The sequence below is a fragment of the Phaenicophaeus curvirostris genome, unplaced genomic scaffold (assembly GCF_032191515.1).
Source record: "Phaenicophaeus curvirostris isolate KB17595 unplaced genomic scaffold, BPBGC_Pcur_1.0 scaffold_69, whole genome shotgun sequence".
Classification (NCBI taxonomy): Eukaryota; Metazoa; Chordata; class Aves; order Cuculiformes; family Cuculidae; genus Phaenicophaeus; species Phaenicophaeus curvirostris.
Window position 1 is genome coordinate 420,275 of NW_027206691.1, and position 124,307 is coordinate 544,581.

Below are 124,307 nucleotides of genomic sequence, written 5' to 3' on the forward strand. Positions count from 1 at the left end.
CCACAACCTCCTTTCAGGTAGTTGGAGAGAGCAATGAGGTCTCCCCTCAGCCTCCTCTTCTCCAGGCTAAACATCCCCAGCTCTCTCAGCCGTTCCTCAGAAGGCCTGTTCTCCAGCCCCCTCACCAGCTTTGTTGCTCTTCTCTGGACTCGCTCCAGAGCCTCAACATCCTTCTTGTGGTGAGGGGCCCAGAACTGAACACAGGATACGAGGAGCGGTCTCACCAGTGCTGAGTCCAGAGGGAGAAGAACCTCCCTGGACCTGCTGGTCACACCGTTTCTGATCCAAGCCAAGATGCCATTGGCCTTCTTGGCCACCTGGGCCACTGCTGGCTCGTGTTCAGTCGCTGTCAACCAACACCCCCAGGTCCCTCTCCTCCAGGCAGTTTCCAGCCAGACTTCTCCTAGTCTGGAGCTGCTCAGGGTTGTTGTGCCCCAAGTGCAGGACCCGGCATTTGGCCTTGTTAAACCTCATCCCATTGGTCTCAGCCCACGGATCCAGCCTGTTCAGATCCTTTTGGAGCCTCCCGACCCTCCAGCAGATCCAGCTTCCACCCAGCTTAGTGTTGTCCGCAAACTTTATGCAGAGACGCTGAGTGCATCGACAAAGCTCAGCCGTGAAGCCCCCAGCGTGCCCGTCTCACAGCAGCACAAAGCTCGGCCACGTCCCGCCGTGTTTGCATTAACCAAATTGGCCCAGTTTTGTCCCTAAATAGCAAAACTCCTTGGATTTGGGGGGTTGAAGCCTGTCTCGAGCAGAGATGCTCCTGGCAGCAGGGTGGACAGGAGCTAGCAGCGATGGCAACGAGCAACGCGGGGTTCGTAAAACACAGACCAGTCTGACACGGGGGGCAGGAGGGTGGGGAATTGCCATTCCATGGGGAGCACCTTCCAGGAGCAGGACAGGGACACTGGCACGAGGGGCTGGTGAGCTCCGTGCTGCCGGGAGACATGGGATCAGGTTCAGGAACGGGATCGGCATTAGGACTGACACCAGGATCAGGACCAGAACCTGGATGGGGATTGGGCCCAGGATGGGATGGGGAATGGGACCAGGATGGGGACTGGGACTGGAGAGACATAGGGATGGGGATGGGGATAGGAACAGGGACCAGGAGCGGGATGGGGACTGGGAGGGAGATAGGGATTGGGACTGGGATAGGAATCAGGACCGGGATAAGGATTGGGATCAGGACCAGAACAGGGATTGGGATGGGGATCAGGATGGAGATCGGGACAGGACTGAGATCTTGATGAAGACCTGGATGGGGACCGGGATAGGGACTGCGATGGGGTCCAGGATGGTGATGGGGCTGGGGCTTGGGCTGGGGCTGGAGATGGGACCCAGGATGGGGCTGGGGTCCAGGATAGGGATGGGGATGTGGTCCGGGATGGGGATGGGGGGATGCGGATGCGGGATGGGGTCCGGGATGGGGTCCGGGATGGGGTCCAGGCTGGCGCTGGGGCTGGGGCTGAGGTCCGGCTCCGCTCCGCGCGCCGCCCGTGTCCCCAATGGGGAGCGCCGGGCAGGCGCAGGGCGGCGCTGATTGGCTGCGGGAGGGCGAAGCCGTGGCCGGGGCAGCGGAGAGCGGCGCTGATTGGCTGCGGCGGGCGGGGCGGTTGCTAGGGGGAGCGGCGGGCGGCGCTGATTGGCTGCGGCGGGCGGGGCGGTTGCTAGGGGGAGCGGCGGGCGGCGCTGATTGGCTGCGGCGGGCGGGGCGGAAGCGGCGGGCGGCATGGCGGGCGGCGCGGCGGGGCCGGCGCTGGGCCCGGGGGTGCTGGCGCTGCAGCTGCTGTGGGCGCTGGCGCTGCTGCTGGCGCTGTCGCTGTTCCGGGCGGCCGGGCGGGCGCGGTGAGCGGGGCGCGGTGAGCGGGGCGGGGGCCGGAGCCGGGGCCGCCCCGAGCCCGCCCCGAGCCCCGTGCCGCCCGCCCGCCCGCAGGTCGGTGGCGGCGGGGGCGGCGCTGGGGGCCTCGGCGGTGACGGCCGCGCTGCTGCTCTGGCCCCGTGGGCAGGAGGGGCCCGTGCCGAGCGGAGCTCGGGAGGTGAGAGCGGGGCTGGGGCTGCCCTGGAACGGGGGGGACAGCAGAGCCCGGGGAAGGGACACCTCCCGCTGGGTCAGGGGCTCCGAGCCCCATCCAGCCCGGCCTTGGGACACCCTAAGGGATGGGGCAGCCACAGCTTCCCTGGGCAACCTGGGCCAGGGCCTCCCCACCCTCACAGCAAAACATCTGAGGTTTAACAAGGCCAAATGCCGGGTCCTGCACTTGGGGCACAACAACCCTGAGCAGCTCCAGACTAGGAGAAGTCTGGCTGGAAACTGCCTGGAGGAGAGGGACCTGGGGGTGTTGGTTGACAGCGACTGAACATGAGCCAGCAGTGGCCCAGGTGGCCAAGAAGGCCAATGGCATCTTGGCTTGGATCAGAAACTGGTGAGACCGCTCCTCGAATCCTGTGTTCAGTTCTGGGCCCCTCACCACAAGAAGGATGTTGAGGCTCTGGAGCGAGTCCAGAGAAGAGCAATGAAGCTGGTGAGGGGGCTGGAGAACAGGCCTTATGAGGAACGGCTGAGAGAGCTGGGGGTGTTTAGCCTGGAGAAGAGGAGGCTGAGGGGAGACCTCATTGCTCTCTCCAACTACCTGAAAGGAGGTTGTGGAGAGGAGGGAGCTGGGCTCTTCTCCCAAGTGACAGGGGACAGGACAAGAGGGAATGGCCTCAAGCTCCACCAGGGGAGGTTCAGGCTGGACATTAGGAAAAAAAATTTCACGGAAAGGGTCATTGGGCACTGGCAGAGGCTGCCCAGGGAGGGGGTTGAGTCACCTTCCATAGAGGTGTTTAAAAGACAGGTGGATGAGGTGCTGACGGACATGGTTTAGTGTTTGATAGGAATGGTTGGACTCGATGATCCGGTGGGTCTCTTCCAACCTGGTTATTCTATGATTCTATGATTTCTCCCTTAACATCTCATCTCAATTTCCCCTCTTTGAGCTCAAAACCGTTCCCCTCATCCTCTCCCTGTACTCCCTGATCAAGAGCCCCTCCCCAGCTTTTCCCTTTCAGCCCTAGAAGCTCTCCCAGAGCCTTCTCTTCTCCAAGCAGAACCCCAGCTCTCTCGGCCTGTCGTCATAGCAGAGGTGCTCCAGACCTCATATCACATCTGTGAAAAAATTTTTCACAGAAAATGTCATTAGCACTGGAACAAGCTGCCCAAGGTGGGGGTTGAGTCACCGTCCCTGGAGGTATTTAAAAGACTGGTAGAAGAGGTACTCAAGGACACGATTTAGTGTCAGATAGGAATGGTTGGACTCGATGATCTAAGAGGTCTTTTCCAACCTAGTGATTCTATGATTCTATGATCATCTCTGTGAGCTGCTCTGGACTTGCTCCAACCCCTCGATGTCCTTCTTGTACTGGGGATTTCAGAATTGGGTCCAACAGCAACATGTCCTTCTTGTGTTGAGGACTCCAGAATTGGGTCCTGGTGAGGTTTCATAGAAGCAGAACAGAAGAGGAGAATCATCTCCCTGAGCAGGCTGGCAGGGACCCTCAAGGATGCCCTGGGGATGGCCCTTTTCCTCGGGACGCCTTGCATCCCAGGGGATGATTAGTTTGGCCCTGGTTCTGTCTGCTGCTGCCTGCCTCCATCTCCAACCACACCTTGGCCCACGCCAGTAGCCCCGTGCCAGGTAGTTTTGATAATTTTCCTCCTAACTTGGCAGCTTTTCACTTCCCTCAGCTCTTTTTTCTGCTTTAAAGGCCAGTAACAGCAGATCATCTCTTCCATAGGTCACTACAGCACCCAAGCACAGATCCTGCTTTGTTTTTATCCAGCCCCTTGCCCGCACTGTCAGGCGCAGGATCTCCCCCAGTTGTGGGTCGTATTGGGCTGGCTGTGCCCCCGCTGCCTGTGCTGCCATCCTGAGCTTTCCCGGAGCTCATGAAGTTTTGTGGCGTTTTAGGTGCTGTTTCCTCTGTTCTATTATTAATGCACATTAATTATTGCTCTTCTCGGTCCTGATCTGTGTAAATCCCTACTAAAGAGACTTGAAAGTTTTTCCTTTTCCCTGCTTTCATGGGATCTCCTCATGCAAAGGTTGGGAGCAAGATGAAGGGTGCCTGAGCACGTGTTTGTGCCTGGGAGGCCAACAGAAATTGAAAGGTTTTTTTTTTTTTGGCTCTTCAATTGGAGTGGACCTGCCCTGCCTATCAATAATACATGATCTGGGCTTTCTGCACCAAAAGTCTGCTAACTGGCTAATTAAAAAGCAAAACGTGCAGCAGGAGCCAACGCGTCGGTCGCAAGAGAGTCTTTCTGCAGCAACACCAAGGCTGAGCGTGCGCTAATGTGACTGAGACAGCTGAGCTGGGGGTGGGTGAGGCTCTGGGGCAGCCTCAGGAGCGAAGAGGGTGATTTCATAACCAGCCACCTCCTGGCTGCCTTCTCATTGTGTCTCACGTTGCTACTGTATCTTCTTTTTTTTTTTAATCTTTTGCGTTTTTTTTCTCCCATTTCCCTTCTAAAAGGGGTGAACTGCGCAGTTCCGTGTAGTGCTGGGAGATTTGTGGCTGGGGAGAGCTGCTGCAGGTTTTTACTCTTCTTCCCTGTGTTGCTTCTTTCCTCCGCGTTCACTGTTCCATGAGTGGCTTTTTTTTTCAGAGGAAAGAGATTCTTCTTCCAGTCATTTGTCACACACCCCGCTTCCCACAGAAAGCACCTGCATCAGGAGTGAAAAGTGATGGGGGAAAACTGGGGAACCCTAAAGATTTTCCTCCTGGGGTAGGTGATTCTCTTTTCCAGGACGTGGCGTGCTCCCTCTAGGCTCCCAGAGCAGACTGAGACTTAGTGCTCTGCACCTTCCTCACATGGGGAGAAGGAGGAGGAGCAGGCACTGAGCTCTTCTCTCTGGACCCGAGGGAATGGCAAGAAGATGCCAGGGGAGGGTTAGATTGGACATTAGGAAAAGGTTCTTTCCCCAGAGGCTGGTGGAGCACTGGAACAGCTCCCAGGGAAACAGTCTCAAGCCTGACAATAGTCCAGAAGCGTTTTGCCACTGCCCTCAGCCCCACGGTGTGAATCGTGGGGTTGTCCTGTGCAGTGACAGGAGTTGGACTCAGTCAACTTTGTGAGTCCCTTCCACCTCAGGACATTCCATGATTCTATGAGGTTGTAATGTGTGTTGTGGTCTTTATTTTTTTTCCCACTCTCTGCAGATCGTGGACACTTTCTTGATTGGCCGCTTCGTTCTCCTGGCCGTGATGAGCCTGGTCTTTCTTGGGTCCCTGTTCCTGCTCCTCATTTACTACCTCATGGAGCCAGTCTATGCCAAACCGCTGCACAGCAGGTAGCAGCAGCTGGAGGCAGCAAGCCCTGGGAAGAGGAAATCCCAATTTCACGGTAATAAACCAGGAAGGGAGGCCAGGAAACTCTTCTGGAGGTGAACACATTGTTTTTTCCTGAGCTCAGAAAGAGCCAGCAAAGTGGCAAAGTGTGTTGCTAGCACCCAGCACTGCGTCTTTCTTCTTCAGAAGCAGAGTTTGGACTGAGCATGAGCGCCTTCCTCTCCAGAGACTCTGCAGACTGCAAAGGTGCTTTTAACCTCTCTCTTTTCTCTTTTACAGGAGAGTTGAAATCCGTGCACTTTGCAGTAGGTTTGATTCAGTGAACTGAACTGAGCTGAGATGGTTTGTTATTACCTACGCGAGATGTCTTGTTATCGTTCCTTTTCCACCTTTGTTTAATAAAACTCTCTGAGAAACTCCTAACTCAGTCTTTTTTCTCCCAGAATGTCACCTTTCAGTGACCATGTCTCTGTGTGGGGCTGTGGATTGCTGGGGACAGTCCCTTTGGCCGTTTCTCCTCTGTTGTCTCTGTAATTGGCCCTGTTCAGGCTTCCTGCAGTATTCCCAGGAACAAGCTGAGTGTTCCGGCTTCATGTGATGGGGGAATTGAAACAGGGAATTATTCCCTGTTACTTGCAGCTGGAGGGTCAAAGGGAGGTATTTCCAGGCTGTCTGGAAACCTGAGGCTTTGGAGTGGGGACAGAACAATATGCAAAATAATGCCAAAATGGGCAAATTAAAATTCCCCCCTCCATAAGGACCCAGGGGAAAGCCAGGTCCTGCCTCACTGCACTAAACAATCCTGCCAGCCCACAAAAAAAACCCTCTTGCCCCTCAGGGACTGTGCTGATAGCTGGGTCTCCTGTGTGTTTCAGGAGCCCAAGGTGTTATCCTGGAGCAGGGAGCCAAAGGATCTTGGTTGCTGCTGCCCTAAAATAGAAAACTATTGCTCATGCTAGCGCTGAAGGCAGTAGTTGACTCCAATACCTTTCTGCTCGAGGGGGGTGAAATGTTTTTCATGTTGTTCAGCAGCAGCAATGGAGTCAAATCTCACTTTCCCCCTGCTTTGCCCTGCCTGAGCCATCCCTTAATAGCCACGGTTTATTTTCTTGCATGAACTCTCAAGGCTTTTAACTTGCTTGCAGGAAGAAAGCATTTCGCTGTCCCAGGGTGTCGTGCAACAGTTTCAGAGCAGGGAAGGAGCCTTCACCATCCACACTGCGCCAACAAGTGGTTCCCCAGGTGCCCGTGGTAGCTGGGTGAGGTCAGTTGTACTACAGCTTGTGTTTCTCAGCTCCGGAGGGATGAAGCGGCTCGGCCTTTCACGGTTGAGCAGGCAGCAGCTATTGCTGTGAGGTTGAAGCCAAGCGTGAGACGGTGCGGCATCCCTGAGCTGCGTTTGGGGCCAATACAGCTAAAAAGCCAAGGGCAAGGCACTCCACTCTCACAGAGTTTTATTTCTTCCCATTTTAGAGATTATTTTGCTTTTTTTTCATTTTGAACTGAAGTAAACAAAAGAACCAGTCCTGTCCTGCTGGCTGTCAGTGACAAAATATTGCTATCGGAACATGAAAAATGAATAAGGCAGAGCTAGTGGGCTCGGAGATGACACTTGCCCTGCAGAAAATGCCCCAGCACTCAGGAGCACCTGGCTCAGTCAGCCAAAACCATGTAAGTACATCTCAAACAAAAGCAGAGGAGAGATGTCTCTGCTTTTTTGAGCTCCATAAACTCTCAATCCTTTCCTATCCCAAAGCCTATGTCCAAGGGAGTCAAACTATCGTGTTAAGGAACATGCTGAGCATTTATGCAACACAAGCGCATCAGGTCTCCTGGTGATTTTGAAGTTATGCCTGAAACAAAATTCATATTTAATTCATCATCTTAATAACACTGATGAACACGAGGCAGGTCTTGCAGCTTGCTCCAGCTCTGCCGTGCCTCTATTCTGTGTTTGTGTGGATTCAGAGAGCCTCGGTGAGGCTACGACACCAAACCATGCTGGCCAGAGACAGCGGCGTTTTGCCAGGCTTCGAGTCCCACAAATGGAGAAACCATGGCAAAAGCAGCTGGGGCACTAAAGAAAACAGCCCTAAAAGTAGAGGTGTAAATCTTCTTCTAGTTTCACGCTGTAAATTAACCCACGATATTTGCTTTTTCCATCCCCTTAACCTGTTTGTGACTAAAATCACTCACAAGGCTGATCGTGCTGCGGTGGAATACGGGAAGAGCGAAATGCTGTGCTGCAGAAGGACGTGGGAGCTCTGGCAAGAGGAGGCTGTTTCGACACTTCACCCAAAATCCTATTGATGGGGGAAAGAGCCCCATGTGCTCTCGCCCCCCAAGGACATTTCCAGCTCCATCTTCATCCTTCACCATCCTCGGCAGTGCCTGGATGAACGCAGCAGCCTGGCTCTCTCTGTGTATTTATTTATTCTGGGCCATTCTGCTCCTCCCCATGCAGGGGCTTTCCAGACAGTTCCTGTTTATTTTTGGGAAAGGAAAGACCACGTCAAGGAATTGGTATGAGCTGGAGCTGCTCTCCAACCAGCCCCAAACGGTGATGTTTTTGCTGCCGGCCCCCACCCAACCTTTCAGCTCCTTTGCTTACACATCCGCCTCCGTCTATGTTGCCTTCGGAGGGCGTTGCCTTCGGAGGCGTGGCGACCTGGTTCAGGAACGGCACGGTGACCAGACCCAGGTCACTCGGTCCATGAGCTCACAGACACCAATGTGGTGGATGGCAAATGGCGTTTATTGATACGTAACACAGCCTTATATAGCCTGGGCGTACGACGTCACTTCCGTCCGCTTACATCATGAACTAATACGCAATTGGCTCTCCGGAGCGGGTCCTACCTTTCCGTACATCGTGAGATCTTCCGACCGCCGGGCCTTAGCTACCCCCATTTCCCCCTTCCCTATGCTTAACAAAATAGCCAAAAAATTATAAAATATAAAAATCTTAGCAAATATAAAATCTTAACAATATATAATCTTACCAAATTTAAATAAATTAACAAATATAAAAATCTTAACAAGTCTCAAATATAACATCAAAAGTCTAAATTTAAAATATAAAGTCTAAAATGTGTAAACAACAGTTTCATAGTAACAAACACTTGGCACACTTGGGCCAATGGTAACTTAAATGTAACTGGGTGTAGCGCTAACCCAATACCTTCTTAAAGCAGCTGCTGGTGTTCTACAAACATAATGTTAACCTTCGCTGGCCAGCTCTTAACAAATGACGCAAGCTTACTCAATATACAGGGTCTAAAGACCAATACCAATATGATTATTACAATCAGCCCTAAAATCAAAATTACACAAACAGATAGCAGCCCCTTCCCATAGAGGCTACGTCGCTGTTGTTTGGATTCTGCCGGTGCGGAACTCCCAGGCGCGGACAGGATGCTTGTCGACTTGTCCCCTCCTGCCACCGGGGCATACGGGTTACAAGGGCATCTGATAATCTGATCCTGTGGACAGAAACTCGCAGTTTTCGTTAGCTTTATCGTGTAAGTCCGGTTTAATAGACTTAAGCGGGCACCACTTACTTTTACCATCTTTCTTGATAGCAGCATACCCTCGCCCTGTCAGGACTAGCCTCCACCCTTGTTCCCATTCTCCCAGCTCATTTCTAATTGTGACCAACGGGCCTTCCTCTAACGCTCGGGTGGCCCAATGTTTTTGGGTGGGGCTATTCACCTCTTCCCCCCGGGGGAACTGATTTAGTGCTAGCAGAGCAGTCGCTAGCAGGCGTGCTTGGTCTCCCAGGGGAACGGCATTAACAAAACCTTCCGGTTTTGCTAATACCTCTAATTTAGATTTCAGCGTTTGATTTGCTCGTTCGACTATGGCTTGTCCTGTGATATTATACGGGATGCCGTGTATTAAGGTGATACCCCACTTCCAAGCAAATGCCTGGACTGATTTGGAGACAAAGTTCGGACCATTGTCCGTTTTGATCTGATTAGGGATGCCAAGCCATGCCACAGCCGTCAGCCAATGTTGGATGGTCGCTTTGGAGTCGGTCTTAAGGTGTTGCGTAGCTACAATGACTGCGCTATATGTGTCTACGGTTACTGCCAGCCATGCTCGAGGTTTCAGCAACTGACAGAGCGTGAAATCCGTCTGCCACACCTCGGAGGCCTTAAGGCCTCTGGGGTTGACTCCACTGGACCACAATGGTGCTTTCTGACAGTGGGGACACGTGGCTACTATGTGTTTCACGTCAGTAACTGAAATCCCACACCTCTTTGCTAGCGCTTTAGCTCCAATATGGAGAGACTCATGCAGCTGACGGGCATCTCTTAGCGTCCACAGTCCTTTCGCTGCGGCGTCTGCTTTGTCATTACCAGTTTGGAAGAACCCTTTGATTGGGTTATGGCTATTGACGTGGATGACCGATATGGTACCCTTTCGGGAAAGAAGTGCTTCTTCTAACATTAAAGCTGCTGTGGATGTTGACACGCCAGGCCCCGACATGGCTAAGCAAAGCTTGGCCACGAACATCGAGTCAGTCACTATGTTGAGGTGTTCCATTGGGAACAGTCCGCACGCTAGTACTACGGCCGTCACTTCTAGCTGCTGGACTGAAAGCGCACGATCGGTCATTTTAATGCAGTGCCATTCTCCTTCCGATTGCCATACTGCTGCGACACTAGCTGGTCCACCTGACTTTCTGACGGCGCTGCGATCAAAATATCGTCCATGTATTGAATGATTGTCGCGGTCGGGTCACTGCGCCGAACCGGTGCTAACGCTCGATCCACCGTAATTTGGCAAATAGTAGGCGAGTTGATCATTCCTTGAGGCAGCACTTTCCACTGAAAGCGCAAGTTGGGGCGTTGGCTATTTGGGAACACGACAGAAAAAGCAAACCGCTCCTTATCTGCCTCATGTAGAGGTATTGAGAAAAAACAGTCCTTAATATCAAGGACAGCACAAGGTTGTCCTTCCGGTATCATAGAGTTCATGGGCAACAGCGTTTGGACAGGACCCATTGGTTGAATTTTCTTGTTTACCTCACGCAGGTCATGGAGGAGACGAAACCCCTCGCCGGTTCGTTTGGGTATTACGAAAACTGGGGTGTTCCATGGGCTAGTGGAAGGCTCTATATGACCTCGTTGTAGTTCACGGTCAATTAGCTCAAGAAGAGCATCCATTCGAGGCTTCGACAGGGGCCACTGCTCGACCCATACTGGGTCGGATGATTTCCACTTCAGTTTAATTGGTGGAAGTGGGTATGCGGCAGTGGCCCTTATGGTAAATTTGTCACTCTGGCTTTTAATAGGGCTAGAGCGTCCCTTCCCAGCAGGGGTGGGACTCCCGACACAACATATGGGAAGAGGGTAATAGTTTTCTCCGGCCCCTTTTCGGTGTGAAGCGTTATTGCTGTCGGTTTAGCGCTCTTCCGAGCTCGGGTTAATCCCCCAACTCCACCCACCATAGGGGCGTCTTCCAATTTCCAACGTGGGGGCCAACTCGTCTCGGGAATAACTGTAACGTCTGCTCCGGTATCGATCAAAAACGGGACACTAATGGTGGTGCCATTTAGGGTATTATAAAGGGAACAAGTCCCCCACACCACTGGTGGGTTATCACACTTCACTGCCAGGGCCACCCTGGGGTCTCGCCCCCAGAGGGTGGTCCTTGCTGTCCCTGAGATAAGGGCAGGTTCGAATGGACCGCTGGTTGAGCCATAAAGTTGGTTGCTTCTCGGGGGGGGCTGCAGGTTCGGGGGCGCTTCGCCCCATTCGGGGTTGGCAAGTTGGGCCGCCTGGTGTCCCAAGTGGGAGAGAGCCGTGCGCGGCCCAGGTGCCCTCTCTCCCTCCCGTTTCCCTGAGTTTTAGAGCTGCATTCCCTGTCAAAATGCCCTTTATCCGCAATTGCTTCAACAATCGCTTGTACGTCCTTAGGGTTTATTGGCGAGTGGACCCTCTGTCCCCTCCGTCACCCGGACCGGGAACGCCAGCGTGGCCCATGGGGCCCAATCGGCACATGCCATCTTTATTTTTCTCCAATCCGTGAGAGGGATTTGTCCCCCTCTCGGCTTTTCTTTAATTCGAGTGGGGATGTGTCGGCTTTTAACTCTATGCACCCCCACCTCCTCCTCTGAGCTCGAGTCGGTTGTGACCCCCCCGCCCCGACTAGTGTCCGAGCCGGACCTCGCCTGACCGGCCACTGCCGGGCCCCGAGCTCTTTTTGTCGGGCCCCGGCCCCGCCCACCTCCCTTGCGGAGGGGCCGCTCCCTCCCCCCGGCCCGCCCCGCCTGCTGCTCGGAGCAGACGGACGCTCTGACTGGCTCCCCGCCCCTCGCGCGCACCACCCTTCTCTCTCACGTTCTCCTCCCCCTCACGCTCGCACGCGCCATTCAATTCCAGCGCCTCCTCCCTGTTCCCGCCGGGAACATTCCCGCCCCGCCTTTCCCTTTCCCGCTCGGCGCCATCTTGGGCCGCAGGAGGTGGCGTCTCTCCGAGATTTCCTCGGGCTCCGCTTTTCCAGCGGCGCCCCTGGCCTCCTCGGCCAACCCCCCGCAGAAGGATTCCGCTCGTTTCTGTCGCTGCCGCCGCCGGCGATGAGTGACCCTAAGATGTTGCCAACGGAGGTGTGCGAGTTCCAGATGCCCATGATGAAACAGGGACCAGGACCAGGGTGCAATACGCCGGAGAATCACTCACTTTCCCTTCCCGAACCAATTCTTGACGCACGCCACGACAGAAGGCCAGCCGGTCGTTTGCACCAGCCCATTGCAGACCTAGCAAGAGACGAGCAGCATCACACGGCACTGTTGGCACCCGGCGAGCACCGACTGGATCCATGGAGCGCAGCCCTTCCGCTGCTTCGGGCAACTGGGCTCAAAACCAGCCCCCCCATCCCAAAGCTGGCCAGAAAATGCTTGGTTTGGGTATTTTTTGGGCAGTAAAATCCAGAGCCTGGGCATCTCTGGCACAAAGAGACCTGCATGATGATGAAGTACCGAAGGACGTGGACATTCCAGAAGTAGCTGAGGCCGAAGACAGCGGTGAAGAGCCCGCTCAGCACCATCCCCTCCAACAGGTAGTACCGCAGCGGGAGGCGCTCCCCAAAAATGCCGCTGCGGAGAGAGGGAAGAGTGCCGACAGGGGCCGTCACGGGCGATGCTGCCGATGGGCGGCACCACACCACGTCAGTGCCCGAATCCCAAGGGGATCCCAGCACCTAGCTGCTTTCCCGTTAGCACGACCTGACGGAAACCAGTTTGGGACTGCAAACTGGTGTGCAGAGGAGAAGGGGTGCAAAGGCCTTGGGTACCTGATAAACATCCCAATGGCATAGGCCACCTGGAAGGCATTATCCAGCGCCCCAAAAAGCTCATTGTAGTTGTCCCCATCTGCAGAAGAAATATCAGGGCCACATCAGCCAGGCTGCCATCCTGTTTCCCTCGCCGTGGCCACTGGCTGGTCCTCATCCCCCATGCCCAAAACTCTTCTCCCCGGAGAGGGGCAGCTCTTGGGCCGTGGCCAGGCGCCAGCGGCTTTGGCACCCGGTCCCGATTTCACCACTCCCTGCTGCCCTTTGGCCCGGGGACACAGGGCACATTAATTACCTCCGGGTGCCTAATGAGCAGCCGGCCCCCTGCCAAAACCTCTGACCGTGACCCGGCTCGGGGTGACGGGGGCGCTCAGCCTTACCGAAGGGTGCCCAGCTGCTATCAACATGTAGAAGATATTATTCCAGCCGGTGGGGGAGATGAGCCCTGCAAGCAGCGGCCATGGGAGCGGCGACGACCAGCATCACACAGCATGTGGTGGCTCTGCCGCCGGTGTAGTCAGAGACGAGGCCGGCAAAGATCCCACCTGCAAGAAGGAGTCACAGGGAGCAATTTCCATCAAAGCCAGGGTTGTCCCCAAGCCATCCCCGATGCACCCCAACCACCCAGGCACAAACCTAAAATGCCCCCGACGTCAAAATGAGTCGACAAGTACCCAGCTTCCTTGGCCCCAAAATGAGCTGCAAGGGAGAGAAGAGGGGTGAGAAGATGCTGTCCTTGCCACGCTTGCTCCTGCCTCACCCTCCCCAAGAGCTCACCGACATTCACGATGTAGAGGGGCAGCCAGTAGAGGAAGGTGTAGCTCACCAGTTTGGCGAAGAGCAGGCAAAGGGAGAACTCCACCACACCCTGCGAGGACAGCAGGAGACATCAGAGGAGCTTCTTTCTCCCACTGTTGATGGGGTGAGCTGCCCTGACTTTGGTCTTCCCTCCGTCCCCATCACAACACAAGCAGCATCCCATGACTCACAGGTATCCGGAGCGCCCCGAGGAAGCTGATGGCTTCAGGCTCCTCAGCTGGTTCCTTGGGGCTGTTGGAGTGATCCCCGCTGCTTTGGCCTGAGACTTTCAGTGGCCCCTCGTGGGAGGTGACTGCTTCAGGGTCCTTCTCTTTGGAGAGAAAAACCTCTGGCCGTGACCCGGCTCGGGGTGACGGGGGCGCTCAGCCTTACCGAAGGCTGCCCAGCTGCACCACGAGCTGCTGTTGGAGTCATTGTTGGGGTTCGGACCCAAGGCTGGGCAGTTGGGGTGCAGCTGGCTCTGCGGGGAGAGAGAAGGGGTGAATCTCAAGACCCCCCCATCCCCATGTCTCCTCTCCCCGTGCCTGGGGTGAGGTGGGAGCGAACCTTGACGATGCTGATGGGTTTTCGGGAGAGGTGGTAGCTGGTGGTAGCTAGTTTTCTCCGGCCCCTTTTCGGTGTGAAGTGTTATTGCTATCGGTTGAGTGCTCTTCCGAGCTCGGGTTAATCCCCCAACTCCACCCACCATAGGGGCGTCTTCCAATTTCCAACGTGGGGGCCAACTCGTCTCGGGAATAACTGTAACGTCTGCTCCGGTATCGATCAAAAAGGGGACACTAATGGTGGTGCCATTTAGGGTATTATAAAGGGAACAAGTCCCCCACACCACTGGTGGGTTATCACACTTCACTGCCAGGGCCACCCTGGGGTCTCGCCCCCAGAGGGCGGTCCTTGCTGTCCCTGAGATAAGGGCAGGTTCGACTGGACCGCTGGTTGAGCCATAAAGTTGGTTGCTTCTTGGGGGGGCTGCAGGTTCGGGGGCGCTTTGCCCCATTCGGGGTTGGCAAGTTGGGCCGCCTGGTGTCCCAAGTGGGAGAGAGCCGTGCGCGGCCCAGGTGCCCTCTCCCCGCCCCATTTCCCTGAGTTTTAGAGCTGCATTCCTTGTCAAAATGCCCTTTATCCGCAATTGCTTCAACAATTGCTTGTACGTCCTTAGGGTTTATTGGCGAGTGGACCCCCTGTCCCCTCTGTCACCCGGACCGGGAACGCCAGCGTGGCCCATGGGGCCCAATCGGCACATGCCATCTTTATTTTTCTCCAATCCGTGAGAGGGATTTGTCCCCCTCTCGGCTTTTCTTTAATTCGAGTGGGGATGTGTCGGCTTTTAACTCTATGCACCCCCTCCTCCTCCTCTGAGCTCGAGTCGGTTGTGACCCCCCCGCCCCGACTAGTGTCCGAGCCGGACCTCGCCTGACCGGCCACTGCCGGGCCCCGAGCTCTTTTTGTCGGGCCCCGGCCCCGCCCACCTCCCTTGCGGAGGGGCCGCTCCCTCCCCCCGGCCCGCCCCGCCTGCTGCTCGGAGCAGACGGACGCTCTGACTGGCTCCCCGCCCCTCGCGCGCACCACCCTTCTCTCTCACGTTCTCCTCCCCCTCACGCTCGCACGCGCCATTCAATTCCAGCGCCTCCTCCCTGTTCCCGCCGGGAACATTCCCGCCCCGCCTTTCCCTTTCCCGCTCGGCGCCATCTTGGGCCGCAGGAGGTGGCGTCTCTCCGAGATTTCCTCGGGCTCCGCTTTTCCAGCGGCGCCCCTGGCCTCCTCGGCCAACCCCCCGCAGAAGGATTCCGCTCGTTTCTGTCGCTGCCGCCGCCGGCGATGAGTGACCCTAAGATGTTGCCAACGGAGGTGTGCGAGTTCCAGATGCCCATGATGAAACAGGGACCAGGACCAGGGTGCAATACGCCGGAGAATCACTCACTTTCCCTTCCCGAACCAATTCTTGACGCACGCCACGACAGAAGGCCAGCCGGTCGTTTGCACCAGCCCATTGCAGACCTAGCAAGAGACGAGCAGCATCACACGGCACTGTTGGCACCCGGCGAGCACCGACTGGATCCATGGAGCGCAGCCCTTCCGCTGCTTCGGGCAACTGGGCTCAAAACCAGCCCCCCCATCCCAAAGCTGGCCAGAAAATGCTTGGTTTGGGTATTTTTTGGGCAGTAAAATCCAGAGCCTGGGCATCTCTGGCACAAAGAGACCTGCATGATGATGAAGTACCGAAGGACGTGGACATTCCAGAAGTAGCTGAGGCCGAAGACAGCGGTGAAGAGCCCGCTCAGCACCATCCCCTCCAACAGGTAGTACCGCAGCGGGAGGCGCTCCCCAAAAATGCCGCTGCGGAGAGAGGGAAGAGTGCCGACAGGGGCCGTCACGGGCGATGCTGCCGATGGGCGGCACCACACCACGTCAGTGCCCGAATCCCAAGGGGATCCCAGCACCTAGCTGCTTTCCCGTTAGCACGACCTGACGGAAACCAGTTTGGGACTGCAAACTGGTGTGCAGAGGAGAAGGGGTGCAAAGGCCTTGGGTACCTGATAAACATCCCAATGGCATAGGCCACCTGGAAGGCATTATCCAGCGCCCCAAAAAGCTCATTGTAGTTGTCCCCATCTGCAGAAGAAATATCAGGGCCACATCAGCCAGGCTGCCATCCTGTTTCCCTCGCCGTGGCCACTGGCTGGTCCTCATCCCCCATGCCCAAAACTCTTCTCCCCGGAGAGGGGCAGCTCTTGGGCCGTGGCCAGGCGCCAGCGGCTTTGGCACCCGGTCCCGATTTCACCACTCCCTGCTGCCCTTTGGCCCGGGGACACAGGGCACATTAATTACCTCCGGGTGCCTAATGAGCAGCCGGCCCCCTGCCAAAACCTCTGACCGTGACCCGGCTCGGGGTGACGGGGGCGCTCAGCCTTACCGAAGGGTGCCCAGCTGCTATCAACATGTAGAAGATATTATTCCAGCCGGTGGGGGAGATGAGCCCTGCAAGCAGCGGCCATGGGAGCGGCGACGACCAGCATCACACAGCATGTGGTGGCTCTGCCGCCGGTGTAGTCAGAGACGAGGCCGGCAAAGATCCCACCTGCAAGAAGGAGTCACAGGGAGCAATTTCCATCAAAGCCAGGGTTGTCCCCAAGCCATCCCCGATGCACCCCAACCACCCAGGCACAAACCTAAAATGCCCCCGACGTCAAAATGAGTCGACAAGTACCCAGCTTCCTTGGCCCCAAAATGAGCTGCAAGGGAGAGAAGAGGGGTGAGAAGATGCTGTCCTTGCCACGCTTGCTCCTGCCTCACCCTCCCCAAGAGCTCACCGACATTCACGATGTAGAGGGGCAGCCAGTAGAGGAAGGTGTAGCTCACCAGTTTGGCGAAGAGCAGGCAAAGGGAGAACTCCACCACACCCTGCGAGGACAGCAGGAGACATCAGAGGAGCTTCTTTCTCCCACTGTTGATGGGGTGAGCTGCCCTGACTTTGGTCTTCCCTCCGTCCCCATCACAACACAAGCAGCATCCCATGACTCACAGGTATCCGGAGCGCCCCGAGGAAGCTGATGGCTTCAGGCTCCTCAGCTGGTTCCTTGGGGCTGTTGGAGTGATCCCCGCTGCTTTGGCCTGAGACTTTCAGTGGCCCCTCGTGGGAGGTGACTGCTTCAGGGTCCTTCTCTTTGGAGAGAAAAACCTCTGGCCGTGACCCGGCTCGGGGTGACGGGGGCGCTCAGCCTTACCGAAGGCTGCCCAGCTGCACCACGAGCTGCTGTTGGAGTCATTGTTGGGGTTCGGACCCAAGGCTGGGCAGTTGGGGTGCAGCTGGCTCTGCGGGGAGAGAGAAGGGGTGAATCTCAAGACCCCCCCATCCCCATGTCTCCTCTCCCCGTGCCTGGGGTGAGGTGGGAGCGAACCTTGACGATGCTGATGGGTTTTCGGGAGAGGTGGTAGCTGGTGGTAGCTAGTTTTCTCCGGCCCCTTTTCGGTGTGAAGTGTTATTGCTATCGGTTGAGTGCTCTTCCGAGCTCGGGTTAATCCCCCAACTCCACCCACCATAGGGGCGTCTTCCAATTTCCAACGTGGGGGCCAACTCGTCTCGGGAATAACTGTAACGTCTGCTCCGGTATCGATCAAAAAGGGGACACTAATGGTGGTGCCATTTAGGGTATTATAAAGGGAACAAGTCCCCCACACCACTGGTGGGTTATCACACTTCACTGCCAGGGCCACCCTGGGGTCTCGCCCCCAGAGGGCGGTCCTTGCTGTCCCTGAGATAAGGGCAGGTTCGACTGGACCGCTGGTTGAGCCATAAAGTTGGTTGCTTCTTGGGGGGGCTGCAGGTTCGGGGGCGCTTCGCCCCATTCGGGGTTGGCAAGTTGGGCCGCCTGGTGTCCCAAGTGGGAGAGAGCCGTGCGCGGCCCAGGTGCCCTCTCCCCGCCCCATTTCCCTGAGTTTTAGAGCTGCATTCCTTGTCAAAATGCCCTTTATCCGCAATTGCTTCAACAATTGCTTGTACGTCCTTAGGGTTTATTGGCGAGTGGACCCCCTGTCCCCTCTGTCACCCGGACCGGGAACGCCAGCGTGGCCCATGGGGCCCAATCGGCACATGCCATCTTTATTTTTCTCCAATCCGTGAGAGGGATTTGTCCCCCTCTCGGCTTTTCTTTAATTCGAGTGGGGATGTGTCGGCTTTTAACTCTATGCACCCCCACCTCCTCCTCTGAGCTCGAGTCGGTTGTGACCCCCCCGCCCCGACTAGTGTCCGAGCCGGACCTCGCCTGACCGGCCACTGCCGGGCCCCGAGCTCTTTTTGTCGGGCCCCGGCCCCCACCTCCCTTGCGGAGGGGCCGCTCCCTCCCCCCGGCCCGCCCCGCCTGCTGCTCGGAGCAGACGGACGCTCTGACTGGCTCCCCGCCCCTCGCGCGCACCACCCTTCTCTCTCACGTTCTCCTCCCCCTCACGCTCGCACGCGCCATTCAATTCCAGCGCCTCCTCCCTGTTCCCGCCGGGAACATTCCCGCCCCGCCTTTCCCTTTCCCGCTCGGCGCCATCTTGGGCCGCAGGAGGTGGCGTCTCTCCGAGATTTCCTCGGGCTCCGCTTTTCCAGCGGCGCCCCTGGCCTCCTCGGCCAACCCCCCGCAGAAGGATTCCGCTCGTTTCTGTCGCTGCCGCCGCCGGCGATGAGTGACCCTAAGATGTTGCCAACGGAGGTGTGCGAGTTCCAGATGCCCATGATGAAACAGGGACCAGGACCAGGGTGCAATACGCCGGAGAATCACTCACTTTCCCTTCCCGAACCAATTCTTGACGCACGCCACGACAGAAGGCCAGCCGGTCGTTTGCACCAGCCCATTGCAGACCTAGCAAGAGACGAGCAGCATCACACGGCACTGTTGGCACCCGGCGAGCACCGACTGGATCCATGGAGCGCAGCCCTTCCGCTGCTTCGGGCAACTGGGCTCAAAACCAGCCCCCCCATCCCAAAGCTGGCCAGAAAATGCTTGGTTTGGGTATTTTTGGGGCAGTAAAATCCAGAGCCTGGGCATCTCTGGCACAGAGAGACCTGCATGATGATGAAGTACCAGAAGACGTGGACATTCCAGAAGTAGCTGAGGCCGAAGACAGCGGTGAAGAGCCCGCTCAGCACCATCCCCGCCGACAGGTGGTACCGCAGCGGGAGGCGCTCCCCGAAAATGCCGCTGCGGAGAGAGGGAAGAGTGCCGACAGGGGCTGTCACGGGCGATGCTGCCGATGGGCGGCACCACACCACGTCAGTGCCCGAATCCCAAGGGGATCCCAGCACCTAGCTGCTTTCCCGTTAGCACGACCTGACGGAAACCAGTTTGGGACTGCAAACTGGTGTGCAGAGGAGAAGGGGTGCAAAGGCCTTGGGTACCTGATAAACATCCCAATGGCATAGGCCACCCGGAAGGCATTATCCAGCGCCCCAAAAAGCTCATTGTAGTTGTCCCCATCTGCAAAAGAAATACCAGGGCCACATCAGCCAGGCTGCCATCCTGTTTCCCTCGCTGTGGCCACTGGCTGGTCCTCATCCCCCATCCCCAAAACTCTTCTCCCCGGGGAGGGGCAGCTCTTGGGCCGTGGCCAGGCGCCAGCGGCTTTGGCACCCGGTCCCGATTTCACCACTCGCTGCTGCCCTTTGGCCCGGGGACACAGGGCACATTAATTACCTCCGGGTGCCTAATGAGCAGCCGGCCCCCTGCCAAAACCTCTGGCCGTGACCCGGCTCGGGGTGACGGGGGCGCTCAGCCTTACCGAAGGGTGCCCAGCTGCTATCAACATGTAGAAGACATTATTCCAGCCGGTGGGGGAGATGAGCCCTGCAAGCAGCGGCCATGGGAGCGGCGACGACCAGCATCACACAGCATGTGGTGGCTCTGCCGCCGGTGTAGTCAGAGACGAGGCCGGCAAAGATCCCACCTGCAAGAAGGAGTCACAGGGAGCAATTTCCATCAAAGCCAGGGTTGTCCCCAAGCCATCCCCGATGCACCCCAACCACCCAGGCACAAACCTAAAATGCCCCCGACGTCAAAATGAGTCGACAAGTCCCCAGCTTCCTTGGCCCCAAAATGAGCTGCAAGGGAGAGAAGAGGGGTGAGAAGATGCTGTCCTTGCCACGCTTGCTCCTGCCTCACCCTCCCCAAGAGCTCACCGACATTCACGATGTAGAGGGGCAGCCAGTAGAGGAAGGTCTAGCTCACCAGCTTGGCGAAGAGCAGGCAAAGGGAGAACTCCACCACACCCTGCGAGGACAGCAGGAGACATCAGAGGAGCTTCTTTCTCCCACTGTTGATGGGGTGAGCTGCCCTGGCTTTGCTCTTCCCTCCGTCCCCATCACAACACAAGCAGCATCCCATGACTCACAGGTATCCGGAGCGCCCCGAGGAAGCTGATGGCTTCAGGCTCCTCAGCTGGTTCCTTGGGGCTGTTGGAGTGATCCCCGCTGCTTTGGCCTGAGACTTTCAGTGGCCCCTCGTGGGAGGTGACTGCTTCAGGGTCCTTCTCTTTGGAGAGAAAAACCCCTGGCCGTGACCCGGCTCGGGGTGACGGGGGCGCTCAGCCTTACCGAAGGGTGCCCAGCTGCACCACGAGCTGCTGTTGGAGTCATTGTGGGGGTTCGGACCCAAGGCTGAGCAGTTGGGGTGCAGCTGGCTCTGCGGGGAGAGAGAATGGGTGAATCTCAAGACCCCCCCATCCCCATGTCTCCTCTCCCCGTGCCTGGGGTGAGGTGGGAGCGAACCTTGACGATGCTGATGGGTTTTCGGGAGAGGTGGTAGCTGGTGGTAGCTAGTTTTCTCCGGCCCCTTTTCAGTGTGAAGCGTTATTGCTATCGGTTGAGTGCTCTTCCGAGCTCGGGTTAATCCCCCAACTCCACCCACCATAGGGGCGTCTTCCAATTTCCAACGTGGAGGCCAACTCGTCTCGGGAATAACTGTAACGTCTGCTCCGGTATCGATCAAAAAGGGGACACTAATGGTGGTGCCATTTAGGGTATTATAAAGGGAACAAGTCCCCCACACCACTGGTGGGTTATCACACTTCACTGCCAGGGCCACCCTGGGGTCTCGCCCCCAGAGGGCGGTCCTTGCTGTCCCTGAGATAAGGGCAGGTTCGACTGGACCGCTGGTTGAGCCATAAAGTTGGTTGCTTCTCGGGGGGGCTGCAGGTTCGGGGGCGCTTTGCCCCATTCGGGGTTGGCAAGTTGGGCCGCCTGGTGTCCCAAGTGGGAGAGAGCCGTGCGCGGCCCAGGTGCCCTCTCCCCACCCCATTTCCCTGAGTTTTAGAGCTGCATTCCTTGGCAAAATGCCCTTTATCCGCAATTGCTTCAACAATTGCTTGTACGTCCTTAGGGTTTATTGGCGAGTGGACCCTCTGTCCCCTCTGTCACCCGGACCGGGAACGCCAGCGTGGCCCATGGGGCCCAATCGGCACATGCCATCTTTATTTTTCTCCAATCCGTGAGAGGGATTTGTCCCCCTCTCGGCTTTTCTTCAATTCGAGTGGGGATGTGTCGGCTTTTAACTCTATGCACCCCCACCTCCTCCTCTGAGCTCGAGTCGGTTGTGACCCCCCCGCCCCGACTAGTGTCCGAGCCGGACCTCGCCTGACTGGCCACTGCCGGGCCCCGAGCTCTTTTTGTCGGGCCCCGGCCCCCACCTCCCTTGCGGAGGGGCCGCTCCCTCCCCCCGGCTCGCCCCGCCTGCTGCTCGGAGCAGACGGACGCTCTGACTGGCTCCCCGCCCCTCGCGCGCACCACCCTTCTCTCTCACGTTCTCCTCCCCCTCACGCTCGCACGCGCCATTCAATTCCAGCGCCTCCTCCCTGTTCCCGCCGGGAACATTCCCGCCCCGCCTTTCCCTTTCCCGCTCGGCGCCATCTTGGGCCGCAGGAGGTGGCGTCTCTCCGAGATTTCCTTGGGCTCCGCTTTTCCAGCGGCGCCCCTGGCCTCCTTGGCCAACCCCCCGCAGAAGGATTCCGCTCGTTTCTGTCGCTGCCGCCGCCGGCGATGAGTGACCCTAAGATGTTGCCAACGGAGGTGTGCGAGTTCCAGATGCCCATGATGAAACAGGGACCAGGACCAGGGTGCAATACGCCGGAGAATCACTCACTTTCCCTTCCCGAACCAATTCTTGACGCACGCCACGACAGAAGGCCAGCCGGTCGTTTGCACCAGCCCATTGCAGACCTAGCAAGAGACGAGCAGCATCACACGGCACTGTTGGCACCCGGCGAGCACCGACTGGATCCATGGAGCGCAGCCCTTCCGCTGCTTCGGGCAACTGGGCTCAAAACCAGCCCCCCCATCCCAAAGCTGGCCAGAAAATGCTTGGTTTGGGTATTTTTTGGGCAGTAAAATCCAGAGCCTGGGCATCTCTGGCACAAAGAGACCTGCATGATGATGAAGTACCGAAGGACGTGGACATTCCAGAAGTAGCTGAGGCCGAAGACAGCGGTGAAGAGCCCGCTCAGCACCATCCCCTCCAACAGGTAGTACCGCAGCGGGAGGCGCTCCCCAAAAATGCCGCTGCGGAGAGAGGGAAGAGTGCCGACAGGGGCCGTCACGGGCGATGCTGCCGATGGGCGGCACCACACCACGTCAGTGCCCGAATCCCAAGGGGATCCCAGCACCTAGCTGCTTTCCCGTTAGCACGACCTGACGGAAACCAGTTTGGGACTGCAAACTGGTGTGCAGAGGAGAAGGGGTGCAAAGGCCTTGGGTACCTGATAAACATCCCAATGGCATAGGCCACCTGGAAGGCATTATCCAGCGCCCCAAAAAGCTCATTGTAGTTGTCCCCATCTGCAGAAGAAATATCAGGGCCACATCAGCCAGGCTGCCATCCTGTTTCCCTCGCCGTGGCCACTGGCTGGTCCTCATCCCCCATGCCCAAAACTCTTCTCCCCGGAGAGGGGCAGCTCTTGGGCCGTGGCCAGGCGCCAGCGGCTTTGGCACCCGGTCCCGATTTCACCACTCCCTGCTGCCCTTTGGCCCGGGGACACAGGGCACATTAATTACCTCCGGGTGCCTAATGAGCAGCCGGCCCCCTGCCAAAACCTCTGACCGTGACCCGGCTCGGGGTGACGGGGGCGCTCAGCCTTACCGAAGGGTGCCCAGCTGCTATCAACATGTAGAAGATATTATTCCAGCCGGTGGGGGAGATGAGCCCTGCAAGCAGCGGCCATGGGAGCGGCGACGACCAGCATCACACAGCATGTGGTGGCTCTGCCGCCGGTGTAGTCAGAGACGAGGCCGGCAAAGATCCCACCTGCAAGAAGGAGTCACAGGGAGCAATTTCCATCAAAGCCAGGGTTGTCCCCAAGCCATCCCCGATGCACCCCAACCACCCAGGCACAAACCTAAAATGCCCCCGACGTCAAAATGAGTCGACAAGTACCCAGCTTCCTTGGCCCCAAAATGAGCTGCAAGGGAGAGAAGAGGGGTGAGAAGATGCTGTCCTTGCCACGCTTGCTCCTGCCTCACCCTCCCCAAGAGCTCACCGACATTCACGATGTAGAGGGGCAGCCAGTAGAGGAAGGTGTAGCTCACCAGTTTGGCGAAGAGCAGGCAAAGGGAGAACTCCACCACACCCTGCGAGGACAGCAGGAGACATCAGAGGAGCTTCTTTCTCCCACTGTTGATGGGGTGAGCTGCCCTGACTTTGGTCTTCCCTCCGTCCCCATCACAACACAAGCAGCATCCCATGACTCACAGGTATCCGGAGCGCCCCGAGGAAGCTGATGGCTTCAGGCTCCTCAGCTGGTTCCTTGGGGCTGTTGGAGTGATCCCCGCTGCTTTGGCCTGAGACTTTCAGTGGCCCCTCGTGGGAGGTGACTGCTTCAGGGTCCTTCTCTTTGGAGAGAAAAACCTCTGGCCGTGACCCGGCTCGGGGTGACGGGGGCGCTCAGCCTTACCGAAGGGTGCCCAGCTGCACCACGAGCTGCTGTTGGAGTCATTGTGGGGGTTCGGACCCAAGGCTGAGCAGTTGGGGTGCAGCTGGCTCTGCGGGGAGAGAGAATGGGTGAATCTCAAGACCCCCCCATCCCCATGTCTCCTCTCCCCGTGCCTGGGGTGAGGTGGGAGCGAACCTTGACGATGCTGATGGGTTTTCGGGAGAGGTGGTAGCTGGTGGTAGCTAGTTTTCTCCGGCCCCTTTTCAGTGTGAAGCGTTATTGCTATCGGTTGAGTGCTCTTCCGAGCTCGGGTTAATCCCCCAACTCCACCCACCATAGGGGCGTCTTCCAATTTCCAACGTGGAGGCCAACTCGTCTCGGGAATAACTGTAACGTCTGCTCCGGTATCGATCAAAAAGGGGACACTAATGGTGGTGCCATTTAGGGTATTATAAAGGGAACAAGTCCCCCACACCACTGGTGGGTTATCACACTTCACTGCCAGGGCCACCCTGGGGTCTCGCCCCCAGAGGGCGGTCCTTGCTGTCCCTGAGATAAGGGCAGGTTCGACTGGACCGCTGGTTGAGCCATAAAGTTGGTTGCTTCTCGGGGGGGCTGCAGGTTCGGGGGCGCTTTGCCCCATTCGGGGTTGGCAAGTTGGGCCGCCTGGTGTCCCAAGTGGGAGAGAGCCGTGCGCGGCCCAGGTGCCCTCTCCCCGCCCCATTTCCCTGAGTTTTAGAGCTGCATTCCTTGGCAAAATGCCCTTTATCCGCAATTGCTTCAACAATTGCTTGTACGTCCTTAGGGTTTATTGGCGAGTGGACCCTCTGTCCCCTCTGTCACCCGGACCGGGAACGCCAGCGTGGCCCATGGGGCCCAATCGGCACATGCCATCTTTATTTTTCTCCAATCCGTGAGAGGGATTTGTCCCCCTCTCGGCTTTTCTTTAATTCGAGTGGGGATGTGTCGGCTTTTAACTCTATGCACCCCCACCTCCTCCTCTGAGCTCGAGTCGGTTGTGACCCCCCCGCCCCGACTAGTGTCCGAGCCGGACCTCGCCTGACTGGCCACTGCCGGGCCCCGAGCTCTTTTTGTCGGGCCCCGGCCCCCACCTCCCTTGCGGAGGGGCCGCTCCCTCCCCCCGGCCCGCCCCGCCTGCTGCTCGGAGCAGACGGACGCTCTGACTGGCTCCCCGCCCCTCGCGCGCACCACCCTTCTCTCTCACGTTCTCCTCCCCCTCACGCTCGCACGCGCCATTCAATTCCAGCGCCTCCTCCCTGTTCCCGCCGGGAACATTCCCGCCCCGCCTTTCCCTTTCCCGCTCGGCGCCATCTTGGGCCGCAGGAGGTGGCGTCTCTCCGAGATTTCCTCGGGCTCCGCTTTTCCAGCGGCGCCCCTGGCCTCCTCGGCCAACCCCCCGCAGAAGGATTCCGCTCGTTTCTGTCGCTGCCGCCGCCGGCGATGAGTGACCCTAAGATGTTGCCAACGGAGGTGTGCGAGTTCCAGATGCCCATGATGAAACAGGGACCAGGACCAGGGTGCAATACGCCGGAGAATCACTCACTTTCCCTTCCCGAACCAATTCTTGACGCACGCCACGACAGAAGGCCAGCCGGTCGTTTGCACCAGCCCATTGCAGACCTAGCAAGAGACGAGCAGCATCACACGGCACTGTTGGCACCCGGCGAGCACCGACTGGATCCATGGAGCGCAGCCCTTCCGCTGCTTCGGGCAACTGGGCTCAAAACCAGCCCCCCCATCCCAAAGCTGGCCAGAAAATGCTTGGTTTGGGTATTTTTGGGGCAGTAAAATCCAGAGCCTGGGCATCTCTGGCACAGAGAGACCTGCATGATGATGAAGTACCAGAAGACGTGGACATTCCAGAAGTAGCTGAGGCCGAAGACAGCGGTGAAGAGCCCGCTCAGCACCATCCCCGCCGACAGGTGGTACCGCAGCGGGAGGCGCTCCCCGAAAATGCCGCTGCGGAGAGAGGGAAGAGTGCCGACAGGGGCTGTCACGGGCGATGCTGCCGATGGGCGGCACCACACCACGTCAGTGCCCGAATCCCAAGGGGATCCCAGCACCTAGCTGCTTTCCCGTTAGCACGACCTGACGGAAACCAGTTTGGGACTGCAAACTGGTGTGCAGAGGAGAAGGGGTGCAAAGGCCTTGGGTACCTGATAAACATCCCAATGGCATAGGCCACCCGGAAGGCATTATCCAGCGCCCCAAAAAGCTCATTGTAGTTGTCCCCATCTGCAAAAGAAATACCAGGGCCACATCAGCCAGGCTGCCATCCTGTTTCCCTCGCTGTGGCCACTGGCTGGTCCTCATCCCCCATCCCCAAAACTCTTCTCCCCGGGGAGGGGCAGCTCTTGGGCCGTGGCCAGGCGCCAGCGGCTTTGGCACCCGGTCCCGATTTCACCACTCGCTGCTGCCCTTTGGCCCGGGGACACAGGGCACATTAATTACCTCCGGGTGCCTAATGAGCAGCCGGCCCCCTGCCAAAACCTCTGGCCGTGACCCGGCTCGGGGTGACGGGGGCGCTCAGCCTTACCGAAGGGTGCCCAGCTGCTATCAACATGTAGAAGACATTATTCCAGCCGGTGGGGGAGATGAGCCCTGCAAGCAGCGGCCATGGGAGCGGCGACGACCAGCATCACACAGCATGTGGTGGCTCTGCCGCCGGTGTAGTCAGAGACGAGGCCGGCAAAGATCCCACCTGCAAGAAGGAGTCACAGGGAGCAATTTCCATCAAAGCCAGGGTTGTCCCCAAGCCATCCCCGATGCACCCCAACCACCCAGGCACAAACCTAAAATGCCCCCGACGTCAAAATGAGTCGACAAGTCCCCAGCTTCCTTGGCCCCAAAATGAGCTGCAAGGGAGAGAAGAGGGGTGAGAAGATGCTGTCCTTGCCACGCTTGCTCCTGCCTCACCCTCCCCAAGAGCTCACCGACATTCACGATGTAGAGGGGCAGCCAGTAGAGGAAGGTCTAGCTCACCAGCTTGGCGAAGAGCAGGCAAAGGGAGAACTCCACCACACCCTGCGAGGACAGCAGGAGACATCAGAGGAGCTTCTTTCTCCCACTGTTGATGGGGTGAGCTGCCCTGGCTTTGCTCTTCCCTCCGTCCCCATCACAACACAAGCAGCATCCCATGACTCACAGGTATCCGGAGCGCCCCGAGGAAGCTGATGGCTTCAGGCTCCTCAGCTGGTTCCTTGGGGCTGTTGGAGTGATCCCCGCTGCTTTGGCCTGAGACTTTCAGTGGCCCCTCGTGGGAGGTGACTGCTTCAGGGTCCTTCTCTTTGGAGAGAAAAACCTCTGGCCGTGACCCGGCTCGGGGTGACGGGGGCGCTCAGCCTTACCGAAGGGTGCCCAGCTGCACCACGAGCTGCTGTTGGAGTCATTGTGGGGGTTCGGACCCAAGGCTGAGCAGTTGGGGTGCAGCTGGCTCTGCGGGGAGAGAGAATGGGTGAATCTCAAGACCCCCCCATCCCCATGTCTCCTCTCCCCGTGCCTGGGGTGAGGTGGGAGCGAACCTTGACGATGCTGATGGGTTTTCGGGAGAGGTGGTAGCTGGTGGTAGCTAGTTTTCTCCGGCCCCTTTTCAGTGTGAAGCGTTATTGCTATCGGTTGAGTGCTCTTCCGAGCTCGGGTTAATCCCCCAACTCCACCCACCATAGGGGCGTCTTCCAATTTCCAACGTGGAGGCCAACTCGTCTCGGGAATAACTGTAACGTCTGCTCCGGTATCGATCAAAAAGGGGACACTAATGGTGGTGCCATTTAGGGTATTATAAAGGGAACAAGTCCCCCACACCACTGGTGGGTTATCACACTTCACTGCCAGGGCCACCCTGGGGTCTCGCCCCCAGAGGGCGGTCCTTGCTGTCCCTGAGATAAGGGCAGGTTCGACTGGACCGCTGGTTGAGCCATAAAGTTGGTTGCTTCTCGGGGGGGCTGCAGGTTCGGGGGCGCTTTGCCCCATTCGGGGTTGGCAAGTTGGGCCGCCTGGTGTCCCAAGTGGGAGAGAGCCGTGCGCGGCCCAGGTGCCCTCTCCCCACCCCATTTCCCTGAGTTTTAGAGCTGCATTCCTTGGCAAAATGCCCTTTATCCGCAATTGCTTCAACAATTGCTTGTACGTCCTTAGGGTTTATTGGCGAGTGGACCCTCTGTCCCCTCTGTCACCCGGACCGGGAACGCCAGCGTGGCCCATGGGGCCCAATCGGCACATGCCATCTTTATTTTTCTCCAATCCGTGAGAGGGATTTGTCCCCCTCTCGGCTTTTCTTCAATTCGAGTGGGGATGTGTCGGCTTTTAACTCTATGCACCCCCACCTCCTCCTCTGAGCTCGAGTCGGTTGTGACCCCCCCGCCCCGACTAGTGTCCGAGCCGGACCTCGCCTGACTGGCCACTGCCGGGCCCCGAGCTCTTTTTGTCGGGCCCCGGCCCCCACCTCCCTTGCGGAGGGGCCGCTCCCTCCCCCCGGCTCGCCCCGCCTGCTGCTCGGAGCAGACGGACGCTCTGACTGGCTCCCCGCCCCTCGCGCGCACCACCCTTCTCTCTCACGTTCTCCTCCCCCTCACGCTCGCACGCGCCATTCAATTCCAGCGCCTCCTCCCTGTTCCCGCCGGGAACATTCCCGCCCCGCCTTTCCCTTTCCCGCTCGGCGCCATCTTGGGCCGCAGGAGGTGGCGTCTCTCCGAGATTTCCTTGGGCTCCGCTTTTCCAGCGGCGCCCCTGGCCTCCTTGGCCAACCCCCCGCAGAAGGATTCCGCTCGTTTCTGTCGCTGCCGCCGCCGGCGATGAGTGACCCTAAGATGTTGCCAACGGAGGTGTGCGAGTTCCAGATGCCCATGATGAAACAGGGACCAGGACCAGGGTGCAATACGCCGGAGAATCACTCACTTTCCCTTCCCGAACCAATTCTTGACGCACGCCACGACAGAAGGCCAGCCGGTCGTTTGCACCAGCCCATTGCAGACCTAGCAAGAGACGAGCAGCATCACACGGCACTGTTGGCACCCGGCGAGCACCGACTGGATCCATGGAGCGCAGCCCTTCCGCTGCTTCGGGCAACTGGGCTCAAAACCAGCCCCCCCATCCCAAAGCTGGCCAGAAAATGCTTGGTTTGGGTATTTTTTGGGCAGTAAAATCCAGAGCCTGGGCATCTCTGGCACAGAGAGACCTGCATGATGATGAAGTACCAGAAGACGTGGACATTCCAGAAGTAGCTGAGGCCGAAGACAGCGGTGAAGAGCCCGCTCAGCACCATCCCCGCCGACAGGTGGTACCGCAGCAGGAGGCGCTCCCCGAAAATGCCGCTGCGGAGAGAGGGAAGAGTGCCGACAGGGGCTGTCACGGGCGATGCTGCCGATGGGCGGCACCACACCACGTCAGTGCCCGAATCCCAAGGGGATCCCAGCACCTAGCTGCTTTCCCGTTAGCACGACCTGACGGAAACCAGTTTGGGACTGCAAACTGGTGGGCAGAGGAGAAGGGGTGCAAAGGCCTTGGGTACCTGATAAACATCCCAATGGCATAGGCCACCTGGAAGGCATTATCCAGCGCCCCAAAAAGCTCATTGTAGTTGTCCCCATCTGCAGAAGAAATACCAGGGCCACATCAGCCAGGCTGCCATCCTGTTTCCCTCGCCGTGGCCACTGGCTGGTCCTCATCCCTCATCCCCGAAACTCTTCTCCCCGGGGAGGGGCAGATCTTGGGCCGTGGCCAGGCGCCAGCGGCTTTGGCACCCGGTCCCGATTTCACCACTCGCTGCTGCCCTTTGGCCCGGGGACACAGGGCACATTAATTACCTCCGGGTGCCTAATGAGCAGCCGGCCCCCTGCCAAAACCTCTGGCCGTGACCCGGCTCGGGGTGACGGGGGCGCTCAGCCTTACCGAAGGGTGCCCAGCTGCTATCAACATGTAGAAGACATTCTTCCAGCCGGTGGGGGAGATGAGCCCTGCAAGCAGCGGCCATGGGAGCGGCGATGACCAGCATCACACAGCATGTGGTGGCTCTGCCGCCGGTGTAGTCAGAGACGAGGCCGGCAAAGATCCCACCTGCAAGAAGGAGTCACAGGGAGCAATTCCCATCAAAGCCAGGGTTGTCCCCAAGCCATCCCCGATGCACCCCAACCACCCAGGCACAAACCTAAAATGCCCCCGACGTCAAAATGAGTCGACAAGTCCCCAGCTTCCTTGGCCCCAAAATGAGCTGCAAGGGAGAGAAGAGGGGTGAGAAGATGCTGTCCTTGCCACGCTTGCTCCTGCCTCACCCTCCCCAAGAGCTCACCGACATTCACGATGTAGAGGGGCAGCCAGTAGAGGAAGGTGTAGCTCACCAGCTTGGCGAAGAGGAGGCAAAGGGAGAACTCCACCACACCCTGCGAGGACAGCAGGAGACATCAGAGGAGCTTCTTTCTCCCACTGTTGATGGGGTGAGCTGCCCTGACTTTGCTCTTCCCTCCGTCCCCATCACAACACAAGCAGCATCCCATGACTCACAGGTATCCAGAGCGCCCCGAGGAAGCTGATGGCTTCAGGCTCCTCAGCTGGTTCCTTGGGGCTGTTGGAGTGATCCCCGCTGCTTTGGCCTGAGACTTTCAGTGGCCCCTCGTGGGAGGTGACTGCTTCAGGGTCCTTCTCTTTGGAGAGAAAAACCTCTGGCCGTGACCCGGCTCGGGGTGACGGGGGCGCTCAGCCTTACCGAAGGGTGCCCAACTGCACCACGAGCTGCTGTTGGAGTCATTGTGGGGGTTCGGACCCAAGGCTGAGCAGTTGGGGTGCAGCTGGCTCTGCGGGGAGAGAGAAGGGGTGAATCTCAAGACCCCCCCATCCCCACGTCTCCTCTCCCCGTGCCTGGGGTGAGGTGGGAGCGAACCTTGACGATGCTGATGGGTTTTCGGGAGAGGTGGTTGCTGGTGTAGCAGAGGAAGGTCAGCACGAGCGTCAGGCCCCGATACCTGTGGGATGGAGAGACCAGAGGGGTCAGGGTTGAGGGATGGGGATGGGTGGCAAAGCCCAGCCCAGTGGGGATGTCTCAGCTCCAGCCTTGAATTATTCATGCTTTTCGTTCCCAGATCTAAAATCCATGCTTTTTGGAGAAAATTATCCAGTGAGGGGGATGAGAGGCAATGCTCCCATTAATCTCAGCCAGGATGAATCTGCTCGGGGTGCGGATGCAGATTTAGGGTGCACACAGGGCCCCATCACTGTTTAACCTGCAGGGTCTTAGAAACACATTGGAAAAAAACACATAGAATCGTGGAATGATTTGGGTTGGAAGGGACCTCAAACCCATCCAGTTCCACCCCTGCCATGGGCAGGGACACCTCCCACTGCATCAGGGGCTCCAAGCCCCATCCAACCTGACCTTGAACCAGGGATGGGAAAGCCACAACTTCTTCTGGACAACCTGGGCCAGGGCCTCCCCACCCTCAGCGTGAAGAATTTCTTCCTAATGTCTAATCTAAATCTTCCCCCTTCCAATTTAAAGCCATTCCCCCTCATCCTATCATTCCAGATCTCTGTGAAAAGCCCCTCCCCAGCTTTCCTGGAGGCCCTTTCAGCACTGGAAGCTGCTCTAAGGTCTCCCCAGAGCCTTCTCTTCTCCAGGCTGAACAACCCCAACTCTCAGCCTGTCCTCACGGCAGAGAAGCTCCAGCTCTTGGATCATCTCCGTGGCCTCCTCTGGGCCTGTTCCAACAGTTCCATCTCCTTCTTATGTTGAGGATTCCAGAAGTGGACACAGCACCAGGGTCATTCTTGCTTGTTTCCCTGACAAGATCCCCCTGACACCGAAGGGGACTCTGGTGCCGATCAGGGAGCCGAACCCTCTCAGCCGAGCCGGGAGGGAGGTGCCCAGTGTGGCCAGAGGCCCAGGATGCGGTGTAAGGGCTGTTGGGTTTCTGTGGGGGCACCGAGTGGTGTTTCCACCTCCTCAAGCTGCCATCCCGGCAAACCACAGGGTGAGCAAGCGCTTTCCCAGCATCACGGGTGGAAACAGGGCACGAGCCGGTGGCTGATTCATCACTTCTGGTGTTAACCAAAAATAGCGTTGGGGGGAGGTATGGCCTGAGCAACATCCAGTTCCTCCACCTTGTCCTCTTTGCTTGAATAAAATGCAGGAAAATAGCGGGGAAACGGGGCCTGGGCTTGGGGCTGCTGCTCCCAGCAAAGCTGAGGGATAAAGCCTGGAGAATCCCAAATAGGATCCAGCACCTTCCAGAGCGGGATGAGCATCCCCGAGGGATTTAGGGCACTCCTGTGTTTAGGGAAGGGTTTGCAGAGGGTTTTACGGCAGCGCAAAGGATGTGAGCGGCCGGGGCAGCTGTGGCTCTGGGCGATGTCACGGGGTTGCTCCACGTTTAGGAAAAAAAACAAATAAAAGAAGGAAAAAAAAAGTTTTAGCCTGTCCTGCTCTTAACCACAGCTTCACAGCACTGCAGGGATTCAAGGTACCCAGTGCAGTGCCCGGCGACTGCGCCAAAGCCAAAGAATTCCTGGTTCTCAGTCCAGAGGGAGAAGAACCTCCCTGGACCTGCTGGTCACACCGTTTCTGATCCAAGCCAAGATGCCATTGGCCTTCTTGGCCACCTGGGCCCCTGCTGGCTCATGTTCAGTCGCTGTCAACCAACACCCCCAGGTCCCTCTCCTCCAGGCAGTTTCCAGCCAGACCTCCTAGTCTGGAGCTGCTCAGGGTTGTTGTGCCCCAAGTGCAGGACCCGGCATTTGGCCTTGTTAAACCTCATCCCATTGGTCTCAGCCCACGGATCCAGCCTGTTCAGATCCTTTTGGAGCCTCCCGACCCTCCAGCAGATCCAGCTTCCACCCAGCTTAGTGTTGTCCGCAAACTTTATGCAGAGACGCTGAGTGCATCGACAAAGCTCAGCCGTGAAGCCCCCAGCGTGCCCGTCTCACAGCAGCACAAAGCTCGGCCACGTCCCGCCGTGTTTGCATTAACCAAATTGGCCCAGTTTTGTCCCTAAATAGCAAAACTCCTTGGATTTGGGGGGTTGAAGCCTGTCTCGAGCAGAGATGCTCCTGGCAGCAGGGTGGACAGGAGCTAGCAGCGATGGCAACGAGCAACGCGGGGTTCGTAAAACACAGACCAGTCTGACACGGGGGGCAGGAGGGTGGGGAATTGCCATTCCATGGGGAGCACCTTCCAGGAGCAGGACAGGGACACTGGCACGAGGGGCTGGTGAGCTCCGTGCTGCCGGGAGACATGGGATCAGGTTCAGGAACGGGATCGGCATTAGGACTGACACCAGGATCAGGACCAGAACCTGGATGGGGATTGGGCCCAGGATGGGATGGGGAATGGGACCAGGATGGGGACTGGGACTGGACAGACATAGGGATGGGGATGGGGATAGGAACAGGGACCAGGAGCGGGATGGGGACTGGGAGGGAGATAGGGATTGGGACTGGGATAGGAATCAGGACCGGGATAAGGATTGGGATCAGGACCAGAACAGGGATTGGGATGGGGATCAGGATGGAGATCGGGACAGGACTGAGATCTTGATGAAGACCTGGATGGGGACCGGGATAGGGACTGCGATGGGGTCCAGGATGGTGATGGGGCTGGGGCTTGGGCTGGGGCTGGAGATGGGACCCAGGATGGGGCTGGGGTCCAGGATAGGGATGGGGATGTGGTCCGGGATGGGGATGGGGGGATGCGGATGCGGGATGGGGTCCGGGATGGGGTCCGGGATGGGGTCCAGGCTGGCGCTGGGGCTGGGGCTGAGGTCCGGCTCCGCTCCGCGCGCCGCCCGTGTCCCCAATGGGGAGCGCCGGGCAGGCGCAGGGCGGCGCTGATTGGCTGCGGGAGGGCGAAGCCGTGGCCGGGGCAGCGGAGAGCGGCGCTGATTGGCTGCGGCGGGCGGGGCGGTTGCTAGGGGGAGCGGCGGGCGGCGCTGATTGGCTGCGGCGGGCGGGGCGGTTGCTAGGGGGAGCGGCGGGCGGCGCTGATTGGCTGCGGCGGGCGGGGCGGTTGCTAGGGGGAGGGGCGGGCGGCGCTGATTGGCTGCGGCGGGCGGGGCGGTTGCTAGGGGGAGCGGCGGGCGGCGCTGATTGGCTGCGGCGGGCGGGGCGGAAGCGGCGGGCGGCATGGCGGGCGGCGCGGCGGGGCCGGCGCTGGGCCCGGGGGTGCTGGCGCTGCAGCTGCTGTGGGCGCTGGCGCTGCTGCTGGCGCTGTCGCTGTTCCGGGCGGCCGGGCGGGCGCGGTGAGCGGGGCGCGGTGAGCGGGGCGGGGGCCGGAGCCGGGGCCGCCCCGAGCCCGCCCCGAGCCCCGTGCCGCCCGCCCGCCCGCAGGTCGGTGGCGGCGGGGGCGGCGCTGGGGGCCTCGGCGGTGACGGCCGCGCTGCTGCTCTGGCCCCGTGGGCAGGAGGGGCCCGTGCCGAGCGGAGCTCGGGAGGTGAGAGCGGGGCTGGGGCTGCCCTGGAACGGGGGGGACAGCAGAGCCCGGGGAAGGGACACCTCCCGCTGGGTCAGGGGCTCCGAGCCCCATCCAGCCCGGCCTTGGGACACCCTAAGGGATGGGGCAGCCACAGCTTCCCTGGGCAACCTGGGCCAGGGCCTCCCCACCCTCACAGCAAAACATCTGAGGTTTAACAAGGCCCCGTGCCAGGTAGTTTTGATAATTTTCCTCCTAACTTGGCAGCTTTTCACTTCCCTCAGCTCTTTTTTCTGCTTTAAAGGCCAGTAACAGCAGATCATCTCTTCCATAGGTCACTACAGCACCCAAGCACAGATCCTGCTTTGTTTTTATCCAGCCCCTTGCCCGCACTGTCAGGCGCAGGATCTCCCCCAGTTGTGGGTCGTATTGGGCTGGCTGTGCACCCGCTGCCTGTGCTGCCATCCTGAGCTTTCCCGGAGCTCATGAAGTTTTGTGGCGTTTTAGGTGCTGTTTCCTCTGTTCTATTATTAATGCACATTAATTATTGCTCTTCTCGGTCTTGATCTGTGTAAATCCCTACTAAAGAGACTTGAAAGTTTTTCCTTTTCCCTGCTTTCATGGGATCTCCTCATGCAAAGGTTGGGAGCAAGATGAAGGGTGCCTGAGCATGTGTTTGTGCCTGGGAAGCCAACAGAAATTGAAAGGTTTTTTTTTTTTTGGCTCTTCAATTGGAGTGGACCTGCCCTGCCTATCAATAATACATGACCTGGGCTTTCTGCACCAAAAGTCTGCTAATTGGCTAATTAAAAAGCAAAACGTGCAGCAGGAGCCAGCGCGTCGGTCGCAAGAGAGTCTTTCTGCAGCAACACCAAGGCTGAGCGTGCGCTAATGTGACTGAGACAGCTGAGCTGGGGGTGGGTGAGGCTCTGGGGCAGCCTCAGGAGCGAAGAGGGTGATTTCATAACCAGCCACCTCCTGGCTGCCTTCTCATTGTGTCTCACGTTGCTACTGTATCTTCTTTTTTTTTTAATCTTTTGCGTTTTTTTTCTCCCATTTCCCTTCTAAAAGGGGTGAACTGCGCAGTTCCGTGTAGTGCTGGGAGATTTGTGGCTGGGAAGAGCTGCTGCAGGTTTTTACTCTTCTTCCCTGTGTTGCTTCTTTCCTCCACGTTCACTGTTCCATGAGTGGCTTTTTTTTTCAGAGGAAAGAGATTCTTCTTCCAGTCATTTGTCACACACCCCGCTTCCCACAGAAAGCACCTGCATCAGGAGTGAAAAGTGATGGGGGAAAACTGGGGAACCCTAAAGATTTTCCTCCTGGGGTAGGTGATTCTCTTTTCCAGGACGTGGCGTGCTCCCTCTAGGCTCCCAGAGCAGACTGAGACTTAGTGCTCTGCACCTTCCTCACATGGGGAGAAGGAGGAGGAGCAGGCACTGAGCTCTTCTCTCTGGACCCGAGGGAATGGCAAGAAGATGCCAGGGGAGGGTTAGATTGGACCTTAGGAAAAGGTTCTTTCCCCAGAGGCTGGTGGAGCACTGGAACAGCTCCCAGGGAAACAGTCTCAAGCCTGACAATAGTCCAGAAGCGTTTTGCCACTGCCCTCAGCCCCACGGTGTGAATCGTGGGGTTGTCCTGTGCAGTGACAGGAGTTGGACTCAATCAACTTTGTGAGTCCCTTCCACCTCAGGACATTCCATGATTCTATGAGGTTGTAATGTGTGTTGTGGTCTTTATTTTTTTTCCCACTCTCTGCAGATCGTGGACACTTTCTTGATTGGCCGCTTCGTTCTCCTGGCCGTGATGAGCCTGGTCTTTCTTGGGTCCCTGTTCCTGCTCCTCATTTACTACCTCATGGAGCCAGTCTATGCCAAACCGCTGCACAGCAGGTAGCAGCAGCTGGAGGCAGCAAGCCCTGGGAAGAGGAAATCCCAATTTCACGGTAATAAACCAGGAAGGGAGGCCAGGAAACTCTTCTGGAGGTGAACACGTTGTTTTTTTCTGAGCTCAGAAAGAGCCAGCAAAGTGGCAAAGTGTGTTGCTAGCACCCAGCACTGCGTCTTTCTTCTTCAGAAGCAGAGTTTGGACTGAGCATGAGCGCCTTCCTCTCCAGAGACTCTGCAGACTGCAAAGGTGCTTTTAACCTCTCTCTTTTCTCTTTTACAGGAGAGTTGAAATCCGTGCACTTTGCAGTAGGTTTGATTCAGTGAACTGAACTGAGCTGAGATGGTTTGTTATTACCTACGCGAGATGTCTTGTTATCGTTCCTTTTCCACCTTTGTTTAATAAAACTCTCTGAGAAACTCCTAACTCAGTCTTTTTTCTCCCAGAATGTCACCTTTCAGTGACCATGTCTCTGTGTGGGGCTGTGGATTGCTGGGGACAGTCCCTTTGGCCGTTTCTCCTCTGTTGTCTCTGTAATTGGCCCTGTTCAGGCTTCCTGCAGTATTCCCAGGAACAAGCTGAGTGTTCCGGCTTCATGTGATGGGGGAATTGAAACAGGGAATTATTCCCTGTTACTTGCAGCTGGAGGGTCAAAGGGAGGTATTTCCAGGCTGTCTGGAAACCTGAGGCTTTGGAGTGGGGACAGAACAATATGCAAAATAATGCCAAAATGGGCAAATTAAAATTCCCCCCTCCATAAGGACCCAGGGGAAAGCCAGGTCCTGCCTCACTGCACTAAACAATCCTGCCAGCCCACAAAAAAAACCCTCTTGCCCCTCAGGGACTGTGCTGATAGCTGGGTCTCCTGTGTGTTTCAGGAGCCCAAGGTGTTATCGTGGAGCAGGGAGCCAAAGGATCTTGGTTGCTGCTGCCCTAAAATAGAAAACTATTGCTCATGCTAGCGCTGAAGGCAGTAGTTGACTCCAATACCTTTCTGCTCGAGGGGGGTGAAATGTTTTTCATGTTGTTCAGCAGCAGCAATGGAGTCAAATCTCACTTTCCCCCTGCTTTGCCCTGCCTGAGCCATCCCTTAATAGCCACGGTTTATTTTCTTGCATGAACTCTCAAGGCTTTTAACTTGCTTGCAGGAAGAAAGCATTTCGCTGTCCCAGGGTGTCGTGCAACAGTTTCAGAGCAGGGAAGGAGCCTTCACCATCCACACTGCGCCAACAAGCGGTTCCCCAGGTGCCCGTGGTAGCTGGGTGAGGTCAGTTGTACTACAGCTTGTGTTTCTCAGCTCCGGAGGGATGAAGCGGCTCGGCCTTTCACGGTTGAGCAGGCAGCAGCTATTGCTGTGAGGTTGAAGCCAAGCGTGAGACGGTGCGGCATCCCTGAGCTGCGTTTGGGGCCAATACAGCTAAAAAGCCAAGGGCAAGGCACTCCACTCTCACAGAGTTTTATTTCTTCCCATTTTAGAGATTATTTTGCTTTTTTTTCATTTTGAACTGAAGTAAACAAAAGAACCAGTCCTGTCCTGCTGGCTGTCAGTGACAAAATATTGCTATCGGAACATGAAAAATGAATAAGGCAGAGCTAGTGGGCTCGGAGATGACACTTGCCCTGCAGAAAATGCCCCAGCACTCAGGAGCCCTGGCTCAGTCAGCCAAAACCATGTAAGTACATCTCAAACAAAAGCAGAGGAGAGATGTCTCTGCTTTTTTGAGCTCCATAAACTCTCAATCCTTTCCTATCCCAAAGCCTATGTCCAAGGGAGTCAAACTATGGTGTTAAGGAACATGCTGAGCATTTATGCAACACAAGCGCATCAGGTCTCCTGGTGATTTTGAAGTTATGCCTGAAACAAAATTCATATTTAATTCATCATCTTAATAACACTGATGAACACGAGGCAGGTCTTGCAGCTTGCTCCAGCTCTGCCGTGCCTCTATTCTGTGTTTGTGTGGATTCAGAGAGCCTCGGTGAGGCTACGACACCAAACCATGCTGGCCAGAGACAGCGGCGTTTTGCCAGGCTTCGAGTCCCACAAATGGAGAAACCATGGCAAAAGCAGCTGGGGCACTAAAGAAAACAGCCCTAAAAGTAGAGGTGTGAATCTTCTTCTAGTTTCACGCTGTAAATTAACCCACGATATTTGCTTTTTCCATCCCCTTAACCTGTTTGTGACTAAAATCACTCACAAGGCTGATCGTGCTGCGGGGGAATACGGGAAGAGCGAAATGCTGTGCTGCAGAAGGACGTGGGAGCTCTGGCAAGAGGAGGCTGTTTCGACACTTCACCCAAAATCCTATTGATGGGGGAAAGAGCCCCATGTGCTCTCGCCCCCCAAGGACATTTCCAGCTCCATCTTCATCCTTCACCATCCTCGGCAGTGCCTGGATGAACGCAGCAGCCTGGCTCTCTCTGTGTATTTATTTATTCTGGGCCATTCTGCTCCTCCCCATGCAGGGGCTTTCCAGACAGTTCCTGTTTATTTTTGGGAAAGGAAAGACCACGTCAAGGAATTGGTATGAGCTGGAGCTGCTCTCCAACCAGCCCCAAACGGTGATGTTTTTGCTGCCGGCCCCCACCCAACCTTTCAGCTCCTTTGCTTACACATCCGCCTCCGTCTAGCACCCTGATTTCTCTTTTCTTTGCAATTAATGTGGAGCAGGAGGGTGGGCTTGGCTGAAATCCCAGCCTCTCAGTCACTGGTGAAGTTGTTGGGAGGTAGAGAGATGTGATAGCCAAGGTGCCCCACTCTGGTCCGGCTGCAAGCAAATAATCCCAGCTTTCCTCTTGCAGCGTGGGAATGCTGGGCGCTCCATATCGCACAGAGCCAGCCCTGTGGAGGGAAAAAAGCCTGCTAAATCCCACTGAGAGAAACCTTGTTGTGCCAAAGGGAGGTGTGTGCAAGATACCATGTGTGCCAGGAGGAGGGCGGCCAGGCTGCTTTCAAGTCAGGTGGGGAAACAGCCCTTTTCCCCTCCTAATTCCCTACCTGGCTCGTTAGAAAGAGGTAGGGATGCTCCTGCACTGGGATGCCAGGACCCAGCTTGTCACAGGCTTGAGAACAGCCCTTTCTCCCTGCTAAATTCCCTGTGTGGCTCATTAGAAACAAGCAGGGATGCTCCCATGCTAGGTTGCCCATCCCGGCCCCAAGCGATCCCAGGACAGCTGCTCCCTCCTGCTGGAGGCCAGGCAGTGAGTGGTGCTGGAGTGGAGATGGAGAGCAAGGGTCTGCAGGAGAAACTCCTCTCTGTGATTTAAGGTCCTTGAATGACAGCAATTCCTCACGCCTTGTGCTGCGCTCTGCCAGCGCTTAATTACCCTCACTGGTAAAAGCTGGCCTCTTATTTCCACCTTGACTTTGCTGACTTCAGCTTCCCTGCTGCTGAGCCCCGCTTTGCCTTTGGCTGCTAATTAAAAAGCCCTTCAGCGTTCGCTGGCTGCTCCTTGCATAGGTAATTACGGACCATGCCCCAGCCACCTCTTCACCTTCACGGCAGCCCAGCGCACCAGCCGTGTTCCTCCATAGCGTATGTAACCCCTTCCCAGGCTGCTTCTCGGCAAAACTCAGTTGAAACAGCATCACCCGGGTGTTCATTATGGAAAAACAGCCAGGGATGTGTGCCGAAATGCCCACAGGAGAGCTGAGTGTGGGCATTGGGGAATAGGGATGTGTAGGAATCTCCTCGCATATGTCGTTGCCTGTGGAGAAGAGCCCTGGAGGTGGAAAATCACAGAATCATGGAATGGTTTGGCTTGGAAGGGACCTTAAAACCCATCCAGTTCCACCCCCTGCCATGGGCAGGGACACCTCCCGCTGGATCAGGGCCTCCAAGCCCCATCCAACCTGGCCTTGAACCCCTCCAGGGACGGGGCACCCACCACTGCTTCCCTGGAGAACCTGGGCCAGGGCCTGATGACCCTCACTGGAAAGCATTTCTTCCTCAGATCTCATCTCTTTCAGCTTAAAAATCCAGGTTTCCTGGGCAGCATGCTAGGAGAGCGGGGTCCATGGTTACCAAGGGAGCTCCCAATGAGATCATTTGGGGCATGAAATGAAGTTTTCCCACCCCCCAGGACAGCAGCAGACACGTGTTGGTGCTCTCCTGGCTCGCCCAGCCCCCTCGCCGTGATCCGTGGCAGCAGGATAGGCAGCAGGATAAGCAGCAGCCCCTTCTCCAGCAGAGGATGAATGAGACGAGGTGAGGCTCGCAGCCTTCTCCTGGAGGAGCTTGGCTCCATTTCAACAGCCCTTTGGCTGGGGCAACCCCAAGGGATCCCCCCCTGCCTTCCTGCCCGCCCCTCGCTCTCCAAAATCACAGCGAATCCGGGTTTTCTTTGGCATTTGGCTCCTTATTTGTTTCATGTTTCCAACCGCCGTGGGCTGTCTGCCCTTTCTCCTCGCTCCCGGCAACGCGGCCAAGGCTGCTCAGACTTTCCAAACATGAGCAGAGCATGGCCCAGGCCTAAATTTATCCTGGAAAAACTATGAGCAGCTGAATGAGCAGACAGCAGCGACGGTGGGAAAGAGGAAGAATAGGGGAAAAAAAGAGGAAGAAAGGGGGACAAAAAAAGCTAAACCAACTTGGTGTTGCAACGAGCTCCTCTACATGTCATGGGTCGTGGCATTTTTTGCTTGAAAATGTATTTCGATCCCTCTCTCCTCCTCCACAGTTGAGCAAAGTGAAAGCTCGGTCACACATGCACTAAAATAAGCGTTCTCAGCCCAGTGCTTGGGGCAGGGTGGCATCTTGGCCGGCACCATCGACCCTGGTGCCACCAGAGGCTGTATTTGCTGGTGATGCCATGGTGCCAGCCCCAGGGTGGGGATTATTTTGCTGAAAACAAGGGCAGTTGGGGAGTTTGCTTCTCTCTGCCTGCCCCATCATTTCTCCTGCATCTCCCCAGGGACCCGTGCACCACCAGCAAGTTTTCAAGCCCCACTGAGCATCTCCAGCCAGCGTGGAGGGAACCGAAGGCCATCACCATCCTCGCCAAGTTGCCTGTGCCCTGCGAGCCGATCCGTCACTGTGCAGGATTTCCAGGGAGCAGCTCCAACTGCTGCAGGTTTTCTTTTCGTTTTTTTTTTTTTATTTTCCCCCCTACCTTTGCCCCTTCGCTGATGAAATCAGCACTTAATAAAATTACATCGGGCCCAGATGTTTTCTCCTCGGGTTAAGATCCAAGGAGGTGAAGTTAAGGGTTCAGAGTCAGACCGGGCATAAACGCTGCTCTGCCCTGGGTGCAGAGCCGGAGCCTGCATGGCACAACCTCTCCATGGCAAACAGGTTGGGAAGCACACCCCATGGCTCAGGAATGCCCCGTGTGCCCTGGCTCCTCGCACATCAAAGCGGAGTCGCCTTGTGAGAGCACAGCTGGCCCCTGCCTTAATCCCAAACCACCTCGGCTCAGAGGAGCCTGCGTGGCCGGCAGGTTTAACCTCCCAGGGGCTCCTCAACATCTGTCCAACGGCTCCTCATAATTAGGACACAGCTAATGAAGATTATCAGCCACCCGCGCTGCACTGAACTTTAAGGCCCCTTCCAACCCAACCCATTACATCATTCTATGAAATTACGAAACGCAGTAGTCGGGAAAAATGCCACTTTGGGGTTTGGGTTTTTGTCAGTGGGATGAGACAAGGAGCAAAACTATCTTGGTTTGGGCTCCATGGGATCTTCTCTATGTAGAATAAGTGGCACTTTGTTGGTGAGGCTGTGCCTTTAAGTGTTCTCTCAACTGAGAGAGCTGGGCTTGTTCAGCCTGGAGAAGAGAAGGCTCTGGGGAGACCTTAGAGCAGCTTCCAGTAATGAAAGGGGCTCCAAGAAAGCTGGGGAGGGGCTCTGGATCAGGGAGGGCAGGGAGAGGATGAGGGGGAACAGTTTTCAGCTGAAAGAGGGGAGATTGAGATGAAGAAATGTTTTCCTGTGAGGGTGGGGAGGTCCTGGCCCAGGTTGCCCAGAGCAGGGGTGGCTGCCCCATCCCTGGAGGGGTTCAAGGCCAGGTTGGATGGGGCTTGGAGCCCCTGATCCAGTGGGAGGTGTCCCTGCCCATGGCAGGGGTGGGACTGGATGGGCTTTGAGGTCCCTTCCAACCCAAACCATTCCGTGATTCGGCGCCGTTCTCCTGATCCAATATCCTGAAATACCAATTGCTGGGATGGTGCAGGCTTGCAAACAAGAGGCTCCATGTGAAGACAAGCAAGAAGAAGGGAGTGATCACCACCCCCAGGTTCACGCAGGCCTGGCCGAGCCCCACTAGGAAAGGGCACGGAGTGGCAACACAGTTTTTGCATGTTTTTATTAATAAACCGGCTGACGGTGAAGAATCGGCCCAGAAAACCGGCCAGCCGGGGCCCTCGGACGGCTCCTCACCGCTGCCCTCCTCCAAAGCAAACCCATGTTGGCTGTACAAGCCCATGGGGCCGTGCTTGAGGTTGTGCCTCGGCTCTGCCGAGACGAACACGCTCCTGCATGCCCCAGCCTCTCTCCTCCCTCCAGGCCTTTCAGCTCAGGGCAGCTCGCAGGGGGAATGTCAAAACTCCTTAAACCTGCGGGGAGAGAAGCGGGCGGCTGAGTGCAGCAGGCGCCTTTTGTTGGCATCGGGATCGACGATGGGTGCAGCGCAGCTGCCAGAGGGATGGAAAGGAAGAACGGCTCTGCCGAGAAACCCCATCTGAACCACAAGCCCAGAGGAAAAGAAAGTTGCAAGGAGAAGACCGGGCCACCAATTTGTTTCTGGCCAAAGCTGAAGTGTCCCTCAAACCCCTCAGTGTTTGCGCCTTCTATCCACAGGCTGCTCCAGAGAAAACGCGCTCCCCAAAGCCCTCTGAGGTGCTGCAGTATTGCTGTAAATGGAACCAGCTGCTTCCCCCAGCACAGGGTTTTGGTGCAGACGAGGACAGTGCCAACCCAGCCAGGACAGTCCTGGCCCCAACCAGCCCCAGCGCAGGGGAGCGGAGCACCACAGCCCTCCACCGGCGGCCGGCAAAGGAGGTTTGGGCCGCACTTACCACAGCGCGAGGCCCAGATTATTGGTCTTTCACCTGCAAACACAAGACACAAAGGACCAAATGTTCCTGGGGGTCCAACACCCCATTGCCAGGGCTGGTGGTGGCCTCGTCCCCTTGGTGCTCCCAGGGGTTTGGTGGCGACTGGAGCTGGGCCAGTGCTGATTAACTGGTTGATCTTTAAGGTCCCTTCCAACCTAAACCATTCGACCATTCTGTAATTCACGTTATTCACACCCTTGGTGCAGTGATTTGGCCCACGCATTTGATTAGCGAGCCCACACTCTGCGTAATCAAGCTCATTAGCATGGATGGGCAAAATGCTCAGCCTATACATTTGGCTGTTTCAAGTGCGTTAATCAATGTTTTGCTAATTGGCCATCCAGGCTTATGTCTTGTAAGTCACTCGGAGACAGGGATGTGCTGCCCACCCGCACATCTGCAGTCTCTCCCCCAGCCATCATGATTGCATCCTTTGATTCCCAAATCTTGATCTCAGCCCTTAAATTATCAGCAGAGCAGCCATTTCTAGGCTGAGCCTGCCAAGCGAAACTTGAAATCACAGTGAATCAGGCTTGCGTTTGCATTTAATCCTCAGGGCTCAAGTAGGGATACTCACATCAAGCTACTTCCCATCCAGCACTGACTCTGTTAGCTGCACGCTAGAGCTACAAAGACACAAGGATGGCTTGTTTAGCATCAAGAGAGTTTCATGGGGTGTGGATGGCTAAAATCCCCCAGGTACTGCCCTGGCCAGAGGTGGGAATGTCTTTGTGCCCACAGGAGGGAGATGTTGGGCAGGCGGTGACACGAAGCCCAGTGTGACGCCCACACGGAGATGCAGCAATGACAGCAAGGGATAACAAACATCTTTCTGGAGTTGCAGCAGTGCCGTGTTTTGGCATCGCGGGGCCAGAGGCCACCACGGGGCAGTACGTACGTACCCTCTCTTCCTCACCATGCAGCCACACCACCCGCGAACCTCTTTGACCACCACACGAACGAGGAGCTGCAGGAGGAAAAGTGGAGGATCATGATGGGACCGATGGCTCTGTAGCCACCAGCCTCGGCATGAGTGTCTGTATTGCTGGGAGATAAGTTTTAAGGCTCTTCCCAGGGAAGACCATAGAATCATAGAATAACCAGGTTGGAAAAGACCCAACCATTCCTATCAAACACTAAACCATGTCCCTCAACACCTTGTCCACCCGTCCCTTAAACACCTCTATGGAAGGTGACTCAACCCCCTCCCTGGGCAGCCTGTTCCAGTGCCCAATGACCCTTTCCGTGAAAATTTTTTTCCTGATGTCCAGCCTAAACCTCCCCTGTTGGAGCTTGAGGCCATTCCCTCTTGTCCTGTCCCCTGTCACTTGGGAGAAGAGCCCAGCTCCCTCCTCTCCACAACCTCCTTTCAGGTAGTTGGAGAGAGCAATGAGGTCTCCCCTCAGCCTCCTCTTCTCCAGGCTAAACACCCCCAGCTCTCTCAGCCGCTCCTCATAAGGCCTGTTCTCCAGCCCTTTCACCAGCTTTGTTGCTCTTCTCTGGACTCGCTCCAGAGCCTCAACATCCTTCTTGTGGTGAGGGGCCCAGAACTGAACACAGGATTCGAGGAGCGGTCTCACCAGTGCCGAGTCCAGAGGGAGAAGAACCTCCCTGGACCTGCTGGTCACGCCGTGTCTGATCCAAGCCAAGATGCCATTGGCCTTCTTGGCCACCTGGGCCCCTGCTGGCTCATGTTCAGTCGCTGTCAACCAACACCCCCAGGTCCCTCTCCTCCAGGCAGTTTCCAGCCAGACTTCTCCTAGTCTGGAGCTGCTCAGGGTTGTTGTGCCCCAAGTGCAGGACCTGGCATTTGGCCTTGTTAAACCTCATCCCATTGGACTCAGCCCAGCGGTCCAGCCTGTTCAGATCCCTTTGGAGCCTCCCGACCCTCCAGCAGATCCAGCTTCCACCCAGCTTAGTATCATCTGCAAACCTGCTCAGGGTGCACTCGATGCCTTCATCCAGGTCATTGATAAAGACATTGAACAGGGCTGGACCCAGCACTGAGCCCTGGGGACACCACTTGGAACTGGATCTAAACCCATGTGTGAAAGCGGTCGTTGGGAAAAGCCAAGTGGGTGGTGGCAAAGGTTTGGAGTCCATACGGGGCTTTGCAATTTGTCCTGTGCCTGGCTGTCTCCCAAGGGCTATCCCTGCCCTCTGCCAGCAAGCAGGCGGCTAAAATGGAGCCCTCGAGTGTGCAGGGTAGCAAAACAAATCCTGCTGGGAAAGGACGTACCAGGCAAGCCAAGACATCAGCTGCTATCAACATGTAGAAGACATTATTCCAGCCGGTGGGGGAGATGAGCCCTGCAAGCAGCGGCCCTAGTGCTGCACCTGCAAGGGCACATGAGGCAAGTTAGGCGACAGGGGAGAAGGGACCGGGACCCCCAGCACCATGGCACCAGGGGAAGTCAGTGCTCAGCATCCTTTGGGCGTACAGACCTACAGATCCTGTGCCATCGATGATGGCTGTGACGGTAGAAAGTGCTTTGGCGTTCCCTTTGAGAGACTCATGGGTTCCCTGTTGGGATGAAGGACTAAAATGTAAGGAGGAAAAGTGGCTTTGGGGTCCGGCAGCTGGCAAGTCCTAGTGTGAGGCCATTCCCGATAGCAATTCCCAAGTATCGGACCCAGCTGTGGATGGGAAGATCAAACTTGGATGCTGCCTGCAGCCAAACCATGACAAAACCCAGACTGCCACCACTGGGCAGCAATCACAGGTCACGTCCCAGTCCATTTTCCCACCAGGATTGTGCATGGAGGGAGATGCAGTGGGGCCAAAGCAGAGTCATGCAGCCAAGGTGGAAAAGTAATAGGAGAAAAGCCATGTTTAAAGGAGGGTGTGGACCACAGCCCAGGGTGTGACAGCCCGGCCTTTCTCTGCTGGGCTTTGCAGGTGCTGGAGAACAAAGCTGGAAAGCAGAAACCACAGCAAACACTCCTCCAGGAAAGAGGGAGTGGGCTTTGGGTGGGTACAAGACACGCTTCTTACCAAATCTGCTGAGACCGCTGTTGTGATGAGAGCATAAGGCCCGTTAACCAGAGCACCGCAGACGATCAGCATCGCTGCGAGGAACAAGATGGCCAGAGAGATTAAGTGCAGGGGGCAAAAGGACGTCGGTCCCTCACCCCTGGTCTGTGTGCAGATGTTGCCATCGCACACATCTGCCACCTGCTCATCTCTGTTTTCCCCAGGAGCTCCCACCTGGCAGGCAGCGAATGCTCAACCAGCACCACCCGCCCCCTCATTCTAGACTGAGAGCCCAGCTTGAGAGAAGAAATAAAGGCAGGTGAGTCTGCAGCATCTCCCACCGCCCCTTCAGAGACGGCTGCGCTGAGGAGCCACTTACCTACTGACGTGCCGATGCCATTCTGGCCAACATGGTTATACAGGAACAGCTGGAAGAGACACGAGATGTACCGGTTATGGCTATCCCAGCTGTTTTCCCAGCTGTTTTCCTTGGACCGGCACCCTGGGGACAGGATGCACAAGCTGGGGACCTGAACTATTGTTGGTGCCAAGGTTTGCGGCCCCCCTCACCTATGCGGGGTTTGGAAAGAAGAGCACCAGCCAGCATGGGAGCCGAGCCCCTGGCTCCGCATCCTGCTGTCTGCCTGCCAGATTAAATACCTGGCAAACAGAGGTGCTGCTGAGATTTATGGCCCGGCAAGGCTCACGCGCTGGCAGGAGCCAGATGGTAATTTGCCCCCCTGGTGCTGTTGGGGGATGTGGAGGCGATGTGGCCTCTCTGCTTTTCAGTGTGCTCCTACTTCAGGTGGTAGAGGTCTGCAACCCAGAGCCAGCCAGGTTTGGATTACAGGTAATTAGCTGTGGGTTTGTGGCAGCAAAGCCAAATGAGCTCCGTGCGGGTGCTCAAGAAGGATGTCCTGGCCAAAGAAAGTGGAGCACAAGGCTGTCAGCATGAGGGCTTTGGGGATGCAGAGCAAAGAGATGAAAGCTGGGCTGCTCAGTGGGACACCCAAGGCTTTAAGACAAGACAGGGTTATGGCAGGACGGAGGGAAAAAACCCTAAGGGGTTTTACTTTAGCTGTCAGGGACTAAACAAGCCCCTCCGAGCCCCCAGATCTGGAGATCCACCCTGGGAACATCTAGGCACGTGGATTATCCCAGCTCTTATCTCAGCCGAGTGTGTGACCAGCTCATCCCAGGCGCTTGGGAAGAGGAAGGCGGCCGTGACTCAAAGGAACTGGAGGAGAAGAAACCCTTGTGACTGTTTTTTCCCCACATGACAACGCACCATGGGAGCGGCGACGACCAGCATCACACAGCATGTGGTGGCTCTGCCGCCGGTGTAGTCAGAGACGAGGCCGGCAAAGATCCCACCTGCAAGAAGGAGTCACAGGTGTTGCTCAAGCTGCACCAACAGCAAAGCTTTGCCCTGGTTTACTCAAAAATTCTATGGGATGCTGTGCTGTGGTGCTGTTTCACCCCACAGCTTTTGAGCGAGACACCCCCAAGGTTAAAAATAACAATATCAGAGTGAGGAGCTTTGGTTTATTCACACCGCTTTCTCCCTGCAGATGTTTCTATACACCTGCACACAGCTCTCATCCCTTCCACGCTTCTGAGGTATTATTTAGGAGAAAGCTGAGCCTGAGCAAGCAAGATCCAAGGAAAGCTGTTGTGATGGTCAACGGGATGGCAAAGGTGAGGGGCATTTTATGCCTGCAGAATGCTGAGAACACTGAATAAACCTCACTGCAGTGCTTCATGGAGAGCAATTCCCATCAAAGCCAGGGTTGTCCCCAAGCCATCCCCGATCCACCCCAACCACCCAGGCACAAACCTAAAATGCCCCCGACGTCAAAAAGAGTCGACAAGTCCCCAGCTTCCTTGGCCCCAAAATGAGCTGCAAGGGAGAGAAGAGGGGTGAGAAGATGCTGTCCTTGCCACGCTTGCTCCTGCCTCACCCTCCCCAAGAGCTCACCGGCATTCACGATGTAGAGGGGCAGCCAGTAGAGGAAGGTGTAGCTCACCAGCTTGGCGAAGAGCAGGCAAAGGGAGAACTCCACCACACCCTGCGAGGACAGCAGGAGACATCAGAGGAGCTTCTTTCTCCCTCTGTTGATGGGGTGAGCTGCCCTGGCTTTGCTCTTCCCTCCGTCCCCATCACAACACAAGCAGCATCCCATGACTCACAGGTATCCGGAGCGCCCCGAGGAAGCTGATGGCTTCAGGCTCCTCAGCTGGTTCCTTGGGGCTGTTGGAGTGATCCCCGCTGCTTTGGCCTGAGACTTTCAGTGGCCTCTCGTGGGAGGTGACTGCTTCAGGGTCCTTCTCTTTGGAGGCCACCCCTCCAACATCCTCCTCATCGGAGGCCATCTAAAAGCAAGGCGAAAGCGGGAGATGTGGCTCTCGTTGCTGCAAGGGGCTGAACCATTAGAGAGGCCAGCAGGTGACCCTGAGGATGCTCAGACCGCAGTAGCAGTGAGCATCCTGTGCAATAACTGAACACCACTCCAATTTCTGACATTATAGAATCGTAGAATCATAGAATAACCAGGTTGGAAGAGACCCACCGGATCATCGAGTCCAACCATTCCTATCAAACACTAAACCATGTCCCTCAGCACCTCATCCACCTGCACCTTAAACACCTCCAGGGAAGGCGAGTCAACCCCCTCCCTGGGCAGACGGTTCCGTTGTCTAATGACCCTTTCAGTGAAGAATTTTTTCCTAATGTCCAACCTAAATCTCCCCTGGTGGAGCTTGAGGCCATTCCCTCTTGTCCTGTCCCCTGTCACTTGGGAGAAGAGCCCAGCTCCCTCCTCTCCACAACCTCCTTTCAGGTAGTTGGAGAGAGCAATGAGGTCTCCCCTCAGCCTCCTCTTCTCCAGGCTAAACACCCCCAGCTCTCTCAGCCGTTCCTCAGAAGGCCTGTTCTCCAGCCCCCTCACCAGCTTTGCTGCTCTTCTCTGGACTCGCTCCAGAGCCTCAACATCCTTCTTGTGGGGAGGGGCCCAGAACTGAACACCGGTTTCGAGGAGCGGTCTCACCAGTGCCGAGTCCAGAGGGAGAAGAACCTCCCTGGACCTGCTGGTCACACCGTTTCTGATACAAGCCAAGATGACATTGGCCTTCTTGGCCACCTGGGCACACTGCTGGCTCACGTTCAGTCACTGTGACACTCGGGTTGCTTTGCTCTAAACTGAGCAACCCGGCCCAGTACGAGCCCGTTGGGAATCAAAGGAACTCACGTGATGCATAGGTGGGTTGCAGCCAACATCCTCGGGATCTGCAGGGAGAAAGGAGATCCTGTGAGAGCCTGGACCAGCCCTGCTCCAGCACCTCATGCGCTGCAAGGGAGAAATATGGGGCTGCAATCCCCCCAGGGCTGGGCTGTGTCTCTGGCGCCCGCTTCCTGGCAGCGAAAAGTCCTGGTCAGATCCCAAAGGGCTTCCCAAATGCTTCCTACAAAGACAGGCCAAGAGGAGCGTGTGGCACAGGGGGCTGGGCCTGCCTGGGTGATCCCAAAGGATACTGAGCATCTCTGTGGTGGCCGGCTCCACATCCCTGCTTGTCACAAGCTGCAAAGTATTTGGGTTGCCCAAAACACTCAGAGCTCGGTCAGGAGAAAAATTATAGCCCTGCCTGCTGATCTTGCTGTTCCACCAGGCATCTGCTGTGCCCCACATTGTGCCACTCACACTCCACAAGGAAGAAGAAGGAGATGATGCCCATGATAGCGATGACGATGCCAGGCACAACGAAGGAGAAACCCCAGGCAGAGGAAACCCAGATGCCGGCGATGAGTGACCCTAAGATGTTGCCAACGGAGGTGTGCGAGTTCCAGATGCCCATGATGAAACCTCTCCTGGCAGGGACAGAGCTGGGGTTGGCATCGCCAGGGCCAACAGGGACCAGGACCAGGGTGCAATACGCCGGAGAATCACTCACTTTCCCTTCCCGAACCAATTCCCGACGCACGCCACGACAGAAGGCCAGCCGGTCGTTTGCACCAGCCCATTGCAGACCTAGCAAGAGACAAGCAGCATCACACGGCACTGTCGGCACCCGGCGAGCACCCACTGGATCCATGGAGCGCAGCCCTTCCGCTGCTTCGGGCAACTGCGCTCAAAACCAGCCCCCCCATCCCAAAGCTGGCCAGAAAATGCTTGGTTTGGGTATTTTTTTTCCTGCTGGGGCAACCCCGGAGCCTTTTGCATTGTTCCCATGGCTAAATCGGGAGCGGCTGCTGTTGCCAAACCGGCCGCCCGCCCTGCTCGGCTGGACCGGCGCGCCCGGTGGTTTCAGCGCCCACGCTACTCGTAACCGGGTTTTGCGGGGAGTGGAAATGCCCGTCGTGCTCCCGCATGAAACTGGGCCACCCTGATCCCTAAGAGCCACCAGAAAACTGGGATACGGCCAGGACAGTAAAATCCAGAGCCTGGGCATCTCTGGCACAGACAGACCTGCATGATGATGAAGTACCAGAGGACGTGGACATTCCAGAAGTAGCCGAGGCCGAAGAGCGCGGTGAAGAGCCCGCTCAGCACCATCCCCGCCGACAGGTAGTACCGCAGCGGGAGGCGCTCCCCAAAAATGCCGCTGCGGAGAGAGGGAAGAGTGCCGACAGGGGCCGTCACGGGCGATGCTGCCGATGGGCGGCACCACACCACGTCAGTGCCCGAATCCCAAGGGGATCCCAGCACCTAGCTGCTTTCCCGTTAGCACGACCTGATGGAAACCAGTTTGGGACTGCAAACTGGTGGGCAGAGGAGAAGGGGTGCAAAGGCCTTGGGTACCTGATAAACATCCCAATGGCATAGGCCACCAGGAAGGCATTATCCAGCGCCCCAAAAAGCTCATTGTAGTTGTCCCCATCTGCAAAAGAAATATCAGGGCCACATCAGCCAGGCTGCCATCCTGTTTCCCTCGCCGTGGCCACTGGCTGGTCCTCATCCCCCATCCCCAAAACTCTTCTCCCCGGAGAGGGGCAGCTCTTGGGCCGTGGCCAGGCGCCAGCGGCTTTGGCACCCGGTCCCGATTTCACCACTCGCTGCTGCCCTTTGGCCCGGGGACACAGGGCACATTAATTACCTCCGGGTGCCTAATGAGCAGCCGGCCCCCTGCCAAAACCTCTGGCCGTGACCCGGCTCGGGGTGACGGGGGCGCTCAGCCTTACCGAAGGGTGCCCAACTGCACCACGAGCTGCTGTTGGAGTCATTGTGGGGGTTTGGACCCAAGGCTGAGCAGTTGGGGTGCAGCTGGCTCTGCGGGGAGAGAGAAGGGGTGAATCTCAAGACCCCCCCATCCCCATGTCTCCTCTCCCCGTGCCTGGGGTGAGGTGGGAGCGAACCTTGACGATGCTGATGGGTTTTCGGGAGAGGTGGTAGCTGGTGTAGCAGAGGAAGGTCAGCACGAGCGTCAGGCCCCGATACCTGTGGGATGGAGAGACCAGAGGGGTCAGGGTTGAGGGATGGGGATGGGTGGCAAAGCCCAGCCCAGTGGGGATGTCTCAGCTCCAGCCTTGAATTATTCATGCTTTTCGTTCCCAGATCTAAAATCCATGCTTTTTGGAGAAAATTATCCAGTGAGGGGGATGAGAGGCAATGCTCCCATTAATCTCAGCCAGGATGAATCTGCTCGGGGTGCGGATGCAGATTTAGGGTGCACACAGGGCCCCATCACTGTTTACCCTGCAGGGTCTTAGAAACACATTGGAAAAAAACACATAGAATCGTGGAATGTTTTGGGTTGGAAGGGACCTCAAACCCATCCAGTTCCACCCCTGCCATGGGCAGGGACACCTCCCACTGCATCAGGGGCTCCAAGCCCCATCCAACCTGACCTTGAACCAGGGATGGGAAAGCCACAACTTCTTCTGGACAACCTGGGCCAGGGCCTCCCCACCCTCAGCGTGAAGAATTTCTTCCTAATGTCTAATCTAAATCTTCCCCCTTCCAATTTAAAGCCGTTCCCCCTCATCCTATCATTCCAGATCTCTGTGAAAAGCCCCTCCCCAGCTTTCCTGGAGGCCCTTTCAGCACTGGAAGCTGCTCTAAGGTCTCCCCAGAGCCTTCTCTTCTCCAGGCTGAACAACCCCAACTCTCAGCCTGTCCTCACGGCAGAGAAGCTCCAGCTCTTGGATCATCTCCATGGCCTCCTCTGGGCCTGTTCCAACAGTTCCATCTCCTTCTTATGTTGAGGATTCCAGAAGTGGACACAGCACCAGGGTCATTCTTGCTTGTTTCCCTGACAAGATCCCCCTGACACCGAAGGGGACTCTGGTGCCGATCAGGGAGCCGAACCCTCTCAGCCGAGCCGGGAGGGAGGTGCCCAGTGCGGCCAGAGGCCCAGGATGCGGTGTAAGGGCTGTTGGGTTTCTGTGGGGGCACCGAGTGGTGTTTCCACCTCCTCAAGCTGCCATCCCGGCAAACCACAGGGTGAGCAAGCGCTTTCCCAGCGTCACGGGTGGAAACAGGGCACGAGCCGGTGGCTGATTCATCACGTCTGGTGTTAACCAAAAATAGCGTTGGGGGGAGGTATGGCCTGAGCAACATCCAGTTCCTCCACCTTGTCCTCTTTGCTTGAATAAAATGCAGGAAAATAGCGGGGAAACGGGGCCTGGGCTTGGGGCTGCTGCTCCCAGCAAAGCTGAGGGATAAAGCCTGGAGAATCCCAAATAGGATCCAGCACCTTCCAGAGCGGGATGAGCATCCCCGAGGGATTTAGGGCACTCCTGTGTTTAGGGAAGGGTTTGCAGAGGGTTTTACGGCAGCGCAAAGGATGTGAGCGGCCGGGGCAGCTGTGGCTCTGGGCGATGTCACGGGGTTGCTCCACGTTTAGAAAAAAAAAAAATAAAAGAAGGAAAAAAATAGTTTTAGCCTGTCCTGCTCTTAACCGCAGCTTCACTTCACAGCACTGCAGGGATTCAAGGTACCCAGCGCAGTGCCCGGCGACTGCACCACAGCCAAAGAATTCCTGGTTCCCAACCTCAAGAAACCAAAACCGCCTCAAAATCCTGCAGGGCCGATCCGAGAGGAACAGAGAGGCCGTGGGGAGGAAGGGGAAGAGAAACTCCATGTGTGGTATCCAGCTTAGCCAGAGGCTTGGGTTTCTTTTATACCCCATGGGTTCTGGCAGGGGAAAAAAATCACAGGAGGGACAAACACGGGGTTGTTTGGACATCGGCTGTGAAAAATAAATATATTGGATAAAACTGGATGGGCACGGGGCTCATCGCCTCACCACAAGGGAGGAGAACCGCCGGGATTCCACAATCCCACCGAGCTGTGAGGGCAATGGCCTGGCACACGTGGGAGGGGCAGCTTGAGGCTCCCGTCGGGGGGTGCCCGCATCCCCCTGCCCAGCATCGCAGACCCTGGTCCAGCATCAGTCCCCAAGCAAGCAGCTGAGGGCCAGTGGCCGTCCCCGGGCTGGAGCCCAGCCTGGCTGCCCCTGCCCAGTCTCCCCATCCCGGTGCCCGTCCCAGTGTCCCCCGTGCTCCCCTGTGCCCATCCTGGTCCCGCCGTGTCCCCCGTCACCCCCTGGCGCCCAGGGGCCTGGCCGGTGCCCCCATCCCGCTGCCAATCCCGCTGCACTGTCCCGGGGCCTCCCGGTGCCCATCCCTGTCCTGGTGCCCGTGTTCCAGATCACCGGCTGTCCCTGCCCGATCCCCTGTATCCCGGTGCCAGTGCCCCCATCCCACTCCTGGTTCCCATCCCAGCCCCCCCTGCTCAATGGCTGTCCCTGCCCGATTCCGATCCCCCAATCCCGGTGCCCATCCTGGTCCCCGCTCACTGGCGGCCCCAGTCCCCCTATCCCAGTGCCTCTATCCTGGTCCCCTCTCCTGGTCCTCCTATCCTGGTTCTTCTATCCCGGTTTCCCTATCCCGGTCCCCGCTCGCTGGCTGTCCTGGTTCCCATCCCAGTTCCCCTCTCCCGGTTCCCCTATCCCAGTTCCCTTATCCCGGTGTCTCTATCCCGGTTCCCGTCTCCTGGTCTCGCTCCCCCTATCCCAGTTCCCTTATCCCGCTGTCTCTGTCCCGTCTCCTGGTCCCGGTTCCCTCCTCCCCGTCCCCGGTCCCGGTGCCCCTCACCGGCTGTCCCGGGGCAGGGCTCGCAGCAGCCGCACCCCGGGGGCGAGCGGTGCCCTCATGCCGCCGCTGCCGGGGCCTCCGCCGCCCCCGGGGCCCCCGCCGCCCCTTTTCAGGGCTCCGGCCCCGCCTCCCCTCGCGGCCCCGGGGCGGGTCCCGCGGGAACCGCCGGCTCTCGCCCCTCCGCTCCCCAGAAAGGCTCGGCCTGAGCTGCCTGCAGCCCGGGGCTTTGGGGAGCCCCGCTCCCCTTCTCCCTGGGGTCTCACACCGGGAGGGAGAAATCCCCGCTCTCCAACAAGGATCCCGAGGATGTCAAGCGAGGGACAGACCGTGGGCTCGAGGCTCAGCGATGGTTTGATTTTAGCAGTTCCTCTGGACCGAGATGCGGTGCAGGAGCCGCTCGGGCAAGGTGGAAAGTGGGGGGTCCCCAGGACGCGAGCGAGGCCTTGGGGTCCTGCCAAGGAAACGCTTAGACTCACAGAATCACCAGGTTGGAAAGGACCCACCGGATCATCGAGCCCAACCGTTCCCATCAACCGCTAACCCATGTCCCTCAGCACCTCATCCACCCATCCCTCAAACCCCTCCAGGGAAGGGGACTCCCCCCTCTCCCAGGAACAGCTGCCCCAGCAGAGCCCTGCCCTGAAATCAGCTCAAAAACGCATTTGCAGCTTCAGCCTTTCGCTTCCCTGGCCCTGCCGCGTGCAAAAAACCTCCCAGGCCGGATCCTGCCCTGCACGATTCCGCCTCGACGCCCCCGATTCAGTCTGCGGTGCCTTCCCCTGACGCACACGCTGGTTAATAAATAGCACCAGCCACCGCAAATGGGCCGGTGACTAATGATTGTCCAGCGTGAGCGGGGAACAGAGGAGCATCCCTCGCCACGGCTCAGCGCCTCCGCTACCTCTGGACCGGGGTCGCGGGTTTGCTTCGCACCAGGCGGCATCGGAAGAGGGAAAAGAAATCAGGCGGCACACTCAGCCCCCCATCCTTCCTGCCATGGTTAATACTGGAGAGGTGGCAGGAGGGGGCCAAAGAGCAGCAAATATTAATGCTGGGCTAGGGTGCAACTTCCATCCAGGAACACGTTACCCGCACGTGTCATTCTTCCAGGGAGAAATGGGTGGATTTTAAACATGGAGAGAAACAGCAGCATCCCCAGCGCTTGGTAAAAATGACTGTGCTCCAGCAGCGTGCGCCGAGGGGCGGGGGCAGCACAGCAGAGCCCCGCTCACCCCCAGAGCAAACACCTTTTTCCTAGGAAAAAGCTTCTTTCCCTAGTTAAATAGAGGCTGGAGGAGTGCAAGCTGGGTGGAGGGGAGTGGAGGAGAGGTCCTCGCCAGGAAGAAAGGGAAGGAGCAATAAAGAGCCAGCTCTGGAGCGTGACTGGAGCGGCACGGGCTGGTAGGAGCCATAGGGAAATGGAGAAAAGGGAGTGGGAAGGAAGAGTCACCTTCCCTAGAGGTGTTAAAAAAGGGTGTAGATGTGGCACTTCAGGACGTGGTTTAATAGGCACGGTGGGGCTGGGCTGACACTTGGACTGGAGGAGCTTAAAGGATTTTTCCAACCTTAACCATTCCATGATTCTAAGAGGTTAGAAACTAGGAGGGTCTCTAGGAGCTGTTCACCCCCTCTACCTCATCTCTTCTCCTTTCACACTCCTGCTGAGACAAACAACCCTTGAAAAGAGTTTATTCCACAAAATTCAAGTGCTGGCCTCTAAACCAGCCCCACAATCGGCTCCTTCACACCAACCCTCACCCATGCGTCTGGTCCGGCCAAGCACACGTGGATCAGAGCAGGAGAGGTGCAGCTCAAACCTGAGCAAAGGAGCAGAAACACAAAGGTGCCATTGTGGATGGAGTGGAGGGAGCAGGCAGGACCGGGCTCTCTGCCTCCAGCAGCCCCGAAACCCAGGGGGCTGGGTACTACAGCTGCTCCCCTCACCGAGGCTGCCCCAGGCGAGCGCAGAGCACGGCCAGGTCTCGGAAGGGAAGCCTTGCTGACGGGGTCCTGTCCATGGGGGCGCAGGACGAGATGAGGGACTGCAGAGCACGGCTGTAAGCTGAGGGACACAGAGGCAGCATTAGCAGATCAGCATTTCACTTACGACCTGTGACTGGGGCCAGCTTCAGCCTTTTACCATAGAGCAGCTGTTCTTTTAAGATAAATCAACATTGTTTTAGCTTTCCACAGGCTTGTTTGCACATTCTGCACAGCCCTGATCACAAAGCAGTATGCCAACCAAAGCTGGAAAGCCAAAGATTTTTATAAAGCCCCAATTTCTCTATTACTTTCCCTCTAAAAGACAAGTCCCAGTTGCTCAGCCAGGTATTTTTCCAGGCTGTGCTCAAGATCAGAATCCTCAGCACAGATAGGACACGGATCTGGCCAGAGGAACCCACAGAGATCTGAGGGCTGGAGCATCTCCCATACGAGGACAGGCTGGGAGAGTTGGGGTTGTTGAGCTTGGGGAGAGAAGGCTCTAGGGAGACCTTAAGAGCAGCTTCCAGTCCTGAAAGGGGCTCCAGGAAAGCTGGGGTGGGGCTCTTGATCAGGGAGGGCAGGGAGAGGATGAGGGCAACGCTTTTGAGCTGAAAGAGGGGAGATTGAGATGCGATCTTAGGAAGAAATGTTTTGCTGTGAGGGTGGGGAGGCCCTGGCCCAGGCTGCCCAGAGCAGTGGTGGCTGCCCCATCCCTGGAGGGGTTCAAGGCCAGGTTGGACGGGGCTTGGAGCCCCTGATCCAGTGGGAGGTGTCCCTGCCCATGACAGGGGGTGGGACGGGATGGGCTTTGTGGTCCCTTCCAACCCAACCCTTTCCATGACCAGTGCCTCTTCCTCCTCAAAAGCAGGAGCTCCTACCTTTGTGGTTTTTATAGAAGACACAGTTGTTAGCACAGGTATCCGGGTGGGAGTCCCAGAAATCAGACCCGCAGAAGCACAGTGGGGGCAAGTCGATGTTACAGAGTTTTATCTTCTCCCTTATCTGAGCTCTTAGAGCTTCAATGTACCTGCCAGGGATAAAATGTTCACACTCTGCAAGTAACGCCCAGCTCTGCGCAAGGAGGGGGGATCCAGCCATACCTCACGTGCTCCTTATTCCGCTGCTGGTTTTCCTTAGTCTTTTTCCCTCTCCTCTCCTCCAGTTTGAGCCGGGCCAGGGTTTCGCAGGCTCCCATTCCCAGGGTGGGCTCTGGCTGCTCAGTCATCTCCTGCATCCTCTTCTCTTCCACTCGGCGCTCATTTTCCTTCTTGCTCTTAATCCTGTGGGCACACACATGCTTAGGGAAGAAGCTTCCCCACCCCAAACCTCCATTCCTCACTAGTCCCCATCTGTAAGATCAGGGCAAGGAGATGGAGATGCTGCTTTTGCCCAAACAACCCCCAGCAGGCAAAATGAACTCTGCACCAATTGCAGCATTGACTTCCTAACAACTTGAAATATAAAATGGTCAAAAATACTTCCCAAGCCTCCTTTTCCTGATATGGAAATATGAGCCTGTGAACGCTCTCCTGCCCTTGACCTCCTCCCACCTGCTACTTTTTTCATCACCCTGGACTTCTCCTTCCAGCTCCCTGCTGCATCACATGCACACATGCTTCTGTTATGAAGTGCCCACTGCAAGTCCCCAAAAGAGCTGCTCCTTCCAAAACCAAGAGCCATGTCTAGACTTTCAATAAACACCAGGAAGGACCAACAGCTCAGCTTCCCCACTTCTAATTTCTCCTGATTTTGGGGCACCCGGGATCCCGCTGTAAGCTGTCCTTGCAGCTTCTGGGATGGGGGCACAACAGAAGAGCGCTGGGTACAACAGAGAAGCTCCAAGGATCCCGCATCTACTCCAAAACAGGATTTAAGAGGCATTTTTAACCAAATCTTCCTCTGTTTCCTCCACCTGCCTTGCACCTACACGGCACTCCAGCCCTGGGGGAGGCAGCTGGGCTGTACAAGCCACGCCAAAGGCACAGCCCATTCCCTTGACAAGCGGCAATTACAGAGCACAAAGGCTTTAAGCTGAAGCATCTGCCATTTCATTCCCTCTAACAAGTACCAAATGCAATAACACATTACAGTCAAACACTGCCAAAGGCATTAAAATAAAAAAATCCAGGCTGGGTAGGAGCCAGAGGGAGGACACGCAATCGAATGAGGCATTGGGATGGTCCTCCGTTTATGGGGTCAAATCTTGACATCAAGAAGGAAAGTGCTTAAGCCAAACACCTCCAGTCAAGTTATAAACTCAAAAATGTTTTTTAAATGAAGTGGTAATAGAGCCTTAACTACTCCCCCATAAATCTTCTGCTACAGAAACCAAGGCCAAGGCCAACTTAAGGCTTTACACTAAGTAATTACAAAACCAGCTCTTTTCCATGTACTCTCCAAGCAGCTTTCGGCTCGAGCAGTGCCCCTGCAACCAAGACAACACATGCAATGAATGGTATCGCACTAACTCGGAACTCCCTGGTGTCTCGCCAGCACTTGCAGGGCAGGAGAAGGTCTCTGTAGCTCCCCAGTGCCAATTTAAATGTCAAGAATGCAGCAGGAGGAGCCTTTCTTTAGCCCTGCAATTCCTCTCCAAAAAGTGACCATGAAAATCCTGCCCCTGGGTGCCTGCCCTGCTCCCACAGAGCCTGGAGAGGACGCGGTCAGACCTCCATCGTTTTATTTTATGGCAAGGCAGAGACAAAAAAAACCCAAAACAAGCAATCAAACCAACCCACCCCTAAAGTGTCTTTCCTATTTTGGTGTGAGCTTGCAGAGCTCCTCCTTAAGGAGGTCCCGGAAAGGGAGATGACTGAACACCAAAACAAGGGCTGATACTTTTACACAGATAACGTTCTCAACTCTGGAACAAACGCTGGGAAATCTTTTTATTACACTATATACGTTTATAGCTGTGAGGGTGAAGGGTCTGGCATTAAAGGACCCAGAGATAAAGACCAGCTTAATGATGTGACCTCGCCTCAAAGTTTCTAAACACAGACTGTAGCATGGAGCAGGAACTGGCTGCCCAGGGAGGTGGCAGAGTCCCCATCCCCAGAGGTGTTTAAAAAGCAGATAGATGAGGTGCCTGGGGACATGATTTAGTAGTGGACAGGTACAGTTAGAGTTGGTGATCTTTAAGGTCTTTTCCAACCTATTGATTCTACAACTCTTTGATAGTAGCTTGGGGTCAGTTCCCAGGGGTCACAGTTTGGTAAGCTAGGACTCTCCCAGCCCAGTGGTTCAGCTCCTAACTCCTATCCACAATGCACTGGGACACAAAGTAAAGAGAGAAGCCCTGAGCACCTCTGAAGGGCTCGACACATCCCAAGGGTTACCCTTGGGCTGCTGGTTGAATAAATCCCACCCCAGGGCTCACAGACTGGGCACTGAAATAAACCCAGGGGACGAGGCAGGCTTTCCACCTGGCATTTGTATGGTGGACCTTCTCTCAACATACTCCCTGATTTCTAAAAAGCTGATAAAAGTGGTGGTTTTAACCCATTGGGGGCAGCTTGCAGCCAGAGGCAGAATGCTGCCCATGATATAGCAGGGTCCTATGAAGCTGGATAGTCTTCTCAGAGCCTCTGCATTTCATAGAATCATGGAAAGGGTTGGGTTGGAAGGAACCTAAAAGCCCATCCGGTTCCACCCCCTGCCACAAGCAGGGACACCTCCCACTGAACCAGGTTGCTCCAAGCCCCATCCAACCTGGCCTTGAACCCCTCCAGGGATGGGGCAGCCACCACTGCTCTGGGCAGCCTGGGCCAGGGCCTCCCCACTCTCACAGCAAAACATTTCTTCCTAACGTTTCTCTCATTCAATCTCTCTTCTCACAGCTGAAAACTGTCCTCCCTCATCCTGCCCCTGCACTCCCTGACCAAGAGCCCTTGCCCAGCTGCCCTGTAGCCCCCTTTGGGTGCAGAAGTGCTTTCCAAAACATCACTGCCTGTTCCCACCAGCCAAGCACACAAGACCTTTCCAGCTGCAAGAATGGCCCTGCCAGCAATGACGAAGCCGATACCAAGGGGTTGGTGCTCAGCCACATGTACTCACTCAGCGATTCTCTTCTGCCTCTCCCTCTGCCTCTGCTGTTCCCTCACTTGCTCTCGCTCGATGCTCATGAAGAGGCGCCTGTAACTCAGGTACTCGTTCTTGCGCTGCAGGAAAGAAGAGGCACCTTAGAGAAGGAGGCTGCGATTGATGTCAAGTGACATCAGCCCTCAGCTTGATTTCTGGAGCACATCTGTCAGGACAGAAACCTCGCTCCTTCCCCAGATCCTCAAATGTCTCCTACTGCATGTGCCCTGGGACAGAGAAGCTGAAGAGATGGCAGTTAGCTAGGAGAGGACTAAGACATCTTGGAGTATTAGAGGGCATTGTACCAGCATCCCTCAACTGAACCTTCGTATGGATGGAAGCTCTGCCACCTGAGAAATTTCTGAACACTCACTTTACTGTTGGTAGAAGAGCCAATTCCCACTTGAACCCTCTTTACCAGAGCGCTAAAAGCTACAGGCCAAGGATTTTGACCCACCTTGGGACTGGTGGTCCTCTGCGCTTCACTGGAAGCCTGTACCTCCAAAAAAACCAAACGTACAACACCGAGCTGGACCCACTGCGAGCAGAAGAACCACAGAGGTGGCAGGGTTGCTGAGACAAATCCACAAGCCCTGCAGGGAACAACTCCTATACAGACACTTGAACATGAAGAGGTTTAACGTCTGGGCTTCTACTTAATCCCACAGATGCACAAGGGCAGGGAAACCTCCTGGCTGACACTCACACCTCAAGTCCTCCCATGGGAATCAGTGGGTACGCAGCAAGCCTGAACTCCACAAGGCCAGAAAGCCTAAAGCACAGATTTTTCCTCATCAACACCAAGAGTTTTGGGCTGCATTCATCCATCTCGCTCAGCGGAGAGAGCCCTGCACACCTGGAGATAAAGGAGCAGGAGGGATTGCCAGGCTGAAAGGGGAGAGAGCTGGGTGGAAAAACCCAATGCGGAAGAGAGAACTGCAAAACCAGTTATCTCAGTGTGGATCAGAGCCAAGGAGATAAAAAGCAAGGGGCAGAGGGAGCCGCTCAGTGAAGGAACAGCTTGACAGGCCCCAGCTGCTGTCACGCTGTCCAGAAACCACAACCGGATTGCAGATCAGCTGGTTGGAAAAATGCATGTAAGGAACAAAAAAAACAGGCAGTTCCTACAAAGTCCTATGGAGTTTTACAGCGTGAGCTGCAGGAAAGCCGACTAGGGAAGAGGGAAGTGTTCTTCTTCACATCAGAAAGCAAGAGGAAAATAAAAGTCACTTCCTTTACGCATCCAAAAGAAACATCTTCTCTTTCATCACCTACATTAGCACGAGGCAAACAGTCCCTGACACAGGCTGGAAAGCCCTGGTCACTCTCTGTGCTGGAAAGCAACCAGCCTGGTGCCTGCTTGGTGCCGATATGGCAGAAAGCTTTGTATTCTCTGCCTTACACCCAAATAAGATAAAGGGAGGTTTGTTCTTCCCTTTTTTAAGCATTTTTGGCAGCTTACAACTTTCTCCATGCAACTTTCTCCAAGAAAGCAATACTTTTGGTTTGCCAGGCAAATTAAATGAAGCCTGTTTCTCCTCCAGCCCTTCCGTGTTATTCAGACCCCGGATTCGGCAGCAGGAGCACGTGATGGTCACTCTTACAGTCACAGCAGACCTTTAGAAAAGAACTCCGTAGCTTTGCCCGTGACCTGAGACACCATCAGCCCCAGCAAACTCATGAACCTAGCAAATGCTTCATACATTAAGGCTGCTCTTGAGGCTTCTTATCTGAGCTGGCAGCTACCACTGTTCTCAACACCTTCCAGTCCTGAAACAGAGACAAAACAAAGAGGACTTGGCTCCAGCAGACAAACCTGTTTCTTGGTTTCCTCTTGGTCTACACCATCCCAGAGTAGGAGGGGAGGCGGGTAATTGGTGTGAGGCCTCTGGGGAGGCTCGGGCGAGCTCGGGTCCTTCACTGATCCATCGCAGAACTGGAAGACAATGTAAAAGAGTAGAATCAGCATCCTCACAAACAAGTTTCTCATCTTCCCCCAGCAAAACACTTCTCCACGCACAACCCCTACAGTCATCAACAGGGTAACTCACCCCCTTTTTCGGGATATAGGTTGGCTACAGAAAGGAGAGAAACGTGTGACACCTCCATGTCAAAGCTTGAGCACCAAAGCTTTATCAAAACACGCCCAAAGGTATCCCTGGAGGAGGTTCCCTGTTTAGTTTAAAACTGGATTCATACCTCCCCTCCTCAAACTTTCATTCTGAACTTTGTGAAGCGAAACAAAAATGACAGTAACAGAAGTGTCAAGAGAGCCATGCCCCAAAAGCTCAGTGTAAACCTCTGCCTTCTTCCGTCTGCTCGGTATTTGTGAAGCCAGTATTTCTGCTCCTGGCTGAAATCCCTAGCAAGCCCTACAGGATTTGCCAACTACTCCAGGTAATCAGAGCAAAGCATTTCCACACCTCAGATGTTAACAAAAGAGGAATCAATAAATACATGAGCTCAGTCCTCACAAACAGACAGAATGGGGCTGCCTCAAAGGGAGGTGTTTCCCCAGCCCCTGAGGCACAGGAATCACCACAGCAGTGATTCCCCAGTTTCCCCCTTCTGATGCAGAGCTTTTTGCTCTCTTTTCTAGGAGGTTTCTGGCTGATAGACGCAGCACCCCCAGCTCTCCCACCCGCTGCTGCCTGCAAGCGGGGCAGCCGGAGCAGAGGTGCTGCAGGCCCTGCTGGCTGCACTTCGCGGTTCACAGTTACGCACACAATGCAATTGCACCCTCACTTTCAGATTTCCGCTGAGTGCCAGCCAACTGGCACCAGGAGGCAGGCACAAATAAAACCCCTTTGGAAGCCAAAGCTGAAAGACGAAAGCAGTGAAACAGAAGCCATCAATCTTGCTTAGCTCCAACATCGCTCTCAAACCTGTTTGGATGACAGTAGGCTCAAGAGTTAACCAGGCCTGAGGGAGGAACTGCTCTACTCCTGCAGCAGCCTCGCCACCTCTGCTGAAATAAACCAAATGATTTAAACCCTTTAAGACCAACTGGCCCAGCCCTGTACAAGTCTTACCTTTTCAAATTCAGTTTTGATGTAGAAGTCATCATCGTGCTCAGCCCGATGCGGGTCTGTCCTCTGGTCCTGCAGTTCAGCTGGAAGATCGTGGTGTCCTGTGAGAAGCAGTTCCTCATTCTCATCTGCTGCGGGCATTGTGGAAGTCTTGCAAGACTCTGGTTTCTGGAGAAGGGAGGAGACGAGTGTAAATATGGAACTGAACTGCAGCTGCTTTGGTGCCTAGGGCAAACTCAACACCCTCGCACACGGGTAAGAGGTAGCTTTAACCCAAGGGCGGCTTGTTCTGCAGAACAGCTGAGATCTGGCAAGCAGCAACACAACGTGTTTGAGTATCACTGCAGGGCACAAGAGCCAGAAAATCACAGTTTAGCAGGGCAACTTGTGATTACGTTCTCATCAACCGCACAAACAGAAGGAGGGATGTGTGGGGCAAAGGAAAGACAAGGAGAAAACCTCTTCAGTTTTGCAACTGCAAGGAGCTGGGGTGTGATGGGATCTCCGGAGCGACGCTCGGGTGGGTAACACACTCCTTCAGATGGTGAGTGGGCAGGCTCCCCACTGGCAGTTAACAATGTTTTGAGATGCAGCAGATTGTTTCCTACAAACTAAAAAACTGAAATGCCAGAAGCAAGCTTGGAGCCAGAATGGTTTTTTTCCTTGCCTGCGTCTGTTCAGGAAGAAAAGAACAGGACTGCAGAGAGAGGGAGAGGATGGATCAAGGGAGGAGAGCAGGTCACGCCAGGGATCCCTCGAGATGGCTCTGACGCCACCAGATGATGATGGAAGGATGGAGGAGAGCCCAGAGTTAGTCTGAACATGAAATTATTTGACAGGCTTAGAAGAATTCCCATCAACCCTGTTTTGATGGAAACAACACAAAAAGAACTTCTTTGGTGAGGAAAAGGGAATAGAAAAGAACCGTTACTGCTTTGTAAGGATGCGCTGAAGTCCTGAATGTAGAAGGAAATGAAACTGTGGGGAAAAAAAAAAAAACAACTTTGGTGAGTGATTAGTAAAAGAAAACAATTTGGGACCTACAGCAGTCTGCCAGCCCCAAAAGGCAAAGCAGCTGAAGACCTGGTGAACAGGATCATCTGAAAAACAGGTCAGGTCATTTCCATGCAATTACCACCTACATATCTGCTTGGGAAAGGGGGGAGAAACTTGAAATGGTTTTGACCTGAAAAGTCTCTGGGAGAGAGGAAGAGCAATGATTTGGGGAACATGGATCACCAGCTGCAGGGAATGCAACTCTGGAGAAGGGAGGAGGAAAAAGAGGAAGGCAGAAGCTAGGCCTGAAGGAGAAGTAGCAGCTCCTTTACACTAAGCAAGGGAAAACGGCCTGGCCAGAGGGAAGAGACAAGCGGTGCAGTGTGAGACAGCCCTGGCCGAGCCCCGGGCTCCTTCTGTGCCCATGATTCACGCGAGAACGGAGGAAGTGGAACACAGGTTAGATTATTGAAGGAATCATGCAGGAGAAAACACAAGCACGTGGGGACAAAACAACAAAACAAGTGTCAGAAAGGCCAAAGCTCTAAGTAGAATATGAAAGATCAAGGTAACAAGTCAGCTTTAGTAAGAGAGACTAAAGGACACACTCCTCAAGGAGGGTAGCTATCAGAGGACACGAGCAGCAGCAGCATTTTATCCTTCTGGGCACCAGCAGTCAGCCCAGGGCACACTCTGAGCTCACAACAGCAGCCAGAACAACATTGGATTATCATTGGGAAGGAGAAGTCCAACTATTCTGCGGAGCTGAGGTTTTTCAGCAGGCAGGACCTGCCCTCGGTTACTGCCAGGAGAGGCAGACAAGCTGCTGAGAGGACCCACCTGCCCCACAGGAAGCCCAGTTCATCACAAAAGGGCACAAGGAGTGTCTGTGTTTAAACAGAGGAAACACCAAAGATAAGCTCTTGAGACTAAAATCTTAGCTGGAAAAACAAGAGGAAATCACTTTGCAAACTGCCTGTAAGGTGCTAGAAAAAGAGATAAGCAGCAGCCAGCATAAATGCATCAAGGGCCAGTCATGGCTAGCTGGTCTGAATTTCTCCCGTACCCAAAGAGGCCTCAGGCAAAGTCCAGCAACAATCTTGATTTTAACTTCACTTTTGACTTCCAGCTCAGCTTTTGATGCAGCCTATTCAGCACTTGTGTAAGGAAATGCCTGTTAGATGGAGCTGTTACATCGGAGGTGCAATATTGACTAAAAACACCATCCAGATGCAGCCTCGGGAGTTCCCTGCACAAAAATAAAGACATAATTAAATGGGCCCTGCTTGATGATTTCAATACCAGCCTGGATGATGGCAGCACCTTGATTACATTTGCTGACTCCACCGAGCTTGAAGTTGCAGAATTATTTGAGAACAGGCTAAAAATGTTCGGGTTCAACCTAAAGAAATCAGTTGGAATGGACAGCACAAGGGAATTCCACAAGGACGAATGTGAAGGGCAAGACAGGGCACTCTGGAGCAATTATCAGGGCACTTAAGCCCCTGGCAGCCTTTTGCATCTGAAGAGAAGGGAATACGCTCCTGTCCCGCTGAGCTGCAAACACAGCCAACCTTCAGACCAGGAGAAAGAATCAGATTAATATTAGAGCTTTTTTATCTCTAGTATCTTAGAGTAATGAAAGAGTAACGCAATAAATCAATAAATTCTTTCTAGAATTAATTGCCTGGGGAAGCTGTTCAGTCCTCTTTCCCCAAGGTTTGAGAGCAGAGTTGAGCAGGCTCAGGCAGGAAAATGGCCCAGGATTCCTGCCAGCTGCGATGACTTGCCACTGGACTCTGGTTTGCACGGGCAGTGACTCTATTATCCATGTGAGGTTTTAGTGCTGCTAATAGCCAAGTAAGGAATCACTCCATCTTGCTGAGCAGTCTGAACACACTGAGGACAGGATGTATCTTTAGTGTCTGAGATAGACAGGAGGCTTTGGAACCCGTATTTACACTGTTTCTGTAAAGTTTGTTTGCAAAGCTGACTGCCTTGAACAGAAATCCAACAGCACGTGGAGGAGGAAGAGACAGGCTAGCCCTTACATAAAAGGTATTTTCTAGATAACAGCCAGCCAAGAGCTACTTCACCTTTGATGAACCCAAGAAAGAGACGGGAATGAAGAATTGCAAGATGGGCAGGAAACTGGCTCCAGAGAAGGCAATATGACAAAATATCAGGTTGGGTTGCTGCTGGTGTTCTCCAGGCTGGACAAAGGATGGCAGTTTAAGAAAGGTCTTGGCACAGAAAGCAAGATAATAGCTTGGGCGGGGGGCGGGGAAGCTGTACTTGAGAACTGGAGTGATAAAAGTAAGATGAAATTCAGCAGAATAAAAAGCGAGGCACTGGGGACTGACCTCCTCACATGGGTACTGGGTACTGCTTCAAGGAAAGCAGACGCCTGCCAACAATTCCCTACCAGAAACCAGCCCTGGATGCAGAAAACCCTCCAGATCTTTGCCACCCAGAGCAAACAAGGGATTGATGCGATGGGAAAATTTGTTGAGTTTCCTTTAAGAAATAAAGCCACCTAAGGGGAGGGCTGATCATCACATGCCTCCCAGATACCCAGATCATAATCTCAGCCTTTAAAGAGGTTTTTTTGCATTCTAGCTGCCTTATTTATTTCTTGTTAGTTTGCAAAGAGAGATGTTTTCACCCACTTCATTCTGCTGCCTTGTCTGAAAGGCAGCAGGAACACAGCCCTTGGGCCACCAAAATCCAGGGGCTGATCATCAGGTGGGTTAAGAAAGCCCAGTTTGTTTCACTTTTGCTGGAGATTCACTGGACTTTTCTTTGGATTTCCTACTTAGAGACAGATCTTCAACAGTCTGCAAGGTTAACTCCTCTCACCCTGCCCCAGGCACTCCCCCACTCACCTCTTGCCTCCAGACACCACCGGGGAGTCGAGGAGAACCCGTTCCTTGGGACACAGTTTTGCAAGACGCCAGCCTGCGCCGAACTTGCCTCATGGTTTTGCTAAGCTGCCATTCAAAGCGAAGGTTCAAAGACAAGACCAAAGAGGAGGTCACTGGCTGCTTTCTGGGAGGGCTATGCCGAGGTGAGCTGCACAGATGAAATCACCTGATGGACCCTGCTCCAATCAAGGTGCTTTCCCAAGGCAGCACAACAAAACACACAATCAGCCTCGCAGCTGGCTATAAGATAACCTGCAACCCCAGCTCTCTTTCAGAGCTACCCCAGTGCCTTGAAACCCTGGCCCAGGCACAGGAAAGGACTCGGTTACAGCTCATCCACTCCCAAATCGCCTTGCTGAGATGCCAAAAGTCCCCGATGGTCCTGCCCAGTGTCCAAACAAAAAGTGAATGCTCCAAGGGAAGCAGCGCTTGAACCAGAATAACTCCAGCTCCTAGGTGAACACACATGCTATCTAAAACACCAGGTGCACCACATAATCACTATTAAAACCAGCTTAAAAGAGTCCCCAAGGCAGGCTTTTCAAGATCTCGTGATCCCATATTCCTTTTCCACAGGACACAGGCTGCAAGGAGGTGGCACCACCTAGTGCCTCCTCTCCGACACAACCACCCTGCGTGCGGATGGAAAATACGCTGTATGGACAAGCAGCAGTGCAAGGACAACCACGGCATCCTCCAGGACAGCATTTACTCTCAGTTTTGAGGCTCTGATAAGAGCTACAGAGGAGTACAACAGGATGCACACAATCACCGTAAAGGTCTTCTCCATCCAAAACCATTCTATGAAGAAATCAGAGTGAAAGTGTAAGCCCACTCTTCATTCAGTACAAAAAAAAAAATAGGGATGTGTTGGAAAAGAGAATCACAGAATGGTTTGGGTTGGAAGGGAACTCAAAGCCCATCCAGTTGCACCCCTGCCACGGACAGGGACACCTCCCACTGGATCAGGAGCTCCAAGCCCCGTCCAACCTGGCCTTGAACCCCTCCAGGGATGGGGCAGCCACCACTGCTCTGGGCAACCTGGGCCAGGGCCTCCCCACCCTCACAACAAAACATTTCTCCCTAAGATCGCATCTCAATCTCCCCTCTTTCAGCTCAAAACCGTTCCCCTCGTCCTCTCTCTGCCCTCCCTGATCCAGAGCCCCTCCCCAGCTTTCCTGGAGCCCCTTTCAGGATGGAAGCTGCTCTAAGGTCTCCCTGGTGCCTTCTCTTCTCCAGGCTGAACAACTTCTATTTCAAACCACAAGCATGATGAAGTTGGGATGAAGAATGCAGGAGGGGAGCGGCTCACCTGGGTGGCTTGCTGCAGAAACGGCTCGCTTGGCATCCCTTGCTGCTGTGCCAGGCTGGCACAAGCGCCGGGACCACAGATGGGGGGCACAGGGCAGCTCCGGAACAGGCATGTGTTCTTCCTGGGAGTCAAGCGCAGCGCAGAGTCCGAGTACTGCACAGCAATGCTGCTCTCCCTCTCTGCCTGCCCAGACACAGACCCCAGCGTTAGAAAGCCACGTGCAAATCCCTAACCATCGCCTAGCAGGACATGGCACGTGCTGCGTGAGAGCTGCTGGCTCAGTTTGGTGGCATTTCTTGGGATGGACATTTTTGTTTGCCATGCCGAGAGGGGCACGAAGGCACCTGTGGGCTTTCAGTCTGGGGCAGAGCTCGCAGAGTTACATGAGGACATCCTCACTCAGCCATGCCTCCCAAACCCTGAAAAGAGCCCAAACATCCCAGTGGGGCCAACACTGTTGCCATTTCAGTGCGCTCCCTTTTTGCTCCACAGTCAGCTTCTGGCAAGGGTTCCTGGCAGTTGTTTAAGAGTAGAAAGGATTAAATATATTCACAGGATAACCTAGAAAAAGCCCACAGGGAACCAGGAATGTGGAGACAGCCAGAACGTGTTGCTTGTGAAATATCTGATTATCCTGGAATACGGATAGCAGAAATGTGCTGTTACAACCCAGAAACATCCACATCACTCACAACTCTGGCCTGGCTGTTTTTTAACCCCACGCAATACTGCACAGGGCACTAAGATTCTGTTCTGCTGCCCAAGAGAGGCGGCGACCTTTCTGCAGGGAGGCAAAGGGCTTGTAAAACACTTTCAGCACCAGGGCGAGCCAAGGTGTCACGCTGACTTTGCCTGAAGAGACACACAGGCTCTGCCGTGGCCACGCATTGTCTCACCTTTCCACATTTACACCCTGACAGCAGGCTTTTTTTTTCCCTGATTTACACTGGTTTCAGAGAAGTTTCTCCTCCAAGACTCCGCGTGAGGCAGGGCCAAAGATCTGCTTACCGCTTCATAGGATTTCTGCAGCTGCTGCTTTCTTCGCATCCTGACCAGCTGATTTACCCGCTGCTTCACCTCCCCCTGGAAACGCCGCAGGCTGGCTGCCTTCTCCCGCTGCTGCTCCTTCAGCTCTGCCTCCACCCGAGACGCTGAATCCTGCAAGAGGTGAAAGCAGTCTTCACAAGATTTCTGCTACACAGCATCATTACAGCAGCTTGTATTCTATCTTCCCTTCCCACACCTGCATCTACAAGCCAGGCAACCAGCACCCAGAGCAAACTTCACCATGTTTCATTTCAAAATCTGTGCAGAAACAGCTTGGATAATGTCTTGGAGTTATTGTGAGCTTGGATCTAACCTAGCCAGCCAGATACAGCGTGCACACCTCCTCCTTTAACATGCTGCAATGCACACCGAAGGAAAAAAAGGAGGCAGCCTCACACAGCAGCTCCCAGCTCTTGCTGCCACAAAAGGATGCTCAAATCAAATGCTGAGTTGGGGTTGTTCAGCCTGGAGAAGAGAGGGCACCAGGGAGACCTTAGAGCAGCTTCCAGTCCTGAAAGGGGCTCCAGGAAAGCTGGGGAGGGGCTCTGGATCAGGGAGTGCAGGGATAGGATGAGGAGAACGGTTTTGAGCTGACAGAGGGGAGATTGAGATGAGATTCTAGGAAGAAATGTTTTGCTGTGAGGGTGGGGAGGCCCTGGTGCAGGTTGCCCAGAGCAGTGGTGGCTGCCCCCTCCCTGGAGGTGCTCAAGGCCAGGATGGATGGGGCTTGGAGCAACCACATCCAGTGGGAGCTATGTCCCTGCTCACGGCAAGGTGGAACTGCATGGACTTCTAGGTTCCTTGCAACTCAAACAATTCCATAATTCTATGAAACACCCAAAGCCCAGACTCTGATCCCATTAATGCTCCGCAAGGCTGGATGTGTATCAGGGCAGAAGTTTACAGAGCATGTAGCTGCTCCAAGAATGTTTTTATCTGAAGATTAGGAAAAAAAAAAAAAAATCAGAGTCTTGTACAGTTCTCGCGTTGAAGCCTTTCCAGGCAGTTCTGCTGCTACTACGACAGCGTAAAGCAAACCAGTATTGCTCTCCTGCTCTTACCACAGTGAGGGGAGAGGAAAGGAGCAAGTCTGAAAATCAACTTAGCAAATGCTGTGTCGGATGCTTCCTGCATCCCGCTGAATGCCAGGAACATCACTAGCAGCAAAGCCAGGGCAGTACAATCACCCAAAAGCAGAAGGTGGGGAGAAACCAGCACTGTTAACACTGAAACCAAGACAGAGCAGCACGAAACGAAGCTGGTGAAGGGGCTGGAGAACAGGCCTTATGAGGAATGGCTGAGAGAGCTGGGGGTGTTTAGCCTGGAGAAGAGGAGGCTGAGGGGAGACCTCATTGCTCTCCACAACTACCTGAAAGGCGGTTGTGGAGGGGAGGGTGATAACCTCTTCTCCCAAGTGACAGGGGACAGGACAAGAGGGAATGGCCACAAGCTCTGCCAGGGGAGATTTAGGCTGGACATTAGGAAAAAATTTTTCACAGAAAGGGTCATTGAGCACTGGCAGAGGCTGCCCAGGGAGGGGGTTGAGTCACCTTCCCTGGAGGTGTTTAAGGCACGGGTGGATGAGGTGCTAAGGGACATGGTTTAGTGTTTGACAGGAACGGTTGGACTCGATGATCCGGTGGGTCTCTTCCAACTGGGTTATTCTATGAGTCTATGAAACGGCACCACAGGCAACTTGCTTCTCTCCCTGGCATCTGTCTTACCAGCAGTTCCAATGGAAGAGATATGAATCATTGACTCATAGAACGGTTTGGGTTGGAAGGGACCCCAAAGCCCATCCAGTCCCACCCCCTGCCATGGGCAGAGACACCGCCCACTGGATCAGGGGCTCCAAGCCCCATCCAACCTGGCCTTGAACACCTCCAGGGAGGGGGCAGCCACCACTGCTCTGGGAAACCTGCACCAGGGCCTCCCCACCCTCACAGGACGCATTTCTTCCTATGGTTTCATCTCACTCTCCCCTCTTTCATCTTCAAAACGTTCCTCCTCATCCTATCCCTGCACTCCCTGATCAAGAGCCCCTCCCCAGCTTTCCTGGAATCCTTTTCAGGACTGGAAGCTGCTTTAAGGTCTCCCTTCTCTTCTCTTCTGTTCTCTTCTCCAGGCTTTGGAACATCAAATCCAGAGGTCCAGCTAAAATTCAGAGCACAGAGCACACAACATGGATAACGAAGCAATCAACAGCAGCTGATTAGAGCCCTGCCTGGACTCCCACCTGACGGATTCTTAAAACAGATGCATTTCTCCTAAAATAACGCAGATTATTTGAGGGGAATCAAACTCGGGGCCCATGTAAACACAACACAAAGCTACATGGGCACCACAGCCATTTCTGACTCTACTCAAAATCACAAAAATCATTTTTCTTTTTTGAAGCGTTATTCCCAGCTGCCTTCAGAAAATAAAACCCTTTTCAGCTCCAATTGCCCTCACGGAGTTTACTGGAGCAACTAGGGGCTTGGAGACATCGCTGGTCAGTGCTGAATGAGCCCAAGCCCCTGCAGCACTCACAAAGGCCGGGCTCTGCTGGGGCCCTGCTGGGGCACTCTCCACCCAGACACCGACAGGGACCACGCTCTGGTTCCGCTGGGCCAGCACCCGACAGCCCTGCCGCGGGGGTCTCGCCTGGTACCCCCCCAGCCGCTCCTTTGAGGGTGGCAGCATCCCAGCACCGCGGTGGCATCAGCCCTGGGGAACAGGAGAGGAGGGGAGCGTGACCTCAGGCCCCTCAACCTGTGCCCAGAGCCGACCCCCCGCCCCAATCTCCTGCAACCCAGAGCCACCTCCCTCCTCCATGGGGTGCCCTGCTGCTGCCCCCCAGTTATCCAGCCCCAGGGCACCCCACGGGAGCCCTACAGCCTCCCCCACCTCCCCAGCTGGTCTAGAGACCCCCCATTTACCCCCCTATCCCAATGCACCCCCTGATCCCTATCGGCCCACTCCCCCCAAAGCCCTCAGTGCTCCCCATCACCCACGAGCACCCCCAAACCCTGCAGACCCTCCTCTCACACCTCAGTACGCCCAAGCACTGCATCCCCTCCCCTCCCCGCTGGCTACCCACAGTTGCTGCCTCCCCTCCCTGCTAGGCACCCAAACCCCTGCACCCCCTCCCCTCACACCTGGACACCCCCCAAAACTCTGCCTCCCCTCTGCTCCTCACTCCTGGGCAGCCCTAAATCCCGCATCCCCTCCCCGCACCCCCTCTCTTCCCGCCCCTGGGCACCCGCAGCCCCTGCACGGCCTCCCCTGGGCACCCTGCAGCCCTCACCCCCAGGAACCCCCAGACCTCGCACCCCCCTCACACCCCCAGACCCCGACAACCGCCGCTTCCGCCAGCGCCTGGATCCCGCCGCCTCTTCCGTCCTGTTGGCCCCGCCCACATCCCCGCCCGCAGCCAATCACAGCCCCGACCCTGCCCCCACAGCCCCGCCTCAGCCAATCACAGCGCGGCACCGGCCCCGCCCGCAGCCAATCATAACCCGGCTCGCAGCCAATCACAGTCCTGGGGCCGCGGGTTCGCGTCCCGCCCCGGGCGGCCACGTTGGGAGTCTGTGTCTCCCCGAGCGCCCTGGAAGCGCCCCTCGAGCCCCCTGAATCACTGCCCGCAGCGTCCCAGAAGCTCCCCCGGCCCCGCGAGAACTGAAATGCCCCTCATTAATCCCTGTAGTGTTCCCCCTGGCAGCCTTGAATCATAGAATCACAGAATAACCAGGTTGGAAGAGACCCACCGGATCATCGAGTCCAACCATTCCTATCAAAATCCCCACAGTTCTCAGCCCCCAGCGTCCTCCCCAAGAGCCTCCCCATCGCATCGCCCCAAAGCATCTCCCCCACTCCCGCAGCACCCCCAAAACGTCTCTCAGAGCCTCTCCCCAGATGTCTGCTCACAGTGCCCACCTAAAATCCCCCCCCAACAGGTCCCTGTAGCAGCACCCCAAAACTTCTCCTCCAAAGCCTCTCCTGACAGGGAAAACGTCCTCAAATCCGCTCTCTCAGACCCATTTTGGAGCGAGCGCCCTTTCTCAGGCCTGGGCGCACAGGCAGGGTCTGCACCGCTCGTGTGCAGCCAGACGAGAGCTGGGACAGAAGAGATTTCCCTCTCACACACGCGTATCAATTCACCCAGAAATCTTATGCCCATTCTAGCACTTTCAAAACCTACACCTATCAAGAACTATAGATCACCTTTCAAAAACTGCAATTCCTGAGACGAAACCGAGCTCTACTTCAGCTTAAATCACCAATATTCCCCTTTTTTTTTGCACAGTAACGACGTCTTGTGGCAGAGCGGGGCTGCCAAAGGGGCCGAGTGTTGGCTAGCAAGGGCTGCGGTGGGGCGAGCAAGGGCTCGGAACGTGAGGGACCCCCTCCACCACAAATCCCCTCAGGTCCCAGGGCAGCCCCACACGGGTGGGTGGATCCCCCCACACCCTCGGCAAAGAGCCCCCCTCATCCCAAACCCAGCCCCGTGCAACCCCTGGGAGCTGGGCAGCAGCGATTCCCTCGGGAAGGAGCCCCCGCCGCGTTCAGCGTTGGGCCCCTCACTCCAAGAAGGACGTTGAGGGGCTGGAGCGCGTCTGGAGGAGGGAATGGAGCTGGGGACGGGGCTGGAGCCCCGGGGTTCGGGGAGCGGCTCTGGGGGCTGTTTAGCCTGGAGGAGGGGCGGCTGAGGGGAGACCTCATCGCTCTCTGCAGCTCCCGGAAAGGAGGTTGTGGTGAGGCGGGTGCTGGTCTCTTCTCCCAAGTAAGAAGGGACAGGAGGAGAGGAAATGGCCTCAAGTTGTGCCGGGGAGGATTAGGTTGGATATGGGAACAATTTCTTTATTGAAAGAAGGAGGAAGCACAGGCAGAGGCCGCCCAGGGAGGTGCTGGAGTCCCCATGCCTGGAGGTGTTCAGACAGCGTGTAGATCATGGGGTCATGGAATCGTTAAGCTTGCAAAGGAGGTCTTCAATGATTCCAGGATTCTAGGATTCCATGACCCCTTTCCCTGCAGGCACCTCCAGCGCCTCTGCCTGGCTCAGAGGCCCCAGCAGCGCAGCGCTTGCAGAATGCGCCTCGCTCTTGTCTGCTGCCTTGGACGGTTCATGATGAGGATGGTCTGTGTGGCCAGGGAACGGACTGCGATGTCGCTGTCTTCTCTCAAGGGCTCAAGAGCTGTGGTGGAAACAAACAGAGCTGAGATGAAGCCCCGTGACTACAGAGACCCCCGAGCATCCCCTGCCAAGCCCAGGCAGGAGAGAGCTGCTGTGCAGGAATGCCCCAACTGCCCCAGACAGGTTTCCTGGAGCAGGACCAGGCAAGGCAGCGCCCTGCTCAGTCACTGTCTCCTGTCCCACCAGCCCTGCCTAACCCAACCCTGTCACTCCTCACCAAAGCAGATCATTTCCATCTTCCCTGGGCTTTGGTCCTTCAGGTGTTGCACAGCACGCCCTAGGGACAGAGCTCCGTCAGATCCCCTTGCTCCCCCGTGCCGTGGTGGGAACTGGGGCCAGGGTGTCCCAACAGAGGGACCCGGGGGAGGTGGCTCACCAATGAACCTCACGGCTGCCAAGCGCAAGTCTTTCTGAGCGTCCTTCAGGTACGGCACACTCTGATCAAGGTAGTCCTCAGTCTTGCTCCTGCGCTGCGCCAGCTGGAGAGAGCAGAAGGGTATGGTCATGGAATCCTGGAACGGCTTGGGCTGGAAGGGACCTCAAATCCCATCCAGTTCCACCCCCCTGCCATGGGCACGGACACCTCCCACTGGATGGGGGGCTGTGGGCTCCAGGCTGGAGCAGGGCAGGCGAGACCCACACCCCCGACACGTGGGGCAGCTCTCGTCCAACCCTGAGGGGATGTCCTCACCAAGCATTCTGCAATACTCCACGTCTGCTGCATCTGGATGAGATGTTTGAGCTGCGCCCATCTGAGGAACTCTGCTGCAGCAAGGAGCGCTTCCGCGGATGCCTGTGGAGCAGTAGAAGCTGGGAGATGGCACCACAACCCCGTGTCCCCTTCCTCCTGGCTTTGTTCCGGTGGCCTTAGGAAGCTGGGACGTGCCCTGGCCCAAATGTCTTGGAGTCTCTTCTCTCCATACCTTGGCCACCCTCTCTGTTTCGTCGTTCAAATGCAAGAAGAGCGGGAGCAGGGCCATTTGGACATTGTTCTTCATCTGCTGCTTGTTCCTGCGCGCCACATTCTTTAACTGGTCTCTGAAGAGGGTGATGGAGGTCTCTCTCGCGTTGCTGGACTCCTGGTAGGGAGAAGGACAGCAGGACTTCAGCACCAGTATCTTTCTGCCCACGGTGAAGCACGGAATGAGAGTGTGTCCTCAGTTGGAAGGGACCCACAGGGGTCACGGAGCCCAACTCCTGTCCCTGCACAGGACAGCCCCAAAATCATAAAATCATAGAATTATTTGGGCTGGTGAGGAACTCAAAGCCCATCCAGTTGCAACCGCCTGCTACGGGCAGGGACACCTCCCACTGGATCAGGTTGCTCAAAGCCAACGTGACCTTGAACCTCTCCAGGGATGGGGCAGCCATGACTGCTCTGGGCAACCTGGGCCACGGCCACCCCACGCTCACAGGAATCTGTTTCTTCCTAAGATCTCATCTCAGTCTCCCACAGGAGCCTGGGGGAGGAAGGGCAGTAGAAGCTCCTGCCTCGGGTGTGTCTGGCAGGTTTGAGCTGCAGGACCGGGCTCCATCCTCATGCTTACGTGATTAAAGACGGGCAGGAGCTGCTCTGTCAGCTGCACAGCGAAAGGGCTGGCCTCCTCCTTCTTCAGGTGACCCATCACTCTTAAAATGACCTGCAGGGCCTTCAACGCGATGTCGCTGTTGCTGTCACTCATGACTCCCATCAGGTACGGGAGGAGGCCCAGCATTTTTTGTGCCTGTATGTAAAAGCAAATTTCCTTGTAGTGAGAAGGTCACAGAATCATGGAACGTTTGGGTTTGAAAGGACGTTTACCGGTCATCCTTCCCAGGACAAGTGGTCAGGCTGACAGGTCCATGCCCAGAAATTCCCCAGGGATCTCACCCGCCCCATCAAGGCAAAGAGAGTGTTTGGAGTTTCACTCCTTCACTTGAATCCCACTGCCCGCACTGCCCCAACCCCTTCTTGCCACTGGGGCACCACATGCAGATGCCCTGAGGACAAGGGCACTTGAGCGTTTCCTGATAACTCACAGCTAGGAGAGGGATGCAGGAGTCCTCGGGGAGAGCATCAGAGTCCATTTCCTGTTTATCCTGCAAGAGCTGGGTCAGCCCCTGCAAAAGCCCCTCCAGTGTCTCGGGCATGGAGAAGATGAGGTCCCAGAGTGGCAGGGCAGAGCTGCAAGGCAGAGCGCTCCATCAGCAGGGCAGCCTCGGCCACCACAGCCCGGCCTGGGGCAGCCCTGCAGGACATGGCCCTGGCCCTCGGCTGGGCTGGCCTGGGCAGCAGGACAGGAGCAAGGAGGTGTTCGTTGTTGGGCTGGCAGAAGCCTGCTGAATTATGGAATGTCCTGAGCGGGAAGGGACCCACAAGGACCATCGAGTCCAACTCCTGTCCCTGCACGGGACAACTCCACTGTTCACACCGTGGGCCTGAGGGTGTTGGCCAAAGGCTTCCTGACTATTATCAGGCTCAGTGCCGTGACTGCTTCCCTGGGGAGCTGTTCCAGTGCTCCACTGATCTCTGGGGGAAGAACTTTTTCCCAACATCCAACCTAACACTGTCGTGGCATCTTCCTGCCATGCCCTCACAGCCAGAGGCAAGAGCTCAGAGCCTGCTGCTCCTGTTCCCCGTGTGAAGAAGATGCAGAGCCCAGTGAGGTCTCCCCTCAGTCTCTTCTTCTCCAGGCTGAACCAACCAAGGGACTTCAGCCTCTCCTCTTATTGCTTCCCCTCTAAAGCTTAGAGACCTTCGACTCTTGGCTGGCTTTTCCAGCCTTGCCCTCTGCAGGGCTTTCGTGGGGCTGGATAGCGTGGTGGGAAGGAGGGCCCTGCTCCCCAGGGCTGTCCTGCAGTTTTAGAGTCACAGAATCATGGAATGGTTTGGGCTTCAAGGGGTTTAAGCCCATCCAGTTCCAACCCCTTCCATGGGCAGGGACACCTGCCACTGGATCAGGGGGCTTCAACCCCAACTCTCTCTGCCTGTCCGTGTACAGGAGGTGCTCCAGCCTTTGGACCATCCTAGTGGCCTCCTTTGGACTTTCCTGGCTGTATCATCCAGATGGATTCTGGGCCCTTCTCCCCACTAGGATCAACCCTCAAGGCTGACGGAGCTCCTACCTGTCATTTGGTGGAAACATCCTCCACAACGTTGTGGCAACTGCAGTCGGGTAGCTGTTGGTCATCCTGAATAGCAGGGACCCCACCATCTCCCGGGCTGACCTCGAGTTGAGGTGTCCCAGGCTTTCATGGACATAGGCCATGAGGTTTGGCATCTGGAAGAGAGACCCAGGTGAGGATGTTGCTGCCCCTGGAGCCTCAGCTGCCCTTTCCATCCCTCCCTGCCCTATTCAGGTGTCTTCAGGAGCCCAAGAGCCCTGGAATTGGGAGGGAACGAGGGAGGAGCGGGTTCTTGCAGTTCTCAAGGGAAGGTCAACCTTGCCATGGGCCACCTACCTCCACCAGCCAGAAAGCAGGATTCTGAAAGAAGGCATCATGCATCAGTCTCATCACCTCTTTCTTAAAGATGCTGGAGTTGCTCATTGCCTCGATGGACGTGAGGATGATTTCTGTGTCCTCTGCTGGCAGGAGATACTGTCCAAGTACCTGTGGAGGAAGGAAGGGAGGATGGAGATGTCCCAACGGGAGCCGTGGTCGTGCTGTGCGGGTGGGCAGCACGAGCAGCCCTGGAGAGAGGCGCCCGTCAGTGCCCGCAGCAGAGGCGGCAGCAGGGGCTGCAGTCACTGCCCAGGGGAGGAGGAGAAGAGGGGCCCAGCGGGAGGGAAGAAGGTTGGGCTCATGGGCACCGTGTGCTGGCCCTCGAGCGAGCCAGGGCTGTCTGGGGGCCTGGGGGCTGGAGCTGCTGGAGGGACCTGGGAGTGCAGCCCTCACATCATCCCTGCTCAGGGACAGCAGGAACCCTCTAAGCAGGGACAGTGAGGCCATGCCAGCCCAATGACACACAGAATCCTGGAATGGATTGTGTTGGAAGGGACCTCAAACCCATCAAGTTCCAATCCCCTGCCATGGGCAGGGACACCTCCCACTGGATCAGGGGGCTCAAAGCCCCCTTATCCAGTCTGGCCTTGAACACCTCCCAGGATGGGGCAGCCACGACTTCTCTGGTCAACCTATGCCTGGGCCTCCCCGCCCTCACAGGAAAAGAGCAAATGGCTCCAGGGTGGCTCTCACCAGAGCAGAGCACAGGGGCAGAACCCCTCCCTCACCCTGCTGGCCCCACTGCCCACGACATGGTTTTACTTTCTGGGCTGTCAGCGCATGTGGCCGCCTCACGTGGATCTTCTCATCCCCCAGCACCCCAAGTCCTCCTCCTCAGGGCTGCTCCCAATTCATTCTGCACCCAATTGTGTTAGTGCCTGGGATTCCTCATTCACCAAACAGTCCACCCATCAAAGCCCCATCTCGCTCTCTACAGTTCAGAGAGAACGATGTGCTGAGGGACTGTCTCTGAGGCTTTACACAAGTCCAGGGAGATGACATCCACTGCATTTCCCGTCTGCACTCATGTGGTCACTCCATCGTACAAGGCCACTGGGATGCTCAGGCAGGACTCGCCCTTGGTGAAGCCGTGTTGGCTGCCTCCAATCACCTCCATGTGATCTAGCAAAGCTTTAGGTGGACCAGTTCCTTGACCTTCCCAGGCCCAGTGGTCAAGCTGACAGGTCCATGCCCAGAAATTCCCCAGGGATCTCACCCGCCCCATCAAGGCAAAGAGTGTTTGGAGTTTCACTCCATCACTTGAACCCCACTGCCCGCACTGCCCCAGCCCCTGCTTGCTAATGTGTGTCCCCTTGCCAATGCCCTGCTCACCATCTTGGCTCTCTCCGACAGGCTCAGAAGGGCGCTGAGCAGCCGCGAGAGCGTCGCTGGACTTGAATGCCTCAGACCCCACCAGATAGTGTACGTTGCTGCAGTGTCCTCATATTCCCAGTCCTTGCAGGCCATCACCTGGAAGAAAGGCAACACTGAGTGACCTGGCACCATGAAGCTCCTGGTTCCACCAGTAACTGAGGACAAGGGCCCTTGGGCTTTTCCTGATAACTCACAGCCAAGAGCAGGATGCAGGAGTCCTCAGGGAGAAGATCACAGCCCTCGTCCAGTTTGTCCCGCAGGAGCAGGGACAGCCCCTTCAAAAGCCCCTCCAGTGTCTGGGGCACGCAGAAGATGAGGTCCCAGAGTGGCAGGGCAGAGCTGCAAGGCAGAGCGCTCCATCAGCAGGGCAGCCTCGGCCACCACAGCCCGGCCTGGGGCAGCCCTGCAGGACATGGCCCTGGCCCTCGGCTGGGCTGGCCTGGGCAGCAGGACAGGAGCAAGGAGGTGTTCGTTGTTGGGCTGGCAGAAGCGTGCTGAATCCTGGCCTCTAAGGAGGGGGCAGCCAGGACTTCTCCGGGCTTCCTGAGTCATTACCTCCCCACCCTCACAGAAACATTTCTTCCTGAAATCTTGATCTCCCCTCTATCAGCTCAAGACCTTTCCCCTCGTCATCTCCCTCCGATCCCTGATCAAGAGCCCCTCCCCAGCTATCCTGGAGCCCATTTCAGGAGGGGAAGCTGCTCTAAATTCTCCTCAGATCCTCCTCTCCACCTGTCCGTGTATGGGAGGTGCTCCAGCCTTCAGAGAATCCTTGTGGCCTCCTTTGGACTTTCGTAGCTCTGTCATCCACATTGATTCTGGGCCCCTCTCCCCAAAAGGATCAACCCTCAAGGCTTTTGGAGCCAGTACCTGTCAGTTGGAGGAAACATCCTCCACAACGTTGTGGCAACTTCCATGGGGTAGTACTTGGTCATCCTGAACAGCAGGGACCCCACCGTCTCTCCAGCTGATCTCGAGTGGAGGTGTCCCAGGCTTTCATGGATGTAGGCCATGATGTTTGGTATCTGGAAGGGAGACGCAGGTGAGGATGTTGCTGCCCCTGGAGCCTCAGCTGCCCTTTCCATCCCTCCCCGCCCTATTCAGGTGGCTTCAGGAGTCCGAGTGGCCCGGATTTGGGAGGGACAGAGGGAGGAGCAGGTTCTTGCAGTTCTCAAGGGAAGGTCAACCTTGCCATGGGCCACCTACCTCTCCCAGCCAGAAGGCAGGGTTTTTTATAAACGCATCATGCATGAGTCTCATAAACTCCTTGCGAAAGATGCTGGAGTCCCTCATCACCGCAATGGACACGACAAGGTCTTCTGTGTCCTCTGGTGATGGGAGATACCATCCAAGTACCTGTGGAGGAAGGAAGGGAGGATGGAGATGTCCCAGCTGGAGTGGTGGTCATGCTGCGCGGGTGAGCAGCACGAGCAGCCCTGGCAAGAGAGGTCAGTTCCATGACCTTCCCTGGCACAGTGGTTGGGCTGAAAGGTCCGTGCCTGGAAACTGCCTGGGCAGCTTCCAGACCCCACCAGGGCAAGGAGGGCACTTGGAGCTGTCACTGCACCACTCGAATCCCACTGCCCACACAGTCCCAGCCCCTGCTTGCCAATGTGGGTCCCCTTGCCAACGCCCTGCTCACCATCTCGGCTCTCTCCGACAGCCTCAGAAGGGCCCTGAGCACCAGCGAGGGTGTCACTGGACTTGAACGCCTCAGGCTCCTCAAGATGGGGTGCGTAGCTGCAATACCCTCATTTTCCCAGTCCCTGCAGGCCATCACCTGGAAGAAAGGCAACAGTGAGTGACCTGGCACCATGAAGCTCCTGGTTCCACCAGAAGCTGAGAACAAGGGCCCTTGGGCTTTTCCTTAAAACTCACAGCCAAGAGCAGGATGCAGGAGTCCTCAGGGAGAACGTCGGTGCCTTCCACTTGTTTGTCCCGCAGGAGCAGGGTCAGCCCCTTCAAAAGCCCCTCCAGTGTCTCAGGCACGGAGAAGATGATCTCCCAGAATGGCAGGGCAGAGCTGCAAGGCAGAGCGCTCCATCAGCAGGGCAGCCTCGGCCACCACAGCCCGGCCTGGGGCAGCAGGAGAGGAGCAAGGAGGTGTTCGTTGTTGGGCTGGCTGAAGCCTGCTGAATTATGGAATGTCCTGAGCAGGAAGGGACCCACAAGGACCATTGAGTCCAACTCCTGTCCCTGCACGGGACAACTCCACCGTTCACACCGTGGGCCTGAGGGTGTTGGCCAAAGGCTTCCTGACTATTATCAGGCTCGGTGCCGTGACTGCTTCCCTGGGGAGCTGTTCCAGTGCTCCATTGATCTCTGGGGGAAGAACTTTTTCCCAACATCCAACCTAACCCTCTTGTGCCATCTTCCTGCCATGCTCTCACATCCAGAGGCAAGAGCTCAGAGCCTGCTCCTCCTGTTCCCCATGTGAAGAAGATGCAGAGTCCAGTGAGGTCTCCCCTCAGTCTCTTCTTCTCCAGGCTGAACCGACCAAGGGACTTCAGCCTCTCCTCTAAACCCTTCCTCAACTTGGGGACCTTCGACTCTTGGCTGGCTTTTCCAGCTTTGCCTTCTGCAGGGCTTTTGTGGGGCTGGATAGCGTGGTGGGAAGGAGGGCCCTGCTCCCCAGGGCTGTCCTGCAGTTTTAGAGTCACAGAATCATGGAATGGTTTGGGCTTCAAGGGGTTTAAGCCCATCCAGTTCCAACCCCTTCCATGGGCAGGGACACCTGCCACTGAATCAGGGGGCTCCAACCCCAACTCTCTCTGCCTGTCCGTGTACAGGAGGTGCTCCAGCCTTTGGACCATCCTAGTGGCCTCCTTTGGACATTCTTGGCTCTTTCATCCAGGGAGACTCTGGGTCCCTCTCCCCACAGGGATCAACCCTCAAGGCTGACGAAGCTCCTACCTTTCATTTGGTGGAAACATCCTCCACAACATTGTGGAGACTTCATTGGGATAGTACTTTGTCATCAGTACAAGAAGTGACTCCATGATCTCCCGGGCTGGCTGTGCGTTGAGCTCTGTCATATTTCCATAGATGCAGGGCATGATCTCAGGTACCTGAAGGAGACCCAAGTGAAGATGGTTCTGCCCCGGAGCCTCAGCTGCCCTTTCCATCCCTCTGCGGGATTCAGGTGCTGGAGACTGCTGGATTTGGGAGGGCTGGAGGGAGGAGCAGGGTCTGGGAGAGCTCAAGCGCAGGGCAACCTTGCTATGGGCCACCTACCTCCACCAGCCAGAAGGCAGGAGCTTTCAGGATTGCCTTCTGCATGAGTAGTATTGCTTCCACGTTATAGAGGCTTGCGTCTGTCAACTCCTCAATGGCCAGGAGCACAAAATCTGTCTTCTCTAATGGCAGGAGATGCCGTGCAAGTACCTATTGGGGAAGAAAGGGAGGGTAGAGATGTCCCAACGGGAGCCGTGGTCGTGCTGTGCGGGTGGGCAGCACGAGCAGCCCTGGAGAGAGGCGCCCGTCAGTGCCCGCAGCAGAGCCGGCAGCAGGGGCTGCAGTCACTGCCCAGGGGAGGAGGAGAAGAGGGGCCCAGCGGGAGGGAAGAAGGTTGGGCTCATGGGCACCGTGTGCTGGCCCTCGAGCGAGCCAGGGCTGTCTGGGGGCCTGGGGGCTGGAGCTGCTGGAGGGACCTGGGAGTGCAGCCCTCACATCATCCCTGCTCAGGGACAGCAGGAACCCTCTAAGCAGGGACAGTGAGGCCATGCCAGCCCAAAGACACACAGAATCCTGGAATGATTTGCGTTGGAAGGGACCTCAAATGCATCCATTTTGAACCCACGCACTGATTCATTTTTGACACCTCCCGCTCAATCAGGGTGCTCAAAGACCCATCCAGCCTGGCCTTGAATGCCTCCCAGGGTGGGGCAGACACGACTTCTCTGGGTCACCTGTGCTAGGGTCTCCCATACCTTACAGGACATCAGAGCGCTGGGTTCCATGTGGGTTCCCACCAGAGCGGAGTAGAGGGGTAGAATCCCCTCCCAGGCCCAGCTCGTCCCACTGCTTGGATGCAGCCCAGGGCACAGTTTGGCTTTCTGGGCTGCAAGCACACATCTCTGGCTCAAGTAGATCTTCTCATCCCCCAGCACCCCAAGTCCTTCTCCTCAGGGCTGCTCCCAATTCATTCTCCACCAAGCCTGTGTTAGTGCCTGGGATTCCTCATTCACCCAACACTCCACCCATCAAAGCCCCATCTCGCTCTCTCCAGTTCAGAGAGAACGATGTGCTGAGGGACTGTCTCCGAGGCTTTACACAAGTCCAGGGAGATGACATCCACTGCATTTCCCGTCTGCACTGATGTGGTCACTCCATCGTACAAGGCCACTGGGTTGGTCAGGCAGGACTTGCCCATGGTGAAGCCGTGTTGGCTGTCTCCAATCACCTCTATATTCTTTAGCAAAGCTTCTAAGAGGACCTCGTCCATGACCTTCCCAGGCCCAGTGGTCAAGCTGACAGGTCCATGCCTGGAAACTCCCCAGGCAGCCCCCAGGCCCCACCAGGGCAGGGAGAGCGTTTGGAGCTGCCACTTCACCAACTGAATCCCACCTTCCCCACTGTCCTGGCCCCTGGCTGCCAATGGGGCTCCCCTTCCCAACACCTCTCTCACCATCTCGGCTCTCTCCGACAGCCTCAGAAGGGCCCTGAGCACCAGCGAGAGCGTCACCAGGCTGGAGTGCCTCAGAATCCTCCAGATATTGTATTTTCCTCCCAGATCCTCATTTTTCCAATCCTTGCAGGCCAGCATCTGGAAGAAAGGCAGCAGTGAGTGACCTGGCACCTTGAAGCTCCTGGTTCAACCAGGAGCTGAGAACAAGGACATTGGAGCTTTCCTGTAAACTCACAGCCAGGAAAAGGATGCAGGTGTCCTGAGGGAGAGCATCACAGTCCTTCTCCTCTTCGTCTTGCAACAGCAGGAACATCTCCTTCAAAAGCTCCTGCACCGTCCGGGGCATGAAGGACATGAGGCCCCAGAGAGGCAGGGCAGAGCTGCAAGGCAGAGCGCTCCGTCAGCAGGGCAGCCTCGGCCACTGCAACCCTGCCTGGGGCAGCCCTGCAGGACATGGACCTTGCCCTCAGCTGGGCTGGCTTGACTCTTGACTCTGGCTTCTAGAGAGTCTCCGGGTCCCTCTCCCCACTAGGATCAACCCTCAAGGCTGACGGAGCTCGTACCTGTCATCTGGTGGAAACATCCCCCACAACGTTGTGGCAACTTCATTGGGGTAGAGCTTTGTCATCAGGAAAAGAAGTGACTCCATGATCTCCCGGGCTGGCTCTGAGCTGAGTTGTGTCATATTTTCGTGGATGCAGGTCATGATCTTGGGTACCTGAAGGAGACCCAAGTGAAGATGGTTCTGCCCCTGGAGCCTCAGCTGCCCTTTCCATCCCTCTGCGGGATTCAGGTGCTGGAGACTGCTGGATTTGGGAGGGCTGGAGGGAGGAGCAGGGTCTGGGAGGGCTCAAGGGAAGGGCAACCTTGCTATGGGCCACCTACCTCCGCCAGCCAGAAGGCAGAGTCGTGCATGACCACATCCTGCATGAGTTGTGTTGCCTCCCTCTGAAAGCGGCTTGAGTCTCTCATGGCCTCAATGGCCACGAGGACAATGTCTGTCTTCTCTGCTCTTTCCAGATACTTTTCAACCACCTATGGAGGAAGGAAGGGAGGGTAGAGACGTCCCAACGGGAGCCGTGGTCGTGCTGTGCGGGTGGGCAGCACGAGCAGCCCTGGACAGAGGCGCCCGTCAGCGCCCGCAGCAGAGCCGGCAGCAGGGGCTGCAGTCACTGCCCAGGGGAGGAGGAGAAGAGGGGCCCAGCGGGAGGGAAGAAGGTTGGGCTCATGGGCACCGTGTGCTGGCCCTCGAGCGAGCCAGGGCTGTCTGGGGGCCTGGGGGCTGGAGCTGCTGCGGGGACCCTGGAGTGCAGCCCTCACATCATCCCTGCTCAGGGACAGCAGGAACCCTCTAAGCAGGGACAGTGAGGCCATGCCAGCCCAATGATCCACAGAATCCTGGAATGCTTTGTGTTGGAAGGGACCTCAAAGCCATCCATTTCCACCCAATGCCATGGGCAAGGACACCTCCCACTGGATCAGGGTGTCCCAAAGACCATCCCACCTGACCTTGAACACCTCCAGGGATGGGGCAGCGCCACGACTTCTCTGGTCAACCTATGCCAGGGCCTCCCCATCCTCCCAGGAAAATATTTCTTCCTAAGATATCACCTGAATCTTGCCTCTTTCAGTTCGAAACCATTCCCCTCATCTTATCCCTGCCCCTCCCCAGCATTCCTGGAGCCCCTTTCAGGACTGGAAGCTGCTCTAAGGTCTCCCTGGGACCTTCTCTTCTCCAGGCTGAACAGCCCCAACTCCCTCAGCCTGTCCTCGTGCGGGAGGTTCTCCAGCCCTTGGGTCCTCCTCGTGGCCTCCTCTGGACCCGTCCCAACAGCTCCATGTCCTTCCTGTGCTGAGGACTCCAGAACTGGACACAGGGCTCCAGATGGGGTTGCACAAGAGCGGAGCAGAGGGACTGATGTTGAGTCCTGCCCAGCCCACCAGGGCCCCTCACCCACTGATCTTTAGGGGCTGCTCCATATGCCCCTCATGGGGCTGCGGGGCAGAGCTGCTCACCTGGGGAGACACGTCCTCCCACAGGGACACCCCAGGTTGGCTGGGAGGTCTCGCTGCCATCCTTGGGGTCAGGGTAAGGACCGATCGAGGGAGGCGCTTCGGCACCACGGGGTGAGGCGTGAGCTCTGCTCGGGAGCTGTGAGCTCTGCTGCCTGTCCCGGCGCTGTCCTGGCGGACACTGAGGGCTGGGGGCTGCACCCGCGGTCACCACACGCGGTGCAGGGTGGGGTCCCAAAGTGAGGTCACAGAGGGTCCCCCTGTGACTTGGCCCCGTGGCAGGGAGGGTCGGGTGGCCCTGGAAGGGCGTGAGAGACGTGGAAGTGGAGCATGAGGAGGAAGGGTGGGAGAGAGAAGAGAAGGGCCCAGCACAGCAGCCCTGAACCTGCCCAATGCAGCAGGATGAGAAATCATCGAACCATGGCGTGTCCTGACTTGGAAGGGCCCCTTCCAGAAAATACAGTTACTGGGATGAAACTGAACCTGACTTTAGCTTAAATAAAGCATATTCCACTTTTTGGAATAGTGACTGCTCGTTATGTCCCTCCATTCCTCTGGAATGGGATCCTGGGAGGCCTTGATTCCCTCTCAGGCCAGGGATGCCCTTTGGGGCAGGGGTCTCACTGGGGTGCTGAGCGGGGCAGTTCTCAGCGCGGGGGGGGCGGTGCTGGGCATGCGGCCCTGCATCCCACTGTCCTATTCAGCGATGCCTGGGGAACCAGTGCTAATTGGCATCAGAGCTGGAACGAAGCCTGGATACGGCTGTGGCTTCTTTTTAAAGCCGGGAAAGGGGAAAAAAAAAATAAAAAGGAGGAATTTTAAAAATGGTTTGAAAAATGTCCCCACCACCCGCATTTATGGGATGCTCAGAGCCCTAAATCGTGTGGGATTATCCTGGAGGGCTGGCAAACCTTAGTTGGGCTCGGTGGGGTGACACCCACAGCCTCAAGCATCACCCCAGGGTGGGGCAATTGTGGAGCTGGAGGGCTGCAATGGGGGGAAAACTGCAAATCAGAGTGTTTTCTACCCAAAAAAATGTCAGCTCAAGGCCGCCAGGGAGGCGAAGCCGCCTGGACACAGGGCTCTATTGAGAAAGGAGAGAACAAAAACAAAAAAAAAAAAAAAAGAGAGAAAAAATAAATGAGCTGGGCTGAATGCCAGACCGGGAGCGCTGAGGGACGTGCCCAGAGTGGGGAAGCGGAGCGACTCGGGGGGCGAGCCTGCCTGAAATGTGGGGAGCGCTGGCCGCCCCGCGGGGCCACCCCGCTCCCCCCTGCTTGCTGCCGGTGACCTGGCTCCTGGTGCTGCACACAGGTAAGGAGCTTGCCCAGTTTTCCATGGGTTTTCATCCTTTTCCATGGGTTTTCCTTGTTTTCCCTGGTGTGGGGTTTTTGCAGATGGAGGATTCGGTGGGGAGCGAGGAGGGTGCTGGTACCCAGTGATGGGGGTGGGAGGGTGTGCTGCGCCGTTGGGCTGCCCCTTCGCTTGGGAGAGGGAAAAGAGGAGGGGGAAACTGGGAATAAAAACTGGGAAAAACAGTTTTCCAGACAGTTTTCTTGCTGGGGAGTGGACCCAGCAGTGCCCCCCGTCAAGCTTCTCACTAGTTTTTCATTTTCACCTCAAAGCCCTTCTTTGCTCATTTTTCCAGCATTCCCAACTCCATTTTCTTTCCCATCCTTCAGCTTTCCCCAAAAGCCCTTTTCCACCCCATTTCTAGGTTTTCTGCCATTTGCTATCCCTAGGACATGGACACTGTAGGAGATGGGGATAGTGCCTGATTTATTAATTAATTCCCTTATTTAGTAATGAACTCCAGAATTTATTACCCAGAGCAGAGAAGAAATAGCTATTGGGTTAAAAAAGGGAAGGAATGGTTAAAAACCAGTGATTTGGGGATGCGCAAGGTGCAAGGATGCATTACAAAAGACATGCTCATCCCATGCCAAGGTTTTCCCTAGGGGAGGTCCCCTAAATTTTTTGGATCAGGACAAGTTTCCAGGGCCAAGCTCCGAGCTGCCAGTGGGGACGGACGGACGCTGCATATCAATAGGTCCCATGACTTTTCGGGTTTGTTTAAAGCCTTTCTTGCTCCCGCTTCACCCTCCCCAGATGGTTTTCCCACTCTCCCCCCCTCTTCAATCTGAGGTTTGTTGGCTGTCGGATGACGGCATCCGGATGGGGCTTCATGGATGGGACTCCTGGACTGGGGGAATGAAGCTGCAGTGTTTCAGTGAGAGAGGCTCTTTTTGGGGTCCGTCCCTCCAAAAAAATCAGTCTTATCCACTTTTCCCTGCCTTTTTTGTCTTAAAACCAGCAGCAAGGAGCATTGTCCGTGCACCATCATGCAGTTCTGCAACTAGAGAGGGGTTTGGCTGAACTGGAATTGTGGGGCTGGAGAGAAGGGGGATGCAAAGATACCCGCCGTGCAATTTTTGGGATGATAGATGCACCTTTTCAAAGGGTGACATCACCCTGGATGCAGAGTACTCCCACCCGCAGCTGCAGGTTTTGGGGTGATGCATGCACCTTTGCAAGGCATCACATTGACCTGGGTGAGGGGCGTGCACCCTTGTTCATTTTCGGGGTGAGCTGCTGACACCCCGGAGAGCAGAGAGGCCCCACAGAGGGATCGGACAAACGGGAGAGATGGGCAATCACGACCGCAGGGAGTTTAACTGGGGCGAGGGCCTTGTTCTGCCCCTGGGACACGGATGGACGGACAGCCCGGGGAGCGCGAGGCTGGAGAGCAGCCCTGCAGAAAGGGATCAGGGGGTTCTGGTCCATGGCAAGTCGGCCACGAGGTAGCAGTGACCTGGCAGCCAACCACGTCCTGGGTGCATCCAGCACGGCATCGCTCGCCAAGCGAGGGAGGGGATTGTCCCGCTCTGCTCCGCACTGGGGCCCCACCTTGAGCACGGGGGACAGTTTGGGAGCCACAGGATAAAAAGGATCTAAAGCTGCTGGAGTGTCCAGAGGAGGGCACAGAGTTTAAGAGTTTAGAGGGGAAGTGTATGAGAAGTGGCTGAAGTCCCTTGGTCTGATCAGCCTGGAAAAGATGAGACTGAGGGGAAACCTCATCATGCTCTGCATCTTCTTCACACAGGGAGCAGGAGGAGCAGGCACTGAGCTCTTCCCTCTGGACATGAGGGCATGGCATGAAGATGCCAGGGCAGGGTTAGGTTGGACATTGGGAAAAGGTTCTTCCCCCAGAGGGTGGTGGAGCGCAGGAACAGCTCCCAGGGAAGCAGTCTCAAGGCTGACAATATTCCAGAAGCTTTTGGCCAACGCCCTCAGCCCCACAGTGTGAATTGAGGGGTTGTCCTGTGCAGGGACAGGAGTTGGACTTGATGGTCCTTGTGGTTCCCTTCCCTCTCGGGAGATTCTGTGATTCTATGACACATCTTTGCAGAAAGTTGCATCTACACAGCTGCAGCAGCACTCCCACCCTCCCATGCATTTTGGGGGGTTGATGCGTGCATTTTTGCAGAAGATTGGTTGCATCATCCTGGGTGCAGAAGCACCCCCACCCCCTATGCAGTTTTGGGGGTGACGCCTGTACCTTTGCAAAGGGTTGCACTGCTCTCCTGTGCCCAATGCACTTTTTGGGGTGATGGATGCATTTTTCAAAGGGTTGCGTCAGCCTGGATGCAGGAGTGCTCCCACCCCCCATGCACTTTAGGGGCAATGGAGCCATCTCTGCAAAGCCCTGCAGTGACCCTGATGAAGGAGGCCTCCCGCATCAATGGGCTTTTCAGGTTCATAGGATCCTCAAATCATGGAATTGTTTGAGTTGGAAGGGACCTCAAAGCCCACCCAGATCCACCCCCTGCCATGGGCAGGGACACCCCCCACTGGATCAGGGGCTCCAAGCCCCATCCAACCTGGCCTTGAACCCCTCCAGGGATGGGGCCGCCACCCCTGCTCTGGGCAACCTGGGCCAGGGCCTCCCCAGCCTCATTGAGAGGAATTTCCTCCTTATGTCCTGTCTAAATCTTCCCGTCTCCAACTGAAAGCCGTTCCTCCTCTTCCTATCACTCCACGTCTTTGTAAAGAGTTCCTCCCCAGCTTTCCCGGGAGCCCCTTTCAGTACTGGAATCTTCTCTAAGATCTCCCTGGAGCCTTCTCTTCTCAAGGCTGAACAACCCCAACTCTCTCAGCCTGTCCTCATATGGGAGGTGCTCCAGCCCTCAGACAACCCTTGTAAGCCCTTCTGTGGGCCCATTCCAACAGTTCCGTATACTTCTTATGTTGAGGATTCCAGAACTGGACATGAAAGGGTTGGGCCAACCACCCACTCGCATGGTAGTTTGGTGTCCTGGCACAGGTGAAGTATTCTGGGGGCACTCAGCACTTCTCTGGGAGGGGGTTCCTGTAGAGTGCTCTCCTCCCATGCATTCTTGGGTTGCGATGTGTACATCTTTGCGGAGAGTTGCATCTGCCTGGCTGCAGCAGCACTCCCACCCCTTGGTGCAGTTTTGCAGCAATGCAGGAATTCTTGCAAAGCTCTGCAGTGACCTGGGTGCACTACCAATGCATCTTTTCAAGATAAAAGTGTTGGCCAAACCACTCACACGCGCAGTGGTTCAGTGTCCCAGTATGGTTGAAGCATTTCTAGGCCGCTCATCTCTTCTCTGGGAGGGGATTCCCCATTTTTGATGAAGGCATCGAGTGCACCCTTAGCAAGTTTGCGGATGACACTAAGCTGGGTGGAAGTGTCGATCTGCTGGAGGGTCGGGAGGCTCCAAAGGGATCTGAACAGGCTGGATCCATGGGCTGAGACCAATGGGATGAGGTTTAACAAGGCCAAATGCCGGGTCCTGCACTTGGGGCACAACAACCCTGAGCAGCTCCAGACTAGGAGAAGTCTGGCTGGAAACTGCCTGGAGGAGAGGGACCTGGGGGTGTTGGTTGACAGCGACTGAACATGAGCCAGCAGGGGCCCAGGTGGCCAAGAAGGCCAATGGCATCTTGGCTTGTATCAGACACGGCGTGACCAGCAGGTCCAGGGAGGTTCTTCTCCCTCTGGACTTGGCACTGGTGAGACCGCTCCTCGAATCCTGTGTTCAGTTCTGGGCCCCTCCCCACAAGAAGGATGTTGAGGCTCTGGAGTGAGTCCAGAGAAGAGCAACAAAGCTGGTGAGGGGGCTGGAGAACAGGCCTTATGAGGAACGGCTGAGAGAGCTGGGGTTGTTTAGCCTGGAGAAGAGGAGGCTGAGGGGAGACCTCGTTGCTCTCTACAATTGCCTGAAAGGAGGTTGTGGAGAGGAGGGAGCTGGGCTCTTCTCCCAAGGGACAGGGGACAGGACAAGAGGGAATGGCCTCAAGCTCCGCCAGGGGAGGTTCAGGCTGGACATCAGGAAAAAATATTTCACAGAAAGGGTCATTGGGCACTGGCAGAGGCTGCCCAGGGAGGTGGTTGAATCACTTTCCCTGGTGGGGTTTAAGAGACGGCTGGAAGAGGCACTGAGGGGCATGGTTTAGCAATTGATGGGAATGGTTGGACTCGATGATCCAGTGGGTCTTTTCTAAGCTAGTCATTCTATCATTCTATTATTTTTTTCTGAGCTTGGAGGACCAGGCAGCCTGCCTGGACTTGCCACCCCACTGTCTCTCCCCACCCCAAGGTCTCCTGGCAGGAGTGAACATCACCAGCCCCACACCGTTGGTGCGTGGCACAGCGGGCAAAGCAGCGCTGCTGTCGGTGCGCTACACCAGTGCCAGCGCTGACAAACCGGTGGTCAAGTGGCAGTTGAAGCGTGACAAGCCTGTCACTGTCGTCCAGTCCATTGGCACCGAGATCATTGGCAATCTACGACCCGATTACCGTGACCGCATCCAGGTGCTGGAGAACGGCTCATTGCTCATCAGCCCCTTGCAGCTGGCCGATGAAGGTGCTTATGAGGTGGAGGTGTCCATCACCGACGACACCTTCACTGGTGAAAAGACCATCAACCTCACCGTGGATAGTAAGTGCAGGAAAGATGTTCAGTGGAGATTGGATTCTTCATGGAATGTCTACCCTGCTGGCTTTTTGGGAGGGTTTTCTCCAGCTGGGAGGTGGTTTGGGGGGTTCAGCTACCCCATGCAGCCAAGCTATGGCCCTGGTGGGGTTTTGAGTTGCTTTATCCCATTCCCTGGGCCCATCTGTCCTCTGTGGTGTGCCATCAGTCTGGTTGCTCTGCTTGCCCACAGTCCCCATCTCGAAGCCGCAAGTGCTGGTGGCCTCCTCAACGGTGCTGGAGCTCAGCGAGTTCTTCACTCTCAACTGCTCACACGAGAATGGCACCAAACCCACCTATACCTGGTTGAAGGATGGGCGGCCACTGAGCAATGACTCCCGCCTGCTCCTCTCTCCTGACCAGAAGATCCTCACTATTACCCGTGTCCTCATGGCTGATGATGATGTCTACAGCTGCCTGGTGGAGAACCCCATCAGTCACAGCCGCAGTGTCCCTGTGAAGATCACTGTCTACCGTAAGCCACCCATTCCTCCATCCTGCACCCCTGGGGCTGCCCATCACTTGCAGATGTCCCCTGCTAAAATCTGGGGGGACTGTTGTGTCCCCTCATTCCTCTCCCCCAGGCCGGAGCTCCCTCTACATCATCCTCTCCACGGGCGGCATCTTCCTCCTTGTCACCCTGGTGACAGTTTGTGCCTGCTGGAAACCCTCCAAGAGGTACGGCTGTGGGTAAAGTGGGAGACAAAGCGGGTTCCTCTTACCCTGTTCAAGCTTCTTCCATCCCAACTTGTCCCAGTCCATCCTGCCTTGATCTCTCTCTCCTGATCCCTCCCATTCAATCTCAACTCATCTTGTCCCAACCTATTCCACTCATTCCATCCCATCCCATCTTGTCCCATCCCATCCCATCCCACCCCATCCCATCCCATCCCATCCCATCCCATCCCATCCCATCCCATCCCATCCCATCCCATCCCATACCATACCATACCATACCATACCATACCATACCATACCATACCATACCATACCATACCATACCATACAGAATGGCTTGAGGGAATGGCCTCAAGCTCTGCCAGGGGAGGTTCAGGCTTGACATTAGGAAAAAATTCTTCACAGAAAGGCTCATTGGGCACTGGCAGAGGCTGCCCAGGGAGGTGGTTGAGTCACCTTCCCTGGAGGTGTTTAAAAGATGGGTGGACAAGGTGCTGAGGGACATGGTTTAGTGGTTGATGGGAATGGTTGGACTTGATGATCCGGTAGGTCTTTTCCAACCAGGTGATTCTGTGATTCTGTGATACCATACCATACCATACCACCTCATGCCATGCCATGTCATGCCATCCAGTCCTGTCTCGTCTCGTCTCGTCTCGTCTCGTCTCGTCTCGTCTCGTCTCGTCTCGTCTCGTCTCTCCCATCCCATCCCATCCCATCCCATCCCATCCCATCCCATCCCATCCCATCCCATCCCATCCCATCCCATCCCATCCCATCCCATCCCACTCTGTCCATCTCTCCCTCTCTGCAGCACTGAGCCCTTTCCCTGTTGAACTGCAGGCCATTCCCCACCCCATGGTGCTGCCCCATCCCCTTTCCCTTCCACAGGGAGAAGCACCAAGCAGAGCCGCAACCGGCCTCCGAGTACCCCGAGCAGGACGAGGAGCGCATGAAGCATGAGGGTGAGTGTCGGCCTCGCTGTGGCAGTGGCGGGTTGGGGATGCCAGCGCTGCTGGTGCGGTCAGCACCGCCTTGCCTCCCCACAGCCGAGGGCATCCCACGGAGCGGAGAGCACGAGCGCAAGAATCCAGTGGCCCTCTACATCCTCAAGGACAAGGTGAGCAGCTGGCAGCGCCCTGGCTTTGCGCCATAAGGCCAGATCCCTCACGCTTCGCCCACTCGTCCACCTTTGGCTCTTGGCAGGACTCACCAGAGGCCGAGGAGGATTCGCCACCTGAACCCCGTGCCGCGATCGAACCAGGTTACGCCAGCTCGCCCATCCCAGCTGCCGGTCGCTCACCGGGGCCCGTGGGGCGTTCCACTCGCCGCTATCATCGCTCACCGGCTCGTTCGCCTGCCTCAACGCGGACGCACAGGTCGCCACCGGGTTCACCGGCGCGTTCCCGGGGTGCCCCACGGCTGCTGCGGACTGCTGGTGTCCATGTCATCCGGGAGCAGGAGGAGGCCAATGCTGTGGAGATCAGCGCCTGACGGCCAGGACACGTGTGCACTTTGGCGGAGGCGAGCGAGCGGGGACACTGGCTCAGCCCCACTCCCACCACCGGGCGTCGCTCGGCTGGGCGTAAAGTCACTAATTTGCTATTGATCCCACCCGGAGCTCCCCTCTTCCATCCCCTGCCTTCCCGGGGCGCCGCTTGAATGGATTTCTCGCCGGGACGAGCACGCAGGGAGCACACAGGAGCACGCTTTCCAGGAGTGTGCACACAGTGCGTGGAGACGCTGTGCGAGAGGACATGTGTGGAGCATGCGGAGAGAGCCTGCACGCGCTGCACAGACAGCAGACGCAGACCATGTGAGAGGGCATGCGCACCATGCAGAGAAAGCATGTGCACCGCATGCAGGTGGGCATGCACGGAACGGGTGGATAGAGCGTGCAAGGAGAGCACACGAGGAGTGTGCAGCAGGGCTTTCAGAGAGCGTATGCATGGGGGATGCAGAGGGAGCATGCACAGAGGGTGCAGAGGGATACTCCCTGCGCGGGAGCAGGCAGAAAGCATGCACAGAGCAAACAGTGCACAGAGTGTGCAAGACGGCACGCATGCAACATGCAGAAAGAGCCTACCCAGCAGGCATGGGGGGGTCACGCGCAGCAGCGTGCGCAGAATATGTGGAGAGGACATGCACGAAGTGTGCAGAGAGAGCATGCACTGAACACGCAAGAAGATATGCAGAGGGCACGTGGCCAAAGGGTGCAAGAGGGCATGCAGAGGGTATGCATGCATAAAAGAGAGCGTGCACAGAGCATGCGAGAATCTAGGCATAAAGCACGGGGAGAGAGCGTTGCACGGAGCACGTGAGAGTGCATGTGGAGCACGCAGCAGGGACACGCACAGAGCTGGCCAAGAGAGCATCCACAGAGTGTGCAGCTAAGGCTGCATGGGGAATGTGCACATGGGGAGTGTGCAGCAAGCAAGGAGCACGCAGAACAGCCTGTGTGTGGCATTTCAGAGAGCGTGCCGACAGCGGGAATGCTTTCCGAGTGTATGTGGAGGGTGCAGAGAACACGAGTGCACAGAGCAGGCACAGAACTGTGGCAAGAGCGGGTGTGCGGCGTTTGCAGGGAGCATGCACACCATGTGGGGAGAGCGTGCATGCAGCATGAGAAACGAGCAGGCATGGAGCTGGCAAGAGGGCAGACACAGAGCATGCAGGAGTGTGCACAGAGTATGTGAAATGAGCACACACAGAGCATGCAGGTAAAACCACGTGCAAAGCATGCAGCACAGGCCATGCACAGTGCGTGCAGCTAAAATCATGCACAAAGCATACAGTGCAGCCCATGCACGGAGCATGCAGATAAGACCATGCGCAAAGCACATACATGCAGGCAAAACCGTGTGTAAAGCATGCAGTGCAGCCCATGCACACAGCATGCAGCAGTGCACAGGGAGCACATGCACCGCACACCAAGTGAGCCCCCCACGCATGCAGGAGCCACTGTGCCCACCCACCACAGCACAGACCCCTGCCCGAAGGCTCCCAGCCCCACATGGAGCAGGCTGCACCAGCACCTGCGCTCACCCAAGCTCACCCACACTCAGGCAGCCTAAGTGGGGGGCTCACTGTCCCCCCACAGGCTCCCTGGCTGCCCCATCCCCTAAACGTGGGCTCAAGCCCCTGTGTCGCACCTGGATTTTCTGTGCAACCCCCCCCCTCCCCCCCTCATTTCTCGGGTGCCTCTCCCCAAGGCCTTCCCAGGAAAAAAGGTTTAGGATGAGAAGCAGCGAGTGGCTGGCGACGTGAGCCGCCCCCCGGGGTGGGTGCCCGGGCACCCCGGGGTGCTCAGGGTGCGCTACTAACCAATAAACTAAACGTGCTACCCGGCGGCAGCGGCACCTGGCGGTGTCATTGTGGGATAGGGTGACACCCCCCCGGGAGGGGGGACCACGAGAGGCATGTGAGCTGAGAACAATGAGCTCAACACACCCATCTGGAGCACAAAGCTAAGCCAGCAGAGCCTGGGAGACCCTAAACCGTTCACTCTGGTCCCTACTGATGGCATCGCCATCTGAGAGCTCGTTTTGTCTCAGTTCATAGTCCTCTGTACGTGGTGGGGGAGAGTGGGGCAGGGGCAAAGTTCTTCTGGTTAATTAAATTTGTTAACAGTATCCCCAGCCTCTGGGTGCTGCTGGTGCCACTACAGCTGTGTGCACCCACCACTGCGGCTTGGCCAAGCTGTTCGTGTCCAGCTCTGCGCATTCCTCAGCCCCCGTGTCCGGCTATTGTCCCCCCCATCCGGAGCCAGATCCGGCCCCGGTGCTGGAGCGGGATTTGGAGAGGAAGCAGGAGGGCCAGTGGGGCCAGCATGGCGCACAGCTGGGTGATGGCTCTGGCCTTGGGGCTCTGCCTCACCACGCTGCGCCACGGAGGTGAGTTTGGGGTGAAAACACCCTAACACACCAAAAATTCTGCCCCTGCTGCCACCCAGTGGGGCTGAGACCGTGCCTGCTCGGTGCACCCATCCCATCCCCACCACATCTCTGCCACCCCACAGGCTGCCACCCCCCCGGCGCAGGCACAGCTCCGCAAAGCGCGGCAGGTAAGAACACGCCGTGAGGACAATGGAGGTGGGAGAACCCCAAAAATCCCATCCCCCCCTGCTGCCAACCCCCCTTGTCGCCTCCCCACTGCAGCCCTGCGGGACAATTTCCGCCTGCAGCCGGGGGATTTGGTGGCCACTGCGGGGCAAGCTTTGGAGCTGGATTGTGTGCCGCCTTTGGGGCACCCCGAACCCCACATCACCTGGAAAAAGGATGGGGTGACCTTGACTGGTGACCGGTACGTGGTCACCAACGGGAAGTTGCGGGTGGCACCAGCACGACGCAGTGACTCCGGACTCTATGTCTGCGTGGCAGCCAACACAGCGGGTGAGAGGGAGAGCCGCAGCGCCCACGTCTCTGTCCTTGGTAAGCCAAGGGTCTCCCGTGGGTGGTGGACACGTCACATGCAACCTTGGTGCCCCATCCTTGATGTCCTCCTGCAGAGAAGCCAGCCATCGTGCAGCACCCAGGTGATGCCGCAGTGGTGGCTGGCAGCACTGCAGAGTTGGGCTGCGGCGTCCAAGGTGACCCGGCACCACGGGTGCAGTGGCACAAGGAGCATGGGGACCTGCCCTGGGGCAGGTAGGTGGAGGCGAGGTGGAGGTGTCCATCACCAGGGTGGGGCACCGATGGGGCTGATGGAGACCTGATGACCCACAGGCACGAGGTGGACCGGGAGCACACGTTGCGCCTCTACGCTGTGACATCTGCCGATGCCGGCACCTACGTGTGCACGGCACAGAGCCCACTGGGCACCGCCGCCGCCACCATCCGCCTCCGCGTGGAGGGTCAGTGTTGGGACCTCTGTGGTCGTCACCCCCACAGGCAGCGAGGGCCATCTGGGGGTCCATGCAAGGGGAGCCATCTACAGGGTCCATCTAATGGAGTTCATCCAAGGGGAGTCTACCAAGGGGGTCCATCCAAGGGGTCTGTCCAATGGGGGTCTATCCAAGAAAAGTCCATTCAAAGAAGTCTATCCAATGGGATCCATCAGAGTCCATCCCACTGAGTAATCTCAGGGAGTTCATTCAAGGAGGTTCCATCAAAGGTGGGGCTCATCTCAGAAGGTCCATCTAAAGGGATCCATCCAAGCTTGTCCACCCAAGGGGATCTATCCAAGGGGATGCATCCAAGAGCATCCATTCAAATGAGGGTCAATCTAAGGCAGTCCATCCAAGGGGATCTGTCAAAGAAGGATCCATCCAAGGGGAATCCAGCCAAGAGAGTCTGTCTTAGGAGGATCTACCCAAGCGGGTTCATCCAAGCGCATCCATTTAAGGGGGTCTGTCTAGGGCAAGAGCCAATTAAAGGGGATCCAAGGAGAGGTTCCATCAAAAGGGCTTAGCCGAGAAGGTTGGTTGCATCAATGGGAGTCTATCATGGGGTCCATCAAAGGATGTCCATCAAAGAGGTGTACATCCAATGGTTCCATTTGAGTGAGTCCATCCAGGGATACATCAGGTTCTCTAGGCAAAGGTCTCTGAGTTGGGTTCCTGGATGTGTGCTGGGGGACCTGCTCCTGCCTGGTGCTGCCGTTATCCTCCCTCTGCCCCACAGACCGGCTGCCGACAGGCCGGCAGGAGGCCGTGCCATGGGACCTGCTGGCCGTGCGCCTGCACCTGGACAATGGCACCGTGCTGCCCACCGCCGCTGTCCTGCTCCGTTGGCGGGTTGGTGTGATGCTGGGGTGGGATGGGACACAGGGATGAAGCTGGAGCTCTATCCTCATGACCCATCTGCATCCAACCATGCTTGTAAACCTTCCCATCTACACCAGATGCTGATGCCGGCGCCGGTGCCAGAGGGCTACCTGGTGCTTTACCGCAGCCTGCTCCCGGTTAGCACCTCCTGGGTCCAACATAACGCCGGCAGGGAGCTCAGCACCATCATTCCCAGGCTCCGCAGGGGCTACAAGTACGAGTTCAAGGTCCGCCCCTATGCTGGGGTGACCCAGGGTGTGGACAGCAACAGCAGGCACCTCTGGGTACCTGAGGAAGGTGTGTTGGGTGTCTCTAGGGTTGCCTGGGTGGAGGATGGGGGGTGCAGGGGATCTCAGCACACCTGTCCCAGCAGTGCCGAGCGCAGCGCCTCAGCACATCACCGTGAGCCAAGCTGGGACAGGGAACAGCACCATGGTCGTGAGCTGGGAGCCACCTCCTCCTGAAGCCCACAATGGCATCATCCAGGGCTACAAGGTTTGGGGTGACGGGGCTTGGGGTGGTGCTGGGGGAATTCAGGCCGAGGAGGGTCTATCCAGGATGTCTGTCTAAAAGGGAGCAGTCCAAGAAGGGAGCGTATCAAAGGTGGGGACCTCTACAAGGGTGGCCATCCAAGGAGTGCCTGTCTAAGGGAGGATCATCCAAGGGGTCCATCCAAGCGGGATCTCAACAAGGGGGTTCATGCAAAGGGGCCAGCCAAGGTGGTTATCCATCCCAGGGAATCCATCCTAGCAGCATTCATCCAAGGGAGCTTATCCAAAGGGGTCCATCCTAGGGGATTGAACCAAGAGGGTCCATGCAAAGGGCTCCATCCAAGAGACATCCATAAGGGCGGGTCCATCAAAGAGATTTATTTCAGGGGTCCATCCAAGAGTGTCCATCCTAGGGGATTCATCCAAGAGGGTTCATGTGAAGGGTTCCATCCAAGTGGGATCCATCAATGGGGGCTCATCAAGGGGATTCATCTAAGGGGACCCATGCTCTTGGTGCTTGCCAGATATGGTCGATGAGTGAGGGCTGGGAGCACCCCACCAACAGGACAGTGGACGGAGACACCCGCCGCCTGGAAACCACCTTCTCAAGACCTGGGGCTGAATTCTGTGTCCAGGTGGCAGCTTTTAATGGTGCGGGGCTGGGGGTCCCCAGCAACGCCACCTGCAGCATCCTGGGTAGGGATGGGGAGCAAGGTGGGGTGTGGCTGGGGTCAGGGCAGTGACACAGCAGTGACATTACTGGGACCCTTGCAGGGCTGATGGTGGGGAGCAGCGGGGTGGCCCAGGCACTGCAGCAGCCTGCGGTCATCGCAGCCGCGGGCTCCCTGCTCTGGTTGGCTTTGCTCGCCCTCCTCCTCCTCATCTGCCAACGCCGTGCCAGCCAGGATGCTGCGGCCCGCCGGTGAGCAGCCGCGGGGTAGGGGGCACGAGGGGTCCCTGGGGGTGGCATGTTCTGACGACTCTCCTGGCCCTGCAGGCTGGTGTCCAGGGACTCGCCGTGGCTCGGAGGACCCTGGAAACCTGGCTGTGGCCCCCAGACTCTGAGCAGCAGCAGCAGCCTCAGCAGCCGGCTCCTGGGCAGTGACAGCCGAGATCCCCATCCCTCCTGTGAGACCCCTACCATGGGACCCCGTCGCTCCTGTGGGACCCCCACCATGGGACCCCATCGCTCCTGTGGGACCCCCACCATGGGACCCTATCCCTCCTGTGGGTTCCCCCCCATGAGAACCTATCCCTCCTGTGAGACCCCCACCATGGGACCTCATCCTTCCTGTGAGACCCCCACTGTTGGACCCCATCCCTCTTTTGAGACCCCCACCGTGGGTCCCCATCCCTCCTGTGAGACCTCCTCCATGGGACCCCGTCCCTCCTGTGAGACCCCCCATGATGCCATGGGACCCCCACCCAGTTCTCCAAGACCCCTCACCCCCTGCCATGGGACGCTCCCCCAGTGCATGAGACCCTCACAGAGTCCAGTAAAGGGTGATCGAGATCCCCCTCCCCATGCCCGGGACCCCCATGCAGAGCAACGGGACCCCCAAACCATCCCAGTGAGTCCCTGGACTGGGACCCCCACCCATCTGAGTGAGTCCCCCCCCCGATGCCATGGGACCCCCACCCGGATCCCCAGAAACCCCCGTCCAGCACACGGGACCCCCACAGGGCCCAGCCAAGGGTGCCCAAGCCCCCACCTTGTGCCTGGGACCCCCACCCAGAACCATGGGACCCCCAACTCTCCAGCAAGACCCTGCACGATGCCTTGGGACCCCCACCCTTCCCATGATCTTGTGGAGCTGGGACCCCCACCCAGAGCCATGGGATGCCCTAGATGGTGCCATGGGACCCTCACCTCTCCTGCAAACTCCCCACCCTGAGCCAGGTTCCCCCGCTCTGCGGGCACAGCCAGAGGGGAGGCAGGGGTCCCATGCCACCTGGCTCAGCACCCACAGGTGCTCCGGTTGCTCTCCCCGCTCCAGCCCTGTCCTTGGAGCCCCCGAGCCCCTGCGGAGACGGGGGGCACCCCGGGGTGCACTCCTCGCCCAGCACCCCCGGCCCCACGCCCTGGGACCGCGTCCACAAGCGAGGTGAGTACAGGGGACGTGGGGGGATGTGGGGACAGTGGGGCAGTGGCTCATGGCCCCATGTCCCCGCGCAGAGCTGCACCAGGCGCACAGCACCCCGCTGTCCCCGGGGGGTCCCGTCCCTATCCCTGTGAGCGGAGGCGAGTGGGGTGCAGATTTGGGGCTGGCGGTGAGGTGGCCTCAGCTAAGGGTCCGGGATGATGACACCACCACCGCCACCGTGGCCAGAGGGGACCCGTGGCAGCCGCCGGTCTTCAGTTCCCCAAAACTATGGCGGGACAGGGCCTCGTTGGGCTCTGGTGTCCCCAGGCCACCAGTGACACCTCCGCGACCGCCCCATGCATGGCACCGGCCGGTGACCCGGTAAGTGCGGGCATCCCCACTCTGGGGACGGTGGTGGGTGCCCTGCACCCCAGTCCCATGCAGCAACTCACCACGTCCCTTGCACTGCAGGTCCCCAGCCACAGCACTCCCCAGGGACACGTCCCCGGCCAGCAGGTGCCCCAAGGACACGTCCTCAGTCACTGAGATCTCCAGGGACATGTCCTCAGCCACCAGGTGCCCCAGGGACACGTCCCCAGTCAGTGGGATCCCCAGGGACATGTCCCCCATCATCAGGCATCCCAAGGACACATCCCCAGCCACTGGGATCCCCAAGAATATGTCCCCAGCCACCAGGCACCCCAAGGACTCAGGCCCAGTCACTGGGATCCCCAGGGATGTGTCACTGGTCACCAGGCACCTCCGGGAAATGTCTCTGGTGTCCGAGAACCTCAATGACATGTTCTTGGCCACCAGGCACCCCAAAGAGCCACCAGCAAACACCAGGTGCCCCAAGGACACATCCCTGGTCACTGACAGCCCCAGGGAAGTGTCACTGGTCACCAGGCAACGCAGGGACATGTCCCTGGTCTCTGAGAACCCCAAGGGCATGTTCCTGGCCATCAGGCACCCCAAGGACTCATCACCCACCACCAGGCACCCGAGGGACACAGTCTTGGCCACTAGGCAATCTGAGGGCACGTCCCTGGTCACCAAGTGCTCCAAGGACATGTCCCCAGCCACCATCCACCCCAGAGACACATCACCAGTGAGGAGACACCAGAGAGACATGTCGCCAGCCACCAGGCACCCCAAGGACATCTTCCTGGCCAGTGGACACCCAAGAGACACATCCCCAGTCACTAGGCTACCCAAGGAGAAGTCACCAGCCACCAGGTACCTCAATGTGTCCCTGGCCACCAAATACCCCAGGGACTCATCACCAGTGACCAGACACCCAATGGACACATTTCTGGCCACCAGGTACCTGAAAGACATGTCACCGTCCACCAGGTATGCAAAGGACATGTCCCCGGATACCAGGCACACCAGGGATTCACCCCCCATCATCAGGCACCCCGAGGAGATGGCCCCAGCCACCAGTCCCTGCAAGGACATGTTCTTGGTCACCAGGTACCCCAAGGATGTGTCCCTGGCCACCTGGTGTCCTAGGGACCTATCACCAATGATCAGGTACCCAAGGGACATGTTACTGATCACCAGGTACCCCGAAGACGTGTCAGCAGACACCAGGCATCCCAGGGACACATCCGCAGCCACTGGGCACCCAAGGGACACATCTCCAGTCACTAGGCACCCTGAAGAGATGTCCCCAGTCTCTGGTCACTGGAGAGACATGTTCTCAGGCGACAGGTACCCCAAGAATGTGTTCCTAGCTGCCAGCCACTCCAGGGACCCATCACTGGTGATCAGGCACCCCAGGTCCATGTTCCCGGCCAGCAGGTACCCCAAGGACACATCTCCAACCACCAGGCACCCAAGGGACAGGTCCCCAGTCACTGGGCGTCTCTCGCCAGTGTTCAGTGATGGGGTCCTCACACCGCAGCAAGTGGCCGAGGACCTTGAGATGGACCAAGACACCCCGTGCCCGAGGTACCTCCCACCCTCCTGGGACACCATGGTGGCAGCATCTCCTGGTGGCAGCATCTCCTGGTGCCAGTGGTGCCCGCACTGTGTTCCCCGCAGCCCCCCAGCGCTAACCACACCACGGTCCTTCTCGCCACCGCACACCTATGGCTACATCTATGGGCCACCAGCGTCCGAGCTGGGTGAGGAGGAGGAGGAAGAGGAGGAGGAAGAGCAACCAGTGACAAGGGGCTCGCCAGGGGGGTCATTGCTCAACGGCTGGGGCTCTGTCTCAGAGGACAACTTTGCCAGCACCCGCTGCAGCTTGGTGAGCTCCTGCGATGGCTCCTTTCTCCTGGACGCAAGCTTTGCCCGGGCGCTGGCCGTGGCTGTCGATGGCCTCTGCTTCAGCCTCGAGGACACCGACGGGGGCTACGGGGGTGAGCGAGGTATGTCTGCCCCCACCCTCTGCCCCTGAGCATGGTCAGCTCCATGGGGAGGTGGCCCTGTTGTGACACCACCGTGGCACCACCATCTCGTACCTTCCTGGCAGGTCTCTCACTGCCACCATCACCCTTGGACGAGGTTTTCTTGCCTGGCATCCCCAGCCCATCCTGGGACTGGGGGACAGCGGTGGGGATCACGCAGAGAGCTGGGACGGAGGCAGCTGCGGGCACCCCACAGCACGGTGAGCGGTGCCCCGACGCGGGGTGTTGGGCACCAGGGGCAGCACGGGGCGTCAGCCCTGGTCAAGGGGGCTGGAAAATGTCCCTTTTCTTTCTAGGTGGCCGCAGGTTGGCGAGTGGCAGCCCGTGGGCCAGAGGGGGCAGTGAGACAGGAGGGACAAGAGCACAGCAGTGCAGGACACGGCAAGGCCAGGGTCCTCTCAGCTCAGCTAAAACCCAGCTTTATTAAGTGGTTCCCCAAAAGGGGGGGTTCTGCTACCAAAAGCAGAAGGGTGGGAGGCACTAGGGTGGGTGAGTGGCCCTCCTTTCCTAGCGTCCTTGTCCTCCCCAAGTGTCCTGATGCTCCCCAGAGTCCTCATCCCTCTCCAGAATCCTCACCCCTCTCCAGCATCCTCATCCCCCAACAATCCTCATTCAGCTCAAGTACCATTGCACATCCCAGCTCTTCCCATCCTTGTCCTCCGCAAGTGTCCCCATCCCTCCCCAGTGTTCCCATCCCCCCCAGCATACCCATCCTCCCCCAGCATCCTCATCCCCCCAGCCATCCCTTGTCGAAACCAAGCACTGTTGTCCATCCCAAGTGTCCTTATCCTTCCAGAAGGACATTGTCCCCTGAACTGTGCTCTTCCCTGCTGACTGTTCTCATTCATTCTAACTCTCCTTGTCCTTCCTGACCACACACATCTTTCCTCAGTGTCTTTGTCCGCCCTCAATCATCCTTGGCCGTCTCAAGTGTCCTCATCCCTCCCAAGCCACCTTGTTCTTCTGGAATGTCCCTATGCCTCTTCTAAGTGTCCTCATCTCTATTGAGCATCTTCATCCCCCCCCTACCCCAGCTTCCTCATCCCTCCCAACTGTCCTTGCCCCCAGGGTTCTCATCCCTCCCAATTGTCCTTCTCCCCAGGGTTCTCATCCCTCCCAATAGTCCATGTCCCACCCTGCGCATCTTTGTCCCCACCTCTCACTGCTGCCCCCTTGAAAGCTGCCTCTGCACAACCCTCTTTACATGGTGCCACTCAGAAATTAAAGAAGATCCCCCCATCCTCCCCGTGTCCCCAGTCCCTTGTCCCCAGCCCTGCCACCAGCTCGCCCTCTGCTTCATCTCTTCTCCTGGGCTGGGCAGGGAAAGGGGGGTCCCGGGCAGCGGCGGTGCCCGGTCCCTTCGCTGGCATCCCCTGCCATCCGGCTGCGCCCTGAGCCGTGGCCGCGGGAGCTGGTGGATCCCCGGGATGAGACGCTGCCCATGGTGGAGCAGCTGCTGGACGCTGGACCCCAGGGCGGGCAGGAGGGTTTGCCGTACGGGATGAGCTCCTCTGCAAGGGAGGGGATGAGACTGGGGGCTGGCGGTGGTGCCCCCCAAGCCCTTGGGCACAGGGTGGCTGCTCCAGCTTACCCGCATGGGACGGGCAGTGCGAGACCTTGCGCTCGGCCCCGCTTGGCTCCCGCTGGGGACACAGGCCGGGTGTCTCTCCTGGTGGTGGCACTGGTGGCGGTGGCAGCTCTGGGGCAGAGGAGAGAGATGAGCTCCCCCCTGGCCCCCCCGGGCCCCCATTTCCCTCCCCACTCACCTCCCAGCTGCTTTTCCCGGCGATAGCGGCTGCATCTGGGCTTCGGGCGACTTTTCATGGTCCCCCCACGGGGTTTCCCTGCGGGTGGTGTCGGCGTCAGCCCCCTGGCCGGTGACCTTCCCCATCCCACCCACAGGGACCCCTGGGCTCACCGGTGGTGGCGGGGCAGCGGGCTCGGGGCACGGGGCACTCGTTGGTATCCGGGCTCGGCACGGGGCTGCGTGCGCGGGGAGGGGGGCTGGCTCCGCAGGGGGGGCTCCTGGCAGAGAGGCGTGAAGCTGGGCTGGGGGGGCTCGGCGGCCACCTCAGCGCTGGCACCACTGCCCTGGTGCCAGGCCGGGCTGGGGCAGGGAGAAGCTGGTTTGCAGATGCACAGCTGGATGGCAGTGGCATGGGCAGGCTGGGGTGGCACATCTGGATGAGTGGGGTGGCACAGCTGGATGGCAATGGCGTGGTTGGGCTGAAGCGCCACAGCTGGAGGAGTGCGGTGGAACAGCTGGCTTGCGGGGCTATGGCTGGATGGTAGGGCCACAGCTGGATCACAGCTGCGCCACAGGGTTGCAAAGGCACAGCCGCAGCACAGCTGGATCATAAGCATGTCGCTCGGTTGCAGCCACACAGTCTGATCACAGCACAACTGGATTGCCAGTGCAGCTGGGCGGCAACCCCACGACTAGTTTGCAACCACACAGCTGGGCTGCAGCTACGCAGCTGGATTGCCAATGTGCAGCTGGATAGCGATGGTACATCTGGCCCCTGATGGCACGGCTGCATCGCAGTGGCACGGCCAGGATTGCGGTGGCAATTGCTGGATCGTGGCAGAGCACAGCTGGATGGTGATGCCCCAGCCAGCTCATGGCAGCGTGTCCGTGTCATGACGGCACAGCTGGATCGCCACGGCATAGCTGGATCACCACAACACAGCTGGATTGCCACGGCACAGCCAGCCCACAACACCACACATGGTTCACGAGAGCACAGCTGGAGCACAGCTGGACAGCAGGGTGGTGTCAACATGGATGGATCTGGGCGTGGTGGGACATCCAGACCCCGGTGGAGCGTGGAGGCACAGAGGGACAGATCTTGACAATGTGGTTGGATTGCAGTGGAGCATCCAGACCCCGACGGGACATCTGGACCCCAATGACACGGCCAGACCACGATGGCATGGCAAGGTCAGATGGTGACAAGGTGGCTGGATCGCAATGGGACATGCAGACCATGGGGGGACATCTGGTCCCTGATGGGACCTCCAGACCCCACTGGCAGGGCCAAACCAAGCAAGGCCCATCTCCTACCAGGGCAGATGGGGGCTGTCGAAGTCGCGGAGGCGGGACACGTCCTCGGCAGTGCGGGGTGATGGCGTCAGGGTGGCAGTGGACCGACAGCCGGAGGGGCCGGCGGGCGAGGACGCGGCGGTGGCACAGGGGACGTCCTCGCCAGGGCACCACTCCTCCATCCCCAACCTGCTGGGTGGGGGCCACAGGTTGGGTGCTGAAGCCAGCACGACCCAGCCTCCCAGCTCCCACACTCACCCTTCAGCTGGCTCTTCCTCTTCATCCTCTTCCTTCTCATCCTCCTCCTCCTGCGTGCACCGGCTGAGCTCGCTGGCCGAGGGTGGTGGGGGCAGCAGTTCCATCCAGCTCACTGCCGGCAGTTTCACCGCTTGCCCCAGCTTCTTCCCTTTGGCTCCTGCAGTGAGGAAGGATCACAGAACCAGAGAAACATGGAATGGTTTGGGTTGAAGGGGACCTCAAAGCCCATCCAGTCACACCCCCTGCCATGGGCAGGGACACCTCCCACCGGATCAGGGGCTCCAAGCCCCATCCAACCTGACCTTGAACCCCTCCAGGGATGGGGCAGCCAGCCCTGCTCTGGGCAACCTGGGCCAGGGCCTCCCCAGCCTCAGCGTGAAGAATTTCTTCCTGATGTCTCATCTCAAACTCCCCTCTTTTAGCTGAAAACTCTTCCCTCTCCTCCTCTCCCTGCAATTCCTGGTCAAGATCCGCTCCCCAGCTTTCCTGGAGCCCTTTTCAGGACTGGAAGCTGCTCTAAGGTCTCCCTGGAGATGCTGGGGAAGGCTGTGGAGAGGGGACCGTGCCATCAGCACCAGCGTGTTCCCCCAACCCGTGCCACCATCCTACCATGCTCAGCCCGGACACGGGGTGCCTGCGGGGCCAGAGTTTCCAGGGGTTGTGTCCCCACCGCAGTGTAGGGCATCTCCTGCTGCGAGAACGGACGGGGAAAGGTGTGGAGCTCCTCGCCCTCTGCCTCGATGGTGCTGTACACCGGCCCCTCGCCAGCCCCTGCCCCAAACTGCTCCGTCTGGGCGATGTAACGGGTGATGCCAGCGTCTGTGGGAGGCGGCCGGTACCGTCAGCGCTGACTGTGACCCCTTGAATCCAAGCCGCCCACCCCCTCACCGCTCCCTCACCGTTATAGTATCTCTCAGAGGTTCCCAAGCAGCCGGCAGCACCGGCCACGCCACCGCTGCGCCAGGCGTCTGCCAGCCACAGGTAACCCCCGCCAGCGGCTGCCCTGCAAAGAAACGGGGTGAAGGGGTGCGGGCAGCTGGCGCTGGGGATCCCAGGGAGCGGGATGGACACCAGGGGCTCACCTGGGGCTGCTGCGCACGGGAGCCGGGAAGGCGACTGAGGAAAGAGGGGAGGGTGAAGGCGGCGAGGGGCCGCGCCGGGTCCCCAGGGCACCCATCGCCTTGCTAGTGGGGGTGTAGGTGAAGGACGCTGGAACGAGAGAGGCAGGGGGTGGCCAAGGAGGGGCATGGGGGCCCAGGGGGTCCCAGGGGCAGCAGAGAGAGAGAGAGAGAGAAAGGCTTTGAGGGGCTGGAGCGCATCTGGAGAAGGGAACAGTGCTGGGGAAGGGGTTGGAGAACAAGGGTTATGGGAGGCAGCTGAGGGACCTGGGGTTTTTGTGTCTGGAGGAGGCTGAGGGGAGACCTCATCACTGTCTGCAACCACCTGGCAGGAGGTCCTGGTGAGGTGGGTGCTGGGCTCTCCTCCCCAGTGACAGGTGGCAGGACAAGAGGAAACGGCCTCTGGTTGCACCAGGGCAGGTTTAGGTTGGACATCAGGGTCAACATCTTCACTGGAAAGGTTCTGGGGCACTGGCAGAGGCTGCCCAGGGAGGTGGTGCAGTCACCATCCCGGAAGGTGTTTAAAAGCAAGGCAGATGAGATGCTCAGGGATGGTTCAGTAGAGGACAGGGATGGTTGGACTTGATGATCTCAAAGTTCCCAAGCAAGTGTTTATGATTCTATGATTCCGTACCGGTGAAGTGGCTCAGCTCCTTCTTCCTCCGGCGGCGGCCGTAGACCCAGATGGCGAAGGCGGCGAGGATGACCCAGCAAGCACCACCGACGCCGGCAATGAAGGCCGGACGCCTGGCCACCTCAGCCAGGTGCTCCGTCACACTGCTCCCCCCCTCCGGCCCCGTGTCCCGCTCCACCAGGGGGGCTGCAGGTGACACGGGGAAGGGGGCAGACCAGGGGTGCGGAGGAGCCATCCCTAGCACCTGAGTGACCCCTGCCACCCTCCAACCCCCAGCACGGTGGCGGCAGCGAGGGACTCACCGATGCTGATGGGGACAGGGGCACTGGGGGCGCCGATGCCAGCACTGGTGGCGGCAGCGACTTCAGCGTGGTAAGGGATGCCGGGGACCAGACCCCGCAGCACCGTCGCCAGCACCGTCCCCTCGACGCTCTGGTTGATGTGGAAGCGGCTCTCGTTGCCCAAACACCAGATCTGGGGGGTGGGCGACAGTGGGGACACTGGTGTCATGATGCTGTGGGACACAGAGGGGACCTGCCGCCTCCCTGCCACCACCCACCCTTACCCGGTAGCTGCGGATGACGCCGTTCTGCTCAGCCAGCGGTGGCGGCTGCCATGAGATGCGGATGCTGGTGCCGTTACTGGCCACGCTGACAGCTCGTGGAGGAGCACTGGGGGCTGCCGGGAGGGGACACACAGGGTGTCACCTCCAGGGGGTACCCGGGGAGCCCTGGCCATCGCCTCCATCCCCTCACTCACCCGCCTCCGGGGTGCGCAGGGCACGCACGGCGCTGTCGGGCCCATGGAGGTGATGGAAGTAGGGTCGGACCTTGACCTCGTAGTCCTGTCCCCGGCGCAGGTCGGTGAGCAAGGCCCCGTGCTCCCCTGGCACCCGCGCCTCCTCCCAGCGCCCACCACGCAACCGGTACAGCACACGGTAGCCCTGAAGGAAGGGTGCTTGGCGCTCGACCTGGGGACCCAATGGGAGGGACGGGTGGGAAGGATGCTCAGCACTGGGAGCCCTGTACCGGGGACACGGTGCAACACTCACGGTCCAGGAGAGGCGAACAGCACCTGTCGGCAGCACCACAGGCTCCTGCAGGTGTACGGCCACTTGTGCCAGCTCCTGCTGTGCCTGCTCGGGATCCAGGCCTTCTTGTGTGAGGCTGGTGTCTGCTGAGAACATGAGAAGGTGGTGGGTCCATAAGGCACCTCCATTGGCATCTTTGGATGGGGATGCATGAAAGAGTGGCGGATCCTTGGGCAACTCCACTGGTGTCACCAAGTGGGGATGCACCTAAGGGTGGTGGGTCTGTGGGAAGCTCCATTGGCATCACTGGGTGATGATCATAGAATCATAAAATCATAGAATCATCAGGTTGGAAAAGACCCACCGGTTCATTCCTGTCAAATTCCAACCATTCCTATCAATCACTAAACCATGTCCCTCAGCACCTTGTCCACCCATCCCTTAAACACCTCCAGGGAAGGTGAATCAACCACCTCCCTGGGCAGCCTCTGCCAGAGCCCAATGACAATTTCCGTGAAATTTTTTTCCTAATGTCCAGCCTGAACCTCCCCGTCAGAGCTTGAGGCCATTCCCTCTCGTCCTGTCCCCTGCCACTTGGGAGAAGATGCACCCATCGGCATCATCAAGCAAGGATGAACCCAAGGGCGATGGGTGCATGGGCACCTCCATTAATGTCAACAAACGAAGATGCACCCAAGGATGGTGGGTTCATTGGAGCCTCCATGGGCATCACCAAACAGAGATGTACACAAGGGAGGTAGGTGCATGGATAGCTCCATTGGCATCACCAGGCAGAGATGGACTCAAGGGTGGGTTCATGAACACCTTGGCTGGCATCACCGATGGGTCTCACCTTGGGTGCGCACGGGCTCCGAGATGCCGCTGGGGTCGCTGAGGCCATAGGCATTGACCGCCCGCACCAAGAAGAGGTAGATGGTGTCGGGGACGAGGCCACTCACTGTGTGGGTCTCGCCTTCCACGTCGGCTGCCACTGTCTGCCATGGGCCACCTGCTGCCTGACTGCCAGGAGACAGGGGTGACCCGTGGCAGGGTGGCACTGTGCCACCGTGTCACCTCTGCAGCCAGAAAGGATGCTTGTGGGATACCTGAAAGCCTCCACAATGTAGGAGGTGACATCGGTGGCACCACTGTCCTCATTCCCTTTCCAGCTCAGGGTGACACTGCTTTTGGTAACATTGGTGACCACAGGGGTGGAGGGTGGCCTGGGGAGGATGCCGGGCTCAGGCGATGGTGAGGAGAGGCTGGATCCTTCATCTGTGGGGAGATGCATGGAGATCTGGGATGGCTTCATCGCCAGTGCCAGTGTCCCCAGTGTGGTGACACGCCTGTGACCCACCTTGCACCTCCAGGGAGCCACCCCAGCGCATCTCACCCGCTGAGCTGGTGGCCACACACTCATAGTGCCCGGAGTCTGTCACCTGTGAGGGGAAGAGCTCCTGCCCCATCACCCTGAGAACCCACCCCCTTTGCGCTCACCACCCTCAGCATCCACCACTTCTTCCACGCACCATCCTGAGCAGCCTCCAACCCTTGCACCCACCACCTTTTGCACCCGCTCTCATGAGCACCCACCCACCTGAGCACCGATGTCTTCTTCTATCTACCACCCCTTGCACCCCCGACCCTGAGCACCCACGTCCTCTTGTATCTACCACCTCTTGCACCCACCACCTCTTGCACCCACCGAACTGAGCACCCACCGCCCCTTGCACCCCGGCTCCCCTCGCAGCCCCTGGGTGCCACGGGTGCTGTGTTCCCGCTCCGTCCCGGCTCACCCGGAGCCCGCTGATCAGCAGAGTGCCGTTCTCCAACAGGCTGGCTCGGGGCTGGGCACCCACCACGGCACTGCCGTCTTTCCACCAGCCCACGCTGGCCGGGGGCTCCCCGTCCCCCACGTGGCAGGGCAGCCGCGCCGTGGCACCCACTGGCAGCAGCGTGCGGTTGGCGGGTCCCTGGTGGATCACAGGCGGGTGCTGCACAGCCGGCACTGCGGGAGAATCCAGCTCTTGCACCCTTGGGAGCGCTCGGTGCTGGCAGGGTCACTCGTGCACCGAGCGCACCGGGGCTTGGCAGCGCAGGACTTACCCCCTGCCACCTCCAGCCGGGCCCTGGCCAGGACGCTGCCGGCCACGCTGACCGCCTGGCACAGGTAACGCCCGGCATCAGCCGGCCGCACGTCAGCGATGGTGATGGCACCGCCGGGGCTCACCGAAAAGCGGGCAGTGGGGTGAGGGGGCTGGCCGGGAAACAGCAGGGTCTGGGGGAGGGAGGGTGCAGAGGGGCACTGAGCGGGGCGGAGGAGGGAATGGGGTGGGGCCAGGGATGGGGACAGGGAAAAGGATGGAGGTAGGATGGGTGGGTGGGACTGGGATGAGGACAGGGCTGGGACAAGGATGGGGCCAAGGATGGGACAGGAATGGGGACAGGGATGGAGATGGAATGGGTGGGATGTGGATGGGGACAGGGTTGGGGCAGGAATGGGGACAAGGATGGGGACAAGGACGGGGACAGGGACGGGGAAAGGGATGGAGATGGGGTGGGTGGGATGGGGATGGGGACAGGGTTGGGGCAGGAATGGGGACAAGGATGGGGCCAGGAATGGGGACAGACATGGAGACAGACACGGGTGGGATGAGGATAGGGACATGGTCGGGGCAGGAACAGGGACGAGGATGGGGACAAGGATGTGACGGAGACAGGGACAAGGGCCGGGACAGGATGGAGATAGAAACGGGGACAGGGACAGTGAAGGGGATGGAGACGGGGCTGGGGCAGACCTGGCTGCCCTCCTTCTGCCAAAACACAGCGGGTGTTGGGTTGCCCTTGCTCTGGCACTGGAAGGTGACGCTCTGGCCGGGGGTGACGGTCTGGTCGCGAGGCTCGGTGACAAGCTGGGGGGGCACTGCCGCAGCACGGCCAGAGAGAAGGGCTCACCCGGCCGCTTTGCCAGCACCCTCGGGCATTCCCTCAGGGATCGTCCCTTACCGTGCACAGTGAGGGTGCCCGAGGCCTCCGACCGACCCACGCTGTTGTCAGCCACGCAGGTGTAGGTGCCCTCGTCCTCCGGCCGCAGTTGGCTGATCCGCAAGGTGTTGTCGGGCAGCACCTCCCACCTGGGAAGGGGGAACCCAGAGAGGTCGTGGTGCCAGCAGACGGGGTGCTGCGAGGATGTGGGAGGCGATGGGGGCACAATGGGGACGTGGGATGCAGCCAGGATGCGGGATGTGATGGGGGTGTGGGATGTGATGGACACGTAGGTACAATGGGGATATGATGGAGACAGAGGGATGCAACAAAATGTGGGGTGTGATGGGGATGGGGGATACAGTCAGGATGTGGGATGCAATGGGAATACGGGACGTGACGTGGATGTGGGGTACAGGAGGTGTGGGGATGCATCAGGATCCGGGAGGCGATGGGGATGTGTTAAAGACATAAGATGTAACAGAGATGTGGGATTTCATGGTGTGATGGGGATATGATGGGGGTGCAGGAAGCAACGGAGATGCAGGATGCAGCGGGGATGTGGGGTGCAACATATGCATGTGATGGGATGGGACACAGGATGTGATGCGGATGCCACGGGAATGCGGGCTGCGCGGAGGATGGAAGATGCTCCAATCACACCATGCTGGCAAGCAACAATGCCACCTGGCTGTGCCACAGACACCACCCTGGCCCTGGCACCCACCGCATCAGCCCCCTCGCCCCCGCTTACCTTCCCGGTGGCAGCTCACCCTCCTCCTTGCGCCAGTGAGCCAACGGCTGGGGGTCTCCCAGTGCCTCGCAGGGAAATTCTGCTGTCCCCTCCACCAGCACCGCTTGGTTGAGGGGCCTCTTGCCAAACACCGGGCGCTCTGCGGGGCAGCCGTCAGCCCCGGGGTGATGGCACCCACCCCTTGACACCCGAAAATGAGCCGCCTGCCCCCACTCACCGAAGACCACCAGCTCGGCCGGCTCGCTGTACCGCTCCCCCACCACGTTGGTGGCCACGCAGACATAGATGCCGGCATCGCTCTTGCGAGTGCTGGCCAACATCAGCTTCCCACCGCGGATCTGCCAGGCAGCCCGGCTCAGCCACAGAGGGCTCAGCCCCCACCGTCAACCCTGTCTTTGAGGACCCCCTCAACATCTCTTACCGTCAGGCGCTCGTCCTTGTTGCTGAGCCAGGCACCGTTCTTCCTCCAGGAGACGCTGGGTTCGGGGTGGCCGCGGGGTGGGACGCACTCCAGGATGGCCGGTTCGCCTGCTGCCACCACCACGTCCCCAGGGGGCTGCCGGAAATCATCCCGCAGCACTGGAGCGGGAGCATGACATCAGCCCTGCCTCAGTTTCCCCAGCCCTATGTCACTTGTGCTGGGGACCCCTCCTCTTTCCCCGCGTGAGAAGATGAAGCCCATTGATGCTGCCCTTAGGGTCAGCAGGACCTGGATCCCACCCTGATTTTGGGCGTAACTCCCTCCTTCCCCCAAATCTAGCCCTGCTTCCCCAGTGATCCCAGGGATGGAGCTCCTGTAGTAGGACAGGCTGAGAGGGTTGGGGTTGTTCAGCCTGTAGAAGAGAAGGTTCCAGGGAGACCTTAGAGCAGCTTCCAGTCCTGAAAGGGGCTCCAGGAAAGCTGGGGAGGGGCTCTGGATCAGGGAGGGCAGGGAAAGGACGAGGGGAACAGTATTGAGCTGAAAGCGGGGAGATTGAGATGAGATCTTAGGAAGAAATGTTTTGCTGTGAGGGTGAGGAGGCCCTGGCCCAGGTTGCCCAGAGCAGTGGTGGCTGCCCCATCCCTGGAGGGGTTCAAAGCCAAGTTGGATGGGGCTTGGAGCCCCTGATCCAGTGGGAGGTGTCCCTGCCCTTGGCAGGGGGTGGGACGGGATGGGCTTTGAGGTCCCTTCCAGCCCAAATCATTTCATGATTCCATGACTCTGTGGTGACTGAACTAAATCCACATCTGAGCCAAAGCCCAGCTGCATTTAACTCCTGCATTGCCCTTGTCCTGAGTCTGACTATGAGCCTCGGTTCAGCTGGAACCATGGAGCTGGGGGTGGCACCAGGGACATTATTTTCACTTATTTTCACTTAGCAGTGCCAGGCCTGGAGTTTTGCAGCTGCCCACTCCAGCAGACACCACACCGGGCTGAGCTCAGGGGTGATGCCAGACCCCCCGGACCCCCCCAGGCTGCCCCCCAGCACCTCCCCACCATCCTGCCCCAGAGCACTCACCAGCCACCTCCAGGGAGGCGTTCCTGCTGGTGGCCTCCCCCAGGTAATTCCTGGCCACGCAGACGTAGACCCCCTCGTCGGGCTTCCCCCGGCGGCCGTGGAGGATGCGGAGGAAGAAGAGGGAGCCCCCCGGCAGGAGGGTGCGGTGGGAGCGAGGGTCTTCTTGGTCTGTTTCTACCTTCTCCCCATCCTTGTACCACTCCACCGCTGGGGACGGGCGCCCCTCAGCTTTGCAGCTCAGGGTGGCCGGTTCCCCCTTGGAGACCAGGAGATCCGTGGGGTGCTCCACGATACGGGGTGCCACGTCCTCCAGCTGAGGGTAGGACCCTGTGCACAAAGCAGGGAGGTGGTCCCCACTGCCCTCCCGGGGAGGTGGGCAGGGGATTTGTGGAGTTGAGCAGCCCCCATCGGCTTGCAGGGCACTTTCCCAGCACCATCGCCCTCTCTGCTCGGTGGCCAGGAGGAGGTGAAGTGTGGCCCAGGCTCAGGGGAAGGTAAGAAGCAGTGAGGCAGCTGGTGTGGTGGGTGCCGGGGTCAGGATGCATCCCAGCCCTGGCGCAGCCCGCATCCCCATGGCATCCCCATCACATCACACGTCCACATTGCATCCCGCATCCTGATGCATCCCACAACCCCATCGCATCCCACATCCCTCCTGATGGGGCGGGAGCAGCGGGAGGGGGTCAGACCTCGTACCCCCAGGAGTAGGGACAGGGGCACGTCCCTTTTCTGCCCAGTTTCCAGCTGGGGAGATGGGTTTGAGGCGGAGCAGAACTGGCACTGAATTCCCTCAGAAAGGGTTTTGTTCCATCAGCTGCCAGCAAGGATTTTTGGCAGCAGAGCTGGTAACTCCAGGATGCAGAAAATGTTTACTTTTAACCCCATATTGGGTCTGTGGGGCTGCTCCAGGGAAATCCCTGCCTTTAAGGCACAGGAATTAATGAATGCTCATTAATGGTGGTATAATTAATGCTCATCAATGCTGGGATGTAACTGGCTGGGTCTGGATGACTCAACACCCCCCTCCCCGTGTCCCCAGTGCCATCCCCAGCTGCCACTGCAATTCAGGCTGTGGTCACCGAGCATCACTGCTGACCCAGAGTCCAGCTGCGCACCCACACGCCATCGCACACCCAGGCGGCTACGTGCATGCACACGTATGGACACACGTGCCCGTGCCTCAGCACACGCTCGTCCTTAGCGCGTGGGTGCACTTACAGACACATGTGCACATGTGCGCACACACACATGTGGGTCCACACGGGCATGCGTGCACACGCAGACACATTTGCAGACACACACTCGTGTGCACATCTCTGCACGGCCACACACGTGTGCCAGCAAGGTGCACAAGCATGCACATGCATCCACAGGCATGAACACGCATCCACACGCATGAACACGCATCCACACGCATGAACATGCACATCCACATACATTCACACACATCCACATGCATGAACACGCACATCCACATGCATTTACACGTATCCACATGCACTAACACGCATATCCACATGCATGCACGCAGCCCCATGTGTGCACATCACACACAAGTGCCCTGCCATTTGCACACACACTTGCACATGCGCTCCTTCCCCAGCTTCCAAGCATCCGTGGGGAGCGGCTGTGATTTAGGGCACCCTGGGATGGGTTGCCATGGGGACGGGATGCAGCTGCCATGGGGATGTGGAAGGATGCTGCAGGGTACCGGGCACCCCGTGGGGCAGCTGCGGGGTGGGGTGGGCGCAGCAGGGGCCACGGGGGCCTCAGCTGGCACAGTGGCTAATTGGGACATGTGGGGGGTCAGGCCAGGCTCCCCCATGTGCCAGGCTGCCTGCACCAGGGCGGGGGCCCTGGGGGGGTATGGGGACCATCCCCCCCAGCCATGACCCCCGAGACAGCTGGAAGGGGAAGATCAGGCTAAAAAAGAGGGGAAACACTCAAAAAATGCATAACATTCAAAACAGACACCCCTTCCCTCAGCCCCGCTCTGCACTCCTCTCCATCCCAGCTCAGGGACACCAGGACAGTTTGAGGACATGGGGATGGGCTGGGGATGTGGGATCTCTCCCAGCTCAAATTCTAGAGCTTGGTTTGGGGTCACAGGGACAGTACAGGAACATCGAGCTCCCTCCTAACTTGGGGACTTGGGACTGGTTTGGGGACACAGGGCTTGTTTGGGGACACAGAGTTTTTTTGGAGATGGTGTGGGGATGCGGGGATGGTCTGGGGACATGGAGGTGGTTTGGAGATTTAGAGACAGTGTGGGGACATAGGGCTGTTTTGGGGGCATGGAATCTCTCCTGGCTCAGGGTTTAGGGGTTGATTTGAGGACACAGGGACAGCTTAGGAGCGCTGGGGACCCTCCTGGCTCAGGGACATGGGGACAGTTTGGGGGACACAGGGCTGACTCTGGCTCAGAGTCTGGGAATTGATGTGGGGACGTGGGGGCAGTTTGGGGGCACCAGGTCATTCCCGGTTCAGGTACGTAGGGTCAGCAAAGGGACACGGGGCAATTTAGGGACACTGGGTCAGTCTCATTTCGCAGTCTGGGGGTTGGTGTAGGGACACAGGACTGGTTTGGGAACAGGAGTTTTCTCCTGATCTGTGATTTGGGGACACCAGACTGGTCTGGGGACACCGGGTTGGAGTTGGTTTGGGGTCTAGGGGCCAATCTGGGGACACAGGGTCATTCCTGTTTTCGGGACATCAGGGCTGGTCCTGGTTTGGGATCACAGGAACCGTCTGGGGACGCGGCATCGCTCCCGATTCGTGGTCTGGGGATGTCCCAGCGCGGGGACACAGGGACAGTTCAGGGAGACGGGGCCAATCCTGGTTCGGGGACGGGGGGGACAGGTCCCGTTTTGGGGAGGTGGGGTAAGCCTGGGGACGCGGGGCAGGTCCCAGAGCGGTGACACGGGGCCGGTCCCGGTTCGGGGTCCCGGTTCGGGGGGAGCCGCTCACGTACCGTTGCCGGGGCCGCCCCCGGGCGGGGGGATCGCGGCGAGGCTGCGGTTGGTGCCGAGCAGGAGCTGCGAGGAGTTGGAGCCCTCGGCCGCCAGCGAGTCCGCGAACAGGTTCATCTGCAGCAGCGTCTTCAGCAGGTACCGCAGCATCCCGGCTCGGCTCGGATCTACCCAGCACAGCCCCCCTCAGTCCCCCTCGGCTCAGCCCCGCTCAGCCCAGCCCCGCTCAGCTCGGATCGGCTCAGCCTAGCCCAGCAAAGTCCCCCTCGGCTCAGGCCAGCTCGGTTCAGCCCAGCCCAGCTCGGTTCAGCCCAGCCCAGCCCAGCCCAGCCCGGCTCAGCTCGGTTCAGCCCAGCCCAGCCCAGCTCAGCCCAGCCCAGCCCAGCTCAGCCCAGCTCAGCCCGGTTCAGCCCAGCCCAGCCCAGCTCAGCTCTGTTCAGCCCAGCCCAGCCCGGCTCAGCTCTGTTCAGCTCTGTTCAGCTCAGCCCAGCCCAGCTCAGCCCAGCTCAGCTCTGTTCAGCCCAGCCCAGCCCAGCTCAGCCCGGCTCAGCTTGGTTCAGCCCAGCCCAGCTCGGTTCAGCCCAGCTCAGCCCAGCCCGGCTCAGCTCGGATCGGTTCAGCCCAGCCCAGCTCAGCCCAGCCCAGCTCAGCTCAGCTCGGTTCAGCCCAGCTCAGCCCAGTCCAGCCCAGCTCAGCTCGGTTCAGCTCAGCCCAGCCCAGCTCAGCCCAGCTCAGCCCGGTTCAGCCCAGCCCAGCCCGGTTCAGCCCAGCCCAGCCCGGCTCAGCTCGGTTCAGCTCAGCCCAGCCCCGCTCAGCTCGGATCGGTTCAGCCCAGCTCAGCCCAGCTCAGCTCTGTTCAGCCCAGCCCAGCCCGGCTCAGCTCGGTTCCGCTCGGTTCAGCTCGGTTCAGCTCGGCTCAGCTCAGCCGTCCCAGCTCGGCTCAGCTCGGTTCAGCCCAGCTCATCCCAGCCCGGCTCAGCTCATCCCAGCTCCTCTCAGCCCGCGGCGCCGCCCCCGTGTCCAGCAGGGAGGGGGGAGGGCGGGGAGAGGGGTGTCCCGGCCCCCCTGTTTGGGGGCTGCCCGGCAGGGAGGGGGTGACCCCGGGCTGGAGGGAGGAGGAGGAGGAAGGGGAGGAAGAGGCAGCAGCTGCCCAACATCATCCCGAGTGACCCCACGGGCTGTGTCCCCCCCGGGAAAGGCGGGGGGGGACGACCCCTGTGCGCACCCCGAAAGCAGCGGGGAGGGGGGCTGAGACCCCAATGTCCTTGATCTGGGAGGGAGCATCTGCCCCATTGCAAGATGCCTCCTGAATTCATAATTAGCAATTAGCTAATTGGCGGGGGCTGATATGTGAAGAAATGCAGCTTCTCCAGCAAGGCCCCCGTTATGGGGGGGTCGTTATGGAGGGGTTCGTTATGGGAGTTTCGTTATGGGGTGGTTGTTATGGAGGGGTTTGCTATGGAGGGGTTCGTTTGGGGGGATTAATTATGAAGGGGTTCATTACGAGGGTCATTACGGAGGCACCTTGCAAAGGTGGGTGAGATATTGGGGTAGGGGGAGATGGGGACTGCAGGGTACGGGGATCCCGGGGTGGGGGTTGGAGGTGGGGAGGGGAAGGGGCAATGGGGGGGGGGTGTGTGACACATCTGCAAACACATCTGGGGTGCAATGGGCAAAATCAGCAGAAGGACCCTCACATCTGGACGGTGAGAGGCCCGCGCATCTTTGCACATCTGCTTCCCCCCCCAAGAGGGGCCTTGGGGCACAGCTGGGATGAAGGGCAGAGTTTGGGGGCACATCTGGGTCACATCTGGGGGGGCGGGGGGGCTGGGGTATGCACACACATTCAGACAAACATCTGGAGGGTCAGGTCACTGCCAAAGAGGTCCTGGAGGTCACAGCTGGATGCGCACCGGAAGGCACAAAGATGCTTATGCACATCTGGAGAGCCGGGCACTTTGCAGCTGCACACATCTGGGGTCAAACGTAGGAGACAGGCAGGTGCACATCTGGATGCACATCTGGACAGCTTACACGACCGCCCCCTTCTTCAGAGCTGTGCCAGGGCCACAGACAGGTGCACATCTGGACCCTTGTGCACATCTGGGACTGCTCCACACCCTCCAGTCTGTATCGCACCAGCTCTGCCCAGTCCCGGTGCTCACAGCACGGGGGAGGACGCAGTTGTTATTCTCCCCGCTTCACCCCCCGAACACGTAACCAAGCCTGGAGAAAGCAAATAAATATGAATTTCATGGGACCACAAAGCTCCTTCGCTTCTCCTGCCAGGGAGGGTGGGGGGGTACAGCCCAGGGGGGGCCCAGTGGGATCCAAACAAAGGCAGAAATAAATTAACTGTCAAATAACGGGTTTATCCAACTCTTAACCAAATAATTCTCCGGGATGGGAATTGAAGGCGATGCTGGAATTAAATGCTGGAGAGTTTTCCCCCCCCCGCTCTCCTCTCGGGCATCCTTGGGGATGGACGGGCATCCCCAGCCCAGGAAGAGGAGGTGGAAGGAACTTAATCCTGGAAAGGGGATGGAACAGGACATTAATCCTGGGAAGAGGGGGCGAAAGGGGACGTTAAAGCTTTGAGGACTCTTTTCATGGAGTTGCTTTGGAAAGAGGGGAGTTTGTCTTGGGAATCTTGGAGGGTTTGGGGAGCCCCAGGGATTCCCCCTCGCTGTTAACCCCACTGAGGGGCCTGAGGCTGCGGTGATGGGTGCCCGGTGCTGGCACGTGTGTCCCTGATCCCCACTCTGAGAGGCCTTGGGGTGGGGAAAGAAGACAAAGGAGCTGCCTCATCCCAATGGATAATCATCCCCCCCCTCTCCGGATTCATCCCTGATAATCAGCTGGGCAAACAGCGGGCGCGGGGGCATCGCCTCCTTGTTAGCAGATTTATTATCGCTGCCGCGGCGTTTAATTGCCTTTGATTCGGCGATTAGTGGCTGTTTGCGCAGGCTTTGCCCAGACCCCTGGACTTTGTTATCCCTCCTTCTTTTCACTGTCTCCTTGTTCCTCCTCTGTTTTCTCAGCTCTCCCCCACCCCCCGGCTTATCGCTCTGCAGCACCAGAGTGGGGAAACTGAGGCACGAAGGACCTGGTGGTAATGGAGAGCAACAAGGTAGGGGCAAATGAGCCCCCACCACCCGCTGCTGGAGGGCAAAGCCCTGACAGCCCCACATCACCGACCCCCTCCCTGGGACCCCCACCCCAGCCAGGCTGGGATGTGTTCGAGTATTTATGGAGGTGGCGAAGCTCAGGGGGTTGGGGGCCAGACTGGAGAGAAGGGCTGGGAGCTGGAGAGGGGTGCTGGGATGCTTTAGGAGATGACCCTGGGGTGCTGCAGGGCAGGATGCATAAGGGATAATGCTGGGATGTTCTAGTGTATTGAGATGCTGTAGGGAACAATGGGTGGATGCTTTAGGGAATGGTGCCCACATGCCCTAAGGAATGATGTTGGAATGTTTTCAGGGATCATGCTGGAATGCGGGAGGGGATAATGGTTTCTTTAGGGAACGATACTGGGATGTTTTAGGGGAGCACGTGGAGACGCTCCAGTAGGTGCCACTGGCATGCCCTAGAGGTTCATGCTGGGATGGTTTAGTGTGGTTATGCCAGGAGGCTTCGGCAGATGGTGATGGGATGCGCAGAGAGATGCCAGAATGTCTTAGGGAATGGTAGAGAGATGCTTTAGGAGACAACGCTGGGGTGCTTCAGGTGAGCACACTGAGATACCTCGGATGACACTGGGATGCTTTACTGTGTGATACTGGGATGCTTTAGGGCATGACACCAGGGTGTGCTAAGGGGTAGTTCTGGGATGTTCCAGGGGAGAACATTGAGATGCTTTAGGGGATGGTGGAAGAGGATGGACACTAGGATGGTGTAGGGGCTGATGCCAGGATGCTTTAGGGGATGGTGCTGGATGCTTTAGGGCGTGACACTGGGAAGCTTTAGGGGAGCAGATTGAGCTGCTGTAGGGAATGACCCAGGGCTGCTCTGCGGGACAGCGTGGCGATGCCTCAGAGGACGGGTGTCAGGCTGCCTCCTCCACGCCTGGCAGACGCGGGAGGTCGGTGGGTTGAGGTCTCCTCACGGGGCGTCCCAGCCTGCCTCATTACCACCGTCTTTGGGAAGCCGGAGCCCATGTGTTCTTGAGACAAGCGACTCGGGGTATATTAACATCCCATTTCCACCTCTTTAATATAGAGTTTGTTGAGATCATTTATCAGCCAAGCCTCCCTTCAGGGCCAGGGGAAGACGGGCAGAGCTCGGCAGCTGGGTCACGGCAAGAGGCCAGGGCTGCTCGTCCCTGAAGGAAGCCGACTCCGGGTTTAACAGGTAGTGGCTCATGTGCGAATCGCTAGTTTGGGACCAGAGCATCATTGGGAAAGTCTCTATCAAAGCTGGGCTTAATTGGGTGGAAGGCTTGTTTGCATGGCTGTTAATGGGGGATCAGAGGACAGGGGACCCAACGCTGACGGCCCTACAAAGGCAAGCAATTACTTGCTTGTCTGCATTATGTATTAACCCATCTGGGGCCGGGATATTGACTTTGAAAGGGAGACAAAGGCGGAGGCGTGACAATATTCCCCACACCGTATTAGCCCGCCTGGGTCCCCTTTGTGCAGCAGGCTGGGCAGCTGGATGCGGGATGCAGCCCCTGAGGATGCTGCTGGGTACCGGGGCGTGGCAGCAGGGTGCTGCCTCCCCCAGCATCCCCACAGCCTCCTAAATATTGCATCGAGCACCTTTTCTCGCCTTTCATCAGGCACCACAGTTTCCTGCCCGCAGCCACACCTTGGGATAATTAGAGCTTGGGCCTTAATTAGCCACTATCACTGTTAATAAGTTTATACTTCTTTTCAGCGGCATATTTTGGCAATGGGCGGGTAATTATGAACAGGTCAGTGAAGTGCAGGAAACACTGGTCTGTGTCTACTGACTCGTCCGCTTGCCTGTGTGGCTGGTTGTTCATTATCGTCACTGAATTAGAAGGCTGGCTCGAGTGAGGCGGCAGGGGAGTGCTGGGGAGCAGGAGCGTGTTTCCCCACCGCTGCCCCAAGCTGTTTGGCCCACCAGCCACACATCTCTGGGGGTTGAGGACAGACAGAACTCACTGCACAGGTGAGCCCTGGCTGAGAACAGCCCTGGTTCATTGCATGGATGTGCCCTGATCTAGAACAGCCACAGCTCATTGTACAGGTGAGACCTGGCTGAGAAGAGCCACAACTTATTGTGCAGATGAGCCCTGACCAAGAACAGCCCCAGCTCATTGCATAGGTCATCTTGGTTAGGAACAGCCACAACTCATTGCATGGGTGATCCTGGCTGCAAACAGTCCCAGTTCATTGCATGGATCAGTCCTGGCTCAGAACGCCCACAACTTATTGAGCCCGGACCAAGATCAGCCACCGTTCATTGCATGGATAAACCCTGGCTGAGAACAGACACAGCTCATTGCACGGATGGGCCCCACTGATCCCAGCCCCGGCTCAGGGCTGGACGTGCCCTGTGCAGCTGCTAAGACCAGCCCCGCTCTCTCCAGGAATGATTCTCGGGGGCGCTGGTTGGGTTGGGGGGGACCCACAAGCCCTTCGACGCCGTGTCATTAGCAAGCGGTCAAATGGCCCTAATGGGGACACGGAGCTGCATTGCAATCAGCTGCTCTAGAGGAATAATGAATTTTTCAATCCCTAATTAACCGTTAACCTCATTTGCATTCCTCCCCGGCTCATGGCGAGCCCCACTAATTGGGGCCTGATCAGCTCCCAGGCAGGGGGGTTCACGCGCGTGGGCTTGGGGGTGGTGGGAAAGGGCTGGGGAACCCCAGGTCTTGGGGACACGGGTACCGGGCTGTGAGGACATGAGGGCTGGGCTGGCACACAGGGCATCCCTGTGGGCAAAGGGGCTGGGGACACTCTGGCAGCAGGGACATCCCTTTGGGGACACACCAGAAAAAAGGAACCCATTTGGGGACACCTCAGAAGCAGCGACCCCCCTTTTGGGATACACCAGCAGCAGAGAAGCCACTTTATGGGCATCCTAGAAGCAGGGACACCCCTTCAGGGACACAGCAGAGGACTGACAGCGGGGACTTCTGTTTGGAGACACCCGAGAAGCAAGAACCCCCTTTGGGGACACCAGCAGCAGGGGCCTCCTTTGGGGACCCTAGAAGCAAGGACACCCTTTGGGGACCCCAGCAGCCAGGTCCCCCTCTGGGGACACCAGAAGCAAGGACCTCCTTTGGGGACACTAGCAGCAGAAAT

The 124,307-nt window shown here is 57.6% G+C and overlaps 8 protein-coding genes and 2 pseudogenes across 16 annotated transcripts; 4 read left to right on the forward strand and 6 right to left on the reverse strand.

The window, feature by feature from the left end:
* The first annotated feature begins 1,734 nt into the window (after window positions 1-1,734).
* On the forward strand, window positions 1,735-5,760 carry LOC138734266 (transmembrane protein 218-like). Its single transcript, XM_069881858.1, has 4 exons — window positions 1,735-1,851; window positions 1,940-2,042; window positions 5,209-5,392; window positions 5,617-5,760. Exons 1-3 carry the CDS (start codon window positions 1,736-1,738, stop codon window positions 5,341-5,343), a joined length of 354 nt encoding a protein of 117 aa, XP_069737959.1. The 5' UTR covers window position 1,735; the 3' UTR covers window positions 5,344-5,392; window positions 5,617-5,760.
* Window positions 5,761-19,750: 13,990 nt separating this feature from the next.
* On the reverse strand, window positions 19,751-20,472 carry LOC138734190 (glucose-6-phosphate exchanger SLC37A2-like; annotated as a pseudogene).
* A 2,625-nt stretch (window positions 20,473-23,097) lies between these two features.
* Window positions 23,098-26,113, reverse strand: LOC138734206 (glucose-6-phosphate exchanger SLC37A2-like; annotated as a pseudogene).
* A 7,858-nt stretch (window positions 26,114-33,971) lies between these two features.
* LOC138734243 (transmembrane protein 218-like) lies at window positions 33,972-36,568 on the forward strand. The gene is made up of 4 exons (XM_069881820.1): window positions 33,972-34,088; window positions 34,177-34,279; window positions 36,017-36,200; window positions 36,425-36,568. The coding sequence occupies exons 1-3, from the start codon at window positions 33,973-33,975 to the stop codon at window positions 36,149-36,151; spliced, it is 354 nt and encodes a 117-aa protein (XP_069737921.1). The 5' UTR covers window position 33,972; the 3' UTR covers window positions 36,152-36,200; window positions 36,425-36,568.
* A 5,972-nt stretch (window positions 36,569-42,540) lies between these two features.
* On the reverse strand, window positions 42,541-54,373 carry LOC138734250 (glucose-6-phosphate exchanger SLC37A2-like). Its single transcript, XM_069881838.1, has 18 exons — window positions 54,266-54,373; window positions 51,524-51,605; window positions 51,350-51,437; window positions 50,970-51,048; window positions 50,637-50,772; window positions 50,122-50,198; window positions 49,872-50,038; window positions 49,422-49,459; window positions 48,364-48,546; window positions 48,152-48,242; window positions 48,011-48,073; window positions 47,462-47,547; window positions 46,553-46,601; window positions 46,195-46,268; window positions 45,645-45,723; window positions 45,439-45,536; window positions 44,102-44,166; window positions 42,541-42,698 (listed from the first exon to the last, which is right to left on the reverse strand). Exons 1-18 carry the CDS (start codon window positions 54,322-54,324, stop codon window positions 42,683-42,685), a joined length of 1,530 nt encoding a protein of 509 aa, XP_069737939.1. The 5' UTR covers window positions 54,325-54,373; the 3' UTR covers window positions 42,541-42,682.
* Window positions 54,374-55,952: 1,579 nt separating this feature from the next.
* Window positions 55,953-73,004, reverse strand: CCDC15 (coiled-coil domain containing 15). The gene is made up of 12 exons (XM_069881836.1): window positions 72,979-73,004; window positions 72,169-72,345; window positions 69,598-69,747; window positions 68,590-68,772; window positions 67,239-67,343; window positions 63,361-63,525; window positions 62,145-62,264; window positions 60,305-60,408; window positions 57,349-57,528; window positions 57,127-57,275; window positions 56,210-56,327; window positions 55,953-56,082 (listed from the first exon to the last, which is right to left on the reverse strand). The coding sequence occupies exons 2-12, from the start codon at window positions 72,319-72,321 to the stop codon at window positions 55,968-55,970; spliced, it is 1,542 nt and encodes a 513-aa protein (XP_069737937.1). The 5' UTR covers window positions 72,322-72,345; window positions 72,979-73,004; the 3' UTR covers window positions 55,953-55,967.
* Window positions 73,005-74,465: 1,461 nt separating this feature from the next.
* LOC138734258 (maestro heat-like repeat-containing protein family member 7) lies at window positions 74,466-76,562 on the reverse strand. The gene is made up of 6 exons (XM_069881848.1): window positions 76,360-76,562; window positions 75,736-75,891; window positions 75,504-75,605; window positions 75,189-75,291; window positions 75,030-75,089; window positions 74,466-74,813 (listed from the first exon to the last, which is right to left on the reverse strand). Exons 1-6 carry the CDS (start codon window positions 76,525-76,527, stop codon window positions 74,677-74,679), a joined length of 726 nt encoding a protein of 241 aa, XP_069737949.1. The 5' UTR covers window positions 76,528-76,562; the 3' UTR covers window positions 74,466-74,676.
* A 10,886-nt stretch (window positions 76,563-87,448) lies between these two features.
* HEPACAM (hepatic and glial cell adhesion molecule) lies at window positions 87,449-94,700 on the forward strand. 3 transcript variants are annotated; one of them, XM_069881756.1, is made up of 7 exons: window positions 87,450-87,623; window positions 91,934-92,275; window positions 92,502-92,783; window positions 92,893-92,998; window positions 93,878-93,951; window positions 94,036-94,106; window positions 94,193-94,700. In XM_069881756.1, the coding sequence occupies exons 1-7, from the start codon at window positions 87,539-87,541 to the stop codon at window positions 94,478-94,480; spliced, it is 1,248 nt and encodes a 415-aa protein (XP_069737857.1). In that variant the 5' UTR covers window positions 87,450-87,538; the 3' UTR covers window positions 94,481-94,700. The 3 variants fall into 3 exon arrangements, with proteins under 3 accessions (XP_069737856.1, XP_069737857.1, XP_069737858.1); XM_069881757.1 differs by having other exon boundaries at window positions 87,451-87,623; window positions 92,893-92,986; XM_069881755.1 differs by having other exon boundaries at window positions 87,449-87,623; window positions 92,893-92,986; window positions 93,878-94,106.
* Window positions 94,701-96,796: 2,096 nt separating this feature from the next.
* Window positions 96,797-104,980, forward strand: ROBO4 (roundabout guidance receptor 4). Of its 7 annotated transcripts, none has more exons than XM_069881828.1 (19): window positions 96,797-96,879; window positions 97,005-97,049; window positions 97,144-97,416; window positions 97,494-97,632; window positions 97,711-97,838; window positions 98,608-98,720; window positions 98,828-99,047; window positions 99,124-99,245; window positions 99,766-99,937; window positions 100,016-100,163; window positions 100,239-100,369; window positions 101,239-101,346; window positions 101,418-101,706; window positions 101,797-102,561; window positions 102,649-103,038; window positions 103,126-103,278; window positions 103,372-103,700; window positions 103,805-103,939; window positions 104,036-104,980. In XM_069881828.1, the coding sequence occupies exons 1-19, from the start codon at window positions 96,816-96,818 to the stop codon at window positions 104,164-104,166; spliced, it is 3,855 nt and encodes a 1,284-aa protein (XP_069737929.1). In that variant the 5' UTR covers window positions 96,797-96,815; the 3' UTR covers window positions 104,167-104,980. The 7 variants fall into 7 exon arrangements, with proteins under 7 accessions (XP_069737929.1, XP_069737931.1, XP_069737930.1 ...); XM_069881830.1 differs by having other exon boundaries at window positions 103,129-103,278; XM_069881829.1 differs by having other exon boundaries at window positions 102,649-102,798; window positions 102,889-103,278.
* Window positions 104,978-118,179, reverse strand: ROBO3 (roundabout guidance receptor 3). Its single transcript, XM_069881778.1, is given in 27 exon segments — window positions 104,978-105,250; window positions 105,331-105,438; window positions 105,506-105,583; window positions 105,658-105,764; window positions 106,804-106,971; window positions 107,041-107,197; window positions 107,650-107,859; window positions 107,940-108,043; window positions 108,123-108,249; window positions 108,793-109,071; window positions 109,074-109,266; window positions 109,358-109,470; window positions 109,552-109,762; window positions 109,844-109,965; window positions 110,676-110,842; window positions 110,929-111,097; window positions 111,180-111,261; window positions 111,619-111,830; window positions 111,929-112,100; window positions 112,621-112,745; window positions 112,829-112,956; window positions 113,562-113,700; window positions 113,779-113,899; window positions 113,983-114,140; window positions 115,061-115,543; window positions 116,157-116,273; window positions 118,032-118,179. Coding segments are annotated over 27 exon segments (4,413 nt in total). The 3' UTR covers window positions 104,978-105,035.
* Between the last annotated feature and the right edge of the window lie 6,128 nt (window positions 118,180-124,307).

What these genes read in the sequence shown, in the direction of transcription:
- ROBO4 (XM_069881826.1), top strand. Translation starts at nt 96,816, where the DNA reads ATGGCGCACAGCTGGGTGATGGCTCTGGCCTTGGGGCTCTGCCTCACC. An exon ending in GGGGACCTGCCCTGGGGCAG is followed by an intron (nt 97,633 to 97,710) that starts GTAGGTGGAGGC and finishes GATGACCCACAG; the next exon opens with GCACGAGGTGGACCGGGAGC. An exon ending in GCATCATCCAGGGCTACAAG is followed by an intron (nt 99,246 to 99,765) that starts GTTTGGGGTGAC and finishes GGTGCTTGCCAG; the next exon opens with ATATGGTCGATGAGTGAGGG.
- LOC138734266 (XM_069881858.1), top strand. Translation starts at nt 1,736, where the DNA reads ATGGCGGGCGGCGCGGCGGGGCCGGCGCTGGGCCCGGGGGTGCTGGCG. An exon ending in CGGGCGGCCGGGCGGGCGCG is followed by an intron (nt 1,852 to 1,939) that starts GTGAGCGGGGCG and finishes GCCCGCCCGCAG; the next exon opens with GTCGGTGGCGGCGGGGGCGG. An exon ending in TGCCGAGCGGAGCTCGGGAG is followed by an intron (nt 2,043 to 5,208) that starts GTGAGAGCGGGG and finishes CACTCTCTGCAG; the next exon opens with ATCGTGGACACTTTCTTGAT.
- LOC138734250 (XM_069881838.1), bottom strand. Translation starts at nt 54,324, where the DNA reads ATGAGGGCACCGCTCGCCCCCGGGGTGCGGCTGCTGCGAGCCCTGCCC. An exon ending in AACCCATCAGCATCGTCAAG is followed by an intron (nt 51,438 to 51,523) that starts GTTCGCTCCCAC and finishes CTCTCCCCGCAG; the next exon opens with AGCCAGCTGCACCCCAACTG. An exon ending in GTGCAGTTGGGCACCCTTCG is followed by an intron (nt 51,049 to 51,349) that starts GTAAGGCTGAGC and finishes TTTCTTTTGCAG; the next exon opens with ATGGGGACAACTACAATGAG.
- CCDC15 (XM_069881836.1), bottom strand. Translation starts at nt 72,321, where the DNA reads ATGCTGCCACCCTCAAAGGAGCGGCTGGGGGGGTACCAGGCGAGACCC. An exon ending in TCAAAACTGAATTTGAAAAG is followed by an intron (nt 62,265 to 63,360) that starts GTAAGACTTGTA and finishes ATTGTCTTCCAG; the next exon opens with TTCTGCGATGGATCAGTGAA. An exon ending in CTTCTATAAAAACCACAAAG is followed by an intron (nt 56,328 to 57,126) that starts GTAGGAGCTCCT and finishes TGTGTCCCTCAG; the next exon opens with CTTACAGCCGTGCTCTGCAG.
- LOC138734243 (XM_069881820.1), top strand. Translation starts at nt 33,973, where the DNA reads ATGGCGGGCGGCGCGGCGGGGCCGGCGCTGGGCCCGGGGGTGCTGGCG. An exon ending in CGGGCGGCCGGGCGGGCGCG is followed by an intron (nt 34,089 to 34,176) that starts GTGAGCGGGGCG and finishes GCCCGCCCGCAG; the next exon opens with GTCGGTGGCGGCGGGGGCGG. An exon ending in TGCCGAGCGGAGCTCGGGAG is followed by an intron (nt 34,280 to 36,016) that starts GTGAGAGCGGGG and finishes CACTCTCTGCAG; the next exon opens with ATCGTGGACACTTTCTTGAT.
- HEPACAM (XM_069881755.1), top strand. Translation starts at nt 87,539, where the DNA reads ATGTGGGGAGCGCTGGCCGCCCCGCGGGGCCACCCCGCTCCCCCCTGC. An exon ending in TGTGAAGATCACTGTCTACC is followed by an intron (nt 92,784 to 92,892) that starts GTAAGCCACCCA and finishes CCTCTCCCCCAG; the next exon opens with GCCGGAGCTCCCTCTACATC. An exon ending in TGCTGGAAACCCTCCAAGAG is followed by an intron (nt 92,987 to 93,877) that starts GTACGGCTGTGG and finishes TCCCTTCCACAG; the next exon opens with GGAGAAGCACCAAGCAGAGC.
- LOC138734258 (XM_069881848.1), bottom strand. Translation starts at nt 76,527, where the DNA reads ATGCTGGGCCTCCTCCCGTACCTGATGGGAGTCATGAGTGACAGCAAC. An exon ending in GGAGTATTGCAGAATGCTTG is followed by an intron (nt 75,292 to 75,503) that starts GTGAGGACATCC and finishes TGCTCTCTCCAG; the next exon opens with CTGGCGCAGCGCAGGAGCAA. An exon ending in GATGGAAATGATCTGCTTTG is followed by an intron (nt 74,814 to 75,029) that starts GTGAGGAGTGAC and finishes TTTCCACCACAG; the next exon opens with CTCTTGAGCCCTTGAGAGAA.